The following is a 144179-nucleotide window of genomic DNA, read 5'->3' on the forward strand; positions in this document are numbered from 1 at the left end:
TTCCTGGACTGAATTTAAATTCAGCTGGAAAAAAGGTCCTGGACCGTATTTCAATTGATCCGCAAAGGAGATTCCTGAACCGAGTTGAAATACTTTACAGACAAGAAGGTTCTTTAAGGTCCACAACCCATTTACGCTCGCTGATTTTCTCTCCTGGACCGGAATTAAATTCATTTAAAATTCCTTGACCTTTAACAACCCTGAGATAAAGTTAGTATAGTGTTGGCGCAAAGGTGGCAAAAAGTGTGGGGCAACTGCTCCCCATGCCCCCCCCCCTAATCGCCGCCACTGATTACACCTTACGTCTATGCCTTATTATACTATGTGTGAAACATCGTCCGTACATGTAATTACGTGTAATGTGTATCGGAGAGCGAGTAGCTCCTTGCCTCACTTTACACATTCTTTACAAAACATTTTGTACGCATAATTTTTTTAATATTTACATATTTATTACGTTCGTTTCTTCATCTTTGAAGTAATACCTGGAATTCGGCCATTACATTAAAGACAATTTAAGAAAATAAAGTTTCATGATGCTCTGCGTTCCATAAGAACCAATGCTATTTGATGCGCCCACTCGCGAGTACTCATATATGACGTCAAGTCATACATCCAGGGACTCTAATATGATAAAAACATGGGCTTGTATACAGGATAACTTCATTCCAACGGGTATTTTTATGTTATATAAAAGAGATGGCGCTGTTTCAAGTTTTCACGGGTGACGCATTGAGATTGAGGTTCGTGTAAGAAAAAACATTTAACTGTAACGGGATTAGATTATGAAAATAGAGTTATAATAAAGCAGTTTAGTTTTAGCGCTTAACTTATGAAGTTCGTTACATCGCAAAAAGGGAATTAGTAGTTTACATTATAATTGAGTAGTAAAAGTAGAAAAATTTCGGGTTCGAGTCCTTTCCGGTTCATGGGTGCTCCTATGTGAGTGTTCCTCATTGAAGCAATCAGCCAAATGTGGCATAAAATAGACATAATCGTATTTTTAAAAATGCAAATAAAATCGTTCTCCCACATGATAACACCAGCAAATACTATTAACTCACACTACAAAATCGGAATACATGTGAGAGAGGTGCAAATATTGTTAGATTAAGACAAGGATAAGTTATTCATATTCTTTCACTTCAACTGAATTCAAAGAATTTGCTTGGCGTGAGTTCTTCTCTCTCCTATTTGTAGTACAAATCTTAGAGAAGATATTTTACATTTTCTCAGTGATAGCCTAGTTTACCACCTGGTTTACAGATGGCTCTGAGGGTTCAATGGCGATGCAAGCAGTGCAGCAGTTCGCCGTCAGATGTGTACGATATGATAAAACTGTAAGGCGCTTGTAGGTCCGGTGTCCCATTCTACACCCTCGATTTCGGAAGTTTTTTTTTTTATGAAGATTATGTGATGCTAATTCTGAAGAACAAAAGTTTGGAGCGCGGAAACAAGAATTTACGAATGTACAGCCGTTTGAAGTTGAGATGTTGTCGTTTGAAATTGTTGAGTCCAAATTTCCCACCGATTCCGGGCTCCGCCCTTGGGGTAATTGACCTACCGCTACCGCGGCCCCGCCTATATTTATAGAGTCCCTTTTAAAGGCATGTTAGAAATTGGCCGGAGTCAGCTGCCCCCAACACTATTTCTCACTGTTTTCCGCATTGACACATGAAGATACCAAAAATTAAGGCTAAAATTAAACCTAAGATGGTAACTTACCTCTTTTTACCAAAGCCAGGCACTGAATTGCGAGTCGAAGTTAAATTTCAAAGTCCAAAAACTCCTATGTTGAAAGTTCTTGTTGTCCTTTTCCACAGAATAACACCCTCCACTCCCGTCCTATCATAAAAAAAAAGAAGTCGCAAATTATCCCATCCCAAAAGTCATTTAGAAATTACAACCCTCCCCATTTCGGCTTGCAGTTGCCAAGAAGAAATAATTAATTCCAATTTCTGAAGTCGCATAAATGAAATCCAATGTCTGAAATGTCCAATCCGCCAATATGTCACACAAATAACATATCGCAATCGCAAATGTTCCCATTGCACAAGTCAATCATAAGAAGAAAAAGAAAAAAATCAGACGTGCGCCTGTGACATGAATCCATGATTCGAAATCTTCAGACTTGCGCCTGTGACATAAATCCTCCATCATAGAAGCCCTGAAAATTTTTTTGACGATAAGCAAAAAATTTTAATTTTTTTAAAAAAAACGTAAGTTTCGTAACACGTAGATCTAAAAAATTACCTTCCGCGCTATTTACAAACACTGTTTGTTATGAGGAACTAAATATTTTCACGAAAATATTTGAAATGTGCGGAAAATCGAGAGTGTAGAATGATATCCCTGAGCCGCGATGGTATGTATGAGAATTTCATTTCAACGTGTTTTTTGATAATATAAAATAGATGGCGCTTTTGTCTTTCAAGTATTCACGGGTGAAGTTTTCAGCTGTGGGTGAGGAGAAATATTTAACTCTAACGGGATTTGTTTATGAAAATAGAGTTATAATAAAACAGTTTAGTTTTAGCGCTTAACTTATGAAGTTCGTTACATCGCGAAAAGAGAATTAGTTTACATTATAAGTGAATAGAGAAAGTTTCATTTATACATCTGGGCATAACCATTCCTTTGAGCTTTTCTGTCGTATCAGTTTCTTGATCACATTGATGGTAGGTAGCAAGTGTTTTGTCAAAGTCTGTATAAAAGTCCACTTCAAGTTCATATATGTTGGGCCTCCTCGGTGGTGTAGAGGTAACGTCGTCACATTGTAATCAAGGGGTCCCGGGTTCGATACCCGTTGCAGGCACATTGCACAAGGGTTCGGATCCCACTTTAAACTGTAGGTCCAGTCCTGATTCTCCTAGCCGAGCATAAAGTAGGCTATGCTTTGAGAGGCCAAGAGGGACAGGACCTACGGTTTAAAGTGGGATCCGAACCACTGTGCAATGTGCTTCCACCGGGTATGGAACCTGACACCCCTTGATTACAAGGCGACAACGTTACAACTACGCTATCGAAGACGTCATTTTAAGATCCAACAACTATTTTATATCCTCCAATTAAACAAGTTTATTTACACAGAGCTTAACCAAGGTAAGCATGTCCCTGTGGCGCTGTAGTCGAGGCATAAGCAAGGGGATGGAACGTGGGCGATGCAATCAGCTGCTTGCATTGTTCCCGTGTTTTCAAATGCACTGTCAAAAGACACTAAAGAAGGGGAAGCGAGAAGGGAAAAACAAATGACCGAGCATTTTAGTTTGCGAGTTTGTTGGTGGCATTCTTATCTGATAATCTCTCTCTCTCTCTCTCTCTCTCTCTCTCTCTCTCTCTCTCTCTCTCTCTCTCCAGTAACCTTAAATTAGAATCACGGGTATTTTACATTTGAAGAGTCCGAGGGGAAAAAACCTGACAATTCACATTTTCCAGTTTTTAAATGAAACAGTTCAAACTTTTAAGACTCACTACTTTTCCTTTGTATAACCTTTTTAAAATTTCACATCTCAGGATTTTTCAGAGTTTTTCGTCTGTACAGTAACACCATACAAAACCACACTGACGGAGCTATTTAATGCCATCGACAAGAGCAAATCGATATAATTCGACTTGGGAGTTTTTTCGCCTATAACCTTCATTTGGTCAAAATTTTGGACGAAGAGACGACGCTGGAGGGCGCAAAGAAGCAACCAGCCCCATATTATTCGAAAAAGTCTTCATTATCAATATATAAGCACTGTATTGTTACCCTATACAACATTCTTCTTTACCCTTCATACGTCTGGCAATAGCAGGGTACATAGAAAAACCATAAAAAAGAAGAGAACATTCGGTCGAAAAGCCTTCGCGCATCTTCCCCCTAATCCGCCCATCTCGGGCCATAAGGAAGCCTGCTACACTATGTCCCTCCAATCCAAGCGCGAGTACGATGCACCAGGACGGGTCTCCCTTATTGCACAGCACTTCTGCAACCTTGTGTTCTGACGTCAGATGAGGAATGCCTACATTGTTAGGTTAGGTCTGTTAAGTTTGGTTCTATTAGCATAATTACACTGCAAATTTATTATTTATGCTAAGAGAACTAAATCTAGGTAGCCTAACCTAACAACTTAACTTGGGCATTTTAACCTAAGAATAAAAACCGTCTCTAGTGACGTTAGAACGCAAGGTTGTAGAAGTGTTGTGCGATAAGCGAGACCCGCACAGGATACGCAACTCTGCGCAGGTTGTGTTGCCTGTGGTCACACTTATTGCACGTAAGTGAAGCACCTTCTTGGTCAAGCGCCGTATTTTGTATTCTGGTGTTAGATTAAATACTTTCGTTGTTAGTCTAAAATGTAGTATAATTGTGCCAAGAGATTTAAACCTAACGAGCCTAACCTAACCAACGAAAGTATTCCACGCTTGCGTCAGAGAATGGAATACGGCGCTTGTACGAGAAGGTGTTTAACTTACGTTCGATGCTCATTCACGTCCGAATCCACGTTTAGGTTAGGTTCAAACACGGGTTAAAGCTCAACCCAGTGTTGCCACAATATGAGGGCACAATTTCCCATTCCAAAGGGCAAAATTTCCCTTTTTGGACCAATTTTTCCCTTCACCTAAGCAAATTATATAATAATAATAATAATAATAATAATAATAATAATAATAATAAGTAGTAGTAGTAGTAGTTGCAACATTATTAATGGTGGTGGTGGAATTATTCGTTAGCATAAAAAATATTTTAAAATAAATTTACATTTCAGTTTCATCACTTCCTGACCAGATCTGCCAGGTTTGAATCCTGGTCAGGAATCTATTTAATCGTTAATCCTCATCGTTACTATTTATCCAAAGATGCATAAAAGCAACGTACAATAAACTTACAGGAGCAGAAACAAGTAGGAATAGAAAAATAAATAACATAAAAATTGTGGATATGAAATTCGAAATTAACATAAACTGTAATAATGTAATCAGATGACTTTAAAATTGCCCTGCAATTGTGGTATTTTTAATCGAAATTCCATTTTCCCTTTTGGCTAAAATTTCGGTCCGAATTTCCCTGCAAAAGGCAAATTTCCCTTTATGTGGCAACACTTGAGTCTCAACCTTCCCAGGTGTGAATGAAGTACAAATAAAACATGTGTAACGGTACAATTGAAAGCACTTAAAAGTTCACCACCACTGAAAGTGGTCGATATACAAAATGGTCATCAAGCCTTTCTTTCATAAACAAGCTTATTAACATATGTAAACTGTAAGTGTTAAGAATATTGAGCTTGCGACAATTCCTAACATAATGATGCAAGATTAATTCTTATATGGTGCTGCCATCTGTGAGCCGTGTTTGCGGTGCTGCTTGCACTAGTGTCCAAAATAGCGTCTGTGCGAGAGTGGAGTGTGTGATGTGGTTTCAAAGGCGTGCCTTAAGGTCTAACTATGTGGAGAAGAAAGGCGACGCAATTTTATTTTCAAAAATACAAATAAAACAGCTCTCTTACATCATAAAATCAATAAATACCATTTATCAACACTAGAAAACCGTCAGATATATGATATACAAATATCGTTAGATTAAGACGATCATAACAAGACATTCTTACCAATTTATTTTCAACTGCATTCAGGAGAGATTTAAATAATTTCGTCGGGATTAGTTCTTATCTCTCTTGTCTGTAGTACAAATTTTAGTGAACTTACTTTTCAGTTACTCAATATGAACTACACCAAAACTCGAGCTCTTCTAGAATATCAATGCTCATACTATTTGAGTTTTGGCATTATTTTATAGAACCTCTGGCGTGGGCGTTCTTAGTTAATCATACCTTCATCTTCGTGATTAGCCAAAAGTAGCAGAAAGCGCAGTGAAATAAACAAAATCAATCAGTCACGTGAAATTCAACAGTTGTCACGTCATTAGAATTCGTGATAGTTTACCACTTAGTTGGCAGATGGCTCTGAGGGTTCAATTGGGATCCAAGTAGTGCGGCAGTTCGCCGTCAGATGTCAGACGTGCACGATATGAGAAAACTGTAAAGCAATTGTATCTATGAGAATTTAATTTCAGTGTTTTTTTATATATAATATAGAACAGATGGTGCTGTTTTAAGTTTACAGGGATGACGTTTCAAGAATAAGCTGTGTGTGGGGAAAATAATTTATCTGTTACAGCATTTGATGGTGATAACAGAGTTATAATATTAATAGTTTAGTTTGAGGAGAACTGACGAAACTTGTTATATCGCAAGAAGAGAATTAGTTTTCATAATAATTGAATACACGGGCATTTCTTTAAATTTGTCAATTTTTGTTCGTCACATATTCTAATGCTTGCAAGACGATTTGTCCAATGTTTTATAAAAGTCTACTTTAAGCTCAGATCTGTCGGGCCTCCTCGATGGCGTATTGGTAGCGTCGTCGCACTATAATCAAAGGGTCCCGGGTTCGATACCCGTTGCAGACAAACTGCTCAGTGACTCGGATCCCACTTTAAACTGTAGGTTCAGTCCCGATTACCCTACCTGAGTATAAAGTGGACTTGTACCTTGAGAGGCCAAGAGGGACTGCACCTACGGTTTGAAGTGGGATCCGAACCATGTGCAAATTGCCTCCAAAGGGTATCGACCCCAAGACCCCTTGATTACAAGGCGACGACGTTCCCAGTACGGCATCGAGGAAACCCATTTATAATGTGCGCTATGTTTTTTCCCAGGAATCGAACCCGGGATGCCTGATTTCATGGCGACATAGTTACCGTTACGCGATCTAAAAGGTCCTCTCATTGTAGAGATTGATATAAAGGGTTAGAACTATTAATACTATAATAACATCAATATTCATAAATGCAGTGCTAATGTTAGTGTTCCAAGAACTGTTTAATGTCCCACAATAATACAAATTTTCTTACATACAGCTTGACCAAGATAAGGATGTCATGTGGCACTGTTGTCGAATATTCAACCACAAGCGAGCTGAGGGAACGCGAGCGATGCAATCAGCTGCTTGCATTGTTCCAGCCTTCCTGCGTTGCCAAATTGTGCAGCACTGTCAAAAGACACGAGAGAAGGCGAAGCGAGAGGAGAAAACAAATGACTATACACTTTAGCTTGCGAGTTTGCCAGAGGCATTCTTATCTGGGTTAAGCTGCATTGCTTTTCATTAAATATCACCTTCAGGGGTGGAAAAATACCGATCGTCATGGTGCCTGAAGAATTTCACCTCACGTCTTTTTTTCAAATTCAGTGCTACAAAAATATATTTTCAAAATATTTTGAGTTCGCTCTATGGAAATTTCTAATTCTAATTAAAAAATAATGTGTACAGTACGTCTTCTTGGTGCATGTGCCTATTTGATGTTTGTGAAAATGCTTCGACCGTGAAAGCACTGTATAAAATATAAGTACACAATTGAGAAAACTTAAAACTTCACCACTATCAAAAGTGGTTAATAAACAATGTTGCCGTCAAGTCTTTTCCTGATAAAGAATATATATTATAGCGTGTAAACTGTAAGAACTATGAACTTGCGGCTTGCAACAATACGTACCGTAATAATGCAAGTTTAATTTGTGTACAGTGCTTCCATCTGTGAGCCGCGATTGCGGTAATGCAGCCAACAGCGTCAAGAATGGCGTCTGTGCAAGAGAAAGTGTAATATATGCTGTGGTCTCACAAAACCAAGTTACCAGTTCTAGTGAAACGATCTTTTCAGACAGAGTATGGGCGAAAGGCACTTGATATTAAGATAATATGGGATACACAGCTACTCCACACTCGGTTAGAGTTCTTTATGAGTTTTTCGACAGAAATCTTCCCAAACCAGCAGATTAGGATGGGTGGTTTTATACCTTGGCCACTCAAGTCACCTGATGTAACCCCTCTGGACTTCTTCGTGTGGAGTTACGTTAAGGGTATACCGTAGAGGACACTCGACTGGCGCACGCAAGATATTTTTTGTTAGGGGGTGGGGAGGGGGGCTGGAACTGTAAAGGTGCATAGTACATATATACTTCCTAGGGGGCGGCATACACTGTAAGATATTTCGTATATTTAAAACTTGGCATTTTAAAAAGGATTTGCGTTTACCATTCGGGGTTCCCCCAAGTTCTTCACTGCCTTTATTTTAAAAAGCTGATTTTTTAAAATTTCGGAGGGGCTGTGTCCCCATCAGCCACCTCTGATGATGAGGGAGTGAGCATTGAAGACATGTACGCAAACGCCATTTTGGACAATTCCGAATGCAGCGCCACAAACGCGGTTTACAGATGGCACCACTGTGCAGGAATATAAATCTGCATCATTACATTACGTATTGTCCCATATCGCATGATCCTAGTTCTTATAATTTACACACTATACTTTGTGACCACCCTGTATTTTTCGAATTTACAAAAGCTCCGTCTATTGAATGTAAAAGAGCTATAAATGGGCTTTACCCAGTAGAGTTTGAGGTTTAGGAGAGTCAACTGCACTAATTAAGTAGTTGAACAAGGTATTTGGGGCAGGAACCACGTGGGATTTGAATGGGAGAGAGACAAGTGAACTCCGACAACTAAAGTTGGCCCTAATTTCCAAAATATTCCAACACGGACGAGCTTGATATCAACGTGGAACTGCACTTGCCTCTCAATGCAAATGCTAGCTGCATAACGTCCTATTCTGTACGAGGAACTTTCTAGATTGAACGAAAATGCACGTTCAAACTCGCGAAATAGGACCGAGTCTAGTAGGGAACTCTGGGTAAAACACGAAACTTCCATTGCCCGTTTAAGGGCATCACGTAGAGAGAATCTGCAGGAGTTCGCCACAAGAGGGCAGGCCAATCGTTCCCGCCCCCATTTTGGCGCCATTGCGAACAAAAGAAGTGGCTCGACGACCAGCTTCGTAGCAGACTCGCGCCAATTAAGGAGTTAGCGCGCAGTTCGGAAAAGCTGGTTGCTTGTTTTCTCCTGTTCGGAAGCGGTTCCGAACGCCCTCGTGCGAGCTTCTTCGGTAAATGACTGGCCTTTCAGCCGGACCGTGCGCCGGACTCTACGGGTTCAATTAACAAGGCTATAAATCAAACGAAATGGTCGAGAAAGAAACTCGACAACATTTATCAGTTACGATTCGGTCCTGTCTGATTTATGAATGCCTCAATGTGGAAATTGACTGTGACGCTGGACTAACTTCGTAAATACACAGTTTTAGATTAGACGAGATGTTGCACAACACGGAAAAACTTTTACAGTCCATCAAAATTTCCTTTTAATAACAATTGTAGTATCCCACATATGGAGAGTTCGCATGAACGGCCAGTTGCATAAGAGTTCTACTTTTTTGCTTATTAGTGCTCTAAAACAAATTGATTGATTATTTTACATCACTTTTTTCCCACCTTTGGCTAATCGCGACGACAAAGAAGAGCGATGATATGATGAAATTGAATAATGAAATTGAATAAGGGACAGTCACTCATATCGAGGCCAGGATTCGAACCTAGGACCCCTGCCGTCGTAGCGCGCTGTGCTAACCACTCAACCACGGCGGTTGGCACGGACATACGGAAACGGTTCCGACAGCGGGGTTTCACACCTAAGCAATAGACAACAAGTGTCGCTTGAGGATTTCATCAACGCAGGCTTGTGCAACCTGTCATGCTGCAACGATGTGAAACGTTTCCGTTGATTGGTTCGTTCTCAAGCGACGCGTCGCATCTCGTTTGTCGCATGGGTCTCAAATCTCCCTTAAAGAAAGCTTTCACCTCGCAAACAAACAGACCGAGGCGACAGATGCACGCCATTCAGAAACCAGCCCGGTCCGTGCAACACGTGCAGATTGTTGTGTCGCTTTGATTCGAGAGATTTCATTGATTACTGAGGGTTCGCTTTCATCAACGCGTGTCGCTTCGGTCTGAAACCTCCCTATGATTCCCTGATTGGTCTCTCAATGCTTTTGCCAAAAAGCTACCGTGCAGTGATGGACAAAATTGTAAATGCTATTGTGTAGAGATAGTTAGTTGCTGCTGCATAATATAATTAGCAGTGGCGCTGCCAGCCCACTTTTTACCACGCATTTTGACCTCGCAATGCTAAGGCTTGTCTACCAAGATAAAGTATACTGTGGCACCCAGTTTTAGCAGCCAATCCTCATTACTGATAACAAGTATATTGCAAAATCATGTAGCAATTTAAGCTAAGTGAGTAATGTTAATTTGATATTGTGTAGGTACTAAATATGTGCCTTTAATAAAGATGTTCTTTAACAGTAACACTTAAGGTAGTTTGAAAAATAAGGCTATTTACTTTCCCTGGTTGAAACCGTAAATATATGAAAAATAAGGCTATTTACTTTCCCTGGTTGAAACCGTAAATATATAACAAGGTTGTGTTTTTTTTAGCACAGCGTGCTACGACGCCAGGGGCAGCGTTGTTAAAGGTCCAGGAATTTTAAATAAATTCAATTCCGGTCCAGGAGATAAAATCAGCAAGCGTAAATGGGTTCTGGATCGTAAATAACCTTTTTTAACATGTAAAGAATATCAATTCGGTCCAGGAACCTTTCTTTCCGGATAAATTTAAATACGGTCCAGGGACCTTTTATTGCGGATCAATTTAAATACAGTCCAGGAATCTTTTTTACTGAATTTAAATTATGCGAGAAAAAACGTGCCGGCCTGTTGATAGGAAAAACGAAATAAGATAGACCAAACTAATCAATCAATCGACGACACTAAACAAAAAGTTCTAAAATAATATCATTTACTTTAAAACAACCTTTATCTTAATTCAACACGTTCTGTAAGTACACTTCAAGATTAGAGTTCATAACATACTATATTCATTACGAACCTCATGAGGGGAATAAAAAAATTTGAATGATGTATTACAGAATATTTGGCCACGTCAGGAACCATGAAATACATTCTTTTGTTCATGACAAGATTCCACAAAATTTTGGATGAAGTGACGACGCTGGAAGGGGCAAAGAAGCTACAGCCTGCAGTGGCTGATTGTCAGATAGCTCAACACAACGACTGTACAATTTCCTACCCTGTTATTCGGACGCTGGTTTATCAACTGTCCATTCGTAGTACTACAGTGAATTATTATCGAACGCGCGTTGCGGGTTTCCTACTCCGTGGGGGTCGCTACGCTACAAATCACCACAGTCCATCACAGACACAGAACGGGCGTCAGCCACACGCCCTTGACAATTCCTGCAACAAAAGACTACATACGAAGTTACAACGCGTACTGAACAAGCCAAATGAATTGTTGAAAATTCTGATTAAAGATGGCGTTGCATTCAGTATTTAGCCCGGAAATATAAAAAGATTCACAACTGGCTATTTTTTTGTTACTTCTGTTAAAATAAAATTAACAGTAATTGTTAAAATTGAATCGTTATTTGAGTTTGTAAAATTGCACAACCTAATCTGCCTTTACATATCAAAATTGCTTATTTTGTGCAATCGTTTAGAATACCTTAATGCTATTTAATATGGTGTTTTCCTGAAGGCTCATCTTCAACGCTGACGGGATAAAAAACCAAACTCAGGAATTTAGCCAACTACTTAACTCCAAGAATATCACTGCAGCACTGATTAATGAAACACACCTCAAGCCTCATCTGGATTGGAGACTCCCTCATTATAGAATTTTTCGCCTAGATCGCCAAGGACAACAGAAAGGTGGACTAATGATACTTCTGCGCAAGGGCATTCCAGCCGTGCAAATTGCCACCCCAATCATGACATCTCTTGAAATCCTGGCAATCCAACTCAAAACCAAAACCTCCGACCTCATCCTTGTCGCAGCCTACCGTTCACCGCGGGTGCCCTTTAACGAAGATGACATCTTGCACCTAGAGACCCTTGGACAATACGTCGTGATAGGGGGAGACATCAATGCCAAACATACCTCCTGGAACAGCAGAGTGGCCAACCCAGCTGGAAATAGACTTTATGATCTTCTTCCGCAAACGGAGTTTTCCATCAGCGCACCGCTTGACCCCACCTTCTACCCAAGAGGGCGAGGTCAGCCAGACGTATTAGATGTCGTCCTTACTAAAGGAGTCGGTTACAGCACCACACCCTACGTGGAATCAGATCTTCTTTCCGACCATCTGCCAGTCTTTTCTTCCATCGCACAGGGAGTCTATTGCCAGCGATTCTGTCCCCTGCAGGAACATATCACTGACTGGAACAACTTCCGTCGTGAAACACATCACCAACTCGATCTTCTCAGTATTCCACTGCGATCCCCTCGGCAGATCGACATGGCTATCTTACATTTTTCCAACGTACTGGTAGACGCCTGGAAGAGAAACACCCGCACGAAGCCTGACCCTGTGGCCACGACAGCTTCCCCGGTGCTCTTCATCCTGTTGAAATTAACACGATGGGCGCGCCGAAGATGGCAGAGAACTCAATATTTGCCACATTATGCGGAATGGACCCTCATAGGAAGGCATCTTCACCAATTCCTTCTTCGGGATCGTGTTGCAAGATGGGACAACAAACTTCGAAACCTTTCACCAATGGATCCTTCCTTTTGGAAGCTGACGCGATCGCTGATCAACAAGGATAAAGCGCCTCTTTCCGCAATAACCACACAACATGGTCCTGTCCTTGATCCTCAGGAACAGGCCGAATTGATGGCTGACCACTTCGCCCAGAGTTTCACCCCCAACAGTGACTTGCGGGATGCCTCCACAACACGTCTGGTAATTGAGGGACTACACTCCCTAAAACGTATGCCACTCGGTCTCGACGTGCCTCATGTCACCCCACGAGAAGTGTATGCAACGACTCGTCTGCTGAAATCCCGCTCGGCCCCAGGCATCGATCGTGTTCCTGCAGAAGCGCTCAAACACCTAACAAGAAAAGGCTACGTGTTCTTAGCCAAACTTTTCACACACATGCTTCGCCTTGGTTACTTCCCATGAGACTGGAAACTAGCAAAGGTAATCGCTATTCCTAAACCGGGTAAAAACCCGCAAGAACTCAACAACTATAGACCAATCAGCCTCCTGACCCATGTGGGGAAGACGTTCGAACGAGTACTTCGAACCAGACTGGCACACTTTTGTGACCTTCATCACTTGATACCTGACCACTAATTTGGCTTCCGGTTACATCACGGTACAACGGAACAATTGTTACGTGTGGTAGATACAGTGGCGGTCAAACTCGACCGCAGACAAAAAGTATTAGGACTCTTCATGGACGTGCAAAAGGCCTTTGACAGTGTGTGGCTCCACGGGCTTTTGTACAAACTCCACCGAAGGCACATTCCGACCACATATTGTCAGATCTTGTCCAGTTTCCTCTTCGGGAGAAGTTTTGTTACCACTATTAACGGCCACCAGTCGTCTTCACGCCCCATCCTGGCCGGCGTTCCGCAAGGTGCAGTGCTTTCCCCTCTTCTGTTTGCACTCTATGCAGCTGACATTCCAACACCTGAAACAGGCATGCTAGCCACGTATGCCGATGATACGGCAGTATTTGTCTGGGACAAACGTCTCGAAAACTGCGAAGACAAACTGAAGAAGTACACCACCCGTTTTGAGAAATGGGCCACAAAATGGAAGATCAGGATAAACCCGGAGAAGAGTTTTGTTACGGTCTTCGGCTTGGGCCCCGTACCAGAACGAGCTCGAGTCACCCTCTTCAGACGCCGAGTGCCTCATCGTGATCAAGTGAAATATCTGGGTGTCCTCCTGGACAGACGACTGAAATTTGGACCTCACACAGATGCGGCCTGCAAGCGCGCACGCATGCGTCTTGGCTACCTATCTCCATTGCTACGTGCGCACACTCTTCCTTTTGCCACACGCCTCCATGTGTTCACTTCGATGGTTCGGCCTATTCTACTCTATGCCAGTCCGGTATGGACCCAGATGGCACAGACCCATCACAAAAAGATCCAGATTGTGCAGAACAGAGCGCTACGCATGATTGGGTCCTACCCCATGGACACCCGTATCACCCAGATTTATGATGATCTGCAATATCCAATGATAGAGGAGACGCTCCAAATCGCCAAACAACGCATATGGGCCAAGGTTCGAGCCCACACCAATCCACTGATAAACTCCATCGGGACACTCCGTCCCCGACGGCGTAAGGTACCTCTACCACGACCATGACAAAGTGAATCACACTCAGATTCTAGGGAACCTAAGTAACCTCTTCATATGGTTTTTAACAAATGTATAATATGTGCACCTGTGCTTGTATTCAAATTTCGTGTAAATTATCATGATAAATCCTTGTATATCTTGTATGTATTGTTTGTAGTTAGTTGTATATGTTGGGCACATACCCACGACCTGTCTCCTGCGACAGTAGCAGGAAACACTAATGTCATTGTAATTATCAATGTTCCTGTACACATTTACTATGTAAACAACCCACATCCCAGTTCAATAAACAATATGCTGGACATGAAAAGTCCTGACTTAAAAAAAAAAAAAAAAAGAAGGCTGACACATCTACACTACAACTGTTGTTCTGCCCTTATTTCTGGTCATGACGAAAATCAGGTTGAAATGTGATCATAAGAAATTAGCAAAAGGACAATCACAAACACAAATTGTGCTGACAGGGTACAACACGAGCCCCACAGAGGATTCTGGCTATGTACACAGAAAACTAAATGCATCATATCGATTGATGTACTAAAGTGTGCTTTATGGCTTCTTCACAGAATCAGATTCACATTTGATGCATTTGGGTGAATTTTTGTATGTCGTGAAAGAAACACCAAAGTGTATCATTTGATTCAAGTGAGGATTTTTTTCAGTCGAGATGCATCAGTTGATGTTCCTTGATGCACCTTCCTGCATCATCAAAAAATATGCAGGAAGGTGCATCAAACCGCATCAACTGATGCATTGAAGTGCATCTCGACTGAAAGGAACCCTCACTTGAATCAAATGATACACTTTGGTGCTTCTTTCACGACATACAAAAATTCACCCAAATGCATCAAATGTGAATCTGATTCTGTGGAGAAGCCATAAAATACACTTTAGTGCATCAATCGATATGATGCATTTAGTTCTCCGAGTGTGAGCCCAGAAGCTAGAGCCTCTTGGAAGAGATATTGACATTTGGGTGCCTTCAGAAATTATTATTATTAAGCAGAAATTAATCAAACCATTATTCCTTTCTCGTCCTACAATTTCGCGGCTATTTCTTTCGCATCCAATCGTGTTTTTTAATTTTCACAGTTGTTCTCACGCTTAGGAAGTTAATCTGTTTCTCAGTTGTTGCACCGCCTCGCGTTATCCATGTCTGTATGTTTAAATTTTGTGTTTTCACTCTAAATATTGCCAATCAGGTAGAACATGTAGTGGTGGTCATTGTTATTTGTACCCAATGGTCTACATGGGGTTTTGGTCATAATAATCCTAAATACAAACTAACAAATATCCACTTAAAATGAGACATCAAAACAGGATCAATCCCAATAAAAGATATACCTTGAGGATAATATGTAGATTTCAGAATATGTACACAGGCGTGCCCAGAATTTTCGTGAGGGGAAGGACGGGTGTTGTGTACAATTTTTCTAATAGTTATTCCTAATTTTGACATATTTTCCTGCCTTCGACGTTCTTTTTTATTAATACTAGGTAAACCCCCATCAACTCCCCCTTGGGCATGCCACTGTATGTACATAAATATAATAACACTTCAGACATCATTAGATGCAACAAAAGCGTCATTGAGATGTGTCTGTCGATAGAAATAGTGTTATTTACAAATTTTAAAGCATTTACTCATGTAATTTACATGTATATTACAAAGCTATATTCCAGTTTTTCTTGCACAGACTATAACATGGAAACAGTTCATTTATTTATTTACTTAATTCAAACATAACAGGCGCATGCTCAATTACAGTGTTCAATTTGGATGCCACAATTACATTACCGAGATCATAATAGAGAATGTTCACAAGAAGTATGAATGACGTAATATACAATTTGCATTAAATAACAATTGTCCAAGAATGTAATTATTAGATTAAGGAGACAACAAAAACAGAGGTAATGCAATAATGTAACTAAATTGTGGGATATAACCTTACAAGCTAATTGAAAACTGAAATTCTGTGAAGAGAACAAAATACGAGGAGCTATCAAAAAGTTTTCCCTGTTCAGGTATAATTTATTTAATAATGAAAATATTGAAACATTGAACATGCATTCGATGCTGTTGAGCGAGCGTTTTATCCAGCCCTCAAAACCATTTTGGAAATATTCCACAGAACACAACTTGCCTCACCGTTTAGAGCTGTTTTAACCTCCTGTAGGTCATCGAATCTCATGCCAAGAAGCACGAATGTGATGGAAACTGTGTGGAAGGGTAACTCTGAGTAGAGGATGCTACAGGCAAACTATATGTAGGCTATGTTCATTGTTTCAATCTTTCCACTATACCTCAACAGGCAAAACTTTTTGATACCCCCTCGTATATAAAAATTCAAAGATTAGATCGAAAGTTACAATTACATTTCAATAAGTCTGTGCTTGTGTTATTCTTAGAAAATGAGTTCAATAAGTTGCACATTCTTCTCATGGGTTCAGCTTGGCCATTCTGGTTCTTCCGAGGGGCATTTGAAAGAGGTCAGTTCTGGGCCTTAACACAGTTTGGTATGAAAAAAAAATTCGACAGCAGATGAGAAGAATGTATTTCACCATCAATAAGTTTGGAGAGGAAATTTAATTGACTTATTTGTCTTATTTCTTCAAGTGACGAGATATTAAAGATTTCGCGTAATATGTTGCTGGGAGTGAGTTTTGGATATGTACCATCAAGTTCAAATAGTAGAGAAATTTATTTTGGGTTCTCTAATTTTTCGATGTCTTTCTTGAATTGCGAGTTGCAAACAAGTTCCGTTCTTCTACCCTTTTAAATCCCAAATTTCTGTGAGCTTCACTTAGAATGCGGGCAAAGTGTGGTTGGAATGATAACTTTTGGTCATGTGCGTGGTATTCTTCTAGATGGCAGCACTGTACGAGAAATTTTGAAGAAACTTATATTACAACGTTCTACCCACATTAAAACAGAATAAGAAGCATTTACGTCAATTTTTTATTCGCCTGTGCTACTTGTGAACCATATAAGGCATTAAAATTGAAATTCCACAGAATACTCCACGAAACTTCACCTCTACGTGACAAGAGAGCTGTCAAATAATGTTGGCTGGAAATTGGTCGTCGTGTATGCTGAATTTGGTTCATTCACTTGTAGGTCGAGGTCAAGACCACACTTTTCACTTCCATCGAGTGAAGTCATTACCGGAGGCGGTTGAGTGTAAATAATTCGCTTCGAACCGCACGTAAATAAATTATAACCTGTCCGGGTTGATGTATATTTTCAGACCTGTCAACTTGGGGAGCTTAGACTCATTTTCTGAATATTCGTTTCTGAGTCACTGACAATAAGAGAGCAGAAATGTCAGGGGTTATTGTTAGAATCCCGGATATAATTCTTGTCCCAGAAAGGGGAAGGGGCATCAATTTATTAGTCACTCTTAATTTGAATAATGAAGAGTTCTTGAATTCTTCGCTTCTCTGCCACTTTGTGCTAATCGCGAAGTAGAGGACGGATAAAGATAGGATCACATTGATGAAAGTTTATTTTCAGTCCACTTTATGCACAGAAAGGCTAATCGGGACTGGATCTACTGTTTAAACTAAGATTCAAACAGCTATTCGAACCACACCAGATCCGGCTCCAAAAGAGCTAAGCTGGCAACAGTGCTCCGCAACTGCCGCAGAGGAAAGAACAGCGCGGAAGCCTTTACTCATGCCCTTCCTCTGTTACCAATACAGTGATATATGCAAACGAAACAGATGATTGTGTGCTGAAACTGCCAGGACGGATATTTTACATGCATGTGTGTAAAGTTCAAATCACAAACCCTGAGACCTTCTGTAAACAAAACCACCTGCATGGCAGAAAGCATTGCAAACTCATAGAAGTAAAATAATCCACACGAAAATCCCAGCGTTGTTACAGGATTCATTACGTAAGGTAAAACAATGGCCAATTTGTAGTATGGGATACGCTGCCGCAAATGACGTCTCACTTTAAACCCAATGCTCTGTTAACTCTTTGCACCAGTAATCATTTTCCATAAATTTGGCTTCTTTCTTGCATGTGAATTGAATATATTTTACTTGCATTTTTTTTAGACAAAATGATATAACATGGTAATGTATATTTCTAAGGATGATATAGATAGGAGTGTATTTGAAATTTGTTTGTAGATTTTAAGTAAATTGTATCTTATGTAAATAAAATATATAATGGGCATAAACAGCCATATGCATTGCTGTAAGTCCAATAAATATATTGATGATGATGATCAAAACAAGACAAAGAAAGTTCGTAAATTTATTGCGGTTGGAAACTTTGACAAGCATCCTAATAACGATTTTTGTTCTGCCAAATATAGTGCACTTCGTAAAATAACTTGGTGACATGGCAAGGCAAGATAAGTGTGAACATTTTGTAGTAATATGCATTGTAACTTTCAATGAGCTTAGAGATTTGTGTACATAATGATATTTTATAACATTGGTTATTTTCTAAAAATAATCATGTGAACAGCAAGGAAGTAGTGCAACTTAGTAATATTGCCTGACTTATCCTTAGAAAAATAACATGCAGAGTTCTATGCGTGCGGGAAGGTCTCCGTGTTCTCCGAGCTTGTTTTGAAAACACCAGCAAGGACAGCCTTTGAAAAGGGGTGAGAAACAGATTCTACTCAATATTTATGTAACGTTCTGTCAGTGGTATCCTGAGAAACCAGTAAATGAAGTGGTTAAGTTGGTATCCCAGTGGAGTGGTGTGTCAGTGTCTGCAGTTTTAAGGGTTATGAAAGAGAGAATGACCGGGAGAGTAACAATGTATGCGGCTGAATATTCGTCTGATGTTTTGAGAGCGGGTTCTCCCATTCAGAGGCTCTTATATAAAATGAATAGGTGCGGCGAACTATGAGTGTAACAGCAGATGATTGCGGTCATGAATCAGCTGACGCGGAGTGATACATCGAATCGGTGAGACCGTTTGTTTACAGAAGGTCTCAGGGTTGGTGATTTACACTTTAGGATTATTGCTACATTAAAATGATGTTCCATTATAAACGCTCGAGGGTGGAAGACTCGCACGAGTACGAGCGAGCGAAAGTGGTCTCATGCAGTACTCTACTCCTCATATACGTTGTGTTGTAGTAATTCGTATGTTTTCCGATAGAGGTCAGCCCGAATACTGCAGTTAAAAGCCACATTGTGGTGGCGTGCGTTACTCTTTGGTTTCATTGTGTGTCTTAAAAAAAATCGGTCATTTTATTTTGCAATAATAATCCTACATGCATACCCGATCGTAATATTTGGACCAGCCTGTAGTACAAAAAGAGTTCTGAAAACGTCTTAAAATGTGGAAATATATAAATTCAAACACGCTAATTGAAATCTGAAAGCTATACCTACTGCCTCTGACAATGTAAAAAAGTAAATGTATTTTAGGTCGAAATTCTTATGCTTCCCCATAGGAAAAACAGCCTTCTGTGTAAAGACACGAAGCCCTAATTTGAGAGAGTTACGGGAACAAATGGTTCCAACGCGACAGGCGAAAGGTCGGCTTCCCTTTAAAAGTGTTTTCTCTTGTGGGACAAATGAGGGAAATTATTCAGTCGGGAATATTTAATCCTTGGTTAGCACGAGAATGGGGAGGGGGTAACTGCCATATCTCTCTCTCGCCTCCCCCCTCTCTCTTTCGTGGAACCTTGTCATGAACAAAAGAATGTATTTCATGGTTCCTGACGTGGCCAAATATTCTGTAAAACATCATTCAACTTTTTTTTTATTCCCCTCATGAGGTTCGTAATGAATTTAGTATGTTATCAACTCTAATCTTGAAGTGTACTTACAGAACGTGTTGAATTAAGATAAAGGTTGTTTTAAAGTAAATGATATTATTTTAGAATTTTTTTGTTTAATGTCGTCGATTGATTGATTAGTTTGGTCTATCTTATTTCGTTTTTCCTATCTTTGGAAAATCGCGAAGATGAGGATGAGTGATGATATGATGAATAGATACAAACAACTAACACCCGTGAATCGAACCCGGACCCCTGGTGCCATTGCCAGGGTTGTTACATGTCCAGGAACCATTAATAAATTCCAATGGGTTCCGCAACAGGCGGCACCTTTTTTCTCGCATAATTTAAATTCAGTAAAAAAGATTCCTGGACTGTATTTAAATTGATCCGCAATAAAAGGTCCCTGGACCGTATTTAAATTTATCCGGAAAGAAAGGTTCCTGGACCGAATTGATATTCTTTACATGTTAAAAAAGGTTCTTTACGATCCGGAACCCATTTACGCTTGCTGATTTTATCTCCTGGACCGGAATTGAATTTATTTAAAATTCCTGGACCTTTAACAACACTGCCCCTGGCGTCGTAGCACGCTGTGCTAAAAAAAACACGACCTTGTTATATATTTACGGTTTCAACCAGGGAAAGTAAATAGACTTATTTTTCAAACTACCTTAAGTGTTACTGTTAAAGAACATCTTTATTAAAGGCACGTATTTAGTACCTACACAATATCAAATTAACATTACTCACTTAGCTTAAATTGCTACATGATTTTGCAATATAGGGAAGGTAGGGGGAAATCGGATCACTTTTTTAAAAAACCTATATTTATTGAATATCAGTGCCTTTATTACAATTACAATTATATGCATAAAATCAAGGAAACCAGTAGTTGTATTTGTGGTATAACCAGGGCGAGAAAGTATGAACCCACCTCAGGCAGATTTGCCTATACTTAAAACTAGCTCAACATGAGCATATGAGCTTTTTGCTCAAGTGTGGAACTCTGTCTAATCCAAGATTTTTGTAAAAATGCCCTCGGGAATTTTCCGAGAAAGTATGACCCCCCTCAGATTGATTTGCCCATACTTATAAAAGGCACTTCTGTGAGATTGTTGTTCATAAATTTGTTAAAAATATGCCCCTCTTGATATTTTTTTTTGGCTACACTTAAAACTAGGCCAAGACACACCTACCTACACACATATATACATACACACACACATACACCCACACCCACCCACACCCACCCACACCCACCCACATACACCCACACATATTTACTTCCGGTCCACTTCCGGTCCACTTCCGGTCCACTTCCGGTTTGCCTACTTCCGGTCCACTTGTGGCCAAGTTGTGGCCTATTTCTGGTTTATTTATATTGTATCATGCTGTGCAACAAATTATTATCCAATATAGAGTTTTGATTTGAACCCCAAGAAATTTTATATAAATACCAAAGCCAAAAATATTAACACCCATACACACATACACACATACACACACACACACACACACACACACACACACACACACACACACAAATCACACTGCTGAACCCAACTGATATTTTTTATTAAGCATAGAGTTTTGATTTGAACCCCAAGAAATTTTATATAAATACCAAAGCCAAAAATATTAACACACATACACACATACACATACACATACACACACACACACACATATACACACACTCACACACAAATCACACTGCTGAACCCAACTGATATTTTTTATTAAGCATAGAGTTTTGATTTGAACCCCAAGAAATTTTATATAAATACCAAAGCCAAAAATATTAACACACATACACACATTCACATACACATACACACACACACACACACACACATATACACACACTCACACACAAATCACACTGCTGAACCCAACTGATATTTTTTATTAAGCATAGAGTTTTGATTTGAACCCCAAGAAATTTTATATAAATACCAAAGCCAAAAATATTAACACACATACACACATACACACACATACACACATACACACACACACACACACACACACAAATCACACTGCTGAACCCAACTGATATTTTTTATTAAGCATAGAATTTTGATTTGAATCCCAAGAAATTGTATATAATAAACAACAACAAAAATGCCAAATCAAAAATATTGTAATCAATGGAATAAAAATATATCCAGCCCCAATTGGGCCAAGCACCAAAAGATTTGTAATCCAGACAAATACAGAACTCCCACAAAAATATGCCCCAAATGCCATAGAAAATATAGCATGGAATATTTCACATATAAACATAAAGATACTTGCTCTGCACAGTCATCAATATTGCCCCCACAACCATCTACATCTGGTCTGAAAAGAAAGCATGAAGCACGTGTTAATGCTGGACCTGCAAAGCAGCCACGCTATGAACCCATCCATAGCAGTTTTAATGGCCAATTAAGGGATCACCGGTTTGTATCAGAGCCAAGATGTGATATTAAGAATTTTTTGAACAGTATAAATCCTGATGTGCAGGCAATTCTAAATGCACAAAATGGCTCTTATAAGCTGTCCCTCAAATTGTTTACTCAATATAAGAAATCAAATGGCACAAAATTTACACAGCCCCACATAACAGAAACTGTACCTGTATATTCAAATGCAAATTCAGACAAAATAATAAGCAGTTTGATAGATCAATTGAATATTAAACACTCTGAATTTGCAGGAAAAGAGTCTGGATGGAGCCTATGCGGATCTCCACACAAGTTATATGTTAATATTTCTGAATTCAGCCCATTACAAGGATCTACATATCTGCCATTACCTGCCAATATTAAAAACAAATCAGCTGTGGTTAATATTGAAAATAATGATGATAAATGCTTTTTGTGGTGTATTTTAGCTGCTTTGTTTCCAGTTTCAAGGAATCCAGAGAGAATAAGTTATTATAAACAACATGAACATGATTTTGATGAGGCAATGGAGGGTTTAGAATATCCAATGTCTATTCAGAATATTGATAAATTTGAAAAAAAGACCAGGAATATCAATGGCAAACAATTATCTATTAATGTATTTATTTGTTCCACTGGCCGTGGCAATTGCTTGATAGAACCTCTCAGAATCAGTACAATTGATGATGATTCTGCTGTTCCGATTGATCTGCTCTTAATTGAAGGGGATGGCACATATCATTACACTCTGATACATAATCTTGAAGCTTTAGTGAGAACACAACAAGGCAAATCCAATACAATATTCAAGTTGTGCCGAAGGTGTTTAACTGTTTTTGATGGTAGAAAAATGGTGAATGGGGTTCGGGAAGAGAATGCAGAAATTGCCAAAAACAAGTTAATTGAGCATCTGAAATACTGTAAAAATCATAAACCTGTTCATATGGTGATGCCAATGCCAAGTGAAAATGCAAAATTCAAAAAGTTTGAAGCCTTGTTGGAACACCCAGCATATATTGTCTGTGATTTTGAATCAAACCTCAAACCTCTTGCATTCTGCAATCCAGATCCTGAAGAATCTTCAATTACACCATACCAGCTACATGAACCTTCCAGCTTTTATTATGTGATTGTACAGAATGGTGTTGTTAGTAAAGAATATTCATACATGGGAGCAGATGCCATCAAAGAATTTGCACATAGAATAGAAAATGAGTGCCATGACATAGCATCTAACATCTTATTAAAATCAAAACCCATGTTGCCTTTAACAGAGAAACAGATTGAAGATTTCAACAATGCAGAAAAATGCCCACTATGTGATTGTGAATTTTCAGATATAAAAATCAAGGTGAAACACCATTCTCATACAGATGGTAAATTCTTAATGGCCCTGTGTAATAGCTGTAATATTAAGATCCAGAGACCAAAATTTATCCCTATATTTTGCCATGGAGCATCCAATTATGATTTTCATCATTTGATCAGGTACGAGGGGTTTGACAAGCAGAATTTAAATATTTTAGCTGAAAATGATGAGAAATATATTGCTATTAGCAAAATAATTAAAGTTAATGGTGTTCCTATTCACATAAGATTCCTTGATTCTTACAGAATTTTATCGGCTAGCCTGGCTACACTGGCCACTCAATTATCTGATGATCAATTCAAAATCACATGTGCTTTGTTTCCAAATCAGGACCTGAAATTAATTAGGCGGAAGGGTGTATATCCATATGACTATGTTACAGATTTTTCTAAATTTGATGAGTGTGCTCTGCCACCACAAGAAGAGTTTTACAGCAAAATCAGAGGATCTGGAATCACTGATGATGATTATCACCATGCCCAATTGATGTGGAACAATTTAAAATGCCAGACATTTGGTGATTATCACATGGCTTATTTAAAACTTGATGTGACCCTCTTAGCTGATATATTGCAGGTATTCAGAAAATCTTCCATGAAAAATTATGAACTGGATCCAATATATTTCTACAGTGCCCCGGGCCTAGCATGGGCTGCAATGTTTTTAAACACTAAAATGCAATTGGATCTGATCCAAGATCAAGATATGTATCTGTTTATGGAACAATGTATAAGAGGAGGCATGGTGCAATGCTCTCAGAGATATGCCAGAGCAAATAACAAATATATGCCTGATTATGATCCAGCACGGTCATCAAATTATATACTGTATGTAGATGCCAACAGCCTCTATGGTTACGCTATGATGGATAAACTGCCATATTCAGGGCTTGAATGGGTTGAAGATTTCAATATTGAGAATCTTAAGGATTTTGATGACAGTAACTATGGCCTCTTCTTAGAGGTTGATCTGACAATTCCTGATGATTTACACAACAAATTTTCTGATCTGCCCCCAATTCCCGAGGTTAAGTGCTCACCTGGCTCTAAACAGAAGAAATTAATGATGACACTGGAGCCAAAACAGGGTTATGTCATATATTACAAAAACCTCCAGTTCCTGATGCATCATGGTGTTCAAGTGACCAAAGTTGGAAAAGTTTTGAGGTTCAGGCACTTAAAATGGTTGAAAAAATATATTGATACAAACACAGAGCTTCGAACATCTGAAATGAGCCAATTTGATAAGGCCTTGTTTAAATTGATGGTCAATTCTGTGTATGGCAAAACTATTGAAAATGTCAGAAAACATACCGATGTTAAAATCATTACTGACCCCAGCCTGAGCAAAAAATTGGTTGCAAAGCCTAATTTCAATTATAGAAGAATTTATGATGAAAATATGGCACTTTTCAACATGAAAAAAACAAAGATTAAGTTTGATAAACCTATTTATGTAGGGGCTGTGATATTGGAATTGGCCAAATTACACATGTTAAAATTGTATTATGATGTGTTGAAACCTTTTTATAAGGATCATGTAAAATTGATGTACATGGACACGGATAGTTTTGTTCTTGATATTAAAACAGAAGATGTTTATAAAGATATGTCACAGCCTGAATTGCTTGAATATTTTGATACCAGTGAACATACAAAGATTCAACCCCACAACAAAAAGGTGCCTGGCAAGTTAAAAGATGAGACACTTGGTGATGTTATTGTGGCATTTGCTGGGTTAAGGGCCAAGATGTACAGTTTTGAGACATGTAGTGGCGCTGTTGCCAAAAAGGCCAAGGGCATTGGCAGAGTAACTGTTGACAAAGAGCTTGAATTTGAAGATTATAAAAATTGCCTCAAATCCCAGAGTTTAATCAGAACATCAGAATCCAGAATTCAGAGTGTGGATCACTTATTGACTAGCAATATTGTAAGAAAAGTGGCTCTGGACCCACATGATGATAAGAGATGCATTTTATCATGTGGCATACATACTCTACCATGGGGTCATTGTGATTTGAAAAGTGGCAATCAATGCCCAAGCACAGAGCATGATTTGAAATAAATAAACATGCCTATGAACTTATTTGGGTTCAAAAAACAAGGTATTATGGACCTGCCAACAACTCAACCCTCTCCTGATATAATATCTAAACTGAGTGGCTTGTTAATTATTCATCTGAACAGCATACTTACAGATATTGATGATAAAACAGGCAAAATATTGTACATATTTAACAATAATTTAAATCATTACCAATTACCTGTAGGTGGGCAATTGCAATTTATTACAACTCCTGAGGGTGATGTTAAAATTTCAGTGGGAGAAATATTTATAGAATTAAGCACTCAAACATGATTTCTGGCACTGTTTATACTGTTTCTGCTGGTGACTGCTTATATATTGAGGTCCCGGGATCATATGACAAGCTTATATCCTTTTTTATAGAATTAAGAATCAGATATTCAATAATAAATAACCACTAAAACAAAAATGCCTAATGATATATTTGGCCATACAAGGCATGAAGATCACAGTGATGAGATTTTGATGCTTGATGTCAGAGTCAAGAAATTAAGAAGTGATTTACAAGCTTTACAAACCACACTCAATGCCAGTCTTCAATTAGAAATTACAAATTTACAATCACAATGCATGGACCCTCTTCTTAAAATTGACTCAGAACTCAAATTGCTGCTTCAGAAATATACTGATTTGGCCACATTGGATAATTTTCAAAGTTTAGAAGAGGCTGTATCAGCTCTTCAAGCCAAATTTAATACCCAGGCTAACAACTCTGAGCAATTGAAACAGCAATTAGAAGAGCAGATAAATAATGTCCAGGCACAGTTCCAAACAATTGTCAAAAGCATAAAATCACAAGAAGATTTTGATCTAGTGATTTCCACTCTAAAAGAACAGATTCAGTCACTCCAAATACCTAATCTGGATCCTCTGAACAATGCCATAGCCGAGGTTAAAGAAAAAATTGAGACACTTGAAAATTTTATGAACAATTTGCCATCTTCTGATGCTTTGAATGCAATAACTCGCAGTGTAGCAAATATTAAGCTGCAACTTGAAACATATGAAGATTTTGGAAAAATTCAAAGTACCATAACCCATCTTGAAGGTACCATAGCAGCAGTGCAAAGTGATTTGACAAATGTACAAGAATCCCGCCTGCCCGGTATTGTAGACACCCTTGCCAGTGTCCAGCAACAAATCACAAAGCTTGAAAACCTCAACACTGAATCTGAACTATCTCATTTTCATCACTTGATCGATGATATCACTGATGAACAAATTTAAACTTTTTTTTGCTCCTTTGAACGAAAATAGGTGATTATTTATAATTTGACCCCGCTGAATCCAAATCTGAAAGTAGAAATGCTGTATCACCTATCGTTTTCTCTGGATTTTCATATTTTGTTTTTAATAAAAATTTAATTCCCTTTGTAATAATACATCGAAATTTAAAATTATTTTTGTTTGTTTGCTCATGAAATAAGATTTAAATATTGAAGTGAATAAGTATGAAATATAAATATATATATATATAGGACCGATTTTGACTGTTCAATTAAGAAATTTCATGCAAAAAAAGGGAAAAAAAACACATTTTTACTCACATTTTCAAAATTTCTTTCTTGAACTCTACAGTTTGTAACTGCCACCAGAAACCTCTTCCTTCAGGTTCCAACAGTAGTCTGCTAACATGTTCTGTACCGATTTTCCTATATATCGTTTCTCCATGACAGAAATATCCTGGTGAAATCTCTCGCCGCATTCGTCACTAACCCCGCCCAAGTTAGGGGGGAAAAAGTCCAAATGCGAATGTAAAAAGTGAATTTTCAAGGATATATTGCACCCCATGCGCTGATAACACTTCAACAAGTTCTTAACAAGTTTCTTGTAGTTGTCAGATTGCACATTTCCAAGAAAATTACAGCATACTTGTCTGAAAGCTAACCATGGGCATTTCTCTTTTTCTGTTAGCAATTCCACAAAGTTCTCATCATGAATGATCTCACGGATTTGCGGCCCAATAAATATGCCTTCTTTTAACTTACTATCACTGAGATTAGGAAAAAAAATTCTCAAGTACCCAAAACTCTCACCGTGTTTATCCAAAGCCTTAACAAAATTTTTCATCAGCCCTAACTTTATATGCAACGGTGGTAACAAAATCTGGTCTTTCTCAAGTAGAGGGTGATTCCTAACACTCTTCTCTCCAGGAATTAAGTTTTTTCGTATGGGCCAATCCACAATGTTGTAATGTTTATCTTTAGTCCGGCTGACCCATTCGCAAAGAAAGCAACAACATTTTATAAACCCAGACTGCATGCCTAACAGTATACCAATCATTTTGAGGTCTCCGCATATCTGCCAACCATATTTTTCATAATTTATCACTTTTAATATTGTATCCATATATTCATATGTTTCCTTCATGGTGGAAGAATAGGCAAGGGGTACTGATGGGTATATATTCCCATTATGCAACAATACTACTTTTAAACTATTCTTAGATGAATCTAAAACTAGTCTCCACTCCGTTTGGGTTGTGACTCCTTCCAAGTTCTTGCAGAAGGCCTTCTACATCATTGCAGTAAGTTAACTCATTACTAACAGAAAAAATGTGTCAGTGATTGTTGGCGTTTCCGTTATGACACCTTAATACCATCTTGTAATAAATTCCACCCTCGGAGATGAGAACCTAATAATTCCGCTTGAACTTTAGAAAGGTTGAGGTCTCTGACTAGATCATTTAGTTCGGATTGGGAAATAAAGTGAGGTATATTTGGACCAGGAAAATTTGGATCAGGAAAATTTGGATCGGTGTTTGAATATGAGGGTCCAGGTTCGTCATCTGGAGAAGCATTGCTTGGTTCTGTTTCATCCACTGTGCATTCTTTAGGAGGCTTAGGAATTGGTATAAAATCATGACTCATAGGTTTTTTGGCTGAAGGAACATCAGGATAAAATATAGAATGTTTTGATTTTGAACTATATCCCACTATGGTTGTTAAACAGAAGTAACAATCCGTAGTATGATCTTTCTGTTCTGCCCATATTACAGGGTTTCCGAAGGGCATTGATTTGTGAGTGCCATTAAGCCAACCACGTAAAGTTCGCGAACAATTACAACAAATTTTACCTGGTGCCCAGCTTTTTCCTTCGTCTACTTTACTTCCAAATTACAACTCGTATGCTTTTTTCACTATAGGAGTGATAGTATTTCTCTGTGACTTCGGAGTAAATTCCCCGCAAACATAACAAAACAAGTTCGGGTTATTCACACATTTGCGTGACATGGCGAACTCATTAATTGAGTTATAGTAATATATTTCTTTAAAAAACAATTATGAATGCTCTGATCGTTTTGTTAAAATACAACTTACACTTCTCTTCACTATACACAATATTACATTCACAATTTCATGAACATACACAAACATAAAATACGGCTACTCGCGAAGTCATCGGAAAGGAAGTTAAGACTCGACTAACCCACAAAAGAACAAATTTTAACAGAGAAACAGGAAATTTCTCTACTGCCAGATGTTTCCTCCACTAAATATTAAGTGCCAGTCATAAACACACAAGGTTACTAAAAGGTTCTTATCCATTTGCTAGGAACCAAACGTTAAGCCGTATGCGGAGCAGGGTGCGGAGACCTGAAACCATAAAACTATAAAATGTGGGTGTTCTGCAAAAACTTTAGGTGATACAGGAAAACGGATGCGATATTCGTTATCAGCACATCTGAATACATAAAGATCACTTAGTTTTATTTAAAGGAGTATTTCATTGTTTATCAGTGTATTCAAACAAAACTTGAAATTTTACAACAATCCACACCCTCTCAGGCAGATATAGCCCTGCTCCAAGATGCTATGCAAAATGTGGCTGATGCTTCTGAATTAAACAATGTGAAATTGGCACTTGAATTTTTGCAAAATACAGTATCAAATCTGCCTACATCACAGGAACTTTAAAATATTAAGAGAGCAGTGAATCGCATATTGAAATCAGAAGATATCAAGAATATCCAGGCAGAGATCAAACATCTCACTCAGACAGTGGCCACTCTACCAACCAATCAACATATTAATGAACTGCATGCCCTGTTTGAGGATATCAGAAGACAAGGCCATGATCTTACAGCTCAAAATTCAAAATTGGCAGTTGTTAAAAATTTGCAACAAATTGTAGCTAATATCAAGCAACAGCTAGGGACCATGGAATCCAATCAAGCAAATGCTCTGTCTGTTTTTGCCACCCAGCTACAAGAAATTGTGCAACAATACAAGAAACTTGTTGTGGACATAAAAATCAAGCCGGGCCATGATGATGTTGTTAGGACCATCAATGAGCACCTTGAATCTGTAACAAGCAGATTGCTCACAGCAGAAAAGGAAATAACAGGCATAATTGAAAATCCTAAACATACAGTAATTCTTGAATTGTATAGCATCCCCAACAAAGAATATGATTCTCCATTTACACCAGGTGGCAAAATATATATGCTGTCCCCTGCACAATTTTATTACCAGTTCTTTGTTGGGGGCACATTGAGACCTATCAAGATCAAATATTGGCTTCAACCACAGGCACACCACTACCCTACCTTATCAATATCAAATGCTGATAACAAAGTGAAAATCACCAGTGTAGAATTGGAGGATTTTACAGATCCCAATACATTTTAAACAGCATATGTTGAAGATGATGGCTCTCTGGAATTTAAAATACAAATAGGGGACAAATTATATTTAGAAAATCCTGTAGTATCAGCTGCTGAACACCCCATAGTTGCAATATTCTTATTTACATATTATGTCTAGACAAATTATTGTTGATGAATTACACAGACAAGCCCGACATAATTTTAAGAGACTCCCAGTAGTCACAAAGGGCATAAATGATTTATGGCAGAGCGACTTGATTGAAATGGCAAGTGGACAGCTGAAAAACTTAGACAAAATCAACAAGGGCTACAAATATCTACTCACTGTTATAGACACATTTTCAAAATTTGCCTGGGCTGTGCCACTCAAATCCAAGACTGGAAAATGTGTTACAGAAGCCATCAGAACAATCATCAATCAGAGTGGAAGATCACCGCGCTATTTGGAAACAGATAATGGCAAAGAATTTTATAATTCAGTGTTTCAACAATTTATTAAAAGCCAGGCAATACAACATTATTCGAGTTACAGTGACCTCAAGGTCTCAATTGTAGAGAGATTCAACAGAACCTTAAAAAATCTTATGTATAAACAATTTACACTTCAAGGTAATTATAAATGGATTAATATTCTTCCAGAACTTCTACATAAATATAACAACTCGGTCCATTCCACAATCAACATGAAACCCTCTGAAGTAACTTCATCTGATGAGCAAAAATTGATCAGCACTGTTTATTATCCTAGTTATCAACCAACAATAAGAAAGGCCAAATACAAGGTGGGTGATCAAGTAAGAATCAGCAAATATAAGCACTTATTCAAAAGAGGCTTTACAAGAAACTGGAGCACTGAATTATTTACAGTGGTTCAAGTTAAACCTGGGACCCTTAACACATATATAATAAAAGACCACCGAGGAGAAATTCTCAAAGGCAGGTTTTATGAAGAAGAGCTCAGCAAAACTAAACAGCCTGACACATATCTCATAGAAAAAATCATCCGCAGAAAATGCAACAAGTTACTTGTCAAATGGCTAGGACTTCCAGAACACAGCTGGATCGATGCAAACAAAATAATAATATGAACACCTGGGATGTTATAAAGAGGCTGCCAGAACCTGAACAGCAGAATAAGAGAAATGGCAACTTGCTGCCTGATAATATTAGGTGTCTTATTGTTGGGCCATCTGCTTGTGGTAAAACTACACTAATGGTTGATAATTTTTTATTGGCACCCAACTGGTTAGACTGGAAAAACAGGCACTTGTATATCTTCTCTAAGAGCTTGGAACAATTAAAATATCAGCAGCTGATGAAGCTATATGATGGATTGGATATAGCCACTTTTGAACCAGATGTTAAGCCACTTCATGAATGTCTCGATAATTCTGTTGTTGTGTTTGATGACATTATACTGGATAATCAAAACAAGGTTAGGAATTTTTTTACACAGGGCCGACACAAAAACATTGATTGCTTCTACCTGGCACAGACTTTTTCAAAAATACCCAAGCAACTGATCCGAGACAACAGCAATTTTATATGTGTGTTTCATCAGGATCATACCAACCTCAAACACATACATGATGAATATGTAGGTGGGGACTTGAGCTACAATGATTTTTCCAAGTTTTGCAGTAAGTGCTGGAACCAGGACAGTTATGGGTTTGTCACAATTGATATGACAAGAACACCCAATAGTGGCAAATATAGAAATAAAATCAACAATTTTCTAGACATTGAAACATAAATAAATAAACATGAAAAGGCCAATCATTGATGATCTTAAATTAAGAGATTATCTTGTAAAAAGATTTAAGGGATGGAAATCAGAGAACCGTGGAATTTATGAAAAACACAAACAAACAGAACAGCCTGTTATTGATGCTATTAGTGAATTAGGTAAAAATATCAAAACTGTTACAGAGCAAAATCAAAATTTGATCACAGAGCTTGTACCTGTAGCTGCAAGGAACATATTAGATTATCCATTCACCCCACTTTCCAGTATTCATACACCTAGTCCTATTGCTCCTAGAAGAATTGAAGCTACTCAGGATCCTATTGAATTGGGTCTTCTTGCTCAAAAATATTTAAGCACATCTAAAGACAACAAAGATGAGGTTTTTGGCTTATATGCTGACACAGAGCGTGATGGTAGCATCATACATAGAATTGGCAATTTCAGAGTAACATTTATGGGAGATGATCTAATTGTATATTCAGAATCTCGTCTCGGAGAAAAAGGTGCTTTTGTTAAGTACCCCGGTACACCTGGATTGTGGGAACTGATGACTAGGAAAAGGCCTGGCAGCTATACAGATCAAGATTATGAATATTACAAAGAAATATTAATAAAATCAGATGCTCTATACCAGAACAATGATCCCACACAAAAAAGAGTCAAGTCTAGCAGTGGAGCAAAATACAACAATTTAATCAAACCCATATGGTCTCAGATCAAGACTGGCAGTGGAATCAAACAATACAACACCCTGCCCAAAGAATTTGTGTGGGTTGATGATGTCAGGAAACTTGTAGATAGGTTATTGGTGATAGCTGGGGAGGAAAATGCTGGCAACCACAATTTTTACAATGAAAAAGTTGGAATTATGGACATGATAAGCACCAAATTGTCTAATTTTATAGTTAATGACACTAAGGGGATTGGATATCTTATAAAAATTATTAATACTCTACCACCTAAATTTTGGAATATTTCTGAGGGTCGGGGCCTTGTTAATGACATTATAAACAAGCTGCCATTTGAACTACACATTCCAGGCTATCAATATTGTGGTCCCGGTACAAAATTGGACCATAGATTAAACAGAGGTGATCCTGGTGTTAATCCCCTAGATGCTGCTTGTAGAGACCATGACATAGCATACAACACACATTCTGATCTTGACAAGAGACATGTTGCAGACAAGAAATTAGAAGAGGCTGCATTTGGTAGATTTGTAAGCAAAGATGCTTCTTTAAGTGAAAAAATAGCAGCATTGGGGACCACCATAGCTATGAGCACCAAACAAAACCTGGGGTGGGGGCTGTGAATATATATATAATAAACCTAGGATGAAGGCCAAGGGTGTTATGTATCAAATACCTTATGCAGGTCTTAAATCTCTTGGGCCTATTGATAGCCTTTTAACTAAAAAGCAGCGCAAGAAAAAAAATTCTTGTCTTGCAAAGGGACATGGTATGAAATTGTTGCTTAGTACCCCCCAATTAAAAAAAATACAGCAATCAAGAAAAAAATCACATGTGGGGGGATTTATATTTACCATCCCTGCCATCTTAGCTGCTCTCGGGGCTGTGGGGAGCTTGGCCGGGGGATCAGCGGCCATAGCAAAAACAGTAATAGATGCCAAGAAGAATAGGGCAGAATTAGATGAATTGAAGCGCCATAACCTGGCCATTGAGAAACAAGGCAAAGGTGTTAAGAGAGCCATGAATAAGTTTTAAAAAAACAAGAGCCGCTTACAAACCAAGATATTGAAGCTTTAATCAAGCCACTGGGCATCAAACATTTTAGAGGTGTGTACATGTCTGATTCTTTGCCAGAACAACCACTCAACAAAGAGTGTGGCATTGTTAATTTGGATAAGTACAAAAATCAGGGCACTCACTGGATCCGTTATCTTAAATATTTAAAAGATGAGGCATTTGTGTTTGATTCATTTGGAGGTGTTCCACCTGAAAATTTAATAAAATATCTAAATTCAGCTAATCTTTATTACAATAATGCCCGTGTTCAAAACTTCAAAGATGTTAATTGCGGACATTTGTGTTTATCTGTTCTTAGATATATGTCTCAAATAAATAAACCATCAATTGAAGATTTTCAAAAAGCCTTGTGGTATTTAAAACATCATGGGGGTATTCCATCTCACCAGCCAAAATTCAATATTGAAACTCAAATTGCATGATGACATAGTGTATCCCAAAACAATAGCTCTCAGAGCATTTTATGGCATGTACTTAATCCCTAATATTACACACCACAACAACAAAATTGCAGTTGGTGATGAAAAAATTGTCATCACTCCAGGGCAATATAATCTATCCACTCTAAATGCTCAATTACCCAGAGGTGTAGTGTTAAGTCAAAATTCTGTCACTCACAGAGTAGAGATTGCATCTGCTACAGAAACAGTGAATCTGGGTACTATAGGAGAGCTGTTAGGCTTTGAGAACAACACAAAACTTGAACCAGGCATCAAACACACTGCTATTAATATACCTAAATTCTTAGCCATAGAGACTCTGAATATTCACTGTAATGTGGCTGAGGGTATGATCACCAAATCAAATGGCATAGGCACTCACAAACAAACTGGCATTATTGCAACATTTAAACCTAATTCTGAATTTATGGAGCCCATCATCTACAATCCATCCCCAACATTATATTTTCCTGTGTGCCATAATAGAATAGATTATATTGAATTGATGGTCACTAATGAAAAAGAAGAATTAGTTGATTTTGCTGGAGCCACAACAACTGCAATCATAGAGATTAATATTTAAATAAAAATACATACAAGAAAAAAATGGAAAATATTGAGAGTTATGAGCTACAATCATTCCCTCCAAACAGGAGGACATTTGCAAATTTAAATCAACCCAACACAGAGACTGAGGTTGATCTTGATGTAGGGGATGGCTTTATACACCCCCACAGAGCAGATCTATACATCAAATTTGATGTAAAACTCGATGGAACAGATTATCCGGCAAATTCAAATATAAGATTGGTGGACAATTTTGTGCCGCATCTATTCTCTGAAATTGAGATCAGAAAGCATGGTGTTGTTATAAACAGAGTAGATTATCCCGGCATTACCTCCACAGCTTTGGCCACACTAAAATTATCCAAAACCGAGGCTTCTTACTACAAAATAGGTGGATTTGAGGCTGGTGATAAGATATTATCTAAAAACCACACAGTGCTGTTCCCGATGCGCCTATTGCCAGGATTCTTCTCAGATTACAAAGATATTATGTGGAAGGGTGGTTTAAGAATCACATTTAGAAGAGCTGCTAATGATAATAATGCTTTGATGAGGTACAGTGCATTAAACTCTACAGGGGAAGCTCTGCCTAATACCCTACCAGATGCAGGCAAATGCATTATTCAGACTATGGAGTTAAGAATCCCGGTTGTTGAATATGAGGCCAGTTATGCTCTTAAATACAAAGCAGATATAATAAAAAATCCACAGGTTTTTTTACAATTTTATACATATCAATGTGTACAGAAGCCCGCAACTGGTACTTATTATGAGTTTGATGCTACAAATTCATTCTCCAGTATACAATACGACATGCCGGATTTTGTGGTGGTATTGTTTCAGACTGGAAGACACAATAATCAGGAAAAAAATTCAAGTAAATTTGATAACTGCAACATCAAGAACATATATCTTAAAAATGGCAGAAATGAGGTATTTCCTAGAGAAAATTATAATTTAGACATGTCCAAGGATGATTTCCTCAAATTATATGAAGCATTTTCAGCATTCAAAAGAGTCACTACTGGCAATACTGACATGTATTACACACCAGATGAATTCAAAGCACAGAGACCCATGTTTGTAATCAACACTTCAAAAAGGAAACAAGTTGTGGTGAATGACAGGACAAACATTAAAATTATCTGTAAATTCCATGAGGCATTACCTGATGACACCATATGTAGTGTTATTCTCATAGGTGAAAAATCATATGTTTATGATGTAAGAAATGAGAGAGTCACAGAGCAATTCTAGAGGGGCTCTGCATATTACATTGTTTTAATATTAGATAAACAAATTGAACCTGGTATCCAATTGAACTTAAACCGGAAGTAAATATGTGTGTGTGTGTGTGTGTGTGTGTGTGTGTGTGTGTGTGTGTGTGTGTGTGTGTGTGTGTGTGTGTGTGTGTGGGTGTGTGTGTGGGTGTGTGTGTGTCTGTGTGTGGGTGGCCTAGTTTTAAGTGTAGCCAAAAAAAAATATCAAGAGGGGCATATTTTTAACAAATTTATGAACAACAATCTCACAGAAGTGCCTTTTATAAGTATGGGCAAATCAATCTGAGGGGGGTCATACTTTCTCGGAAAATTCCCGAGGGCATTTTTACAAAAATCTTGGATTAGACAGAGTTCCACACTTGAGCAAAAAGCTCATATGCTCATGTTGAGCTAGTTTTAAGTATAGGCAAATCTGCCTGAGGGGGGTTCATACTTTCTCGCCCTGGTTATACCACAAATACAACTACTGAAACTTTCAGCTACTAGACAAATGTATAAATTACTTTCATTTCATATTATTTGCTGAGATATTGTAACTTTAATGCACGTGTTGTACTGATCCGATTTACCTCACCTCTGCTGGGTAAATCGGATCGGCGGTGGGGTAAATCGAATCACAGATTTTGATAAACAAATACCAAAAATAAACTGCTTTTTACCAAAGGCGTTTACACAGCGTTCATGGAACCACCCTTTGCAAGCCTGGCACTGTACCCAATCACCAGCCTGGTGACTTCTTTTGTCGTAGTATGAAAGACTGCAGAATCCACACCTCCACGCTTCGTTCTTCTCACTTCTCGATGCGAGTTTTCCAGCTTGCTTAACCTCTCTCTTATCCTTCTCATTCTTCCTCTTATCCCTAGGGTTGAGGTAAGGATAATTTTCACCTGATGTCAGACGAAGTGAAGGAATAGATTTTCGTGCACTTTTCTTCTGAAAGTTCGAAACATTTTCTCGTGTCATGTCATTCATTCTTGCACGGGAAAGACCTTCGGCTTTCCGAATAGAAAGTTCCGGGTGTCTTTTCATAAATCCCTGAAACCAATCAATGCCGGCCATTTCGGATTCCTCGTTGAAATTGTTTGGAATCCCTCGCTCAGTCACATACTTATAGGCATACTCGCGTACGCTCCTCGGTGTCAAACCAAACCCCCTTTTGGACAGTTAGACTAGACGCACAACTAGAGTTGCTTCAATGTCTGGAGGTATCAATGGTTGACGTCCAACATTATGCACTGGAACATTTTCAGGCCCTGAAATTCTTCTTTGAAGGGTTGTAAATGGGACACCAAACACGTTTGAGGCTTTCCGTATTGAATACTGCCCTTCTCTAACAGCAGTGACACCTTCTTCCATAGCTACAACCGACCAGGAACTATAAGGACCATGAGCAGTTTTCCGAATGTAGTTACGAGGCATCTGAAACAAAACAATTCTATTAAAGCATACGTACACAAGTGTTGTGCTACAAATTAGGCTGCTGATGGTCATAGATAGACAGACTGATTTATTAAAATATAAATATAGCCTACTGGATCCCTCCAGTTATTTCAAAACAATCAAACAGAAAGGAGAATTCGAATGATCCGATTTACCCTGAAATACACCTTATTAAAAACCTATTTTTTGTTGGCACTGGTATCTGTGTTTTGTTTAAAATTATCACAAGATCTGGTGAAGCATGCTTAATTCAATGAAATATTACACTTGAAAATAAAATTTACTTAACAAGCAGTGAATAGAAGCTTATTCCACGACAATGAAATCTTACATCGGCTGCTTTTTTGTCCGCACAAAAATGCACAACTTGAAACAATGTAGTCTGGAACTCTTCTGGCGGCAAACAAACAATGGGTTCTGGCAGTTCTCGTTGCTTCTGAGATGTGGCAGAACAATGCACACCGCAATGACGCAAAAACTTCATTTCTTGTGTCTGCAAAAGTGAGTTCTTTTCAGCCGATCCGATTTCCCCCATGATCCGATTTCCCCCTACCTACCCTACTTGTTATCAGTAATGAGGATTGGCTGCTAAAACTGGGTGCCACAGTATACTTTCTCTTGGTAGGCAAGCCTTAGCATTGCGAGGTCGTAATGCGTGGCAAAAAGTGGGCTGGCAGCGCCACTGCTAATTATATTATGCAGCAGCAACTAACCAATGTCTACACAAAACCAACTCTGTAAAAACAAAAAACAAATATAGCCAAGCTTATACATTCAGAAATAAGATCTCGGCGCTACTCGAGGGCAACGTCTTATTATGGTGCCCCCGAAAGTGTCGTCCGGCGCTTAAGCCGCCCCTGGGTTTAAGGTTATACCCCATGAAACGTAAACTATGCTGCCCAACATTCATTATAAAATGCTAAACTCTACAAATACTAGGCAATAATTGCGTCTTTTAAGAAGGTTTTCCTTGTTTCCGGATGACAGAATATTTGTCCACTACCACGCAAACGGAAATTCAATAACTGTTACACCAACGTACATATGTGTTTATTCTCTTTTCATGTAAGAATTCTAAGTGTGAGAATTTAGAAGACACATCTAATACTGATGTTTTTGAAAATAGACCTAGGATTGTTGGATAAACTGATATTACACTACATTTAGATAAGCTTGTTCTATTTAATAATCTAGTCTATGTTTACATCTGGTGAAGTTTTGAAACTATGATATTATTAGTTAGCGGACTGCCATCTGTCGGCGCCAAAGAGAAATGAGTAAGAAGGGTATGGTGATGACGGGGATACCTTATCTCTTAGGAAAATTGAATCGGAAAGTTTAAGAAGCGAATGAGTCCAAAAAGTAAATTTGTGGGAAATCAGAAAAAACTGTAAAAAAGGCGCGGATTCATTTAGTTTTTACACCTTACGTTGATTTCAGGGTTCTATATCTTCCTCTACGGACTGCTTTTTATATCTTTCTTCACACTCACGTGTAGAGCGACGCTTTCCGATGATGTCGAGTACAAATGGTCATTTAGCCATTTTTTGGTCTTCATTCCCTTCTTAACCTGCCGATTCAATTAATATGACCCACAACAAAATGCATATTCTGGCCAAAACAGTATTTCTTTATCTTAATTGTTCTTGTTTGCTGGGAGGCAGTTGATCTGTCGCAGTCTGAGTCTGCAACGTGCCACCACAATCGCAACTCCAGGCAATTGAGATCCGAATTGGCAACACACCGCTCCTTGCTCCGGGTAGTCAATTGGAAGCACGAGTTCTCACCCAGGGATCGGGATTAAGGTGATCCCCAATCTACCAGGAAAGCACAGAATTGCTGCATATCACGTCAAACAACATCCAAATACTTTATAATTAAAATGTCCAAAATCTTTAATCACGTATCGCGCGCGTACATGCTGATTCGCACAAGTTAAAATTATAATTTGTTGGATCCTGCACGCTCGTAGGCAGTGATAAGCAACATTTTTTTAACAAGACAGAGCCCGCGCACCGCCTTCACCGTTAATAGCAAGACCTCAACTGCTTACCTCAGGCTCGACGCGCAGCATAACAGATTGTTCTTTCTGACAATACTACAAACTCATAACAAAAATAACACAAGAAGAACTGATAATTTATATGACAGATCAATGCTACTTAGCGATAGTAAGCTTTGATTAAGGTTGGCAACAATTAAGAATGCCAACTTGGAAATTTTGACGTCGGGATGGCCAAACGGATCCGGATCCGAAAAATCCGGATCCGTTCGGATCCGGATCCGGATCCAAAAGTTACGGATCAGGATCCGGATCCGAAAATTCCGGATCCGGATCCGGGTCTGAAAGTTTCGGATCTGGATCCGGATCCGAGAGTTCCGGATCCGGGTCTGAAAGTTTCGGATCTGGATCCGGATCCGAAAGTTCTGGATCTGGATCCGGGTCCGAAAATTCCGGATTTTTTGGATCCGGGTCCGAGAGTTTCGTATCTCAATCCCATTATAATATTACCACACCTTAAAAGGTATTATGATCTTCGATTACAAAGAAATTTTTCATTAGTTAGTCCTAAAAGAAATTTTTTCAAGTGTTGTTCCTAAAATACTTTGCTACGCATCGGCTAACACACTCGTGCACAAAAATAATCTTATTTGTTTAACATAAAATGTCAGAGGTGATTTTGTAAATGCCATTGAAACGAATATGTATTCATTCGAATGTATTGGAAATGAAAACATACATAAATGTGAGACATTCAATTCCAGGATGAAACCATTAACACATATAACAAGATAGAAATGTTATACAAAAATTATACAATTATTCTACAGTTACAGTTTTACAAATTAAAATAAAACATTATAATATATGCAGTGTTATATAATTACAAAGTGTAAGACTAACAAGGGAGGTTATCTAAGTGTCCCCCTCCGATTTCCATGAAACTTGGCAGTATAGTGGGGCCCAAAGGAAGACATACGTGTTTTTTTGTTTCAGCTAAAAAACTATTTTAGGGGGCAAAACCCCCTCAAATGTCAAGATGAGGACAAATTGAAGTGAGGATCTGACCCCTGTGTCCCTCTGATTTCCATGAAACTTGGCAGGTCTATAGTGGGGTCCAATGGAAGAAATACGTCTTTCTTTGTTTCAGCTAAAAAACGGTTTTAGGGGGCAAAACCCCCTTCAAATGTCAAGATGGAAACAAATTGAAGTGAGGATCTGACCCCTGTGATCCCCTCCGATTTCCATGATACTTGGCAGGTGTGTGTATAAACGGGCCCAAATGAATAAATACGTGTTTTTTTTTGCTTCAGCTAAAAAACTGTTTTAGGGGGCAAAACCCCTCAAATGTCAAGACGAGGACAAATTGAATTGAGGATCTGACCCCAGTGTCCCTCTGATTTCCATGAAACTTGGCAAGTCTATAGTGGGGTCCAATGGAAGAAATACGTTTTTCTTTGTTTCAGCTAAAAAACAGTTTTAGGGGGCAAAACCCCCTCAAATGTCAAGATGAGGACAAATTGAATTGAGGATCTGACCCCTGTGTCCCTCTGATTTCCATGAAACTTGGCAGGTCTATAGTGGGGTCCAATGGAAGAAATACGTTTTTCTTTGTTTCAGCTAAAAAACAGTTTTAGGGGGCAAAACCCCCTCAAATGTCAAGATGAAAACAAATTGAAGTGAGGATCAGACCCCTGTGTCCCCCTCCGATTTCCATGATACTTGGCAGGTGTGTCTATAAACGGGCCCAAAGAATGAAATACGTGTTTTTTTTGCTTCAGCTAAAAAACTGTTTTAGGGGGCAAAACCCCCTCAAATGTCAAGATGAGGACAAATTGAAGTGAGGATCTGACCCCTGTGTCCCTCCGATTTCCATGAAACTTGGCAGGTCTATAGTGGGGCCCAATGGAAGAAATACGTGTTTCTTTGTTTCAGCTAAAAAACGGTTTTAGGGGCAAAAACCCCCTCAAATGTCAAGATGAGGACAAATTGATGTGAGGATCTGACCCCTGTGTCCCCCTCCGATTTCCATGATACTTGGCAGGTGTGTGGTGTATAAACGGGCCCAAATGAAGAAATACGTGTTTTTTTGTTTCGGCTAAAAAACTGTTTTAGGGGGCAACCCCCCCTCAAATGTCAATATGAGGACAAATTTAAGTGTGCATTTGACCTATGTGTCCCCCTCCGATTTCCATGAAACTTGGCAGGTGTATAGTGGGGCCCAATGGAAGAAATACATGTTTTTTTTTGTTTCAGCTAAAAAACGGTTTTACAGGACAAAACCCACTCAATTGTCAAAATGAGGACAAATTGAAGTGGGGATCTGACCCCTGTGTCCCCTTCCGATTTCCATGAAACTTGGCAGGTGTGTATATAAACGGACACAAATGAAGAAATACGGTTTTTTTTTTTGTTTGGGCTAAAAATCTGTTCTAGGGGGCAACCTCCCCTCAAATGTCAAGATGAGGACAAATTGAAGTGGGGATCTGACCCCTGTGTTTACTTCCGATTTCCATGAAACGTGGTAGGTGTATAGAGGGGCCCAAAGGAAGAAATACGTGTTTTTTTGTTTCAGCTAAAAACTGTTTTAGGGGGCAAAATCCCCTCAAATGAAAAGATGAGGACAAATTGAAGTAAGGATCTGACCCCTGTGTCCCCCTCCGATTTTCATGAAACTTTGCAGGTGTATAGAGGGGCCCAAAGGAAGAAATACGTGTTTTTTCTGTTTCGGCTAAAAAACTGTTTTAGGGGGCAAAACGCGCCTCAAATATCAAGATGAGTACAAATTGACGTGGGGATCATCTTACCCCTGTGTCCCCCTCCGATTTCCATGGAATTTGAAAGGTGTATAGAGAGGCCCTATGCCCCCTGTTTCTTCCTATGCCATATTTACGTGGTTTCGGGGTCAGATCACCACTTCAATTTCTCGTCATCTTGACATTTGAGTGGGGGGCCTCTATACACCTGCCAAGTTTCATGGAAATCGGAGAGGGAGACTTAGACCTCCCTTGTAAGTGTATTAATAACACTGGGGAACAAAAAAAAGATTTTATTTTGCGGCATAAAGTTTAATAACAGTTTCAGCACACAAAGCAGCTGTGATTGCCAATTGTATGATTGGTTCAGTTGAATTGACTCCAGTTATAAAAATAAACGCACCATGGAAAATGTAGGAGGTAAAATTACTCTACGCTTTTCTCGGTAATATCAAAATTTATAATGGACTGAAATTCCCATAAGAAACTTATTTATTTATTTGTAAATTGTTGCTAGGCAACTTATGAAGCATTGCTAGGCAATATATCGGACACTCAACAAACCTTAAGGAAGAATACCAAAACATAAAAATGGTTTTAGAAAAAAAATGAATATGCTGAACATAAGTGGCTCGTGTGTGTGGATTTGAAGATGGTGAATTTTTTACTAGGACAGCAAAGTGGGTACACAAAACATCCCTATTTCCTATGTTTGTGGGATAGTCGTGCTAGAGAAAAGCATTGGACGATAAAAGTTTGGCCCCCAAGGGAAAATATTACAGTGGGAAAAGCTAATGTCATTCATGATCCGCTCATACATAGGGACAAAATCATCCTTCCGCCACTGCATATTAAACTTGGGTTGATAAAACAGTTTGTCAAGGCCTTAGATACAAGTGGTGATTGTTTCAAATATATATGCCACACTTTTCCAGGACTAAGTATTGAAAAATTGAAGGCAGGAATCTTTGACGGACCACCATAAATTCGTACACTCATAAATGATGCCAATTTTACAACTTACATGTCTTACATCGAATCTGAGGCCTGACTGAGCTTTGTGTCCGTCGTCAAAAACTTTTTGGGGAATCACAGAGCAGACAAGTACCCCGATATAGTTGGAAATATGTTGAAAAATTTTGAGAAATTGGGAGCTAATATGAGTGTGAAGATACAGTTTCTACAAAGCCACATTGACAGATTCCCTGAGAACGTTGGTGATTTTAGTGAAGAACGGGGAGAAAGGTTCCATCAGGATATAAGGATAATGGACGAAAGGTACCAGGGACGGTGGGATCGCCACATGATGGCCGACTACTGTTGGAGCTTACAGAGGGATTGTCCTAAAAGGCAATACAGCAGGAAATCGTATAGAAAACGTTTCACATAGTTTGTTACTTCATTGCGTACATATTTTCTTAATTATTTGGATCATAGGCCTATATAAATTTATTTTTATAATAATGATTGTAATCACAAAAAGAAATATTAAATTGTTGTTGGAAGTTCATTTATATGTATATCTTATGTTTCCGCCATTTTGGTTTAGTTGCATTTATTTCATAAATTAGAGCCAATTCAGGAAATATATTATTATATCATTATTCAGCAGCATGAAATTGCCCTAAATTAGCTCTCAAACACTGTGCCGCAATTTCACTGTTCCCCAGTGTAATTAATTACAAATCGCGCACGCGCGTACACACACTATATATATATGTGTGTGTATGTATGTATATTATATATATATGTATATTAGCAGGTAACAATATGTTATAAGCACATTCTTACTTTCCAAAGAAGCGCATGTGGGATGGCAAAACGGATCCGGATCCGAAAATTCTGGATCCGGATCCGAAAGTTCTGGATCCGGATCCGAAAGTATCGGATCCGGATCCGGATCTGAAAATTCCGGATCCGCGGATCCGGATCCGAAAAATTTTAGGATCCGGATCCCTAGGATCCGGAACCAACCGGATCCGGATTTCGGATCCGCCAGGATCCGGATCTGGCCATCCCATTCCCCACTCCTAACATTAAATTAAACATTAAATGCGGATCTATATTCTGAGAACTATACAAAATACAGAGAAAATATATGGCGACATTGAAATATATACATATTTCAATAGATCCGCATTTATCTATATCCTCTTGGCTATAAAAACACTTTCTTATTTGGAATTCTCAAACAAAGAACCTATCCCCCTGAGATTAAGATATCTGTAGCGGTGGTAAATAACATTTAAGTACGTACCCACAAGGGCGTAGCATAGTGGAGACCAACGTTGTGGCTAGCAGATTTGTGAATAAGAAAGCAAAGAGAGAAAGCCAAAATGGAGGAAGAAAATAAAGTCGAGGACGAGAACGGAGAAACTATAGTGAAGGTAAAACAAGAGAAAATAGAAAAAAATGACCGTGATGGAAATATTCAAGAAGTTAGAAATGCAGATAGAGGAACATCACAGAAGGATGATGGGATTGTTTGGCAAAAGGAAGAGAATAATAGAAGGAACAATGCTGTCGATCGAGAGTACGAGTTTGGAAATGAATAGAAGAAGCGAAGACGAGGTTTCAGAGATTAGAGAAGAAAATGAACGAAGAAATGAAAGTCCGGAAAGGAAAATTGTGGAAAGCGATTTTCACACAGAGGTAGCTGCTTCAAGAACAGAAGAAAACGACAGCAAGACAGAAGTAGATGTTTCAAGAATAGAAGAAAACGAAAACCAAATAGAAATAGCTGTTTCAAGAACAGAAGAAAATGACAGCAAGACAGAAGTAGATGTTTCAAGAACAGAAGAAAACGAAGACAAGATAGAAGAAGCGAAGGTCCTTATAGAAGATAGAAGTTGGAAGATGAAAAAGGAAAGTTCCAATGACGAGCATGACAGCAAGATAGAAGAAGCTATAAAGTTACGAGAAGAAAACACTCAGGAACTTAAAGAGGTCAAAGAAGAGGAAGATAAGAAAATAGAAGATGAAGAAAGAGGAATAGAAAGGGATGAAAAATTTAGTTGTCAATGTAATGATGAAGAAATCCATGTCGAAATGAAGATGAAAGAAGAAAGTTCCTGTGACGAGTCTCTGATGGAGGAAGAAAATAAGCATAAGCCGAGCAGAAGATGTAAACAAAGAAGAAAGAAAAGTAAAATGAGATTTAGATATATTCACGTAAAGACATGGAAGAAGAAGAAAAGAAAGAAATTAAAAATAGAAAAGAACTTGAAGAAAGTTAATAATATGCTAAAAAGGGTCGACATAGATCAAATGGATATTGATGCTACTTCGCCAAAGAGAAGGAAGAAGAAGACGAGACGGAGAAGACAAGGAGAGCATGCATTTTATGAAGATGTACAGAAGGTTGTTTCACGTTGATGGTAACGATTTCGGTCACCAGGGAGCAGCACGTAGGCATAGCACAGAGCAGCCAGAGCCAGTAGGACGAAAGTACTGTGTGTTGACTTGCAAAAACGATGGTTGGTGTGTGAGTGAGTGTTTATATGGCACCAAAGATTCCAGTCTTTTGGGAGGGGTACATCTGTACCCCTTTCCGACGTTGGTTATAGTCATAGCCAGATAATTAAACAGTGCCACATGAAAGCATTCCATGTGTCAAAGAAGGGCATCAATGCAGTATTCAATCGCCATAGAACTTGCACTGTACCTGTTGCTGGAACCAGTCAAAGTGGGCCTCGGACATATCGGAAGCCCAAGCGTTCCTCCGATGTTGTGCGGAAAGTGAGATCCTTGGTGCGATGTGAAAACCCTGCAACGCAAAGAGTGCTTGCACAAGCAGTGCAATGTTTCCCTGCAACTGTAAATCGCATCATAGCCCAAGACTTACAACTTGTGCGGAATCACAAAGCTCAAGTTCATAAGTTGCGTGCCTCACATGTCCAAGAGAGGAAGACCAACAGTCGGAAGCTCTACGAACGCCATCTGGCAGGGGACCGCTGGAAGTATGTGATGTCCCTGGATGAAGCATGGGTGATCTGTTCGGGATGTGGTAAAAAATGGCCATCTACTATCGTCCACGTGATGCAAGAGGTCGATCTGAGTGGGTACGTGAATGTGCTGAAAGTTTTCCACGCTGGTTCATGGTTTTTGGTGGTTACTGCCATAACGGCAAACTTCCACTGCGCAGAATGGGAAAAAAGGCTAAAATAAATGCAACCTATTACCAGACGAATATTTTAGAGCCACTTTACTGACATGATATTCCTTCTCTCTATGGCAGCGACACATCTCGTGTTGTCATCCACCAGGACAAGGCTTCCAGTCATACGACAATGTCCACGCAGGCATACATGGATCGGATGGCAAGTGAAACGGGCATTCATGCAATCCCCTTTACAGACATCCCTGTGAAATCCACCGATAATCTTCTATAGATTTTTGTGGCTTTCCGTTGTTGAAACGAGCCTTGGGAAGCAGACGGCCCCGCACAATTGAGGGTCTTTGGAAAGCTTGTCAGGAGGAATATGATCGTTTGGACCAATGTGTTCTTCAACGCAGTCTCCTCCAATGGAAACTCGGCTGCAGGGCCATTGCTGCAAGACAGGGGTATCACGTGGAGCACCACCGCTCGGGGCGTCATGGTTTTTCTTAAGGTGAGGTGGGTTCTAACTTTGTTACCATGGACATGAAACGACCTTCTGTAGAACATAAGAAGAAATCTTGGCAGAAACCAGATTGGAAGAAGAGAGAAATGAAAGTAATTTCTTTATTGGAAGAAAGTTGGAAGAGGATGAAGAAGGATCTTGAGAAGAATAGAAAAGAAAATAGAAGAAAGAAAAGAAAAAGAGGAAGAGAAAAGGAAACAAGATAGTGAAAAGCAACGAGTAGTATTTGAAAGAATTGGAAGAAACAAATAAGACTGACTAGTGCAAAGGAAGGAGATGTTATGATTTACAGACTGGCAAGCGCACGTTTCTAGAATAATTAAAGTTGTCTGAGAAAGTTTCAGTTTACCAGAAGAAATATTCGTGGAATTATTAGTGATCTATTTGAAGGAAGTAAATTTTAGTTCTTTAATGTTAGTTCCTGTAAGAAGATATATAGATATGATAGTCATCGTTGGAGGAAAATCTATTCTGCAAGTTATATCTAAAGAAAGAATAATGAATGCTAATTTATGTCACCACTCCATTGAACAATGAGACTGATAGTGAAAGATCAAACCTGTAAAAGAAGAGATGCCAAAGAAAGTAATATGGAAAATGGATGTAAACTTTTCAATTGTACGAACAGAAGAGAAAGAAGAGAACAGTTAGGCACAGAAGGAAGTTAATCATGAAGAAAACTCTCAGGAAAAAGGAGAAGATAATATAGAAGATCGAACAGTATCAGTAAAATGAATTCTTTGTAAGCTTAGACGATTAAAAGTCATCGTGTATTTAAAAAAGTGCAAATGAAATGGGTTGTAATCCCAGAAGTTAAAGAAGAATCGGTTGTATTCCGAGAATGGGTTGTAATCCCAGAAGTTAAAGAAGAATCGGTTGTATTCCGAGAATGGGTTGTAATTCCTGAAAATAAATATATCTAGATACATGCTGATATGAAATAAAGGCTGATGTGAAGAATTATAGTAGCTGATAAAAACATTTAGATGGTCAACTTAGAGAAGAGAGAGAGTTCTTTGAAACGGAAAAATCTGAGCTAACTGATAATCTGTAGAGAGATTGCTGAAAGAAGAAAAGGGTGAAACGAAAATTACTATTTTGGCAGGACATCGTCAGGAAAGGACTATCTTGGAGAAATGAGACGAGCAGACTTGCAGGAGATGAAATATTGAAGAATTATATTTTGTATCTAAAAATAACTTAGGAGGTCACGAATATTTCAGGAACGTGGTGATAAGATATATAGAAACGAAGATAGAGAGAAGAGAGATCCTGGAGAATATCAGGAGGTACAACTGCACGGAGGAAGTAAAAAAGAGCTTAGTTGATAAAGAATAGAAACAGTAAGAGAAGCCACCTAGAACGAGGAAAAAATTTATAAATTTACAAATGAATTTTCCAATATATATAAATTTTTATCCTCAAGGAGGGCGATATTGTGTCACGTGCCAGTTTCAGACGACACAATGAATGTTGCAAGGAGGAATGGTTTCTCGAAATCGACAAGAGATGGCAGCACGCTATATAAAGAGGAGTGAAGGAAATTATAAAAAAACTTAGAGCGGAGAAGAGGGATTATATATATTATAGTAAATTGAGAAATATATAAAAGAAGAGTTCAAATACTATAATAGAAGTAAATAGAATGATATATATAGTAATTTGAAAGAATTAAGAATATAGCCGCATATGAAACGTTTAGGAAAGTTATTAAGTGAGCAAATGAATTCAGAAATTTATCTCAATTTCTTTTTGATTTGCTCGCTTAATAACTTTCCTAAACGTTTCATATGCGGCTATATTCTTAATACTTTCAAATTACTATATACATCATTCTATTTACTTCTATTATAGTATTTGAAATCTTCTTTTATATATTTCTCAATTTACTATAATATACATAATCCCTCTTCTCCGCTCTAAGTTTTTCTATAATTTCCTTCACTCCTCTTTATATAGCGTGCTGCCATCTCTTGTCGATTTCGAGAAACCATTCCTCCTTGCAACATTCATTGTGTCGTCTGAAACTAGCACGTGACAAAACAGCCAATAGGAAAACGTTATTTTATTGAAAGCGAGAGAGAATTGATTTGCTATAATGTTACAATATTAAGCCATGTAGAAATAAATAAACTGATTTTATAAAGTAATTCCCATTTGCCCTTGCACATAAACTGATTAAATCAAGATTTAGTTTACGAATTTATAACTAAGACTATATTACTTCAATCTTGTCCATTATTCAACAAATATCGATATTAGGTAGAAATGTAATTAACATGTGCTTAATCAACAACATTTGCGTGAGAGATAAAAAATAATCCTAGACATCTTGGATTTGACAAATAACGTAAACGTTGCATAAACTAGGAAGAATAATTATTAGCCTATAGAATATGAATTAATGTTGCAAAAATACGCGAATAATATAATAACATAAGATAAAACATAAATATATACATGAATTATGAAACCAAATAAGTATAACTAATTTAATGCAAGTTATTAACTTGAAAGTATAAGAATAATATAAATTCAAATATATGACTGAAATGTGCCTACAAGTCTAGGCAAGATTTGAATTTTTATGTTTCGATTGAACAATTTGTTTTTCCCACTTGCGCAAAATTCAAAAGCGAGCATCAGCAAAAGGAAAAAAGTACATGGAAGAAAGAATCGTGTACCAATGTTGCCGATTCAACATGTAAAATCTGTCTAAAACGAGGGTAATCCCCCGTGTAATTGAAAGCCCTCACGTTTGAGGAGGGGAAAAAAGCCTATTCACATTAAAAACTCCCTCTTTTACCCTTCCCATTCCTCCCTCCATCTGTCTGTGACGTAAAGGAAGAAGAAAAATGGCATAATGGAAATGTAGAAACACCTGACGCCATACGCACGACCACATTTCACTATTTTGCCACTAGATGGAGACACGAGAGAGAAGGTGCGAGTTGGAATTAAAAGGGAGTAAAAAAGAATCTGTTTTCATCTCTATGTTATGCAAAAAAGGGGGGTCTAGAAAGCTGGAGTTTCTGCTCCACACCCCTGACATGCAACATCTTTATTCGTCTCGTCTTTTGGAAGAAACTTGAGAACTCTCGCAAAGGGAACTTAAGATTTAATGCATGAAAAGGCTTTGACAATTGCGCAGCAAGGAGTTTCTGCTCAACCCGTTAAAGTGATTAAAAGATGTCGCCACTTGCCTCGAACAGAGCGGCCTTGATTTCCGGAAACTTGGGAGAACTTAATGAAGAAGGCTCAGTTGGGTACTGAAACAATGCAAGTGCAGAAAGCGTCGTTGGTGCCGAATTACCGTTGAATTAAATTCAAGAACCGAGACTCTCATTGGTGTACTGTAGCCGTACTCTTTAAACTCGCGGAAGGAGATTCGGTGACTTTTTCCAAGTAAATAATGCTTCCGCTGAGTTAATTTATTGCTACGTTTGTATAAAAATTGTTGATGAGAGTTCCCGTAAGGAAGTATCTTTTATCCCTAACCTGTAGCCAATATGCATTTAACCTTACCTTTTAGATAAGAGAGTAGTGGCACTTTATTTGTAGGCGATAGAATAAAGTGGTGCATAAGTGAAAGCAGCTAAGTGAAATAAAAAGGAGAATTTAGCTTAGGCATTATCACTGCCTCAATGAGATAAACGTGTATTGATGTCAAATGAGATAGAAAGCAGTATCAGCTGCGCTTGAGCAGAATAGAAAGGCAATGTTTAATTGATTGATAGAATTCTGTTATTTTACATGGCTTCTCTTACACTTTTGGCTAAATGTTACGGTGAGGTAAATACACAGTACTGATATTCAATATGAAAAACTCAATATGCTGACCAAGGCAGTAATTTATTTTATTATAAAACAAACTAAACGTAACGTTTCAACCTTCTAGCAAGGTCTTCTTCATTAACATTTGTACTTGGTCAGCATATTGAGTTTTTCATATCATGGAAACAAGGCTTAATGGTGTTATGATATTCAATAGTATAGATATCATTAGAACTCCAACAAAGTTTATCTCATGAACGAAATTGTTCCGCCCAGCAAATATAAGTAGGCAAAACATAAGAGAGTAAAAATCTTCGGCGATAAAGTTGATCAGCTGTATGTCGATAGTTTATTTATGATGTTTTAGAATATTTATATAAGATTTCAAATATTATATTGGCGTAAATAAGTCTCTATATTATCTTGTTCGAAAGATTACGAGTGTGAGTCGCAAGTTGCAACTCGTTTCAGCTGCTTGGGCACACTGCGCATGCAACCCTTCGCCTTCTAACATAAATTGCTTGCTAGACGGCACATCCAACTTGCCTCAACAAAAGACAGTCTATTTCCAGCTTCCGTTACTCCCATACAGCAGAAATCTTCAAGAGATATCCACAATGTACAGTTCAGATTCATGGATATTATGGATTTTCATTGGACATCTATTAGATATCCAGTTAGGGATATCTAATTCTGGATATCCAGTGGACGTCCATGGGGTATCCAGAACTGGATATCTAAAACAAACTCATCCAATTGTGGGTATTCAATACAGAACTAGATTTTGTCTGAAACTGGATATCTAAAACTCATTCAATTCTGGATATCGAACATAAAGCTAGATCTTGTCTAAAACTGGATATCTAAAAGTCTAATATCCAATTCTGGATATCCAATATAGAGCTAGATCTTGTCTAAAACTGGATATCTAAAAGTCATCCAATTCTGGATATCCAATATAGAGCTAGATATTCTCTAAAACTGGATATCTAAAAGTCATCCAATTCTGGATATCCAATATAGAGCTAGATCTTGTCTAAAACTGGATATCTAAAAGTCATCCAATTCTGGATTTCCAATATAGAGCTAGATATTCTCTAAAACTGGATATCTAAAAGTCATCCAATTCTGGATATCCAACCCAGTCAACAAGGTAATGTTGCCACAACGTTGTGGCAACGTTAGCCCCTAACATACCTAACGTTGTTACAACGTTGAATGTATGTTGATACAACGTTGTGAAAACGTTGTGTCAACGTTTAAGGGTCATTTTTTCCAACGTTGCTGCAACGTTGGTTGACAACGTTTTCACAACATATACTGAACATTATGTAGCAATGTTAGGTATGTCAGGGGTTAACGTTGCCACAACCTTTTTGCAACATTACCTTGCTGCCTGTGTAATTTATGAATATAACAATGCATATTTAAAATATGGTTATTTCACATGGTAAGCCATTTTTGTATATAATATATATGCGTAACAGGAAAACCTCATGTTTGTAACGTCACAGTTTCTCTTTACATATTATAAAAACTTTTCCTGCTCCACCAAAATAGGCAATTGTTAGTCTGGAGATTGTGATGAATTAACCAATCTCTAACTTCACCTGGTAATGTGTTTCTTTTTGCAGTACTTAGCTCCTGATCATATAGTCTGGAATAAAAATATTTATCATGGGAGTTTCACTTGTATTCAACACATTTCATTTTCTGATCTTCCTTACAACTTCAATATTCACACATCTTTCGAAGGATAATAAAACACATTTTATCACTAATTACAATCGAAAGATTCCTTATTTGTGTTACTAAAAGTTATGTTTGTTTGGCATTTGAGTCGCACTGCCATCTAGTGTACGCTGTAGGAAATATAAGGTTTGGTGGTCAGTGCACACACAAATTCAGATTAAACAAAACACTCCGATCTGACGCTTGTGGCGCTCATGGTGGTGATCATCCAAACTAAAGCGTATTCAGTGGAATGTTTTTTGCAACGTTGATGCAACGTTATCACAACGTTGTTCCCCTACATACAACGTTCATCATAAATACAACGTTGTGGCAACGTTATCACAACGTTGTTCCCCTACATACAACATTCATCATAAATACAACATTCATAGAACGTTGTGGCAACGTTAGTGTGTTGACTGGGAATATAGAGCTAGATCTTGTCTAAAACTGGATATCTAAAAGTCATCCAATTCTGGATATCCAATATATAGAGCTAGATCTTGTCTAAAACTGGATATCTAAAAGTCATCCAATTCTGGATATCCAATACAAAGCTAGATCTTGTCTAAAACTGGATATCTAAAAGTCATCCAATTCTGGATATCCAATACAGAGCTAGATCTTGTCTAAAACTGGATATCTAAAAGTCGTGGGCATTTGTGTGCTGTATTGATCTGTCCTAATCAAATCGTTGATATTCACTTTTTGTAAAGATGTTATTTACCGTCGTTTTGCTGCCAATTTATTCTTAATTGCGATGACAAGGATGAGTGATGATAGGATGAAATAAACACATGGTCATGATTGGGAGTCAAACCGGGACCCCTGGCGTCGTAGCGCGCCAATCGCGTTGATATACACTTATTAACATTTTTGTCATATATGTTATTATCAATCATAGCTATTAGACGCAAGTGACAGATAAGCTTAAAAAAATATGAACTTAGTATATTACTGCGGTCAATCACAAATATCCACTGTTCCTTTTTTTCGGCCCGAAATCCTATGTTGTAACACGTTCACGAAGACCAATTCTGACATATAAATCAAGGATTGGATAAATTCTCTTCCTAGATAATGCTTTTATTTACGTCATACTTGACAGGGATCACTTCCTCTATCTGGATGAGCCAAGTCAGGACAGTCTTTAATACGGTTACTCGTCCCCTCAAGACCAGGTTGAAGGAATTGTCACAATATTTCGACCTTCCCCTCTTCACTGCTAAGCCTCTGATCAATAGGAGGAAAAACGTCAAACGGTCCCTTCAAATCCTTTATCTGGCAGTTTCAGGCGGCAGACATTCTGCCTACAGACCGGCCACTAAAGGAAATAACTCGCTTCCCTCAGGGTAGTCGTTCTTGGAGACGGAATCGAGTCAATTCAAATATGTGGGAGGTCTATTGACACGTCTTTCCTTTCCTGGACGGTTACGTGTGTGTTCGTGTTGTTTGTATTTTCTATTTCATCACAGCTTCTATTACGTAAAATGTTATCGACATCCCTTACGCTGTTAACCTTGAGACTATTAACCTTCCTGAAATGTTTGCATCTTGTAATTGTATAGTGTTGTTGATTCTGGTAATTATAGGAATCAATGGCGTATCGTAGGCGCAGCAGAACCTATAATGCATTAAGTGAAATAAATTTCAAATAGTTTGAAGTTAATTAAGCCCACTTTATGCACAAAACGCTAATTGGGACTGGACCTACAGTTTATAGTATGATCCAAGTCGTTATGTGCCTCCCGTGGGTATCGAAACAACGACAATTTGATTCCAAGACGACGACGCTATCTCTAGAATAAGCCGTGTGAAGTTCTTTTTAAATTTTGCTGCTTACTACCTCTTGGGCAAATCACGACGATGAAGATGAAATGGATTGATGGAGTGATTTGCTTTATTTTTACTTATCTTTTATGCCACTTTTGGCTAATCGCGAAGTGAGGTTGACGTTTGTGTACTCCATGGAAGTGAGGTTGACATTTGTGTACTCCATGGAAGTGAGGTTGACATTTTTGTACTACATGAAAGTGAGGTTGACATTTGTGTACTACATGAAAGTGAGGTTGACATTTGTGTACTACATGGAAGTGAGGTTGACATTTGTGTACTACATGGAAGTGAGGTTCACATTTATGTACTCCATGGAAGTGAGGTTGACAATTGTGTACTACATGGAAGTGAGGTTGATATTTGTGTACTAGATGGAAGCGAGGTTCACAATTGTGTACTATATGGAAGCGAGGTTGAATTTGTGTACTACATGGAAGTGAGGTTGACATTTGTGTACTAGATGGAAGCGAGGTTCACAATTGTGTACTACATGGAAGTGAGGTTGACATTTGTGTACTCCATGGAAGTGAGGTTGACATTTGTGTACTACATGGAAGTGAGGTTGACATTTGTGTACTACATGGAAGTGAGGTTGACATTTGTGTACTACATGGAAGTGAGGTTGACATTTGTGTACTACATGGAAGTGAGGTTCACATTTATGTACTCCATGGAAGTGAGGTTGACAATTGTGTACTACATGGAAGTGAGGTTGATATTTGTGTACTAGATGGAAGCGAGGTTCACAATTGTGTACTATATGGAAGCGAGGTTGAATTTGTGTACTACATGGAAGTGAGGTTTACATTTGTGTACTCCATGGAAGCGAGGTTGACATTTGTGTAATCCATGGAAGTGAGGTTGACATTTGTGTACTACATGGAAGCGAGGTTGACATTTGTGTAATCCATGGAAGTGAGGTTGACATTTGTGTACTCCATGAAAGCGAGGTTGACATTTGTGTACTACATGGAAGTGAGGTTTACATTTGTGTACTCCATGGAAGCGAGGTTGACATTTGTGTACTACATGGAAGCGAGGTTGACATTTGTGTACTCCATGGAAGGGAGATTGACAGTTGTGTACTCCATGGAAGTGAGGTTGACATTTGTGTACTACATGGAAGCGAGGTTGACATTTGTGTAACACATGGAAGTGAGGTTGACATTTGTGTACTATATGGAAGTGAGGTTAACAATTGTGTACTACATGGAAGTGAGGTTGACATTTGTGTACTTGATGGAAGTGAGGTTGACATTTGTGTACTAGATGGAAGAGAGGTTGACATTTGTGTACTAAATGGAAGTGAGGTTGACATTTGTGTACTACATGGAAGTGAGGTTGACATTTGTGTACTAAATGGAAGTGAGGTTGACATTTGTGTACTACATGGAAATGAGGTTGACATTTGTGTACTACATGGAAATGAGGTTGACATTTGGATGCACTACGTGGAAGAGTCACCTCTTATACCCCTCAAGGCGAGTCATACTGGCAGATATGGAGGTCGGTAAAATTAAAAATATATACAACTGCTTTCAACAAGGATATATCCCGCAGTTCCCAAAGCAATGCAAAAACCGTTAAAATGCGCTCAGGAAGTGGATTTTCAAATGTAAAGGTCATTTTCTTCACACTCTGAGATGACTGTGCTTGAGCTCTCTAAGCTACTGCAGGGATTAACCCCCTTTCTCCCCTCTTACCTACGCGTCGTCGCTCGGGGCGAGGGAGAAAATCTATCGCTCCGCCCCTGTCGTTAGCAGAAGCGAGGTAATTAAGCCACTAGACTCCCTCCCCTCGTAATGACCGCCCAGGTGGCTCCGTATTAAATTCGTTCCTTGGGATTAAATTCAATTAATTTTCTCCGCCGAGAGATTTAAAAACTGCCGCCGGAGGGCAGCACCAGTTAATTCTTCCTTACAGCGCGTTAATGCTGCTCGCTCGCCTGCAACACGTGTTACGGTAGCCTCTCAAGAGAGCGAAAATGCCAGCGGATCCTGGCGTTGGCAAGCAGGGTAAAAGGGGGCACTTGACCCCTACGGCAATGACACATACACTGCCTCCATTTCTACTCAAATATTTCAAATATTAACAGTGTGTGCTTCATTCATCTGAGCTTCACGGCATACAGCATTCAACGATCTCCATTGATTCGTGGAGACTGCGGCCTGTCACTGCTAAGCAGTGCGTGCAGTGTTGCCAGGATCCTCATACATATTTACTCCATTGAATGAAAATCTGTACAGAATCGGTTTCGTAAGGATCAAAAATCTTAAAATTAAGAATTGTGCATAAAACCTTTTTGCCTCCACATTACTAAAATTTCATCACGATCAGACGACGCATTTCTATATTTATAGAATTTCAAAAAGAGCAATCATTTGGAAAACTACAAAAAACCACTTTTTTTGGTTCTCTCGACGATAAAAAATAGAAGGCATACTCGCATAGACAATCAGAGAATTGAATAAGCTTAATTTCGATATATCTTGTTGTATGTAGGTCGCCTAGTAATCAAGGGGTTCCTGGTTCAATTCCTGATGGAGGCACATGGTGGTTCGCATTACACTTTAAACTGTAGGTCCAGTCCCGATTAGCCTTACTGTGCATAAAGTGGACTTAAAACACCAAATCAATCAATTAGGTATGTTTACTGGTTAACTTTTAATTGGAGTCCAAACTCAAGCATCTATAATTTTATGTCCAAGGTTTGCTGAAAATTATCCACTGACCTGCGATGGTTTCATTGCAGACATCCAGTATTGTTTCTAGGATGACTCTGGCATCCTGAATCAGGACCCTACGTTAATTTTTCCACATAACATCACATTTCTTTAAAATTTGATATTACCTTTTTTATGCACATGCACTAATGCACTCGTACTTGGAGTACCACTGTATGATCCTACCCACTGGAGACTTTTCATTGAGGCCTTCAAGCGTAGTTTGAAGTGCATCCTTCTTCACAACGAAAACGAACTTGCATCAGTTCCCGTTGCACATTCAGTTATTATGCAAGAAACATACGGAAATCTTGAGATGATGATGTGTAAAATAAAGTACCAGGAACACAAGTGGCAAGTGTGTGGTGACTTTAAAGTGATAGGTATTCTGTAAGGTTTACAAGCAGGTTACACAAAGCACCCCTGCTTTCTTTGTGGGTGGGGCAGTCGAGCAAGGTCACATCACTGGACCCAAAAGGAATGGCCATGTAGACAGTGGATTGTAGGCTCGAAAAAAACATAAAACTAAAAAGTCTCGTTGACAAGTCCAACATACTGTTACCTCCGCTTCATATCAAACTAGGGCTTATGAAGCAATTCATTAAGGCTGTAAACAATGAAGGTGAATGCTTTCAGTACCTGTGTCATTGATTCCCAGGCATCAGTAATGCCAAAGTCAAAGGGAGTATCTTCACAGGTCCAGATATATGAAAACTTCTTTCCGATGCTAATTTTGAAGATGTTATGTGCGCAGTAGAATGATCGGCATGGAAAGCATTCCGGGATGTAGTCAAAAACTTTCATGGCAACACATAGGATCCAGACTACAAACAAATTCTTGTTTCTTTCCAATATTTGGGCTGCAATATGAGCTTAAAGGTGCACATGTTACATTCACATCTGGACTATTTCCCCGAGAACCTAGGAATGCTGAGCGAAGAGCAAGGAGAAAGATTCCACCAGGATCTAAGGGAAATGGGACGCAGATATCAAGGGAAATTGAACAAGAACATGCTGGCTGGTTACTGAAGAGAGATAATCCAACTACAGCTCTCAAACAAAGCAACGCAAAGAAGTTTCGTGAAATAAGTCAAGATATCATAAAATTGTAACTGTGGACTTGCCATTCTAGAACATGTTACCAGTACCAGTAAAACAATAAGTGCAAAGTGGCGTTTACAGATGATTTTAACATAGTGTTTTTTTTTCAATCCTGTTTACACAATACAGTACTTATTTTAATACAGGGTGGCTCAATAAGTCACTTAACACCCTCAGTACAAGGCCACTGCGGCATGGAATTTGAAATTGGCGATGACCAATCTTTATCAGGCCAAGGGGGAACCACATTGACGCCACCCACACGGTCGGCGGCCATCTTGATGTCCGCCATCTTGAATTCAACTTCAGAATTTTAAATGGGAAGGGGGTCGTGCGACATATCAAAATGGGCTAGAATTTCACTAGAAATGCAATGGTGAAGGTTTTTTCGACGTATCTTTAACCAGTAAAAAGTTATGACTGAATTCTTGTACCAATTTGCTCCTTTTCGAGGTGTTAGAAAAATGCCTTAAAATTTGTTTAGCGCATCGGTAATGCATTGAGATCAAAGTGACGTCTAGGGAGAGAAGTTCGCATGCCATTGCACATTATTTCAATCGGATACATCCACGAAGAGCTGCTCATTATGAATGGTTGTCGCGAACAATTTACAGTGTGACGCTTCCATTGAATTAAAAGTCCTTCACAGTGACAAGGCTAATTTTATGTTCAGAAGGAAGTTCATAAACAGAATATGCGACCCTTGTCATATGATAACTAACTTTGGACAGAAACTGCTTCACAACGTTCCCATAGTGTTCTGGTGTTCCTCCCTATTGAAAAAAAATCTCTGTAAAAAGTACCTTCTTCCATAAGCAAGGATGAAAAAACCTGTTTATTTAACAAATCCAAGTAGCCCTAAGCATTTAAGGTTCCGTTGATGGAAAATTGACTAACCAATCGTGTTCCACACAGCACGTCACACCATTAACTTACCAACACTAACCATTCAGCTTTGATCTGTCAAAAATGGGTTATCAGATAAAAAGCATCGAATATTCTGTTTATAAACTTCCTTCTGAACATAAACATTAGCCTCGTCACTGTGAAGGACTTTTAATTCAATGGAAGCGTCACACTGTAAATTGTTCGCGACAACCATTCATAATGAGCAGCTCTTCGTGGATGTATCCGATTAAAATAATGTGCAATGGCATGCGAACGTCTCTCCCTAGACGTCACTTTGATCTCGATGCCTTACCGATGCGCTAAACAAATTTTAAGGCATTTTTCTAACACCTCGAAAAGGAGCAAATTGGTACAAGAATTCAGTCATCACTTTTTACTGGTTAAAGATACGTCGAAAAACCTTCACCACTGCATTTCTCGTGAAATTCTAGCCCATTTTGATATGTCGCACGACCCCCTTCCCATTTAAAATTCTGAAGTTGAATTCAAGATGGCGGACATCAAGATGGCCGCCGACCGTGTGGGTGGCGTCAATGTGGTTCCCCCTTGGCCTGATAAAGATTGGTCATCGCCAATTTCAAATTCCATGCCGCAGTGACCTTGTACAGAGGGTGTTAAGTGACTTATTGAGCCACCCTGTATTTTTCTCATAAATATAACAGTGTAATATAGGAGTGTTCAGATGAATAGAAATAACAAGAAAAAAGCATTCGTTACATGTGATAATAGAGTGTATTAATCCTGTATGTGCGCCAGAGTTTTATATATTCATTTTGATTTTGCAAAGAAACCTGATGTGATGAAGAAAAACTGACTTTAGTTCTGGATTCAGCATGCCTGAAATAAAAAAAAATCAAGGTACATAGAGATTAGGTAAAGCCATCCGGAGATTGCCGATCTTGCACGAACGCGTGACGTCACCGGAGAAGCAGTGAGCTGGGCTAAAGCAGATGGCCCCTAACATTTATATGGGAGATTCAGAAATCATTATTTGAACATTATGCAATGATCAGAAAGTATAAATTCGCAGGGATACAGCTGCCATAGTTTACTTTTTACAAGAGCGTGTGCACCTAATTAGGCCTACTAATGTTTTCAGACATCAAAAAGTGTGTACTATTGCCATGGGGCGTCAGCTTATTTTAAATGCATTTTATGTTCAAACATGCTGGCCGAGAATTAAACTTGAGTTTTGAAATGGAATCCTATGTCTCCGTTGTTACCACTACACCATCTGTCAAGCTGCAGTAGCACCATTTTAAGTTTGAAAATTGACACCGGAATGAATAAACGATCTATGGGTTTTTCAGAATTTTATACGACGTAGTCTCGAATCCGCTGGATTTTTTTTAAATAACGAATTCAAGAATCGTGGTACAAGTTCACGCCCAGTACAGACATTGCAAGCAAGATGTGCCATATTATAGGAACTTGGCTACACTCTGTCTCACCTATCTCTGGAGTAGGCAAACGAAAACAAGTCTCTGCGCAAATATTGACGTTAGACGGCTCCACCAATGAGCACGTGAGAGGGAACGGAATTGCGTGGAGGGGGAAACCGACTGCAGTTACCAGCCTTCGTAGCGGCGTGTACTGCTTCGCTCTGCCGACTCGATTTCCTCCCCTTCTCTGACGCTATGCGTGGCCTTGCTCCAGAGATACCTGGGACAGGCTATATAGTGAATTGCGAATTGAAAACTCCACAGAACTCTGAATATGAATATTTATTTATTTATTTACAGCCCTCAACAGAGGTAAACCTCCAATTACCGACGGCAGGAAAAAAAACAAAGAAAACAATACAATTAGCAAATATATATAAACATACATCAATAACATAATCAATAATGAAATTAAACAATCTGACGCTGGGGACAAGTAGTGTATATCAAACAATGGGTAGGGTTGGAAGGTGAAGGATAACATGGTTAGGACTCGGAGGATGGAGACACAACTTGTTTAAATTGTGAAATAGAGAGGGCAGTGTTGAATCCAGCAACTTTCCAACGTGGCCGCTATAGACAACAAATTATAATCCTAATAAAAACAACACAAATATTTTACAATCGTCCCTTATCTCTAATACATAGTTAAATGAAGTGTAAATTTCAATAAGACTACACAAGACTACACCAAACTGTTGACTTACTCGCCGAAATAGCTGCAAGAAGTTGAAATTCGTTAGAACAATAGAAGCTTACATTTCACCCAGCGCTGTCGCTCTACATGTGCCCATTGTTGAGTTTCAATAAAATGGAATTTTATTATGTACGTATTACTAGTTAACAGTTATCAAAACGAACGAAAAATTCGTTCATTATTTTGACTGATTAAAGAGGATTGAAACAGTGCTTATTATTACGAAAAAGCCTGAAAAAGTACGTTCCACGTTTAATAAAAGTGATTTAGAAAAAAAGCAAAAGTGAACATTGTTGGCAAATTTCTTATCTGTTGTCCAAATTCTCTGCCAGATTATTGAAATTTTCTGCGGGAACTTTTTAATTTCCGGGGAGATCTCCAATTTCGCCCTCTCCCCTCCCGAATTCATCACTGAGAGGGAAAGAGAAATAAAGGAAACATATCCTTTCGCGTGAACGAAAGGGAGAGAAACGTGAGACAGACAGAAAAAGAAAGAAAATGAGAACAGAGAAACAGAAAGGAAGAAATATGAAGAGAAAAGATGAGAAGCACACAAAGAAAACGCGAGAGATAATTGGAAAACAAAGATGGAAAAGCACAGACGTTGAAAGAAAAAAAGAATAAAACAGTGAGAGAGTGACAGGAATTTGATTTGCATTTTTCCCAATTGTATTTCCATTGTACAGTGTGTTTCAAAAGTCGCGCAACCGAAACTTTGAAAATTTATATTATGATAACCGTAAGAGATATTTACACCGGGTTTTCTGCATTAGAAAGGCTCATCCATTTAGATATTTTGAAAAGGGTTAACATTATTACTTTGTCCATATAGAAAAAATATGAAAGGCAGCGTTAAAAATTTCCAGAAATGCACTTTTGAGAGTAAAAGGGCTAAGAAAATTTACAATTTTGCACCGAAATTTGACTTTTAAGTGTAAATTTCTCTGCACCTGGCAACCCTGTCATTCTAACACAGCTGACGAAACTTGGTACAAAATGGTAAAGGTGATTCATAAATGCGAAGCGAAGAGAATTCAGGGTAGCACGAGCAGCAAACTATTCTCTCAAGAGTACAATTTCGGTACAAAATCATGATTTCTGATTTTTCACGTAAATGTATAGCCAATATTTAATCACATGTTGCGTGCGTCTGTTGACAAAATTTCGACCTGCTAGTGTTGCCAACTACGGAGAAATGTCCCAAAAATGGCACTTTTTCACTCAACCCATAAAATCGACAGTGATAAATCCATCAAGTGCTGCACATGATAAATATTGGTCGCAAATGACAGACTGACATGCCATCAGTCATCAGACGTCTAGTTATGGCCCTTTGATAATTTCTTATATCTCTTTCTCACTGAAAAGAACATTTTTAACGCTGACTTCCGCCTGTTATTAATTTATATAATTTTCTGTGTGGGGTAAAGTGATAATGTTAAGCATTGAAAAATATCTCAATGGATGAGGCTTTATAATGCAGAAAATAATCTCTTACGGTTTTCATGATATAAATTTTCAATATTTGGGTTGCTAGACTTTTGAAACACACTATATTTCAACGTCCATCGCCATCGCAGCGACTAGCATAAGAAAAACCTATGGTGCAGCGTAAGATACAAGTACGTGGCAATTACGATAGTACATACCACTTATAAACATCCACACAGCAAACTTTATGCAACAAATTAGCTGTAAATGACACACTGGAATAATAATTCATGATTATGAACTTAACATTTGCAAGCAATTAGCACAGAAAATAAATAAGCAAAACCAGAGGCGTGATAGTTTTGCTGATTGTAAACGCTCAACCGCCGTCATTAGAAACTTTCGCCGAGGTGATCAAATTACGGACGGTTCCCATTACATTCCGCGATGTCTGATTGGGTATTCCGGCCAGGAATATCCACAACGTATTCCTGACGAATCTACGATGAAATTAGCAACGCAGGACTGGACGTAGTGGCTGATGATGGTGAAACGCCCGCAAAATATGTAGCGTCTCCAAACGACGTGTTCACGCATAGGAATGCATGCCAGTGTTGCCACACAAAATTTCCCTCCCTGTGGTAAAATTCATCCCTTCCGTAAATATTGAATATTTGCTTTTTTTCTTTACGTACGGTCATAACTGTAAAATAAAGGGCTCTTTCGAGATATCCATAGCATTGTAGATGTTTAATAGTAAAGACCAACGACGAATTGTTGAATTTTTTAAGTGCCCTTTGCACATTTTCACCTGCCGCAGAAGGGGCTTGGGCTCGTAGCCGATGTAAGTGGTGGAGACGTTAGACTTCAAGGGTCTTGGGTTCGAATCCCGGTAGCATTAAGAAGCCATAGTGCGGAGGAGAAAAAGTGGTAAAAATGGGGGGCGGTTGCCCCTACGCCCCCTAATCGCAGCCATTGATTTCATCATATCGTCACTCATCTACGCGATTAGTCAAATGTGGCCGAGAAACGAAGCAAACCTAATATCAAGCAAGCATATGAGTTCATGTGGGGGCAGTCTTTCACAGCACAGTCCTATGTGGAGGTGATGTGATCAGCAGCATGCTCCAGCGGCCTTTATCCACCAGGGTTACCCCAGGTACCCATGTATTATAGGCTGGGCGAACCCCAGACCCATAGAAATATGCACGTCATCTGGAATGGCTGTTTGATGACCCTTAGATACAGCGACGAGATCTTCAGATCTCTTTCTATGCTGTACGCAGGTGCAATTGGTAATCGGTTACTTTTCATGGGCGATAATGCCCGTCCTGACAGAGCTCTGTTGTTGGGCAACAGGACGAGGTAGTCGAGCATATGGAGTGGCCAACGTGCTCACCGGACTAAAACCCATTGAGCATGTCTAGGATGCGGTTGGCAGGCGCATTGCACTAAGGGCCTTACCTTCACTTGGCATCGAACCCGGGACCGCTTGATTATAAGTTTCTAGAGGAGGCTCTCAGTAAAAAGAGAAAGCATGAAACAGAAACAGGGAGGAAGAGAGAGGGGGAAGGGAGAGTGTGCGTAAAGTTGTCTTGATCAACGAAAAACTTAAAAGCACATCATTGGTTCGAATCCCAATTTGTGCATAGGTGCTCTTTGAGTACATCATCCATATGTTCGCGATTAGCCAAGAGTGGCAGAAATGAGGAGAAAAATATAGCAACTCAATCAATCAAGCAAAAGCACATCACGAGGCAGAAAAGTAGAGGGATTTTTCACAATATTTCCCTCAATTAGAGGGATTTTCAACAATATTTCCCTCCACTAGAGGGATTTTCTCCAAAATTTCCCTCTTAGGGATAAAACGTGGCAGAATTCCCATGAATTGAGAGCAAATTCCGCTCGTTAGCAACACTAACGCTGGTGGGCGTTGAGGGACGCGGAGAAGGGGCAGAACCGCCCTTGCTCCCTGCTCCATGAGACCGCATACTGCGGGGCCCACTTATGTATAACCACGTACGGGGGATTACGCCACTTTGTGTTCCCGACGGTGGGGATCCGGGAAACAGATCATCTCTGGGATTATCCTCTCAGTCGGAATGCTCCAGCACGTGGCAGACAGAACTAGCCCTAAATCTAGGTGTCTTAGGACAGCGATTAGAATGCGGAATTCGCACCAGCTGATAGATGTGTCTAATCCTAACCACTCAAAGCGATTTAGTAAGTTAAGAATTCTCCAACCCACAATATTTTTTTTTCCCATTATATTCATTATTTCCTTGTATCCCTCCTCCATTTTCTGTCATTGAAAAAAAGTGTATTGTTCCTCTAACCTTCTTTCAAATTTGATTTGATATTTTAGTCCACTTTCTTGGCAGAAAGACTAATCGGGACTGGACCTACAGTTTATATCCTGAACCGAACCACCATGTCGTGTGCCTCCACTGGGTATCGAAACTGGCACCCCTTGAATACAAGGCGACGACGTTACCACTAAGCTATCGGGGAGGTCTTTCAAATTTGAGATGGTCTTCCCGGACAGCATAGTGATTGATTATAAGCCTCCCCGATGGCGCAGTGGTAGCGTCGTCGCATTGTAATTAAGAGGTCCCTGGTTCGATACTCGGTGGTGGTATATAGTGGTTCGAGTCGGGCTTAGCCTTTCTGTACATAAAGTGGACTTGAACCAAATTGTGCATAAAATTATATATAATTCAAAGCATGACAGGCAGAATGATCATGAGCCAACCTTGTGACAGAGTGGTTAGTACAGCGCGCTATGACACCAGGGATCCAGGGTTCAAATTCCGGCCAGTGCATGCGTGTTCTTGGTAATTGTCTCTTTCATCAATTTCATAACTAATTTCCATCTTCACGATTAGCCAATAGACGCATAAAGTTGACATTTCCATGAAATATCATAACATTCAAGGCACCATAGACAAAAAGAGATAATGAAAAAACATTCTATTTTCAGATGAAAAATTTAATGGCGCGACGAATTTGCCACAAAAGTTGTAATTAATTTTTCGTTGCTTTATGCGTGTTAATGGCTTAAATGAACCGATAATTAACAATCCCTGTAAGGCTTACAAGACCCACGAGACATTCGAACAGACCGGAAATTAAATAGAACCCATAAATATATTTTTCTGAAAGAGAAGGGATCCCGTGAATGTGAAAATGGGCTAAATCAGCCCCAATGACGCTATTGATAACCAGTTACAACTTTGGTATTTTTGATGCAAGAGATTAACGATGCGGCTGACATGCAACTCGTTAAACCTTCCGGGAGGGGAGATCTTTGTCGAAGCTCCACCCGTAGGGTTTAATTAAACATTGCTCCCTGTGTAGCGGGAACAAAAATTAATTTAGTTTAATAATGGATCAAGAAAGAAATTGGCAGTTTCTTGCGGTTGCATGAAAAACACATGTTAAAATATCTGATTGATACTACGTACATGTTTTATTTTAAAAAGAGAAGTACAGGCAAACCTCATTAATCCGGACTAATCGGGGGGGATAAGTTGTCCGGATTAACTGAAATAACAGTAGAAAGTGCATTAAAACTCCGTTTATAGCAACAAAACACATTTATTATGGGGTATTTAAAAGGCATCGGCCTAAATACACTATACAGTACAGTACAAAGTCTGCGGGAAACAGAATTTCATCAGTGGTTGACTGCCTTTCCTTTTGGAAGTTCTCTTGTTGACTTCTACTCACATTTAAAACCTTGCATTCTGCTTTTTTCTGCATTTTGCATGTCCGGATTAAGCGAAGTCCGGCTTATCAAAGTCCGGATTGGCGAGGTTTTACTGTATTCATTGATTGATTGGCCTCCCCGATGGCGCAGTGGTAGCGTCGTCGCCCTGTAAACAAGGTTCGATACCCGGTACAGGCACATAGTGATTCAGATCCTACTTTAAACTGTAGGTCCAGTCCCGATTAGCCTTACTGTGCATAAAGTGGACTTAAAACACGAACTCAATTTATTTTGCTTCGCTTCTCTGCCACGTTTGGCTAATTTGCGAAGACAGGGATGAGTGATGATATGATGCAATTGATGAATGGCACTCACAAACATGCATGCCCAGGCCAGGATTCGAACCCGGGACCTCTGGCGTCGTAGCGCGATGTGCTAACCACTCCGCCACGGGGGCCGGCACATTAAAAAATGTAGTTCAATGACATCCGTTTAACTTTGATTACTTGATGTCTCAAACTTCCTACCTTGAAACTTCTCTTGTTTTCGGCAAGAATACTCAGACTCGCTGTGCTCTACAAGGTACGTATAATTGGACAATAATTTAAGGCCACAGCGTCTGACACGTCACGCTCAAGATCATAAATTTATACCTACTGTTACTTGAATTCTTGTCGTTTCCCTCTCAAAAATAGTTATTATTGAAAGTTCCGCGAGGACAACGAAAGATATCTTATCTCCTTGTAAGAAAAAAAAAGCGGAGAATAAAGACCAGTGACTGAAGGAAATGACGTAAAATGCAATTTACAAGAAATGTATACTTATGAACAGGGAACGGATTTATATACAAATACGAGGTGTGTCCAGAAAGAAAGGTCTTTTTACAAAATGTATTTGACAACACGTCCACTACAGATTATTTAGTGTAACATGAGTTATTTTTCCACATAATTTCCGGCATTGTCCAAACACTTGTTAAGTCTAAGTAGCTTCTGTATTCCACGGTCATAGAATTATGCCGCCTGCTGCTGGAACCACATTTCAACTACGTTTAGTTTTGAGTTCGTCCGTTAGCATGTTGGGTACCCAGCGCGCACACAATTTCCTGTGCCCTAATGTTAGAGTCAGAGCTTCATGAAGCGTTGTCTTAAGACACTTCCAGAATGATTTCGTGCAATTGTCTTACTGTGAGACGCCTATTTGCACGAATTGTTTCCTCAATGCAATACAGAAGTTCATCCGTGATGACTAGACATCGGATTTTAGGTTTTTAACCTATGTTTTCCTTTGCAGGTAAATAAGAAATAAGTTACGTCAGCGTTTCATTAAAAAAGGCAACAACTAACAAAGCTTTGTAGCGCCTAAAATAACCTATTTTGCTTGTTAGAACCTATTTTCGGTTTGTGCGCCTAAATCAAACCATTGTTTAGTTTTTTAAAAATTGTTTTAGGTTTGACACATTTTCTGTCAATTTCGCTCCCTTTATTCTCCAGGCAGCTTTCATTTCCCTTCCTTCTTCGATAAGAATAAAAGCTACACTGTGAAAAGCGTCAGGGCATTTATAAATATGTATAAATTCAATGAGATTTGGATTAATAAAAGTTTCAATTTTTCACGTAAATGTAGAAAAATTCATGCAGAATTCCCGGAGCCAATTATGCACGGACAATTCCCGGAATTCAAGGAATTCCCAGTGACTAGCCAACCTGGTATTGTGCAGCAAATCATATATACTTAATTCATTCTTCAGATCAACAAGTAACTTTTGCTAACACAAAAATAGGGTTACAATAATTTATGGATAATTTTGAAAATGATGCATGCAAATGAAAATTTGGTTAGAAAATTAATATTTGGTTCTTACATATAGCTATTAAAATTTCTTACGGTTCTTTTGATATTGTGTTTTTGAAGATGTACCAAATCAGTATTTTTCAGGAATTTTGAAGCATTTTAAGTTTCTTTTGGAACCTACTGCAGGATTTTACGCACCTAATTTAAGATTTTTAGAACCTATCTTAGGATTTTTAGAACCTATTTTGGGATTTTTAGAACCTATTTTGGGATTTTTAGAACCTATTTTAGGATTTTTAGAACCTATTTTGGGATTTTTAGAACCTATTTTAGTAACCTAAAAGCATACTTTTTAGAACCTAAAAATCCAAGGTCTAGTGATCACAGACAGCCTACCGCTCTTGTGTTTATCATGAACGTTGGTCCTGCCTGCAGCGAATTCACGGCACCACTTCGTTAAATATTGGCGACTCATAATGTTTCCATACATGGGAACAATTGCTTTGTGGATATCCGCTGGGCACTTGCCTTTTGCGTGGAGAAAAACTATAACGGAGCGCACTTCACATTGGCGGGATTCTGAACCGGCGCAGCCACTGTCAGTACGTGTTACTCCAACTAGACTCCAGGTAACAATGACGAAGAGGAAGGATGAAGGTCGATGCCAGTGTTGCCAACGTACGTACTAAAACATCACCTTTCGGCCTATGCGGGCTGTAATCTATCTTTACGGACACGCCTCGTACATATTTATATATGAGGCTGAAATCAGTTATATCTTGTATTATCTTTGCTCGTCGTGGCATGTAGGATCGAAAACTTCAGTTTTCATTAATCCATATTTTTACATATATTAGGTTTTGGCTCATATCTTGGTTATTTTTACATGTTATGTCCACATTTCAGAAGATTTCTCAACATTATATTCCAGATTTGCCCAATAACTAGGGGAAAGTGGGGTTGGCTAGGGTAGTTAACACTCGAAGGCCTCCTGGAGATAAACTATTCGACCTAGAGTTTGTCAGATTTAAGTAAAATATGCATTGTTTAACTGAGTACACTATATATCATTCCTGAAAAGTCATAGTTGCACTACCTTTTCTTTATCAATTATAATTATAAACAATAATTATTGTTTTCTGAAAAAAGTCAAATTACCCGGTCTTACCCCACTAGTGGGGTAAGACCGGGTGCATATTTTAACTTTATGTGAAAATAGAAAAACGAGATTTTCAGTGGAAAAGTAGCAGAAATTTTTATTTTATACCTATGACAAGTTGGTTCATGCCTTAGCTGAACAATTCAAGAATATTAGTTACAGAAATCACAAGTGAAGTCGTTGTCTTCTTCCTCCGCTCCACTGCAGCTTTCGTGGGCCCAGCCAAGACACTTTCCACATTGGATCCACCCTTCTCCTTGTTCTGGGTTAGAAAATACATCATTACAATAAATATATCTTAAATGATGGGGCAATGATGGGTAGTGTCCGGTCTTGCCCTGCTCGGCGTACCCGGTCTTACCCCGAGTGCAGAGGTTATAAAAACGAAACAGAACCACGCTACTATTGGACTATATCCGTATTGTTCGTTAGAGTATAAATCCTTAGTAAACATATAATGAGCTGGACTAAAGAGCGTTTCATAACTGTAATGACTATGAAATAAGGATGGTTTAAAAACAAAAGAACATTAGAGAGATGACATCGTAAAACGAACTCACCTACACAGACGCCGTGAATTCAACAGCACCAACACGCCAATATGGCCGCTGCTTCTTCTTGACTAGTGGAGTGTAGTTCACAATCTATCCGCTAGAGAGGAGAACTAATGACGCCAGAACCAAGGTATCCGGTTTCACCCCACTACCCGATCTTACCCCACCTTCCCCTACATATTCCCATGTGACCGAATGAGTTGGGAGAATTTCTTGCGAATAACCGACAACTTTGTAATACACTCCTATTATTTCTTGCGACATTGAACGCACTTTTAATCAGTATAAATCCATCTTAAGAGATAACAGAAGGAAATTCACGTTCGTACACTTACACCAACATTTTGTTATTCATTGTTTCGGAAACAGAAAACGAAAACACGATTTGTGTTGTTTTACAATTAATGTCAATGTAAGTCTGCTATAATTTATTAGTTCGTGTAGTGTCATATTATTTAAAAGGTAATTTTTTGCAATTTTAAGTCCATATTTAAATCCATATTTTGGTGAAAATAACTAAATATGTATTTACATATTTAGCACATTTTTACTACTATGAATCCGTACCCGCGAGATGGCGGGCGTTCTAAACAAAGAAATACCATAAATTTAGATTAGGTGTGGCTGACAAAACATTAACTGAAACACATTACAAAATACTTATATTTATTATCAACTTCCTTCGTGCTAAAATAAACTAAATGAAATTCTCAAAAAATGAAACGACATAGGAATTCTGCCAAGACTTCAAGAAGCAAAACTGTATTTGAAATTAATATAATCGAGTGTCTACTTTGTGCTGGAGTGAAACAAGTTAGGTATTCCTTCCTTAAGCTTGTGGGAACGTTGGTATTTCTTTTTTCTTCTTTTTTTCAGAGTAGGTTATTTTTAAAACAAGAAACGTAGTAATGCGATTCCCACCAGATATATTGTTCCTACCACACAAACATAATTCATATGTTTACGGAAACGCGAACATGCAGTTTCTTTCTTTTGTGTTACATGCATTGTTTCAACATGGGTTGCTACAGAGTGTCCGAAAAGTCACGCAACCCGGTGTTTACGACCGTATAACGGAATAGCGAAACGGAATTAGAAGAAACGCCTTCTGCCAAGAGAATGCCCTGTATATTGGGAAAATTTAGAGAGACAAACATCTGTAAGAACATGTATGTTTTAATAACAAATAAGCAAAGTGTTGCCAATGGCGGAAAAAAAATATTTGCAAATCGTGTGTATTGATGCACAGAACTCACTGAGGTAAATTATTGAAACATTTCACAATACCAAGGAACAATTTGGATGGCCATCTAATGAATTTGACAGAAAAAGAACTTTGACGAAATTTCAAAAACATTGCAGAAGGGAATAAATGGGCTGTTCCAAAAATCGATGTTTTTACAATATTACGAGGGACACTGGCAACACTGTTGGTGTCACGTGTCACTAACAGACGTGTTTCACCTCAGGCTATCACACTAAGGCACTTTTAACGACAAAGGAGAAAGTTGGTTATTCTCGAACATATGCAATAAATTACATACCTTGCAACCCTGAAATGTGGGTACAGAAGAACGTATCAATTGTTATGTTTTCTGTGCCTTAGGTGGTTGCTGTTTGCCGCGAACGGCATTCCAGATTGTGTCTACTTATGCTGACGTCGTGTGTGTGTGTTTAAAATGCCATATTCTACACAGGAAAGAGTGTTTAATGTTGAAGAATATATCCGAACATCGTCATATTCTTGCGTAAGAGAAGCATTTAGGGATACCCACATTTCAGGGTTGCAAGTTGTATGTAATTTATTGCATATGTTCGAGAATAACCAACTTTCTCCTTTGTCGTTAAAAGTGCCTTAGTGTGATAGCCTGAGGTGAAACACGTCTGTTAGTGACACGTGACACCAACAGTGTTGCCAGTGTCCCTCGTAATATTGTGAAAACATCGATTTTTGGAACAGCCCATTTATTCCCTTCTGCAATGTTTTTGAAATTTCGTCAAAGTTCTTTTTCTGTCAAATTCAATAGATGGCCATCCAAATTGTTCGTTGGTATTGTGAAATGTTGCAATAATTTACCTCAGTGAGTTCTGTGCATCAATACACACGATTTGCAAATATATTTTTTCCGCCTTTGGCAACACTTTGCTTATTTGTTATTAAAACATTCATGTTCTTACATATGTTTGTCTCTCTAAATTTTCCCAATATACAGGGCATTCTCTTGGTAGAAAGCATTTCTTCTCATTCCGTTTCGCTATTCCGTTATACGGTCGTAAACACCGGGTTGCGTGACTTTTCGGACACTCTGTAGTATTATTGCTGTTATCCTTTTAACTATGAAACCAGAACCCTGTTTCATAAAAGAGAATAGAACATATTTTGTGTTCAGAAGCATTATTCCTAATAGGATTTTTTTCAAGGTTTCTTCTCTGTCCTTTGAAGCAAATGTTCGCATGTTATTTGACGGAGAAAGGACGTGTAGGTGGTGATTGAAACACCTGATATGCTCTTTAATAAGAATGCTAATAATAAAGCACTAACAATTAATGCAATCCCATTTAAATTGCAGGAGTGTTGGTACACACACACACGCAGAGAGAGAGATGGATAGATCACATACAGGTGAGATAGTTTGGATGATGATTGATTGATGGACTTGGTTTATTGTACATTCTTCTGCCACTTTTAGCTAATCGCGAAGATGAGGATGAGCGGTGAGGTGATATGATGAAATTGATGAAGGGACACTTGCAAAGAGTGCCTATGTCCAGGACAGGATTTGAACCCGGGATGCTTGGCGTCGAAGCGCGTTGTGCTAACCATTCCGCGTACATATGAAAGGGATGGGTTCAATAGGGATGGGCGATATCGGAAACGATATCGTGATCTATCGTCAAGAAAATATCGTCAGAGACGTACAATACGATATCTTTTCCGTATCGTGATATCGGCGATATATCGTCTCCGCGATATATATCGCCAAATATCGTGACGATATAACACCGACATAACATAGAATTCGAGTGTTGAAATTGTAACGTAAAACATGAATGAGAGTTGCCATGAAAGACAGCAGAATAAGTGGTCTTTGTTTGATAGCTATGCACCGTCGGAAAGTACAAAAAGACAAAGGAAAGGAAGCAAGTCGAATACAGTTTCTATTTAAACAGTGCGCTCAAGTCTAAACTGGGCAAAAACGCCAAGGTACTTTCAACTCAGTTTCAATCTTGTGATTTGTGAAATGATAAAAGTAATAATGATATAAGATATTAAATCTTACTGTGCCACTCCCAGTGCTCGAACTGAAAATTAATTGACCGATTGATTTGGTTAATTTAATTTCGCTTTCCTGCCACTTTTGGCTAATCGTGATGATGAGGATGAGTGATGATATGATGAACTTGATGAAGGGACACATACAAAGAACATACACGCCCAGGCCGGGACACGAACCCGGAACTCCTGGCATCGTAGCGCACTATGCTAACCACTCAGTAACTGAAACTGGCTCGAAGTGGAAATACTTATCTGTTGGCGAGACGAAGGATGCCTTGCGAAGTTCCATATTCAAAATATCCTAGTGATGGATGCTTTATGAGAATTTTCTTAACTAGGGGTATAGCATCCCACACACTTCACTCCCTTTGAGCTCTGCTGCCCCCCCCCCAATCCTGCCGGCGCCCCTTTTGCTTGTGCTTAGCTGTTTAAAAATTTCGACAACATCTTTGCCTTAGCTTTGTACTGTTCTCCCACTTCACACAACGAAGTACGCGGCATATTTTGACAACGCAGGGGCAGGATTACAAGGCAAGCAGCCGATTGCATCGCCCATCCTTCATGCGCTGGCTTAGGTTTCAATTTTGGATGACAGATGGGGTATTCTCTTCTGATAGAGCAGTACTTCAATTTTAAACTTAATTTCAATGCAAAGTAGACAATATTTTAACCATACCTTCCTCTATTTTGTCTCTGTTGTAGCTCTACTTCCACTTAAAAATTAATTTCCAAATTTTTACTGGAACTTTAAGGGTACAGCAACTTCACTACAGTGAACAGCAAATCTTAACAGTTTACCCATCAGAGATAGTGGATATATACATTGAAAACTTATCACTTCCAGTAGAGTCCAAATTTAACCCCAAACACAACACATTATCTGAAGTGGTCAAAACACGCATTGTGTGTTTTGTGAAGAGGATAACCTCTTCCTGCAAATTGTTCAAGATAAACTTAAGATTATAGTATATCTATAGCGGAAATTCACCAAAGCATAGTCAGAATAATTACAGGTCAAGAATATTGTTTGATATCTAAAAACGGTGGAGGGTATTACTCAAATGTTATATTATTTCGTATAAAGATACAACTACAGAGCATTCCCTGACATTCGCTACGAGACTCTGTGGCAAACGGCCCGGCATCAGCGCTTGTCTCTTTCGGTGAACGGGTCCACGACAGTCGTTAGAGTCTGCTATTAAAATTAATATAGTGGTCCTATGTGGAACGTGAACACCAGAAAATTTCGTTGCAAAACGTCGTCGGACTTCTCCACAATTTCTCTTTCCGAAGTAACACTCGACAAGATAAATCCTTTGTTGTAATGTAAACTTTTGTGGTGCCATATTAAGCCACAATTTTCAACACACGGACACGACACAACACAACAACACAACTTCCGAGGGAGGATTATACTGGCGTCAGGTGCAACGCCAACAGAAAGGGAAAGAGAGCGAAGGCAGGGAGAGCAAAAAAAAACAGACTGTAGCGTGCGACTGTCGCGGACCCCGTTCACCGGGAAAGACAAGCGCTGACGCCGGGCCGCTTGCCGCCGAGTCTCGTAGCGAATGTCAGGGAATGCTCTGTAGTATGATACAAGAAATTTCTAGCCAAGGCGAATTAACCCTTTCCTCTGAAACGTGAGTGCTGGTGAATATTTAACCAATAGCTCAACCGCAGGGAGGCATTGCCCCCCCCCCCCCAATCGTTAACGGAAATCAATTCTAGGGGGCAAGGGGGACAAACATTGACGGCCAAGGGTACCTGCAGGAGGCACGGAGCGACAATTGCCACTTTCGGTTTCAAACTTTTCTGCAAATAAAAAAAAATTTCGTAAGATTTTCTTCCTCGCTTCGCTAGCAGCACATAGTTGTTTTCTGCAATGCATTGTAAATTAGAGAGAAAAGTGAGACTTCCCTTAATTGATTTTGTCTTAAATGCGTGAACAATTGTTTGGAGGAAAAGTAGTGTTCACATTTGAGAGGCAATTTACATAATTTTTGCTGGTGGTTTATTATAATGTGCACGAATTGATTACACTGGGGAACAAAAAAAAAAGATTTTATTTTGTGGCATAAAGTTTAATAACAGTTTCAGCACACAAAACAGCTGTGATTGCCAATTGTATGATTGGTTCAGTTGAATTGACTCCAGTTTAAAAAATAAACACACCATGGAAAATGTAGGAGGTAAAATTACTCCACGCTTTTCTCGGTAATATCAAAATTTGATAATGGGCTGAAATTCCCATTAAGAAACTTATTAATATATTTTTAAATTGTTGCTAGGCAACTTATGAAGCATTGCTAGGCAATATATCTCCTATGTTTGTGGGATAGTCGTGCTAGAGAAAAGCATTGGACGATAAAAGTTTGGCCCCCAAGGGAAAATATTACAGTGGGAAAAGCTTATATCATTCATGAACCGCTGATAGATAGGGACAAAATCATCCTTCCGCCACTGCACATTAAACTTGGGTTGATAAAACAGTTTGTCAAGGCCTTAGATACAAGTGTTGATTGTTTCAAATATATATGCCACACTTTTCCAGGACTAAGTATAGAAAAATTGAAGGCAGGAATCTTTGACGGACCACAAATTCGTACACTTATAAATGATGCCAATTTTACAACTTACATGTCTTGCGAATCTGAGGCCTGGCTGAGCGTTGTGTCCGTCGTCAAAAACGTTTGGGGGAATCACAGAGCAGAAAACTACCGCGATATAGTTGGAAATATGTTGAATTTTTTTTAGAAATTGGGAGCTAATATGAGTGTGAAGATACATTTTCTACATAGCTACATTGACAGATTCCCTGAGAACCTTGGTGATTTTAGTGAAGAACAGGGAGAAAGGTTCCATCAGGATATAAGGATAATGGAAGAAAGGTACCAGGGACGGTGGGATCGCCACATGATGGCCGACTACTGTTGGAGCTTACAGAGGGATTGTCCTAAAAGGCAATACAGCAGGAAATCATATAGAAAACGTTTCACATAGTTTGTTACTTCATTGTGTACATATTTTCTTAATTATTATGATTATAGGCCTATATAAATGTATTTTTATAATAATTATTGTAATCACACAAAGAAATATTAAATTGTTGTTGGAAGTTCATTTATATGTATGTCTTATGTTTAAGCCATTTTGATTTAGTTGCATTTATTTCATAAATTAGAGCCAATTCAGGAAATATATTATTATATCATTATTCAGCAGCATGAAATCGCCCTAAATTAGCTCTCAAACACTGTGCCGCAATTTCGCTGTTCCCCAGTGTTATGTAATGTATTTAAATTATATATGTTGCCGATATATTTATTGAAGAAACTTTGCATACGTACACAACTTAGTGTTAGCATGTTGCATATGTATTTTCTTATTTTACGTCGATCCATGTTGCACATGTGAAAAACGTATGTTGTATATGAAAGTTATAGCTACATGTTATATGCAAAACAAGAATTAGGTATATTCGGAATGCATTTTCTGTCTCTCAAAAATACAGTTTGTGCAATTGTTTTCCACTATTAATGTAAAAATTGAACTTTTCAAAAAATATATTTCAAATTGTTTGTTCCAACACAATTGTTTTAGCACAGACTTATATCCCTTTTTTACGTTATTTACGAGGATAATATTAATGTTTTCTGATACTACTACTACTACTATTATTATTATTAAGCAAGCCCCCTGCCAGAGAAAAAATCGTGGTTACGCCTCTGTATTCACAAATACGAAGCACATTTTTAGGTTATATGGAAGAGATTTGCAGAAATTATTTTTCTAACATGAATCATTTTTTTAGTTCAGTCAAATTATAGTTTAACCTAGACATTCCAAAAAGATGAAACGAAACTTGCTGGAGTATTAATCTTATTCCATTTGGTGCAAAAATGAAGGTTCTATCATTATCCTGTGAGAAGTTATACATGTTTAAAGATTGCACTGCAAATTCTGAAGGCGGCCATATTGATGACGTCATTACTCCGAAACCCGCAACGGGATTATTTGGTGCTTCTTGAGACAAATACAACTCAAGTAGTACTACATACTCAAGCAAGTTCAGTTTCATCTTTTTGAATGTGTAGGTTGACCCACAATATGCCTAATTTGACTGTACAATTTGCTGCAACAAAAATGTTTCGCCAATGTAGCTAATAACAAATTGATCACCCCTCGTATTTTTTTTGGAATATTTATATTCATTACAGTAATCGCCCGAAGATTTTCAATGCATTTACTTGGCTTTTTTTTAAAAAAATGAACCGGAAGTTGCGTCAATCGATACATCGAAATATTTGCTCAGTGTTGGCAAACAAAAAACTGTCATGGTTCTCCCTCTACAGGGAAAGTCTCTTGATACGGAAATAAATTTAGTTTCCGTTTCTTCGATACTTTAAACTTAACAAACTCAATTTTCAGAGTCCGCTACAAGAGTGTTTCTGTTACGGCTTCTCTGGGCAAAATAATCAGCACGGAAAGGATACGTCATCTCCTCACGTCGAGTCAAGTTGTAACGAATCAAATATTGACTTAAGTTTCTCTCTCTCTCTCTCTCTCTCTCTTCCATGTCCGCTCCGGTTCTAGTCCTAGACCTGAAAGCGCTTGTTGTGATTTCTTCTTCATCGTCATTGTAGCCAACTACGGAAGAAAACCTCTTCTCAAATCCAATGAAGGTTTTCCTCATTCTCACTCTGTACAAGGATACATCTTGCTTAAATTCACATTCGTGAAACTATACTCACGAATACGCGAATCCTACATGGATATCAATGTATCCAATGTATATGATATCCAAGAATATACACTACTTCGACACGAATATCCTGAATATCCATTAGATGTTTAGTGGATATTTGTGTTCTGTATGGGTAGCAGGTAACCACAGGGGGGCAGTGGGGGGGCATTGCCTCCCCCAACCTTAGTCGGAAATAAGTTCTAGGGGGGCAAACATTGACGGCGAAGTGTACCTGCAGGGGGCAATTACCGCCCAGAACTTCAAATTTTATGCAAATAAAAATACTTTTCGCTTCGCTCGCAATACCTGCCTTTCTTAGCCTTATTAAGTTCAGAACCTAACTAGGAGACGGCGTCGAACGATCTAAATGAAAAAAAGTTGTAAAATTGATTGATTGATTTGTGCACAGAGAGGCTAATTGAGACTGGGCCTATAGCTTACAGTGGGTTCCGAACCACTATGTGCCTCGACCGGGTATCGAAACCGAGACCCCTTGATCACAAGGCGACGATGTTACAAGTACACCATCGGGGAGGCACAAAAGTTCTAAACGATATAATGACATGGCGTTCCGTGAAATTTTTTGCGCCCCTATCAAATTAATATTGATTTCAGCCAGGAAAAAATTGAATTCAAAAATTCTCTTGCTCGCTTCCCTCGCAATTCGTGTTTGTTCGCTGCAATGCAACGTAAATCCCCAGACAGAGAAATAAAACTTGTCTCAATTTATTTCGTTTTAAATGCATGAACAATTGTTTCGAGGAAAAGGAGCGTGCACATTTGAGAAACAATTTATGTAATTTTTGCTATTGGTATATTGTTAGATGGATGGATTGGTTAAGTGCTTGTCTTATTAATGTGAAATTGAACGTGTTAAAGAAATTCAAATCGTTTGTTCGAACACAAATGCTTTAGCACAAACTTTTACCCCCTTTTTGCGTAATTTACGAGGGTAATAACGTATTTTGTACTACCACTACTAATAGTAATAATAATGTTGGTCCTGGGTTCGAATCCCGGCTTAGGCATGGATGCTTGCGAATATCCATTCATCATTTTCATCATTCCATCACTCATCCCCACCTTCGCAAATTAGCCAAAAGTGGCACAAGAAGCGAAGTAAAATAAAGCAAATCAATAATAACAATAATAATAATTTTATAATAACATTATTATTATTAACATTATGATTATTAAAATAATAATTATTAAAATTATTATTATTGGTATGTTTATCCAGTATTTGCCCCCCCAGACAAAAATTCGAGGTTGCGCCTCTAATGGTGATTTAATTCGTTACCACTGACACTAGTTGCAGAAGTGCTCACTAGAGGTCTCCATGCGACCACTTTCTCTCGTCGTTCTCATTCGAGTTTCCCAACCTCGAGCGTATAAAATGGGATTCAGTTTAATATAACAATAATCATATGTATAATGTAACGAACCTGAGTGTTTAAGGTTTTATATTTGTTAAAAAATGTTAAGATTTTTAAATATTTGTTATTTCAAATAATGTTCAGAATATCACAAGACAACTATTTTTAGACTGGTGAAGTTGTTGGAACTTGTACATATGTTTTGAAATGCGTCATAATCTGTTAGTGTTGACGTCACTTTTCCATCACGGCAAAGGAAGTGTATCAACCCGCCTGAATGTTTTCAACTAACGACGGGCAGTGTTGGAAAACAAAAAAAAAGTCTAGGGGAATCAACAGGAACGTGGTAACGGAAAAAGGAATGCCAGAAAAGTGTTATTGGCTTGCATTGCCTTCGTTTCTTTTTGGCGATACACTGAAATATTGATTACTTGCAGAAACGTTCTTGTATTTTCATTTGTTTTGTCCAACGTTAATATATGTGAAGTTGTGTGTTAGTGATTGTGATTTGAAATGCTGTAACAATTGTTCTTTTCGCCTCTTCAGGCAAAGGAAAGAAACGTGAGTAAATCTGAATCCACGACTTTTGCGACACCGTCGTATGCGATACTAGCATTTCTGCCGTCATATGCGACACTGTATGGAAAATATATTCCATGACAATTGCGACACCGTCATCTGCGACACAAAGTGTAAATAGCTTCCCGTCACACTTTATCCAGGCTTAGTACTGGCAGCATCATAGAAGCTTGTGTGTTTTTTAAAACCTTTATTAGTTTTCCTTCACACTGGCATCATGGAAGCTGGGTGTTTAAAAGCTGGATGTATTTATCCTTTGTCAATGACGCATTTTTTAGATGCTTTATCAGTATAGGAGCAGACTGCAATCCCTTGTCAATGTAGAAATGTAGAATGTGTCGTTTCTCTTGTAGTTGAACCAACATTTTACTATTTTCATTCTCATTTCTGAACGTACGCCATTCTCCTCAAAAGCACTGTTAGTGCTGTGCTGCTGTTGGGAGCAGTTACACATGGAAATGTCGAAAACAGAGTTGTTCATCCACTGTTCAACGAAATAATCCCAAAATGTTCTCAATATGTCGTGGTTTGGCGCATCTTCCATCACACATATCTATCCATCATCGACGTCAGCCACAGGGAGGTAAGCCAGAGCTGAACACATTCTTATACAGAGCCGCACGTCTGGATCTGTTTTGTAATCGTTTGTCAGTCCCAACTCCTGCACCTTACGCCACAAACATTGGTTAAAGTGATAATTACAACCACTGATCTGAGCCTCGGGAAATACTGTCTTCAGAGACGCTATTGCTGCTGCACGTACGCAAATGTCGCTAATTCTGGTAAACAAGTTAGAAATCGTAGGGGAAAATTCAAGCAGTGTCGCTTATGACGGGGAAAATACAGACTAACTTTGTGGTGTCCGCTGGTGTCCAACTGGAGAACGTAGCAATAATATCCATCCTGGCAGCCCAAAATCATACGTTTCATTTTCATGTTTTATGTATCACTGTATTGGTAACATAGATAAAAGTACATTTAAACATGGAGATGATGACTGTGGCCACTTAAGTTTCAATTTCACTGCGTCTTTCTCTGCACGAAGCATATTTGAGGCGTTATTCGCTCGAGCGAAGAGGCTCTCGATTCCGTACGCTATCTAGCGTCGTCTGTGCGAACTATTTGGCGTTCGTGCAAAATCCTCTTCCTTCTCCAGCACATTTCGACTACGTTGAGAACAAGCACGGCCAATACGGTTCCATCACAGGAGTGGTACAAACCTTTCTGTCCATGGTCGTGCAGTCCGAAAACAGTCCTCTCTACTTTACCGAAACGTGTCCCCGATCAATTGAATATGCATGAGGAGAAAACGTTCCGTCATTCGAGCCCTGTCGTGGGCTTAGTTGAAGCGTTTACCGAACACAGCCTCTTAAATTTCTCGGCCAATTTTATTGAAACGAATTCCTAGTATTAATTCCTCATTCAAAACGTCCCAGTGGAGTCTGGCCTCGGTAATTTTTTAAAAACAATTTTCTCTGGCATACTTCGTCGTCAACACCTCTTTCTGGCGTTGGACACTTACTGTGGGAAAGTAGTTACGGTTTTAATCACTTGTAGATACTTACTGCTATTAATAGTGTTAATAAGTGGTCAATATTTCATAACATAAGACACTGTGGGTTAGTCTTATTAGTTTTAATAAAGTTTCAGGGTTGTCAATAATCTTCATCAGCCGAACTCCGTGGCGTAGTAGTTAGCGCAACTCACTCCGAAGACGACAGGAGTCCCAGGTTCGAATCCCAGCCTGGACATGGGTGTTCTCCGTGAGTGTTCAATTTCATCATCATTCGTCTTCATCGTAGCTATTAGCCAAACTGGCAGAAAAGTGAAGTAAAATAATTCAAATCAATAAAAAATTATGTACAGGAAAGCATTTCAATTTCCTTAAAAACTTAATCGTATTGTGGAAAAAACAGGAGCGTATATTCTATGCTAGCTAGGATATCTGCGAAGCCTGAAGTCTAGAGACTAAAATACAGGAGAAAAATCGATCAGAAATTGTAAATAATATTATTCATATCAGTGAGAATATGCTGATTCTGGAGTTGGCAACCCGATTTCTTATGAGTTGGCAACCCGATTTCTTATGAGTTGGCAACCCGATTTCCTATGAGTTGGCAACCCGATTTCCTATGAGTTGGCAACCTCATTTCTTAGGAGTTGGCAACCTCATTTCCTAGGAGTTGGCAACCTCATTTCCTAGGAGTTGGCAACCTCATTTCCTAGGAGTTGGCAACCTCATTTCCTAGGAGTTGGCAACCTCATTTCTTAGGAGTTGGCAACCTCATTTCTTAGGAGTTGGCAACCTCATTTCTTAGGAGTTGGCAACCTCATTTCTTAGGAGTTGGCAACCTCATTTCTTAGGAGTTGGCAACCTCATTTCTTAGGAGTTGGCAACCCCATTTCCTATGAGTTGGCAACCTCATTTCTTAGGAGTTGGCAACCTCATTTCTTAGGAGTTGGCAACCTCATTTCTTAGGAGTTGATAAATTTATTTCTATTCATAGCCTAGGACCACGTGACATTGTGAGATAGCCCCTCAGTATACACCACTGGGAAAAAAGTTTGTTCATGATTGATGGTTAAGGACAGTTCGACCAAGATGAGAAAAACTCTTTGGCCCTGTCGACGAATTTACAACCACCGCAAGCGAACGGAGAGAGCATGGGCAATGCAATCAGCTCCTTACCACGCAATGCTGCCCCAGCGCTGCAAAAATACGCGGTGTTCTTCAAGATACTGTTGTCACCTTTATGCAGTGCCAAGTGTTTTTACCATCAGGAAAGAGAGAACTGTACAAGTCAGAAACGCAATACAGTACTAAAAAATTTGTTGCATACTGTGAAAACATCGTATCACACCCACCGTTCCCTTATCATCAACGTTCCTGCAGGAGCACAGAATCTGTCGCAGCTGTGGCCAGCTTATTCCAACCTCAACTGCATGAAATATGCATGGACAATCGCCAATCGTTCCAACCCGCCACATGTTTTGTATACATGCTTCCGGTTCAGTACTGTTACGTTCGCCGCAACCGAATTGCGCACACTTTAGATCCAGGATTGCGCACAAATCTCACTGACCTGTTTCCTGCACAGATTTGATCCAACGTTGCCACATTGATAGCTTTAAAGTGTGTGCGCAAAACTGTTTTTTTCTTTAGACAAGAAGAGAGAGAGAAATTAGAAATAAAATTGTAAATCTCTTAAGGATTAAAGAATATAATTTGACCAGTAAATGTAGCAAGTCAAGATAGGTTAGCTTAGGCAAAACACAGCAAAAACACGTGTAAGTCCACACACATACACACGGCTTGAGAACATTTTACATCTGACAATATCGCCTCAATTTTTGTGCGCAATCCTGTACATTGTGACAGCTTGTCAACGGCTTATCAGATACCACTGATAAAACCGGAAAAGTGTGCGCAATCCGGCTGTAGTCGTTACGTTAGGTCGTTCGCCGGCCTAACAGCTTGGCTTCTAGAAGGTTTTAAATGTGAGAAGGGGGAATAATTAATGGTCCTTTATCTTTCACCTATCTATTATGTACAGGCCGAACAAGTAAGGGAGTGAACACGCCAGAGCCGAGTCTGAACTACTAAACACTGATACTTAAATTACTAGTGTCATCACAAGACCTCGTATTTATAGGTTCTAAAATCCTAGAAAGGGTCCTAAAATAGGTTCTAAATATCTTAAGTTAGGTTTGAAAAATCTTGAAGTAATTTCAAAAAAACTTAAAATAGTTCAAAATTCCTGAAAAATGCTGATTAGGTGTAGTCACCGGCAATGAAAATGGGACACCTATATCTTACATAACGTTATGTGTGTTGCCTAACCCTACGGCGATGGCAGAACTTAACATTTGGAAATTTGCTATTAAAATCCACTCTTCGCCGTATAGTTAGGCAACAATCTTTCTTCATGTTATCCACAGTCAAACTCCGCAATTTTGTCTGTGAGGATCATCTTACATTTCAACAGTAACATAGTCAGTGCTGCAAACATCAAAACTGAAATGTTAGTTTGCAAGGCGTGAATGCCACAAAGCACCGAATTGACGCGAAATGTGTGCAAGACCACACAGATCAGACCACTTTGCATTGTGCAGGTAACAGTGGCACCAGACATTTTGCTTTGTTTAGAGCTTTGAAAAATCACCATGGACTTGGAGGAAGCGAAATCGACAGAGAGTACGTTTCAAAACACGTCCGTCATTGAATTTTTTCGTGACCAAACAAAGCAAATCCCTTTGTGTGACATAAAAATCCTGTAAAACCTTTAAAAAAGCTTGATATAGGCGCATAAACCTAAAATAGGTTCTAACAAGCAAAATAGTTTTTTTTAGGTCCGATAAAACATCATCAGTCGTTGCGTATTTTAACGGAACGCTGACATAACTTATTATTTCTTACATACATAAAGGAAAAAAATAGGCTAGAAACCTAAATTCCGACGTCTAGTAATCACTGTACCTGATCTGGCTCGCCTTGTCCGTTCTCTTCACACTCCTCTGGCGACCTCCCGTCACCCGGGAGCAGATCAGGTACAGTGATGACTAGGGCTCGGAAGTTGAGGAAAAATCATTTTTTTTCATAGTGTCCGAAGACGAGGCCCAACATAATATATGTTCATTTCGGGTCATTGTAGGCCAGAAAAAGGTGGGTTTTATTATCCTTTTTTGCCTTTTCGGCGTTTTTTGGCTTATTGGTCCTTTATTAGCCTTTTTTAGGTCTTAACGGCTTTTTTTTGCAACTTCACCTTATTTCGACTAAGTTTTTACTGCCTATTCTCAATTCGAATCATCAGTTCATCACCTCTTAAACAGCCTTTCTGTAGTAAAGAAATAAATATAAATCAATAAATAAATTTATTTGAACCATTCCTGAAACGAGAAAAATATTTTTGGACGACTGAAGCAGGTACGGTACAAGGTCCTTTAACCGTAGCTTGTCTGGAAGGTCGCGCTGTAAGTGGCAACTTTCTCTTGTTTTGAAGCTTTCAGTTTTTTTAGCACTGTGTTCCATACCACTAGAATTTTGTATTTCTTTTATTCATTAAATATGTAATTAAAACTGAAGTTATTAATTAACTTGGATCACATTTATACGTCCTTTTTTCCGTTTTTAGGTCCTTTTTTATATTTTTAGGTCTTTCTATGGGTCTTTTTTTGGCAATTTATAGGTCTTCAACTTCCTAACCCTAGTGATGACACTAGTAATGTAAGTATCAGTGTTTAGTAGTTCAATCCCGGCTCGGGCGCGTTCACCCTCTTACCTGTTCGGCCTGTACATAATAAATAGGGTAAGGACAAAGGAGCATTAATTATTCGCCCTTCTCACATTTAAACCCCTCTCGTACCAAGCTGATAGGCTCGCGAACGACCTGACGTAACATGGTGGAGATGCGGGACAACGATCAACAACTTGTTGCCGGACCATGCAGTTCAAGCCAGGTACGGAAGAGTTGCTATTTGCGGTTAAATAAAAAACAGAACAAAATGTCGCTTGATTTCCCTAGACATTCGTGCACGTTTCACTTTCCCTCATCCTCATAGCTTAACGAGATCTTAAGGGGATAACAATGAGGGAATTTCCCAGGTTGTGGCGTAACCAGAGAAAGGTTAAGGAAGACCACTGAATGTCTTTACATCTGTTTATGCTGCGCGTTAACGGTTTCGAATTGGTCTCCTTCGATGTACGGAAGGAACGCCACAGAAAACATGGAACTGTGTTTGCGACACGTGCCTCAGTGTGGTTTTCATGGTGCAACAGTTCTATTGCTGAGTAAAGTTATACACATTAACCTCTCGTCTAGAGTGCGCGTCAAATCTCCCGCATATGGCGATAGCCAATAGCAGCGCACTGCAGAGCGTGGTTGAGCGAAACGCCTTGTCAATGAGTGCACGGCAACGCCGCACGTCTGTGATTCGCTGGTGCTGTTCAGCCGTTCAAGGCCATATGCAGAAGATTTGACGCGCACTTCTAGTATTTGACCCGATTTCCTTACAAGAAGAGATTTACGAGTGCAAAGAGTGATCTTTTCAGAAGATACTGAAGGAACACCCACCCTTCTACGCAGAGGCGGAAACTTAATATACATTTTGAAGGGGCAACGTAAATTTGGGTGGGGGGGGGGCAAGATCGGCATAAACAATACTTTATATATGTAAATATACATAAAATGTGTCCTTCTACATAAATTTGGGGGAGAGGGGACAGAAAGTGTCTTGTTCCCCCAAAGTCGCCGTTTATGTTTCTACGTACAGTAGCCCCATCTAGTTCGCAGCGTCTAGTTGGTTACAATGTGCAATTAAATGTGAAGCCTGCTTTAAGCTTTGCATAAATACCTAAATTTTAATGAGCTGAACACGAATGCACTTTCCTTTTTTTATCAAGAAACTTACAAAAACAGCCAACACTGGGAAACTACGGACAAAAACTCTCCTTTGCAAACTCACAGATTATCTTCACATGGTCAAACTTTGCTCTGATTGGCTGTTCCACAGAATCCAGTCGAGGAGAGCCAGTAGGAACTAGAAGATGTCCTATTCCTCCAAACCAGTCAAGCAGCCAGCCAGGCAACCATTACATCCGGGCAGGTAGCCAGTTCAGCGGCAACTAACTGGATATCCAGTTCCGTGTGATTCGGTCTTAAGTTTAAAGCAGCGGACAGGCACTTGTTGAATCTACACAGCTATTCTTGCGTTTAGCGCCTACTTGGTTGAACGGAATTTCCTTGCACCACCCTGACACCGGGATGCACCTGCACTACTCCTGGTGTCAAAACGTGTAGCGAACTAGACGGAACTAATCTGTATCAGGAGTCTGTGGAGCAAGGCCGCGCATAACTGTATAGAAGGGTAGTAAGCGAGTGGGCGGAGCAAAGTATGAATGTACTCGCTCCTGCCTGTTATTGTAATACATTTGTTACGAACTGTTTTGAAACAGGATTTAACGTACGAGGTAAGCGTAGCTGTACTTAAGCAGTAGCGACACCATTTTGAAGAAAAAGGTATCACATTTAAAAGGCTAGAGCCAATCAGAAGCAGCTTCCCCCGTACCGCTTGGAAATAGTTTCGCGCATGATCAGAGATGGCAGCACTATACATGTGATAATCCTAAATATATGGAGTATTCGATAATCGAGGTGTCGTTCTGTGATGCAACCACCATTGTCTTCATTATTTTAGTAATAATATAGCTACATATTTTGTTTCGTATATATTTTATGGAATATAAGTGAGCCAGTCAAGGAGAACTCTGGCGAGAAGATGTGGGAAGAAATTTTATATTTTACTTATAGGGGTTAACTCCGGCCCAGTACGGTAAGGGTACCCTCATATACGATCCATGACAGATTACGGGCAGCTAAGTGTAACAAAATACGCAAGAGGGCAGCACCTCTTGTGAGTAGCTCTTGTGGCCAGTTCAGCTACCACCTCAGGAGGGAGAAGGGGTAAGTTTTTCATGTGTTTCTTTTCTCTTCGGAGATAGAGGACTAGAGGCTACACAAAGACACACACACACACACACACACACACACAAAAAGAGAAGAAAATATGGCGGAGTAGATGGACACAAGAAAGCATTCCGTAAAAGTGTGCGCTGTGTAAATAGTGTGGATGAGAATTTTACATGTGTGAATTTGAACTAAAAACGTCAGGAAAGGATCTGAAATAGTGTGTACGTGCGAGAGCAAGGAGCCGCCGACTGGGAAGTTGAAAACAAAAGAAGAGGAATGGACTAGGTTGACGGTGTTCCGACCTCAGCTCAAAAACTCGTCTCAACAACCCTCTTAGAGTTCGCAGAATTGCAAGATTTTTTGAAGAGTTTCGGAAATCCTCAGTAAGTTTCTCCGTGAAAATGTGAAAAACTAGGAAAGGAGGGGGAGGGGGTTACACACAGAAGACCAGCACTCTGTATGGTGGTAATGTTTGTTTAAAGCTTTGCGTGACTGGACATGTAAATAAAGTTAGATCCGAACCACTGTGTGTACAAGGGAATGTAAAGGACCTCTTGATTGTATTAACCTAATCAAGCTCCCGAGTAAAGGTGTCCGGTGAAGTGGACGAATGGCCCCTGTAATTAACGCCACTCGATCACTTGTAAGGGACACCCAATCAGGATTGAGAGGAGTACTCTTGTTCAAGATTCCCAAAATGTCATGCAAACTATGCACACAGAAGGCTTAAGATAAAAATGTCATCCGACCAAGGTGGATGTTTAGCACCCCTCCTACTTTCCACCCTGGTCCCCCTATTTTCCACTATGAATAAAAACCTTGAGTCAGATGAAAATAATAGCCTTATCTTAAAATATTTTAAGGTTTACTGTTAAAGAATAGCATTTATTCATACCTGCATAATGATACAAAAATCAGAGTAATATCTCAGCTTAAATTGCTACATGATTTTGCCACGTATGTATTATGTTATGCAGCAGTAAATTCAAAAATTTTCTTCTTTCAGGAATGTGTAGAACGGCGTGGCGTGACATTTTAAAAAGCGTTACCGCCTATCAGTACGACAATTATGCCTGCTAGACGTTATTACCCCCCCCCCTCTGTAAAGAAAATATATGTCTTGGAGCTAGATACTTGTTCATTTCGTTCTTGTTTTGTAATCAGCACAGTGATTTTGCCACAAACACTCCTAGAAAGAGCTACCACTCATGAGACAGTTACCATGAAAATCCAATGAATATTGGTCGACCCTTGTCAATTCTTCATCTGTCTCAGTTTCTTTGCAATGAGCTGCGAAGGGGAAGAAGAAGAACCACACTTTCTCGGGTCAGTTTGACGTTTGCGTGGTGAGCACTGAACAGACGACAGAACTCGGCTCCTTCGTGGAAGGGAAACCCAGCTGTACGTACTACTGTTGCCAACTTAGTATTTTGGAGCAAGGTTTGTCCAAATCACGAATCACACCAAGGAACTATATTTTCGTCTATTACTTAACTGGTCTGAGTTGTAGTTCAATCCAGCCTTGGCTCTGCAGTCTACCTCTAGTTGCTTCACAGAAATGGTATTCCTATTTTAGGCGGGATTTAGCTCTTTTCTACCAATCCGATGTGACAACACTGGCTGATCCGGTAGGTCTGAACGGCAACAGGGCCCCTTAACAGGCATATGAATAACCCCAAAGTCCTTCCCCGCTCTTTCCTTGCATTGCCGCACTCTTCTCCCTTGTTGCCTCTTCAGGGTAGCGGAACGGCCTCCCTCTTCGCTTCTGTCGGCTGCAGAAAAAATGTCCTAGGCAATATCTACTCGACGGCAACGGTGTTCATTAACGTATTCAACAATGTTGTAATTTTATTGAAACAACTTTTTAATTCTTTACATTTTGCTGTTACTCTGCTACATGCACGCCACGCCAATGGTGTAGAAACAAATGATTCTAGATTCCCTAAATTGTTACTACACCTACTACGTTGAATACTTCTATATGCGTTCCTAAAAATTGACTATAGGGTTGAACACGTTGATTAATACACACTACTCCTATTTTCCATGTTGTCTATTACCTATATTTTATATTGTTCTTTCATTCTTTTTGACATATTTCTAGAATACTTCTACTTTCACTACATTAACACTTTTTCTCAAACAATTTATTTGTGTTCTTTTACTTTGTGCTGCCATCTATTGTGCTTTTCTTAAACTATCTTCCCATCTCCTGTTATTGTTTTAAACATGAAATCTCTGGTTTTTAACAACTTTTTTAATCACAGTTATAATAATTATATAATCATCATTTATATTTACATAAACTTACATAATCAAAATTAAGGCTTTGGCGCCCCGGGCGGTCGCCCGGAACTTAAACCGCCCATGTATGGACAATACTTTAAATATACGATAAATGCTGAAAATTGCCTTCGTGCAATTAACTGCGTTCGATTGTGGTATGTAAAATCCTTCAGGTCACCACAGATACGTCATACACAATAGCTAATGTTGGGTAAGTTAGTGAGAGTGGATTTTGTACGTCCAGCCTAGTGATAGGGATATGAGATGTTTGCCGATAGCAATGAAGTATCGATATAAAAATTTAGCGATAAGATATTCTACCGATTCGATATGGTATAACTACAAATCTTCTGATCAAATAAAACATGGAATATCGATCACAGGACTTGTTCCTCTGAATAGAATTATGAACAGCCATATTCTTCAAGACCATAGCTAGTACTACTAAAGCCTAATTAATAATTATAATAATAGTGTAATCCTAGAACATAATTGGTTCTATCGTTCTCCTTAATTAATGTATGTACAGGATAAGTCAAAAGTCAAAGGGCATATTTATATTTCAGAAGTCCTCCTCCGTAGCCGAGCGGGTTAAGGTGTTCACTCGTCTTGAGATCGTTCGCTGCGTGACGGCGTAGGTTCGAATCCGGCTCTGGTCCGAATTTATTCGGCCTACGTATAGGGCCGGTGGCAACCCACCATCGTGAGGAAATTGGGGAGCTTCGAATGAGTAAGCGTAATCCGGCCCCGGAAACCTACTATAACGGCTGGGGATACGTCGGGCTGACCCCCCGGCTATTCCAATACTGGTTGCAGATCTCCACGCTTAGAGGTGAAGAAGGAAAGTGTGGGAGGGAGAGCGGCAGTCGGTAGGTACGCCTAGGCCCTTCAGGGCAGTTGCGCAAAGGATTATTATTATTATTTATTTATTTATTTATTCAAAGTTTCAGATACAGCACTTTTAAGGCCATTTTACACTGAAAACTCTAACAAATAACAAGAACAAGTCAAGATGGTTTAAGGTAAAAACAAGAAATATAAACATAAGGCATAAACAAGGAAACAAACAAAGATTCACATATTCATTTTTAGGGAAGATCGGAAAATGCTTTCAGGGGCAAAAATGTCTATGTTTGTGGGTAGTTTATTGTAGAACTGGGGCAGTCTGTGGAATAGAGCGCGCTGTATAAGGGAAAGCCTAGCGGTAGAGTTGAGGAACAATTCAGTGCTTCGGGTGGATCGAGAGTTGAATTCTGTAAGAAGAAATTCAGATCTTAATTTCCCATTGATGATTTTATAGAAAAATTTCATATCGGCCATATCGCATCGGGTCTGCAGTAACTGAATGTTCAAAGTAGTCAGGATGTCAGGTTTCTGAAGATGCCGCAAAGAAGGAATTCTATGACGAACAATGGCGGTAAAGAAGCTGAGGACGGAATCCATGCTAGAAAGATTTGTATAGGAAGCCATGGCCCAGACTGGAGAACAGTATTCGAGAATCGGAGAAATGAATGAGTTGAAAAACAGGCTAAGAGAAGTTGGAGTATCAATTTCAGTGAATTTGTAGAGGAGGCCTAAGAGGCGCATTGCACTTTTAGTTGTAGCTGCCATGTGTTCCTTAAAGTTCAGTTTTTCATCTATGATAACACCTAGATCTTTTTGGGTCGCAACTCTAGTAATATAATTGTTTTCAAGAACATAATGAGAATGTATTTTGTTCTTTTTTAAAGAGACTGTGAGGGAGGAACATTTCTGTGGGTTAAGTTGTAGATTCCACTGCTTACACCATGTGACAAGTTCGGAAAAAGCATTCTGGAGAATCACAGCATCTTGCGTGGTTGAGATTTCTTTGAAAAGTTTACAGTCGTCAGCAAACATGAGTATATTGACACTGTAGTGTTGCCCACGGAACGAGACGGGACAGGCTTTTAAAAATTCGAGACGAGACGAGATCGATCATGTGTCCCGAGACAAACGAATATTTTCGAGACGAGACAGCATTTCACAGCATTTCCACGAGACGAGACAGGCCAAAGTCTCGTCTCGTGGGCAACACTAATTGACAGAAAGTGAGGAAAGTCTTTGTGGGAGATCGTCCATGTATAGGATGAACAAGAGAGGGCCCAAGACGCTCCCTTGTGGCACCCCAGACAAGACAGGAAGAAAATCAGAAGAGGCGCCTGAAAGGGTGAAACGCTCTGTCCGTGAGTGTAGATAATCCTGGATTAAGGAGAGAAATTTTCCATGTATGTTAAATCTACAGTTCGTAATTTGTGAATAAGAAGAGCATGGTTTATTTTGACAAAGGCTTTTGAAATATCCAAGTATATCACATCTAGCTGGGAATTTTTGGAAATAGCCCTAGTGGCATGTGAAAGGAGAACTGAAAGATTAGTCAAGCAAGAGCTACCTGGAAGAAACCCGTGTTGGGCAGTACCGATATGCGGAGATGTAAATCTGAATAATCTGTCCTTAATGATTTTTTCACAGATTATAGACAGAGGTGACAGGAGTGATATTGGTCTGTATGATGTAGCACTATTTTTGTCTCCAGATTTGTGAATGGGTACAACGTTGGCTTTGTTGAACATCTGAGGAAACACGCCTTCAGAGAAGCACCTATTTCGCAAGAGAGAGAGAGGATGAGCCAAGAAGTCGGCAGTGTTACGGAGGAAAATTGTGGGAATTTCATCTGGTCCTAAAGAGCGGTGTATGGGTAATGAGGCAAGGAGAGATTTAACTTCATGAGAAGAGGTTTTGATAGTGGAGAGAGAGTGTGAACAGACAGACTGGGAGTGGGTTGGTTGAAGCATGCGAGGTGAAGTTTTCGTGAAAGAAACTGTTGAATAAGTGCACACTTCTATCTCAATGTAACTCAGTCTAAAACTAAATATTTGACTACCCCAGCAGACAAGAGGGATGGGGTCTACTGTTCAGGATGTAATCGCTTAATGGTCGTCATATTGAAAACCGCCATCTTGGATTCAGGCCAAGTTTTTCAAATGGGAAGGTCGTCATGGGATGTATGAAGTCAGACTACTTTTTTCTCAGGAATTCGTTTCTACAATCAGATTTGCACAAAAAAGCATTCATTGAAACTAATTACGCAACGAGGGAGAGTGTACCACAATCAGCAGTTCTTCCCACTCTGAGCATGATGATAGACCCGCCACCGCTTTTACATGATTGAAAATGTTGCCATATTTCATTGCAGTGTTAAACCGTCGTTTTAATACGTCATATTGCAGGAAAAATACTTCCTGGGTATTATTAAATGAACGTCCCTCGTATTAATCTCTTATATTTTAATATTTTCGTCTAATTATTATTTTTTATCATCATCAATCATAATTATAATAATAACAACGCATTCTATATTTACAGCTGAATGCAGCGATGAACAGTACCTCTTCTAAGTGTGCAGGTAAGTCAGTACGTACGACACAAACATTTATTAAAAAAATGCTAAGTAAGATACTGACTTGAAAACAACTTTAATTTTTCAACATAATCTCCACCAACATTCATACAATTATTCCATCGCTTTAACAGTCCCCAGAAACCTGCTGCGTAAACGTCTTTCGGCTGCTGTCCCAGGCACAGTGGCACCTCACGTTCAATATCTTCATCAGCTGCCACCACCGTGCGCACACTTTTCGGGAATTAGTAGTGTAATTGATGCTATTATAAACCCGAGAAATGAAGAGCCCCCCTCAGGCAGATTTGGCTACACTTAAAACAAGCTCAACATGCCCATATGAGCTTTTTGCTCAAGTGTGGAACCCTGTCTAACCCAAGATTTTTGTAAAAATGCCCTCGGGAATTTCCTGTGAAATGAAGAGCCCCCTCAGATTGATTTGCCCACACTTACAAAAGTTGCATCAGCCAGATTGTTGTCCATAAGCTTGTTAAAAATATGCCTCTTTTGATATTGTTTTGGATACACTTGAAATTAAGCCAAAATCCTCATAAAACCCACACCCACCTACACATATTTACTTACCTCTATACTGCAAGTATAGAGTTTTGATTTGAACCCCAAGAAATTTTATATAAATACCAAAGCCAAAAATATTAACACACATACACACATACACACACTAAATATACAAAGCACACTGCTGAACCCAACTGATATTTTTTATTAAGCATAGAATTTTGATTTGGACCCCAAGAAATTTTATATAATAAACCAACAACAAAAATGCCAAATCAAAAATATTGGAATCAATGCAATAAAAATATATCCAGCCCCAATTGGGATAAGCACCAAAAGAATTGTAATCCAGATAAAAGCAGAATACTCACAAAAATATGCCCCAAATGCCATAGAGAATATAGCATGCAATACTTCACATATAAACATACAGATACTTCTTCTGCACAGTCATCAACATTGCCAAACAAAATTGATTGGAAATATTTGTGTGATTGCCCTGTATAGCTTGGATTGCAAGGCCAAATTTTGTAATTTTCTGAGCTCTTCACTATTTTTCCCCCTCTTTGCAATAGGGTATATTGTGTATGTGTTTCCGGCATAATCATACTGCATTTCTACAAGAAATTAAAAATTTACATTAAAACAAGACATTAGATACAAAAATATCTTGTTTCTGTCAGAACTTACATCAAAATTGTCTGCAAAACTTATGTTTTTTTTTTAAATTATTGGGGGAGCAGATGTTGTTGCATCCTATAGTTAGGAATGAAATATTTGGATATGATGTGAGAACCCTAATTATATTGTCATGATCTGGTTTGTATGGAAAATGAACCTATTTAATAGCATCTGGGTTCTTGGACAGGCCCGGGTAATTTGTCTGTTCCAGAACAAACTCATCATGATCCAGGATATAATTAAAAGTTAAAAATTTGCCAGTTGTTCCCCACAGTTTAGTTTTTATACATGATTTTGTAAATTTTGGAAACAGGTGTGTGAGAATAACGGGGCAAAAATAATTGTCAACAATTTCACACCCAACCCAATATCCAGAATAACAATTATAGAGCCACAAATCTTCAAGTGCTATTTTACCCAAATCTAAATACTGTATGTGTGTTCCTCTAGATCCGATACTCTCTATTGTTGCAACACTATTCTTCCCAACATCATTAAACTCATCAACAAAATAGCTAAGCTCCTCAGATTTAACAAACTTGCTCATCTACAAGAAAATAAGAATTAAGCATAAATGTAATTGTTGTGATTTCCACTGAATTCAAGATATAGCCTAACAACAATATATCTTATACCCTTGGGTATGATAATTTTACGGCTCTTGCCCGGGTGAATAGTTTCACCTACAAATACACAGTTGTTGAAATACTCAACACCAATATAGTGAATTGTTGGGTTTTGAATGCAAATTTTTACATAATTTGTTTTAAAATATTTCCTGTCTGTTCTTCTTATTATTCTTGTCCCATATCCCCTTAGTGGCTTATAAGATTTTAATTTAATTCCTCTCCTATTATACAACTCAAAATGTGTTTTGGGATCTCTGCTGGGCATCTACAATTGAAAAATTGTTAATGTTATCACATCCAATCTCATATTCAATATCTTCCTGACCATCTATTATCAAAAAATTAGATTCGGATGGGCAAATTGTAACTCTCATTACTTCCCCAAGTTCAATATTAAAATATGACAGAGTGCATTTCTTGAAGAAGTAATTGTTTTTTGTGATAATCATAACATATGTCTCTTCTGTGTCTTCATTCCTAACAAAACCTCTTCCAATGCCACGCATTTCAGATATAAATCTAATAGGGCGATCCTCATAAGAATAAACAATAGCTCGGGTTAATGGATCCATGCTACAAAAGAATCAAAAATAAACCCCAAACCTATACATCAATCCCAAAAATACCTCATTCTTGTATCTTGTATTGATAGCTCTTAAAGTGATTTTATCTTTCAAATCATACAGATTATATCCTATGGTGATATATTTCAAGTTTGGATAATATTTTAGGTTAGTGTATATAGTTTTGTAACCACCAACAAGATCAAAATGCATCTATTCTGTACTGTAGTCCATAAGCAAATCGGGAGAAGCATTGCAAAATAATCTTAGAACTTGGCCATTGTCGATTGGGTTGAAACAAATATCAACTCTGTGATAATAAATTTTACTGTTTGTTTTTGTGACAGAATACCCTATTAAATTTGGAATGTATGACCCAACCTCAAACTCAAATACATCAACATTGCTGCATATGTCATCTGGGGATGAGTTTGTGTTAATTATGTAACAATGTATGTATTTTGATTCTGATATCTCTGCAATTTTTTTAAATTCAGAAAATTGCACCATTCCAAGCTCCAGGTATTGTATCCTGGAAACATTTTGGGTGAGTATTTTAATTTGCTCATCACACTTGACAGATAGGATAGGAAAATTGCACAGAGACGTGCTAACAATATTTTTTTTGCTAACAATTTCAAGTTCCCTGAGTGGGAATATGTTGTTTCTAAGATCAGCATTAATTTTGTAGTACAGCATTGCTGTGGAACATGTCAAGTCCTTGGATTCTGTCACACCCATTCTAATACAATTAATATCACAAGTACCATTACAAGGCACGCACCGCATAAAATCATAATTCCAAGCGATGGCATGGAGTAATCATTTTTCCACGATTCCATATCAAACAAAAAAATTATACTGCAATTGGAGCTTCAACAATTTGGGACTGTGCAATATATTGTCTACAAATGTAGGAAAAATTATATTGACTGGGTTGCATACAAAACTCCCAAAGCTTATGTGTTTCAGGTTTCTGAAATTTGAAACAGAATCCAAACTGTCTGGAAGTTCATAAAAGTGAAGCCATTCTACAAGCGGGTCTATCTCAGCTTTTGCATGATATATTTGAGCAAGAGGTGATGTGTTTATAATATTTGTTGGGTTGTAATATATTATTCCATGATTTGACCTATACTGGTGATACATGGGAATTGATATAATTTTTGAATTTTGGCTGAATGAAAATATATCAATATTTTGTGTGAAGTCTTTCAATTCTCTAAATTGATCCAATCTCGTGCTTATAATTGTTGCCCTTACAAGTTTTGCATATTTTATTTTATTTACAATCTGTGCAAACATCTTAAACCTAATAGGACCGAGCTCCATTATATCATAGGTTAAAACATCCAATGCGAGCAGAGATTCAATATTGTTTTTAGCAATAAATATGCTCTCTTCTATATCCATCATGTCCATAATTGATAAGGAGACACAAATTTACAACTATTGTAATTGATTGAAGCAATGCGGTGAAACTTGATATTGCATTGATTATATATTTGTTCTGATCAAAGGCATGAGCTATGGCACATCCAGATTGAATGGCTGCATATATTAAGTATAAGCCAAGAAAAACAATCATCTGTAAGAAAATGCACTGCATTAAACACAGACACCATAGGTTCCATAATCCTCTGCTGTAATGCCGAGACTCATGGCCTCATGGTTGATGTGATACTCATTCATCATGTACAAATATAATTCATTTACACCTAGATTCTTCAAATCTTTACAGAAATCTGGAATATTACAAATATCTTCTGGTGAGCACAAGCTGTGATACACAGTGACATATTTTAAATTTGGAAATTTCTCTATGAGGATTTTCCTATCCTCATCTGTGTGGATACTATCAAAATGGATCCATGTGACTGTTTCTGTATTTGGGATCATGTCATAATATGGGGAGAGAAGAAAAGTGTGACCCATATTTGTTACATATTGCAGGAATTTCTCACCGTACAAATTTAATCTGTATGCATTTTGATATTGTTTCACAACGGGCCTCCCATATTTCAGTGAGAGCTTGTTTCTCAATTCTGGCCTGAGCTGAGACCTGACTTTCTCAATATCAACTTTGTCGTCAAAATAGAGATCAAATTTTTTTATGAATGGGTATATCTGAACTTTCTTCCATTTTTTTCTAGATGCTCCAATCTCAACAAATTTTATGGACTGTGGTGGATCCTCTATTGCTTGAAAAGGCAAAACATACAAATTAAAAACTAAAAAATTGAACTACAGGCTCGTTGATATTATAGATGTTATACAAAATTGGATGTATTATCTTATAATGGAGCATGAGTCTCAACTGATCCCTAAGGTTCACATGTATTTTCCTATTATTCCCCCCAACAAACTGAACAATGTGCAGGTTTTTAAACACCTTTTTGAATTGCCTGCTTTCTGAAAAATCTGTATCTTGTAAAAGCCACTTGACCTTTGCATTTTCAGTTTTGGATCCCCCAATAGTGTCCAGATAATCATATGAGTATGCATATACAAATTGCTTGTCTGGTGAGGAATAATTGCGTTTGTAATCAGATCTGTCCCAGTACAAGTGATCACTCCTAAATATTTTCTTAAACCCATCCATTACATCTTGTTTTGCAGACAGATTATATATGCACACCAGATTTATGTTTGATATGAATTCCAGATCCTCCAGGGTTGTGTGATCATCAATAAATTCATTTTTCAGATGCACTATGAGAATTTTCACAACAGTGTTCAATTTTTTAATCTCCTCAGCAATATTCCTGAGCGAATCTGGTTTAGAGAAATATACAAGCTTGGTGCTCAACATGTCTCTGCAATCAACATCCAAGTATAATCCCTCACAAACAAAATCCAAATTTTGCTTGCCCACAAAACTCATGTTGTGTTCAAGCAGAATTTCTACACACTGATGTGATAGGGGTGTAACACCATGGTCAAGACCTAGAATCTTATTCTTGCTGTGAATACTGTTTTTGGAATTTTGAATGGAATCAACTATAAATGGTTGCTATTCCTCATTAAATACAATAAAAGATTCTTTATACTCGGACAATGGGCCCGTGTAGACATATGGTCCATAAAATGAATTATAATCAGGTGGGGGCGCCATATCTAAAAAAAAAATATCAATACATTACTTTGCATGCAATAGGTATTTCTATGTTAATAGCATATAATTCTACACACTAAGCATGTACATGAGTAACTTATTAAAACATGCAGCATAAGAAGAATTGTTGAATTTTACATTCATGAGGCATTTGCTGAATTGTACAATAATTTTTTTGTATTTTTCTACATACACCAACTTCATATAAATAATAGGGGTTGGTTTAGATTTAATAGTGCAGATATTATAACAGATGGGGAGGGGAATATATATTTCAACATACGTTGAAACGTTTATATTATATTATATTATATATAAACGTTTCAACGTATGTTGAAATATATATTCCCCTCCCCATCTGTTATAATATCTGCACTATTAAATCTAAACCAACCCCTATTATTTATATGAAGTTGGTGTATGTAGAAAAATACAAAAAAATTATTGTACAATTCAGCAAATGCCTCATGAATGTAAAATTCAACAATTCTTCTTATGCTGCATGTTTTAATAAGTTACTCATGTATATGCTTAGTGTGTAGAATTATATGCTATTAACATAGAAATACCTATTGCATGCAAAGTAATGTATTGATAATTTTTTTTTAGATATGGCGCCCCCACCTGATTATAATTCATTTTATGGACCATATGTCTACACGGGCCCATTGTCCGAGTATAAAGAATCTTTTATTGTATTTAATGAGGAATAGCAACCATTTATAGTTGATTCCATTCAAAATTCCAAAAACACTATTCACAGCAAGAATAAGATTCTAGGTCTTGACCATGGTGTTACACCCCTATCACATCAGTGTGTAGAAATTCTGCTTGAACACAACATGAGTTTTGTAGGCAAGCAAAATTTGGATTTTGTTTGTGAGGGATTATACTTGGATGTTGATTGCAGAGACATGTTGAGCACCAAGCTTGTATATTTCTCTAAACCAGATTCGCTCAGGAATATTGCTGAGGAGATTAAAAAATTGAACACTGTTGTGAAAATTCTCATAGTGCATCTGAAAAATGAATTTATTGATGATCACACAACCCTGGAGGATCTGGAATTTATATCAAACATAAATCTGGTGTGCATATATAATCTGTCTGCAAAACAAGATGTTATGGATGGGTTTAAGAAAATATTTAGGGGTGATCACTTGTACTGGGACAGATCTGATTACAAACGCAATTATTCCTCACCAGACAAGCAATTTGTATATGCATACTCATATGATTATCTGGACACTATTGGGGGATCCAAAACTGAAAATGCAAAGGTCAAGTGGCTTTTACAAGATACAGATTTTTCAGAAAGCAGGCAATTCAAAAAGGTGTTTAAAAACCTGCACATTGTTCAGTTTGTTGGGGGGAATAATAGGAAAATACATGTGAACCTTAGGGATCAGTTGAGACTCATGCTCCATTATAAGATAATACATCCAATTTTGTATAACATCTATAATATCAACGAGCCTGTAGTTCAATTTTTTAGTTTTTAATTTGTATGTTTTGCCTTTTCAAGCAATAGAGGATCCACCACAGTCCATAAAATTTGTTGAGATTGGAGCATCTAGAAAAAAATGGAAGAAAGTTCAGATATACCCATTCATAAAAAAATTTGATCTCTATTTTGACGACAAAGTTGATATTGAGAAAGTCAGGTCTCAGCTCAGGCCAGAATTGAGAAACAAGCTCTCACTGAAATATGGGAGGCCCGTTGTGAAACAATATCAAAATGCATACAGATTAAATTTGTACGGTGAGAAATTCCTGCAATATGTAACAAATATGGGTCACACTTTTCTTCTCTCCCCATATTATGACATGATCCCAAATACAGAAACAGTCACATGGATCCATTTTGATAGTATCCACACAGATGAGGATAGGAAAATCCTCATAGAGAAATTTCCAAATTTAAAATATGTCACTGTGTATCACAGCTTGTGCTCACCAGAAGATATTTGTAATATTCCAGATTTCTGTAAAGATTTGAAGAATCTAGGTGTAAATGAATTATATTTGTACATGATGAATGAGTATCACATCAACCATGAGGCCATGAGTCTCGGCATTACAGCAGAGGATTATGGAACCTATGGTGTCTGTGTTTAATGCAGTGCATTTTCTTACAGATGATTGTTTTTCTTGGCTTATACTTAATATATGCAGCCATTCAATCTGGATGTGCCATAGCTCATGCCTTTGATCAGAACAAATATATAATCAATGCAATATCAAGTTTCACCGCATTGCTTCAATCAATTACAATAGTTGTAAATTTGTGTCTCCTTATCAATTATGGACATGATGGATATAGAAGAGAGCATATTTATTGCTAAAAACAATATTGAATCTCTGCTCGCATTGGATGTTTTAACCTATGATATAATGGAGCTCGGTCCTATTAGGTTTAAGATGTTTGCACAGATTGTAAATAAAATAAAATATGCAAAACTTGTAAGGGCAACAATTATAAGCACAAGATTGGATCAATTTAGAGAATTGAAAGACTTCACACAAAATATTGATATATTTTCATTCAGCCAAAATTCAAAAATTATATCAATTCCCATGTATCACCAGTATAGGTCAAATCATGGAATAATATATTACAACCCAACAAATATTATAAACACATCACCTCTTGCTCAAATATATCATGCAAAAGCTGAGATAGACCCGCTTGTAGAATGGCTTCACTTTTATGAACTTCCAGACAGTTTGGATTCTGTTTCAAATTTCAGAAACCTGAAACACATAAGCTTTGGGAGTTTTGTATGCAACCCAGTCAATATAATTTTTCCTACATTTGTAGACAATATATTGCACAGTCCCAAATTGTTGAAGCTCCAATTGCAGTATAATTTTTTTGTTTGATATGGAATCGTGGAAAAATGATTACTCCATGCCATCGCTTGGAATTATGATTTTATGCGGTGCGTGCCTTGTAATGGTACTTGTGATATTAATTGTATTAGAATGGGTGTGACAGAATCCAAGGACTTGACATGTTCCACAGCAATGCTGTACTACAAAATTAATGCTGATCTTAGAAACAACATATTCCCACTCAGGGAACTTGAAATTGTTAGCAAAAAAAATATTGTTAGCACGTCTCTGTGCAATTTTCCTATCCTATCTGTCAAGTGTGATGAGCAAATTAAAATACTCACCCAAAATGTTTCCAGGATACAATACCTGGAGCTTGGAATGGTGCAATTTTCTGAATTTAAAAAAATTGCAGAGATATCAGAATCAAAATACATACATTGTTACATAATTAACACAAACTCATCCCCAGATGACATATGCAGCAATGTTGATGTATTTGAGTTTGAGGTTGGGTCATACATTCCAAATTTAATAGGGTATTCTGTCACAAAAACAAACAGTAAAATTTATTATCACAGAGTTGATATTTGTTTCAACCCAATCGACAATGGCCAAGTTCTAAGATTATTTTGCAATGCTTCTCCCGATTTGCTTATGGACTACAGTACAGAATAGATGCATTTTGATCTTGTTGGTGGTTACAAAACTATATACACTAACCTAAAATATTATCCAAACTTGAAATATATCACCATAGGATATAATCTGTATGATTTGAAAGATAAAATCACTTTAAGAGCTATCAATACAAGATACAAGAATGAGGTATTTTTGGGATTGATGTATAGGTTTGGGGTTTATTTTTGATTCTTTTGTAGCATGGATCCATTAACCCGAGCTATTGTTTATTCTTATGAGGATCGCCCTATTAGATTTATATCTGAAATGCGTGGCATTGGAAGAGGTTTTGTTAGGAATGAAGACACAGAAGAGACATATGTTATGATTATCACAAAAAACAATTACTTCTTCAAGAAATGCACTCTGTCATATTTTAATATTGAACTTGGGGAAGTAATGAGAGTTACAATTTGCCCATCCGAATCTAATTTTTTGATAATAGATGGTCAGGAAGATATTGAATATGAGATTGGATGTGATAACATTAACAATTTTTCAATTGTAGATGCCCAGCAGAGATCCCAAAACACATTTTGAGTTGTATAATAGGAGAGGAATTAAATTAAAATCTTATAAGCCACTAAGGGGATATGGGACAAGAATAATAAGAAGAACAGACAGGAAATATTTTAAAACAAATTATGTAAAAATTTGCATTCAAAACCCAACAATTCACTATATTGGTGTTGAGTATTTCAACAACTGTGTATTTGTAGGTGAAACTATTCACCCGGGCAAGAGCCGTAAAATTATCATACCCAAGGGTATAAGATATATTGTTGTTAGGCTATATCTTGAATTCAGTGGAAATCACAACAATTACATTTATGCTTAATTCTTATTTTCTTGTAGATGAGCAAGTTTGTTAAATCTGAGGAGCTTAGCTATTTTGTTGATGAGTTTAATGATGTTGGGAAGAATAGTGTTGCAACAATAGAGAGTATCGGATCTAGAGGAACACACATACAGTATTTAGATTTGGGTAAAATAGCACTTGAAGATTTGTGGCTCTATAATTGTTATTCTGGATATTGGGTTGGGTGTGAAATTGTTGACAATTATTTTTGCCCCGTTATTCTCACACACCTGTTTCCAAAATTTACAAAATCATGTATAAAAACTAAACTGTGGGGAACAACTGGCAAATTTTTAACTTTTAATTATATCCTGGATCATGATGAGTTTGTTCTGGAACAGACAAATTACCCGGGCCTGTCCAAGAACCCAGATGCTGTTAAATAGGTTCATTTTCCATACAAACCAGATCATGACAATATAATTAGGGTTCTCACATCATATCCAAATATTTCATTCCTAACTATAGGATGCAACAACATCTGCTCCCCCAATAATTTAAAAAAAAAACATAAGTTTTGCAGACAATTTTGATGTAAGTTCTGACAGAAACAAGATATTTTTGTATCTAATGTCTTGTTTTAATGTAAATTTTTAATTTCTTGTAGAAATGCAGTATGATTATGCCGGAAACACATACACAATATACCCTATTGCAAAGAGGGGGAAAAATAGTGAAGAGCTCAGAAAATTACAAAATTTGGCCTTGCAATCCAAGCTATACAGGGCAATCACACAAATATTTCCAATCAATTTTGTTTGGCAATGTTGATGACTGTGCAGAAGAAGTATCTGTATGTTTATATGTGAAGTATTGCATGCTATATTCTCTATGGCATTTGGGGCATATTTTTGTGAGTATTCTGCTTTTATCTGGATTACAATTCTTTTGGTGCTTATCCCAATTGGGGCTGGATATATTTTTATTGCATTGATTCCAATATTTTTGATTTGGCATTTTTGTTGTTGGTTTATTATATAAAATTTCTTGGGGTCCAAATCAAAATTCTATGCTTAATAAAAAATATCAGTTGGGTTCAGCAGTGTGCTTTGTATATTTAGTGTGTGTATGTGTGTATGTGTGTTAATATTTTTGGCTTTGGTATTTATATAAAATTTCTTGGGGTTCAAATCAAAACTCTATACTTGCAGTATAGAGGTAAGTAAATATGTGTAGGTGGGTGTGGGTTTTATGAGGATTTTGGCTTAATTTCAAGTGTATCCAAAACAATATCAAAAGAGGCATATTTTTAACAAGCTTATGGACAACAATCTGGCTGATGCAACTTTTGTAAGTGTGGGCAAATCAATCTGAGGGGGCTCTTCATTTCACAGGAAATTCCCGAGGGCATTTTTACAAAAATCTTGGATTAGACAGGGTTCCACACTTGAGCAAAAAGCTCATATGGGCATGTTGAGCTTGTTTTAAGTGTAGCCAAATCTGCCTGAGGGGGGCTCTTCATTTCTCGAGTTTATAATAGCATCAATTACACTACTGGAATTCAAATGATTGGGCATTATTCTGTAATCTAAATCACGAGGACCCTGTTGCAGTTGCTATGCTGTCTATCGTCACTCATCTGTCAGCTTCAATCATCTCCACGTACAGTCCTAGAGTATGATCACCATTTTATAACTGAGCTGCCCATGCGGGGGTCTGGTATTTAGCGACTGATAGGTCAATATCAACAAGTTGGATTGTGCTGCCACCTAATGGAACCTTCAGAAACTATTCACTATTATTTTCAGCCATCCCACATCAGTTTATGACCTATTTACTGACTCCCCCTCGTATATTGAGGGTTCTTCTGGCAAAGGTCGGGATCTGTGTTCCTCCACCAATTTGCTCAGCCGTGTCTAGACGGAAAGGAAACCATAGAAAATCACCTCGCGCCAAAGAACACAATAAACAGAATAACAAAAGAAATGTATTACTTTACGGGGTTTCCTTTTAACAAGAAAGTTAGCAACACTTTTTTCTTGTTTTGTTTGCACTTGAACTGAAACTTGTGGGACAACCCAAGTTCATCAGAGAAAATAGCGACAAAAGGATAATTCAATTATAGAAGTAGAGAGAGGAGGACAACTTCTGAAGTCTACGGAGAATGTTGATAGCTACAGCATCCTTCCAATCGAGATCTCTGTTGACAATCACAGTGCCAGGTGCCACAAAGGAGGCTTAGCGATCCTTGATATAGTTTTTGAAGGCAGACCTGACACTGTGAACGCCATGTCTCACCTCACTGAATGACTGACTGGCGCCTTGGAAGCAAATTGCATATACAAAACCTCCCTTTCATCCCAGTGCTGCCACCTAGCGTCGTGGTCTGGAACTCATCTCGCAGACATGTGGCGTACCCCGGCCTGGCCTACATATCCCGTAAGTTTCAGCGCTCTGTAACTTTATTTCGCTATTTTACGGCATTAATCCGGTTACTTTTTGACCGTACCAAATAATAGTACAGAAAAGTTAAATATTTTTTTTGGCTCGAGACGAAAAAAAGATTTGGAAAGCTAACGTTTGTTTCATTATATTCGTTGGGACTCCTGAGAAAAATCACCAAAAATCGTGGTTTGGGGAACATACCGTCGATGATTTCACGAACTGGCGAATATGTCAACTCCCCTGCATCACGAACCGGCGAATGTGCAAAATTTGACATTTTGAGTTTTTGACGCTGTATATGTTGGAACAACTTGTACTTTGCTCTCACAAAGTTTCAAGTTTCTATTAAATATTGCTTAGGAGATAAAGATGGACAACGTTTTGACGAATATGAAAACTAGTATTGTGATAATTTCACGAACCGACGAATATGAAATTCGCCGCTTCTTGGACAAAAATATGATATCATTTTACAATCCATTCAGGATGTGTCAGTTCGACTACATTTTGCCTAACAGATGCCGCTGTAATAAAATGTTTTATATTTGACTCTTTTCATAAGAAATATAACAAATTTGTAAGATATCAGAAAACATGCAAGGCACAGTTGTTTCTGTTTCTATTGGAACAATGTACAGTCTATATTTTGAGACTTTTAATGAAATTGGGAATCATCTGGTTTACTTCTCGCAAGTAAATTATTTCGAATGGTTTATAAAAGAAATGCCATATTTCTTTACTACCAAGGGCTCTTACTTCAAACCCATAACTGCCCATGAAAAACTACCAGGACTTGCCGTCATTATGTCATGGAGTAATACCAGTAATTTCTCATCCTGATTATAAAGACTCTATGTCAGATTACCTCACTAATTCTACAACCATTTTGCGTCTACTAACTCTGTATTTGATAAAAGACTAGTGTTGGTCAATGTATTACTATTTTGTTCCTTACATTTTATTTCCTGAATTTTATTATTCTTGAAATTTATTTGCGGGTACGTGTAGTGTTGTGTGAATATCTCGGTTTCTCACTATTACGTATTAAACTGTTATGGTGTATGTTATGATTAGTGTTTTAAGGATTGGCCTAATATTTAACTCTGTATAAATATCCAATAAATAAGTTGAAATTTTTGCCTTGAACTGTAGAATTCGCAGTTTTAGTGAAAATTACAATGACGAATCAACCTAAAAATATTCTATAGTTTTTCACGCTGACGAATAGATTCGAAATCTTTTGTTCATTTATTGTTCATTAAAATTATTTTTACGGTGTTCTTTCTAATGAGAACTACCTTCTCACACAGCAATTATTGTTATCTCAAAGTATAGTTTTGCTCGAATATTTTTTTCAATGATTCGCAAGTAACGCAAAATTGGCTACTTTCAACTTCGTTTTTCTCAAAATCAATATTTTGCACATTCGCCGGTTCGTGATGCAGGCGAGTTGACACATTCTCCAGTTCGTGAAAACATCGACGATACATATTTTCATTAAAAAAATGTCGGCCATTTTGAAAGTTTCGAAATATAACGACTCTCCCAGACACATACAAAGTTACATTTCTCGTACAGAAGATCAATTGATATTTCCGTTAGTTTTGCCAGCCACGCATATTACTTCTTCACAGCTGGACGCTGAGCGTAAGCTTCAACTTCTCTTTGTACAAAAGCGAAGGGAAAAATGAAACGGGATTGGAAATTGAAACCGGAACAGGAGAGGAGAAAGAAACGTATGTGTACAGGTTCATTGTTGCAGCAGAAAAGGTACTTCGGGGAAATGAGAAAAAAAAAGCGATGCAAAAACGGATACGAGGAAATCCAATTTGTCGCGCACGACTAACCTGTGTCGTTGAACATCTGTTTCTTTTACATTCATCTGTTTTCTTTGTCTGGAAATGATGAATTTCCTCTTTTTACCATAAAAAAAACTAAATGCTGAACTGTGACAGATTCTCTCTCTCTCTCTCTCTCTCTCTCTCTCTCTCTCTCTCTCTCTCTCTCTCCATTATTCTTTCCATTGGCCTTACCAAACTGTGAACACGTCAAAACAACACACACGTCAAGTGGACCGCTTGAACATAAAAATGGTGTTTTCAGAAATGCATAGTTAATAAGCAAAACTGCTTTCATAGCACACGCAGTAATAATCAGGAAACAGATTCTGTATGTACCAGAAAGTATTATTTAGTTATTTTAATCAAAATGTGGATTTCCAATTCAGGGTGGCTACTCTAGGACCATGTTAAAATTCAAGTATAATTCCCGATTTTCAAGGCAAGCTTTACAAAAATTCAAGCAGATGTTTTCTCTATTTCAACCTTGCATATTACCGCCTCTCAACATCCACACATAAATATCTTCATAATATAAAAGGTCTATGTGATTCCAACATCCAAAAATTATAATTCAATTAAACGGTATAACGTAATATAAATAAAATATTTATTTTAAGGTGCTGAGTTTCTACTTACAATCAGAGGCGCAACCACGAATTTTTGTCTGAGCGGGCGGGGAGAAAGTTCCAGGATATACGTACTAATAATAGTAGTGTTAATAATAATATTATTATAACATTATTATTGATTTGGTTTATTTTACTTCGCTTCTTGTGCCACGTTTGGCTAATTTGCGAAGGTGGGGATGAGTGATATGATGAAATTGATGAATGGACAGTCACAAACATGCATGCCCAAGCCAGGATTCGAACCCGCAGGGACCAACATTGTTGTTGTTATTATTATTATTAGTAGTAGTAGTAGTATGAAAGACGTTATTATCCTCGTAAATTATGCAAAAAGGTGTTAGAAGTTGGTGCTAAAGCATTTGTGTTCGAACAAACGATTTCAAATATTTTTCTCTACACGGCACAGTAGTTCGGATCCCACTTCAAACTTTAGGTCCAGTCCCGATTAGCCTTTCTGTGCATAAAGTGGACTTAAAACCACAAATCAATCAATCACTTTTACTTTACAACACTTTCCATTTAGGTAGTTCGGCGCCCAGGGCCGACTCCCGCCGCCTCCTAGCTATGGTTATAAAATTGACGAGACTAAGAAAAGCAGGAATTGCGAACGAAGCGACCAAGAAAATTTTACGAAAATAATTTGTATTTGCATAAAATGTGAATATGATTCGGATTAGAAAAAGTTCAAGGAATTCCCGGTGAGTAGCCAGCCTGCAATTGTAAAAAAATGCCCATTTCCGTTACGGAAGCTCCATCCCGGGAATCTCTGGAGAAAGGACGCGCATAACGTCAGAGAAGGGGAGAAAGCGAGTGGACCGAGCGAAGCAGTGCGCGTTGCTGCTAACAGCCGGTAGGTCCAGCAGCATTTTCCTCTTCCCCTCTAACGCGTTACTTGGTCAAGCCCTCTCCAGTCACTTCTTGCGCAGACTTGCTTTCGTTCGCTCACTCCAAAGTTTCCCGGGACAGAGTATACATTTAATTTGTTCATCATTCATCCTCGTCGTCGCGATTAAATCCGACATGTCGAACTGCAAAGTAGAATAAGAGAAACAGGTAATATTTAGCAGCAAGGAGTCTTCCATTTTTTTTTTTTACTTTTAAGACCACTTCATCGAACCCAAGACCTGTTTACAAGACGGTGTTAATAAAAATGAAGATAGACTTTCCTTTCGTAAAGAGAGCCGATTATCTCGTCCTTATTAAAGCGAATGATTTCATTTGTGAATTGCTTTTGCCGTTCTGCAGATGGTTTAGCTATAAACTGTCATTTCGAACGAGATATGATATGAACGACATGTAACACTTAGCATCGTACAGTTGGCAACACTGTCTCTTACGTTCCGCTTTCTCGGCCATTACCAGTTTCAACCCCACTTGCTCGGATCATTGTTATCTCTAACCGTTGAAGCTTAAATCTAAATAAACAAAATCAGAATTTCACACCCGTGGAACAACAGAGAATTTCCTCAAATAACCACCACATGCAAGCCTTACCCTGTGAAATAGATTATTTCTTGCTTTCTTGAAAAAACATGTTTTATCTGTGCACTTCGGAGATTGAAAAATACCAGAGAAATGTCAGGTTGAACATGTATGTATCCGGAAATGTTCACTGCCACAATATAACGCTATGCTACAGTTCCGTATAATGTGTGAACTAAAAAAAATAATGAAACACACGGTTCAGTTTATTTTGTGAAATAATACAAGATGTTTTTAGTAACAGTATAGGGTTGCAACTGACTTTGCAAATTCACATTACTTTCTACAAAATCTTCATATGTATGTGTGTGCGTTTGTTCCAGCATAACTCTCGAACGCCTGGAGTAATTTCAACCAAACTTGGTACACATATGAAGTGCAATCTGGAATGAATCTGTAAAAAAATAATCGAAAAAAAAACCAATATTAGTGTGGAATCCATAGTTTTCGGGGTCGCTAAGATGAATAGTGACACTACCAATGCCGTTCAAACCTCTGGCAACCCTAGGGGTGAGGGTGGGAAAAGGATGGCATGTACAAATAATCAGAAACGACCGAAATTATCATGGAATCCATAGTTTTCGGAGTCGCTAAATTATTTGGTGAACCCACCATTGAGCAAGCAACACTATAGTTAGAATTAATTATTTCCTATCTAATAGAAGATTGGGATAAATAAATACCCGGGCAATCAGCTAGTTCCTTATAACAGTAGGTTCACATTAAAATATTCCAGGCTATCCCAGTGGCGGAGTGGTTAGCACATCGCGCTACGATGCCAGCGGTCTCGGGCTCGAATCACGACCTGTGCATGGGTATTCTTTGTGAGTGTCCCTCCATCAATTTAATCATATCACTCATCCTCATCGTCGCGATTAGACAAAAATGGAAGAAAAGTGACGCTAAATAACAAAATTGGATCAAATCCAAATCAATGTCAGTCAATAGGAAACATTAATTTGACCGAGAATCAAGCAAAGACAATTGACTGTAGGCTTGATGAATGATGAAAAGCACCTCTATTTTTATTTTCATCTATTACCTATTTCTTTACATTGCTATCATCTTTTCTACCACTTTCTGTTATATTTCTAATTTCACTAAATCGATAGTTATCCTCCAAGAATTGATATATATAATTTTACTTTGTGCTGCCATCTATTTTTCGTTTTTAAAACTCTCTTCTCTTATTCTCGTGAAGTCCACTTTGCGTAACAACTATTTTCAAAACAAATAGTCATGCTTATGTGACGCCACTTAGGGGCGACAGTTCAACCATCAGCAGAGCTAGTGGCAATGACGTAGTCCAATCATTAACATAAATGCATTTTGCGGCACATAAACCAAACAAATATTTCAACACATGTGGCGAATGGCATGTTGCGGTAAATGAAGCAATGAATTCACCATATGTCCACATACATCGAAGCTTGGGATCGATATGCTCAAATTAACAACTTCAAAGTTATGAGACACGTGGCGCTCCTGACGCAGTGGGAATTTACAGATAGAATGAGACGAAATTTCCATGTATACAAATCCAAGAGAAAACATTTACAAAAACATTATGCTTTCTGAGGGCATTTAGTTGATTACGTTGGAGATTAGGCTAGCCGAGAGAATAAACGAAAAGTGACTTGCCAGAACCTTGTATTTAGTCTTTTAGTACATCGCATAGAGGTCACTAATAACATTTTTTCTGTTTGACGCTTCGTTTCAACGCTAAGGACCCTCGAAAAATGTATTTTTGTTATGAAACTAATGGAATATATTACAATAAACAAATTACGTCTATAAATAAACAGGTATTTTATATTTTTTTTAATTTTACATCTCATTTCTGTCGCTTTCGTTTAGTCGAGACTAGGAGGATGAGTGATAGGTTAAATTGATGAACCACCAACACAGACAGAATCTCAAGCGATAGTTGCAGGGGTAACCAGAGTGATCCAATCATCGCAGTACGCCAATACCCAATCAACAAATCAGATGGAAGTAAAAGGAAACGTCACTTCACAACACGAACATCAAGAAAAATTCATTCATTCATTCTAACGCTCATAAGGAACACTCATGCCCAGACCGGGACTCGAACCCGAGAACTCTGGTGGCGAGTTGTGACATTCATTTCGAAGCTAAGATTACTACGTCACGGGAACCTGACCAATTACCTTGAGCGGTAGGGTTATGAGATTCTCCTTAAAAGCACAGTTTGTCTAAGCCTTCTCAGAACGCGATGACAAAAATGAAAACGTAATATCTTGTCTTATACCCAAGGTTTATTGAAAAGTTTTCACTTAAGTGTGATATGTGAGAGACTGATTGTTGTAGAAATGCCCCGCCTTGAGTAGTCAACTCACCACCGAAGATTCCGGGTTCGAGTCCTGGTGAGTCAATGTCATCGTCGTCACGATTACCCCAATAATCAGAAAAAAACGACGGTTAATACCAAAAATACATCCTAATCTTGGCCAATGTGTGCGATTTTCTTAGATCTTTCAGGTAGTCCTAATTAATTTGTATTGAATACAGGCTTCTTTGATATAGAGGGTCATTAAAATTATAGATATTCGACAGATTGACTGTAGACAAGTATACTCTGTCCCAGGAATATTTGGGGCAAACTAACGAAAACAAGTCCTCTGCGCAAGTAGTGACTCGGAGGGCTCAGCCATAGAATTCGTGCGAGGAAAAGGTGAGGTATGAAGGAGGAATCGAACAACCATTGCAACAGCCTTTCTCTACGGTTATGCGTAGTGTTAGAGCCCAACACGTATATTTCTGCCGTGCAATGTGCGACACACTCAAGAGCAGTGTTGCTAATAGAGCAGATAGGAAAATCGCTGCAGTGCGCCGATTCACAGCTGTTACGTACAACAAGAAAATTAGAGAATTCAGGTCTATCTAACGTTGAGTTTTAAACGTCATGCATTATACCAGGACTAGGATTAATATGTACTAACAAGTGGCTTTGTATGTAGCTACATACATATGGACTAAAAATTCGCAAAATATGGACTAACAACGTAAAATTACCAAAAATGCTGCAAAGAAGATTTCTTCATACTGATTCCTTATTTGAGTGATTTCAAACAAATAAACACTTTATTATTTTCCTTTGCATTAATGCACTGGTGGTGTTCTAACTGTGCACTCCCAAAACCCGTCTATACTGGTACGGAATTGCAACGACAGATAATACACTGCTTTGAGAACTAATAATATGCGAACGTGTTAAACCGCGACAATTGGACCACAACACTCCTCCTCAAGCAGTATTATTGCCCCTCTGTGATCGGCGACAGTCGGTTGCCTTTGTTGTACATTTCCAAACGATGCCGGCTTCCACAACAATAACAAGTACATATACTGCTACTAGACGATAAGCTGCGCGTCTCTCTCTCTCTCTCTCTCTCTCTCTGTCTCTTTTTTTGCTATGAACTTGTCACCCATCAAAGCATGGCAATTTTAACACAGAAAACAATATGCATCGCATTAAGCAGCAAAAATGACAGCCTCCTCTGTAGAATTTCTACAAGAACACGTGCCGCAGGCAAGAGTTGAAATGCTCATGGAGCCACATAATTTATTTCTTTTGAACTATTCCAAAATTATAAAATATGAATAATTTGTGAATTTCCCGAGCTTGGCCATGCAAGGTTTTTGATTTCAACTTTGACAGAACTGGAGGCATTATGGAATTTAACGTTAATTAACAAACACACACTTTCACATGCACACACGCAATACACGCACACAACGTCAAACCGGTCAAATACTTAGTATGAAATAAAAATATGGTGCTTCGAATCCAACAAAACGCACCTTTCTCCTTAAGTGACAGAAATAGTGCTTCATTATTACAGTTGGCAACACTAGTTACTAGCTAGCCAATGAACATGCACTGCATAAAAGAAGCAACCACTTCGTCATGCTATATTGCCACATTACCGTCCCTGCCGAACGTTGTGAGCCGCGAGCTGGAGCGCTATTCAATTGTTTTCAATGATGTTTGCGCGAGTGTGTCCAGGAATGGAATGACAATATGGCAACAATGGCGAAGGTTGGCGAGCAGCGTAGAACACGTGATGCTAAGAGAGAGGGAGGCGAAACGAAAATTGGTATCTGCGCATCGGCAAAGATATGTGTGATGCACTCTATTCCAGAGATTCCTAAAACGAAGTAGCTGTAACTTGCAGTGTAAAGGCTGTGACCATAATAAACAAATAGGCTGTATATGGGCACAGTTTCTTTTAAAAGGCTCATGGAAACTTACTTTCCGAATACCTCGATATTATTCAGCTGCCATAAAAATTCTCTCATCACTGTGGTAATAAAATATATAATCCTTTCCTTCTTGATCAAGTGACCATCATGCTATTTAACTTTCCTCTGGTTCCACTTGTAGAACATTAATCCTTGTCAGCGTTTGCAGCGCCGCCATTCGTTCCAAATTGAAACTCGCATGACCGAATGTTTGCCTAAATGCTCTCTCATCAATCAAATCCAGACAGGCTCTTTGATGCGACTAAATAACGTTTGCTGTAATGATTACGCAATAATGGTTTTCAATTAGTTTGCGCGTATAATGAAACAGAACTCGTACGGTTGCGAAAGTGATGTCCACGTCCTTCTATAAGATACGGGAGTTTAAGAGAAGGTAACTGAACATGGTTTGAGTGCAGAGTTTAAGTTACATTTCTTGAATCACCCTGTATTACTAGTCGAATGAAAACATTAAAAGTTCAATAAAAATTGCAGGGCAGACGAGGTATCAACTGTTATTTACAAAACGACCTCAAGGCTGCAACACTCGTCAAGTAAGCTTCAAACCGCCATTTTTGTCATTTTAAAGATGGCGCCAGGGTGCGAAATCCGGGGAGGAGTTTTTGTTGTAACAAACAAAAGATAAGCAATTACTTTTAATTTCAAATATGCTTTACTAAGAATAATATCGAAAACACACAAAAATTAGTGTAGTTGTGAGTATTGAATGCATTCTCTCTCAAGAGACCATTAACAAATCCACATCAATACGCACAATACGAGTAAAACAAGAATGCAAGAAAACATTAACTATGTAATTTAATTTATTTATATTAACATAAAGCACAAACTAAACAAAAACTTACACATAATAAAACCACTTGAACAATTTCATAACTTATTAACATCTTTAACCGGTTAGTAAAGGAATTAGATAGTTGCTTTGCAATATGTGATATGTATACAAGTAACAAATTAATTTCATTTATGCAATTAATAATAATAATATATTTTAATTGAGTAATTTATTTTTACTTTTAATAACACTACAAATATGTATATTGTATTATTTACACATTAGTTTGTGAGGGAGGGAGTTCGTAGATGATGAACTTTCTCCCCCCCCCCCCCCCAGTTTTCAATGATTTCGCACCCTGGATGGCGCCTCCTGTGCACACTTGCACCAGTGAAAAGGAGTGGTTTCTTGCCCTCTGTCAGCCTAAAACTTACAGAAATTTCTCGGCAAATTAAAAGTCAATATCTCTGTGCATGCTTGCCACACCAGGAAATTTACTAAAGGAGGAGAAAGTTCGACAATGGCCTCAGTTCGCAGGCAGATGGGTGGAAAGGCCTTCGCAGGGGCTCATGAGTGACGAAATGTAGACCCCAAAAGCTTATTCGTCTTACGGTACACATACACTAACTCAAAGTTGAAAATATATGTAGACAGCAATAGGTGTGCTAAAACGCAGCAAACCTGTGCCACCCTATAATCGTTTTCACGTTCAGAAGAGACAATGGGCTCTTATGGACAATACTTTTCTTATGGGAAATACGAGCGCGCTGTTGTGAAATTTCTCGATTTACAAATTTAGCGTACGTAAAATCGGTACCTGCAGTTTTGCAGGAAATTTTGTAGAGAATACGATGGTGAGCACAAAAAAGTGGTAACTTGTTTACATATTTTTAGATAAATTAAAAACGCAAATTTTCTGTGAAAACAAAATTTTTACATTGTTTTCATTCCTAACGTTGAAACATGCCGTAAAATTGAAGCATTCATTATGAAAAAAATTGACACGGTTTTCTAATTGTCATAGGTGATGGTGGTGCTCAGAATTTATCAATACTTTAAAGCATATTCACATTAAAAACTATTCAAATAAAGTATGTGGAGATTTTTTATATTCGTGCAGTAGAAAATGTCGTCGCTGGCCATTTTTTGTTCTGTAATTCCAAGTAAAAACTTCCAGCGACAAAGTTGTGAAGAAAATAATGAAATTATTTTTTATAACCACTCAAAGGTTCCCAGAAATATTACTTCCATGCATTTGGAGTTTCTTTTTAACCCAAACCGCGCGCGAAGTAAGGGGACGTTGTCTGGCCATCTTGAGCCGATTCACCGCAGCATTCCGGCTAATCACCACCAAGTTTTCGAGTTGTTATTATATTTCCATTCAGTAAAAATATTAACTTCATTCAGTTTGTTATAATAGAATTGCAATTACTTTAATTTAATAATTGACAATTATTTCCAATGCTGCTGTTGTGAGCAACATTAGTGCTGTCGCAAATACACGTTGTTTTTGTTTACATTATTGTCGACATTAATACTGAAATGAAGATCACCTTTCAGTTTCCAACGTACACATAAATTCATAGACAATAATGAATTTATATATATATATATATATATATATATATATATATATATATGTAACACATTACCATATCTCAATGTTATTCAATGATATAATTACAGAGAAAGGCGAATGAATATTAAATGTGCCTGTGTATTAAATTAAATCTAATGGGAAAATGACATGCTAATGAACTGTAATGTTCACAGTATAATATTAATATTAATAATTACATATAATTATCATTATATATATATAAAATATGTAACACCTACATTGTGAAGGAAGCTCATCATTTCCCGGCGACATGAGCTAGCGCTGTATTGGCAACACTGTATGGTTTCTCCATAAGCGCCGTTGTGTCTTCTGAACGTGAAAACGACTTTAGATGTTTCCTATACTAGATAGGAAACAAAAACAAATGAAGGGTTATTTGTGATGGCCTCTACGCCATCGGGGAGGCCAACATAAATTTGGTCAGACATATTACTAGCATCCAGTGGGTTGCTTAGGTGTTTGAGGCAATAGATAAAACTTAGAGAGTAGAAATTATTAATAATAAAGACTATTGTTAGCATGCTTATGATTATTATTAGGCAATAATAAGTATTATAATCTAATATTCTTAAGATACATATAAAAAATGTGCCCATGCGTAGTCCCACAAAATAATTTTTTCGAGGGTTACAAATCCTACCACATCCTTGCAAAAGTATGAGAATAACAACTTACTGCATGTCACTTCAGTTCGCAAGTCCAAGGCAAAATGAGGACAAAGATACCAAGGTTTACAATAAACTACCAGAGACAATAAAAAATAACAATATCATCAATTTCAGGAAAATAGTAAATCAGATACTAATCAACAATTTGTTTTACAAAACTGAGGACTAATTGATCAGGAATTTAATAAGCAATAATATATGATATGATCAACCCTTTCTTCTGCTCTATGCAAGAGTCAAATTATGTTTAATTTTTGCTAATTTAGAAATGAAACTTGTGTTTATGTAGAGAGTCATAATCTGATTCCCGTATTTTACTCAATTATTTCTAGCTGAGACAGTTTTTACTTCGGTTACTTCATTCGAATAAAACTAACTGAACCTTATTTTTAAATTAAACAACGATATGTACTTAGACACTTCATTTATACTGTACGACATGTACACCATTACTTCACAACACAATCCATAACAACAAAGTCACAGAATATAAACTGTTAGGTGAAATCCTGCCTAGAACATTTAGCCAACTTTATACTATTAACATTTTAAATGCTGACCAAGGCTAAATTTATTGTAATAAAAATAATCACTAAAAACTTAATGTTTCCATCCTCTAACAGGGTTTTCTTGAGACGAAGATTCACATTACATTTTTAGTGATTATTCTTATTACAATAAATTTTGCCTTTGTCAGCATTTTAATGTTTTATTAACATGTAAATAAGGTTCAACAGTGTTATCTTATCATTTATGTCATTACGCCACACCAAGCTGCCACGCAACAGAATACTATTTGATGTCACAAATAGTGTCACACTCCCAGATTGTACGTCATATGTGTACCACATTTGGTTGAAATTGCTCCAGGCGTTCGAGAGTTATGCCGGAACACACATACATACATTCATTTTTATATACATAGAAGATTAACAACGGTAATTCTTTTCGGATGAAAGTGAAAATATAAGTGGTTTTAATGGGAAACTCTTACGTGTGGTAATATTTTGTCACAGTAATATTAAAGCAAGCCGTTAACAAGCATGATACTCTCTCTCTCTCTCTCTCTATCTGTTGTTTCCTAGCAAAGTCTAAGAGCTTCTTTGCCCTTTGTGTATTGACTGGAAAATGGAAAGTGAGGCCCTTCCCTTCGCTTGTTTCTCAAAGTAAATGGCGCGTACCAAAGAGCCTCTTTGAAAAACGTAAATTTTCACATGAAAAAATAATAGCGCGGCTTCTACACTGAGGACCTAGGAAGTGTTGAAACAACCAGGAGAAATTATGAGATGCGGGCTGCCCTTGCATGAAGATGCGGGTCGTTTATTATTAAATATTGCCCGGAAACTGGAAAAAATATAACGATGATGAAATGTGGACTAAATAGTCTGGTTGGATAGCATTTGCATAATCTTGCTGTTCTATTGTCTTGGCTTCGTGTATTATAATCTTGTGTCTGTAGGTTCTTAACCACCCAATGTATATTTTCATCGCACGTGTTGATTACGCCGTAAGAATAAGTGTACATCTTCGATCCTGGCGAACTCGCCACGCGGAGAACAGCATATCAGAACTTAAATAGTCGATATATATATGGTACAGACAGCCAGAATATGGGCATGCGCTTTCATTTAGTGTTTTGACCACAGACCTCCAAGTACACTCAACGGCAAAAGAAATGGTAGAAGAATTGTCCAGCACCATTTTAATTCAGTCCGTTTTCCACAATGTGATGATCGTGAATTAAAATGAATAAGATGGTAATGAATATAATGATGGACAATTGGCCTACTATTCTCTTTGCCGTTCGCTGTACAAGACTGGAAACGTGAGCCTTTAACATGGGTGAACTTCAAGCACAAAAGTTCGAAGCTTAGGGATACTCTCATGGCTGCGAGCATATATTCACTTGTAACAACTATTGTGAAGATTGTGAGTCATTGCATCGCATACCATTGCAGTTTTTAAGTTTACTAAGAATGATCTACGTATTCCACTCAGCAAGTGAGAACAAATAATTTCGTCACAAATATGAAAACAGTAACAAGCTCTAATGCCCAACTCCGCCATATTTCTATCCCCCTGGCTATGCGCGAGCGATGCTTGCGCAACTTCAAACGAAAGCGCATAGTTTCCAGTCTGTAATTAGGGATGTCTATGGTTTTGACAATTATGGGAAGCCCATTGGAAGTGGTTTAAATGTCAGACGCTAGATGGCAGTGTGAGCAAGGAAAAAGGAATTTAGATGTAATGTTATTTTAGATGTTTCCAAACAACACGGCTAACGAAAAATTTTGCGGGATATTTCCATTGTATCATAACATAAAATTTCCTGTCTGTGTTATTATTACCTTATAGAATCCTCCTGCATGGGATCAATTTCGGTCGCTCATACTCGTTCGATATCATTTTTAATATGTCGATAATCGTAAAAACGCGTAAAGAAATCCCTTTCTTCCTTCAGCCCAAAATGATCTATATCATTTTCATATATCACTGTATATTGGTAACAGACTGAATTAGATTTTAACATTCAGATAATGACTATGCTCACTTAAGTTTCAACTTCACTGCGTCTTTCACCACACAATTCATATTTGAGGGCCCACTACCACAGACAAATTACGGTTACACGTGTACTACTGTGCTGCGAGTGTATACCGCTCGTTTTGCCTGTTCGAGCGTTATTCAGTCGAGCGAAGAAGCTCTCAATTCCGTACGCTATCTAGCGTCGTCCGTGCGAACTATTTGGTACTAGTGCGAAATCCTCTTCCTGTCGATTCATTTATTAATTTGTTTATTAAAGACTACAGGCAAATGCAAACCCCCCAAAACCTATCACGCATTCCCCCTCCCCCTTTATGCCGAATTAATTACAACCTTAGTGACAATGAAGTTCGACCAGTCACAAATATAGGAGTGCGTTGTGAAAGAAGGAGAACACATGCATATGCTGAACATATTTTATTCAGCAGGCTACATGGAACAAAGGAACACATAAATTTCCGCTGCAACGCAGCAATGTATAGTGTCCACACAAAATAAAACATTTTCGTCCATCTACACGTGACATTGAAGTTCGACCACTGTTAGAGGGGATCCTTTTTACCATGGTGTGACGCCGTCCCGTCGGCGAATAACTGTGGCAATCCTTCGGGGCATGCTGCAGAAGAGTCGTTCAAGGTATTCCACATCGATGCGGTGCCATTCCTCCTGCAGGCAGGCGATAAGAGCAGCCACTGTCGTGGGTCCCCTCTGTTGCACACGTCGCTTAAGAACATTCCACACATTCTCAATGGGCGAGAGGTCGGGACTCGATGGTGGCCATGGCAGAGTTCGCACGTGATGGCGAGTCAACCATTCTCTTGTCAGCCGCGCTGTATGAGGCCTGGCATTGTCGTGTTGAAAGATGAGATGCCGCCTGTGGAACAGGTGCCTTCGCACTGTGGGAAGATGCCACTCCAGTATGCGTGTATAGGCGTGTGCATTCACAATGCCCTCACAGACGAGTAGTGGGCCAACCCCAGATGCCGTCATGCATCCCCATACCATCACTGACGCAGGTTTCTGTACCCGACGTGCATAACATTTTGCTTAATTCTGTTCCTCCTTCCGACAAATGACTGTTTTCCGTATTTTCCCGTACACAACATTGAAAATGGATTCGTCCGTCCACAAAATCCTGTTCCACTGCCGAAATGTCTATCCCCGGTACATTCGTGCCCACCGTAGTCGATTGCCTTTGTTCAACATGGAAAGGAAGGGTTTACGTTTCGCCTTGTACACTCGGTAACCGCATCGCTGTAGGTAACGGCGAATGGTTCTGGTTGACACTTCAATGTGAAAGCGTTCTCGAGTCCACAGTCGAAATTCGGCCACAAACATGATTGTTGGTCTGGATATAGCGCCTAAATATCCGTAGGTCACGCACGCTCAGCAGGCGTTTTCGACCGGGGGCCTTACCTGGCTCTGTAGTACCCGTATTTTGGTGGTGTTTGATGATGCAGTGGACGGTTGATTTGGGTACGTTCAGTTGGCGCCCTATTTCCCGTTCACTGAGTCCATCCCGTTGCAACTCCACCACTCTTCTCCTCACGGTGTTGTCAATAGGTTTGCCCCTGGCCATGGTGATGATGCACTGCGGTTCCTCGGTGCACAGCACGCGCTTATATACGGCGGACTCCCTTATCGTGTCCGTGACGTCATGCTTCCGTCGAATGCGCCACTATCTGGAATTTTTCGTATGGGTCTGCTGCCTTGTCGAAGTTCAATGTCACGCGTATAGTTCCCCGTTTTCGTTCTTTACGTGACCTTGGGTGCAACATGCTGTGATCACGATTCTTGCCTGCTCACACGCCTCCTCTTACACACATGCGTCACTTCTGCGGGTCACCCATTCCACCGCCTATGCCTCTGTGCATTTAATCACGTATTCCTTTCTGGTCGAACTTCATTGTCACCAAGGTTGTATTTTGGTCAGAGCAAATTTGCGGAACAATATAATAGTCATATTTAAGCAATGTATGTTTACTTTAGGTATTCACAAAATAGACATTAACATGTATATTGTATAGCCTATTACTTTGACAATGATTAAAATAACATTTTACATAAATGATAATAAGTCCTGACGTTGTAAAGTTGTTGCAGCAAACATACTGATAATTTCCTCAGGCTTATTACCTTATTCTTAACATTTTCTCTACTTGACTCCTTGTAATAATGTTAACAGCGCGCCCTTGCAAACTGATTCTAATGGCATAAAAGGTGGTGTTTCGTTTCAAACCCATCGCCGCGATTACCCACAGGTAGGTAGAAAGACTGTACATAATAACCATAACTAAATATCAATAATAACTGAATCAAACGAAACAAATCCCCCCCATTTTTGTGTGAAGATATGTAGAATTGGTTGCTAAACTATAAAAATTTGTCCCCCCCAAAAAAAAATTCCCATGACGCAGGTGCGTCATGAATCCCCCCTGAGGGCACCCCTGGATTGTATGTATTATTGACACATTGTGTTGATCATTGACGGTAAAGAAGGAAAGTGATTTGATTAAATGGATGGAAGGATAATCGCAAAAATAACTCGCAGGGGTCGAACCCTGAACCTTTGTCTGCTCATCGTGTTTGACGACCGGAAAACCATAGTATATAGCTATTATACATTTATTTTCCGTAAGTACTCTAAAGATACAGAAATGTCAACTTCCACCAAGTACACCCTGAATTGCATTTTTGCAGACTAACAAGGTTCTGGCGTCCGGACTTATCCAGTATAATCCTCTGTGGACTCTTGTCGTGTCATCCATGTATGGTGTAAGTGTCGCTTCATCCTCAAGAGTGGCAGAAAACTTTAAGTAAAATGAAGCAAAATCGTTAAATCGTAAGTACTGAAATACTTCCGCGTGGACTACTTTCGTTACTCACTGTCGCTGGGACTTATTTTCAGCGCGGTAAAAAAAGAAGTGCGAGGTGACCTTCTTAACATACGTTCGTTGGAGAAAAATTTCTTGTTCCATCAAACCGTCAACGTTGGTACAGGGAGCTATCAGTGCCTTTGCCCCAAGGGAGCTTGTTACCAGCCGAGGTGCCTGATTGGCCGGGGGAAGCGCTGTCTGCGAAGATGGCGGCTTCGTCAGAATTAAGTGCTCTATATTGGGAAACGACTTCCGCCACGTGGTCCCCCCTCCAACCACCTCCCCCCATTAACGACACAGGTTTTTCCCCTTTTGGGCTGACATCTTCTGCAATCAGCAAAAGGCTGCAAGCTTCAAGAAGTGCATTGTTTTCCCAAGACGGTACCGAACGCCGTGCATGCCATCTAACGTGATTCCGAAGTAACATCAGCAACATAAGCTCTAAAGAACGCGGAGAAATATTGCTTAATTGTTGCATCGTCGCTCCTGTTGTCAAGGAGACAGTAGTTCAATACCTCATAGTGAAGGAGTTTGGGTTTTCTTAGAATTCAAAACAGTGGCGGCGATTGGTTTCCAAAACTGGGGGGGGGGGGCAAGAACAGTTTACTTTCCCTTGGTAGATATGGTTTAGCACAGTGCGGGGGGGTCAACTGCCACCCCACCTCGTCCCCCTTAATCGCCGCCACTGAATGCAGATATAAGGTAAAGGTAAAGTTCCCCTTGAATATAGCACCTTGCCATAAAGGCACATTTAGGGGATGTGAGGGTAGTGCCCCACAGGGGTGCCCAGCTCCCTAAGGCCTATGATTCACTCCCCCCCAAAAGCTAGAACATTCCTCCCGACCCACCTCTCTTTATGCAAAATTATGTAGTTAAATTATTTTGGTCAGACAAAATTTGCGGAACAATACAAACATACAATTTAAGCAATATATCTTTACTTTAGGTACTTAGGCTCACTTCCATGTTTTTCTACCATAAATTGATACAAAACTGCTCAGGCTCACTGACAATGTTTGCTACGACCCTGGGGGTACGTACTTGACTATACTATTTATACCACGGCTACAGAAATCTTAATCTCAGGGGATAGGTTCTTTATTCGAGAATTCCAAATAAGAAAGCGTTTTATAGCCAAGAGGATATAGTTAAATGCGGATCTATATTCTGAGAACTGTACACAATACAGAGAAAATTATATAGCAAAGCTTGTATGTACAGTGAAATATATATGTTGATTCAAAAATTATATATGTATCATTGAAAGGAAATCTTCTTTTCTTCAAATAGAAATGGATTATCCTTCCCAATAAGAAAGGCTTCTTCTTTTTTCTTCTCCTAATTTTGGGAAAAGGCTTCTATTTCTTTTATTCCTTCTATTTTGGGAAAAGGCTTCTTCTTCCTTTCTATCGTTGATTAGTGAAAAAGACTTTCCTTCTTTTCTCTCTTCTAATTTATTTTTCTTTCCTTTTTAAAGCGTAATCATATATGTGCTCGCTTTCCCCGTTTTTTGCATTATACAGCAACACAAGCTATACTTATAGAACCGACAGTACCGTCTAAACCGACAGTTGCGCCACTTCCTATGTAACGACCAAAAGGGGAATAGCCCAGGATCGCTAACAGCAAGCGCTGCCTATGGCCCAGTGCGTCTAATAAGGAGCGCAACCGTAAGTGCTTCGGGGTATCTAATTTGACACAGAGCCACCGAGGGACGGACAAATATAAAAGCTGACTGACTATGTTCACCTCGTCAGAGGTATTAAATCAAATTTTGATCACTAGGATCAAAAAGGAGATACATTTCTGAATTCATTTCCTCACTTATAAACTTTCCTAATTGTTTCATATACGAGAATATTCTTATTTATCTTAATTGGCTATATCGAACATTTTATTCACTCCTTCTATAATTTTTATACTCTTCCTTTATGTATTTTGCATTTACTATAATATATATAATCGCTCTTCTCCGCTCCTAGTTTCTACAATGAACTCTGCTCTTCTTTATATAGCGTGCTGTCATCTATCGTCGCTCTCGGGAAACTTTCCTTCCTTGCATTTTCTCATTGTTTCGTCGGAACTGGCACGTGACATGTTAGTGTACTGAACCTTATTCTTAACAGTTTGCCTGCTTGACTAATCTTGCATTAATGCGAAAAGAACCCCACCTACTCTTTCCAAACCAATTCTAAAGAGCTGGCGTTTCATTTCAACCCCATCGCAACGATCACCCTATAGGTAGGTAAAAAAAACTGTATACAATAACCATAACTAGAAATCAATAACAAGTCAATCAAACGAAACGACCTCCCCTCCATTTTTGTGTGAAGATATATAGAATTTGTATAAAATGTTGTCCCCCCAAAATTCCCATGACGCAGGCGTTTCGATCTCGGCCATTTTGGAAGTGATGTGATCGTAGCGGATCGAAGCGCCTTGTACTCAAGGGGGCCAAGGTTCGATACACAGTGGAGACGCACTGCACTGCACTTTAAACTGCAATCCAGTCCCGGTTAACCTATATGTTCATAAAGTTGTCTTAAAAATTCAAACTAATTGATTCAAACTAAATTAAGTGTTAAGTGTTATCATAAGATTTGATGTCGTAGTTTGGAACGGCTGTTCTAACGCACTTAGAACCGCACGGCAATAGTTTAGTTTACTAACTGGCCACACATACAAACCTAAACAACCCCCCCCCACCCGAGATGAAATCACAAATACGCCATTGAGTGGACACCCCAAAAAGGAAAAAGCTTAATTCGCACATAGCCCTGTATAATGCATTTAAAAGGCCTGAACCAATGTCTGGAACCAAAATAACAGGACGAGAAAACGTTCCAAGTACCTTTAATCTTCAGCACCCCCCCCCCCACCCCCAAAGAATCCGCCTAGTCGATAAGGAGCCGCGGCGGAAGTTGACAAAGAAAAACTTTTCGGAGAGAAAATTATAAATGCTAAAACAGTCCTGGAGTGCTCCTAACTGACGTGAATTTTATCGGATTTCCTTCCCCCCAGCCAAAATTTCTCCCCACCCCAAAAAAAGAGAGACCGAAGAAGTGGAGAATTGAAGGGAGGAGCAGAAAGAAAGCTTCAAGACTGTTATTCTTCCTTTAATTTCAGCCGCCGCTCCTTACAAGAGATTCTTCGTCAACATGGCGGGCGACCAGTGTTGCCAATTATATGTGTTTTTGAAGCGATTGTGTTCTGTTTCAGAAAGTAAAATTTTTACTTTCTCTTCACATGAAGTCATGCTCCGAGATTTTCCAAGGAAGCTCGTGAATTGATTGATTTAGTTTATTTTACTTCGCGTTTTGTGCCTCTTGGCTAATTTGCGAAGATGGGGATGAGTGATGAAATGATGAAATGGATGAAAGTGGACATTCACAAACAACCATACCCGACCGGGATTCGAACCCGGGACCCTTGTGAATCAAGCGAAACATGCAAAAAAAAAAAAAACTCCTAATAAATCAAGTTTTACTCACCTTTATAAATCCGAAATGTATTCAAAGGTAAAGATACCTGATAGAAGTTAAGAAAAACATAAAGGATTTAAGAAGATATACTGTGAACAAGTCTAGTTGGAGATAGATTGTATTTTGCCTTTGTTGAATGTCTTTCATGTAGTTTTTATAGCATGAAGTTATAAGTTAAATAAATGTTGTTTATTCTGTTAACGTTTTGCCTAATTAAAGATCATTACAATTCAAAACGTTAACAGAAGAAACAACATTTATTTAACTTATAACTTCATGTTATAAAAACTACATGAAAGACATTCAACAAAGACAAAAGACAATCTATCTCCAACTAGACTTGTTCACAGTATATCTTCTTAAATCCTTTATCTTTTTCTTAACTTCTATCTATACCAACAAAATCTTGTTCTAGTTTCGTTACAACTTAACATTTTTCTCGAGGCATAGAAGATATGCCAATTCTTATAAATATATCCTCCAACTAATTATACACATATACGAGGGTTATTCAGAAAGTAGGTCCCGTTTGCAAATATTGCCGCTGCAGCTCTGCAGTCGCGATGGTGGGCACGCGTGTCGAGTTTGTTGATTCTTTGGAGCAGCAAGGCCGCCATTTGCGCACATTTCAGGAGCGTTTACGCATCGTGCCGCGTGTTTCTAATTTTAAGAATGTTGAGAAATCAATCCCATGTGCAATGCGGTCAGTAATCCATTGTTTGATTGGGAGGCAATAACTAATGCAAATATGGCACGAAAATTAAATGTATTTCACTTAAAATGTGAAAGAGATGTTATATATATGAGATTAAATTCAATATTTACATCATAAATAATAAATCATCACAGAAAAATATGGATAAAAATGGAGCAAAATTTTAAAAATTATTTACGTTGTATCTGGTAGATGGCGCTTCAATTTATAATATACTTCAATAGTATAGGTGTCAGAAAAATATAAGGGAATATTTCTTGAGCAATTTTCCAACCATTAAATTTGTATTAATTATGTATAATCGGAAATGAAATAATGATTTCAAGAGTGATTTCGACATGAAGATAAACAACAATGTTGACTTCTCTGCTAGTAAGATTGAAGGAATTAAATTTACTAGTTACTGTTGACTGAAATTTGCAGAATTGAGCATTGCTCGCCAATCTTTGAAAGAAGACAATAAACAGTTTCATTTCGTTTAAATTATACTCCATATAGGTCACAATTATAACAACAATATCTTCCTACTACTAACCCACGTGACATCATTCAGCCAATCAGACCGTTCTCAATAGAGCGTTCTTCCAATGACTTTCAGCTTATAAACCACAGATTACTAACAATAAATAGTTCTTATTGTTTCGAGGAACGTGTGTACAACAAAACCAACCAGTAAATGAATAAAACATAAAAAATATGTAGCAGTCACAACGATCAAGAATCTAATTCAACAATTCCGATAATATTAATAGGTTCTTATATCCGAGTGATCAGATATTAAGATGTTATTTATTTATTTATTTACGACTTTGTTTATATGGCTAAGTTAAGGCATTAATGTGCCTTCTCTTCCACTTAACCATTAATTATAGTGTTCAATTTGTTCTCTGCAATTAATTGTATTCAATTAAAAAATGAAAAAAATATAAATGAAAAATAAAGTGGCATTAGAAAAATAAGTAATAAATGCAAAATTAAAATAAAAGTACTACAGTTTGAATACGAGGAGTCCACAAATGGATTAACCACAGATCATAGTAGGTTATTTTTGACTAACACAATAAAAGATATATCTGAAGAGTAAAATTAAAAATAAATGCAGTACAGTTTCTATATGAACACACACAAACACGCACACACATACACACACAACCATCTATAGAGAAAGCAAATTTCGTTAGCTAAAAGTATTATGCATTGTTTTATGGGAATTCCTTCTAGGTCCAAAATGTTTAACATGTGTAATTTTAATTTTCTTTTGAGTATTACAATTGAGGAAGAGGCTTGGATTTCGGTGGGCAGTTTGTTCCAGTGTCCTGCAGAAGTAACGGTAAAAGAATTAGCATAGAAGTTAGATCTGTGGAGAGGAATGGATAGCAGAGATTTATCACGTGATCTGGTGTTGCAGGAGTGAAAGTCCGAAAGATATTGAAACCGCCCGGAAAGGTATTTTGGATCTTTTATTTCTAGGGCTTTGTACAGTAGGACAAGGTTGTGGTAAATCCGTCTATCACTTAATTTCAGCCACTCGACCTTCGCATAATACGGCGTCAAATGTTCAGAATATTTTATATATATATATTCTGGATTCGCTGCAGGCGTTTCGCTTGCTCGTGATAACGTCCGAATAAACAGTGTCACAACAATCAATTATAGGGAAGACAAGAGACTGAACAAGTTTGGTTTTTATACGTTCGGGGAGGAAGTTTTTAAGCCGGTAGAGAAAGTGCAGTGCACAAAAAGCTGTTTTACACACGGACTTTACGTGTTCTCTCCAGGTAAGATTATTGTTTAGCGTAATTCCCAGATTTTTAACTCTAGTGGAGAGAGGCAAGTGTTTATCATTGACCGTGAGCTTAGGGAGATTGAATTCGTCAATTTTGTTCAGAATCTTTGGGGAGCCTACGAACGTACACTGAGTTTTGGTCGGGTTGACGTGCAAGCCGTGGTCTACAAACCACTTGTTGATTTTTTTCAGGTCGTTGTTTACATGTTCGGTTGCATTCAATTTTTCTTGAGGAGGGAAGGAAAAGTACAATTGAAAGTCGTCGCTATAGATGTGATACCTACAGTGATTAAGCACAGACGGGAGGTCGTTTATATACAGTGTAAACAGGAATGGGCCCAGTACGGTGCCTTGAGGGACGCCACAGTGGATGCTTTTCCATGATGACCTTTGATGTAGGTCGACGACACATTGTTGACGTCCATGCAGATAGGAACGGAACCAGATAACCGTAGAGTTCGAGAAGCTGAATAGGGATGATAGTTTAGCGAGTAAAATTTCGTGGTCAATGGTTTGGAAGGCTTTGGTAAAATCGAGAAGAACGAGGCTTGTAACTTGTCCATTGTCCATGGCTAACCTCATGTCGTCGGTTACGTTGACGAGAGCCGTGCATGTGCTGTGGTTGTAACGGGACCCACATTGAAAGTGGTATATTAAGTTATTTCGTTCCAGGAAGTTACGGGTTTGCCCAATAATAAGATCTTCTAGGGCCTTAGACAGAGCTGGAAGAATGCTGATTGGTCTAAAATTGTTGACGTTGATTTTGTTGTTTGTTTTAGATATAGGGCGCACCTGATCGAGTTTCCAAAGCGACGAAAATGTGCCAGATAGCAAGGAGCTTTCAAGTGTTGCCAGTATCCGTGGCGGAGGGGTTAGCACAGCGCGCTACGACACCAGGGATCCCGAGTTCGAATCCTGCTCCACAGATTCCCGCCGTAGTGTATATCTGACCTAATCGTCCATCTCCATCTAGGATCCTGGTAATGGCACTGAGCTGGCAACACTGAAGGAAATGCTAGACTCGCTACCCTTGATCTCTTCTGCGCTTTCCGAACTCCAGTTTACAGACAGCTCCTGGCAAGATAGGCTCTCTGAATAGCGCGCACGTGTGTGAGTAGCGAACGTGGCGAGAAGCAGAATTTGATGGATGGTTCTTGCTACGAAAGAAAACCGAAGTGTATATATAGATAAGGCGGATAAAGTCAACAGTGCGAACGGATTCCCAGAGATATATGTGTTCCTACCCAATGCTGGAGGGAATATCTATAGCTATCTTTCTTCTCTGGTGGGGAAGAAGTCTTCGGTATTGTCACGGGGTAGAGATGTGCCCGGAAATTGAAGAATTTCCAGAGATTGTCTTCTCTGATGGGAGGTAAAAGGCTTCGGATGAACTGAAGATATGAGGGTACAATTTTGCTGAACACTCACTCAGTCTCGTACATATAAAGTTGAAGTCCCGATTGGAACGCTAGTTCTGTATCTTTGACATGACCAGACGCATATATGGTTGCGAGCAAGTACCTGCTTTTCTGAGATGCACAATTGTCAATTTTACATACAGTGTTTACATATTGTCACGTACGCAAGAAGCAATAGATAAATAAAGTTTGCAAAAGTTAATGATAGATGGCAACACGAGGCCAAAGAAGGAAAAAGTTATTAGTATATATAAAATTGAAAGTAAGAATGTAAAAATGAGATGGAGAAGGTAGTGAATAATGATTGTGAACACAAGAATTAATAAATAAAGAAAGCATTACATTTATATAATGATATTACAACCTGGATCTAATATCTCGTAAGTAATAAACGGAATATTTATGGGAAGATAGAGGGAAGTTAGAAATTGTTAAGATCCCATTATAAAATGATATGCCACAGTATGTTCCCATTTCTTTCTAAAATAATATAAATTTATCCAAGTTTTTGATCTTCCGTACATGTATCACATCCAAAAGAATATAATATTTAAGTTTTCTTTTCACTGTCTAATAAAGAACCCATAACCCTTAGGTCTAGCAGTGGTAACAGTGTTGCCTGAAATATAGGTGGCAACATCCTTCACGAACTGCGATGTTATACTCTCAAGGTCTCTAAATTGTACAAAAGAATAGAACAACACAATAATATAACCAACCAAAGATAACCGCAACCTCGCGTTATGAAATCTCTAAAGAAACTGAATTGGCAACATCTTATTTACTCCACGTGGACTTGACAAGTGCTGTCAGTTGCTAAAACGGACGCTATTGGCGGGAAACATTCGAGGGGAGGATATACTTGGCTCCACGTGGACTTGACATAGTTGTCAGAGGGAAACTGATCTTTTGGGACTTTCTTTGAAGTAAAGTGACGTTCGAATCAGGACTTCAACTTTACCTAACTAGTAATATTTACAGGGTGATTCAGAAAGGTGGCTCCATGTCTGATCGCATGGTACGGGGAGTGGAATTGTGCAATTTGCATCCTTGGTTGATAGATTTGGCTTATCTTACTTCGTTTTCATTCAACATTTGGCTAATAGCGAGGATGAGGATGAGGGATGATGTGATGACTGATGAAGGGACACTAACACCCTTGCTCATGTTCGGGATTTGAACCAGGGACACCCAGCGTTTTAGCGAGCTTGTGATAACCATTTCGCCACAGAGGTCTGCGTAATGCTGTATTGGAGAATGCATTACGTCATGCGGAAGTTAGTATTACACTAGAGTCCCTCGGGGGAATATGCCCATTCGGGGTTAAATGCCCACCCCCTCGTATCTCGCGCAACGTTAATGTTATGGCAACTCTCCGACTCCTGTTTGAAAGCGCCCTCCGTGGTGAGACGTGGCAGCAGGTTTGGAGCTTGTGAGAAGATTCTGAAGCCATGAGGTAAAATGACAATTTTTGAGGTAATATTTTTTGGACGTTGCTGTTTTAACAGTGTGCAATAATATTCCCAAGAGAGAAAGAAACTGAATTATATTTAGTGTAAAGATCAAGAATCAGGGAAACATATCTGCAGAGTGAAACTGCCGCATGGTGCTCAGAGTTGCCAACCCAGTGATTCAATTTTCTGCGTGTAGCTGTAGGGTGATCTGCCCACAGAAATTAAGTACAATATGCCCATGGGCATTACTATGATAAGAAAGGACCACAATGTGACTGGATCCAGTTCATTCGTTGTAGTATGTGAATTCATGAAATATGTATCAAATTCACGTCCATGTGTCCAAAGTGCAATGCAATTTCTCACAAATGTAAACAGTGAAAGAGGCTATGGTAAATTCAAAATAAATGTTGTTAGAAACACTATGCTTGTCTGTACAAATGATGTTCTGGTTACGAAACAAATGTTAATAATGTTCCAGTTAATGCTGTGTATTATTTTCCTTTAAATATGTCATGTCGTCAAGTATTACAACAATTGTTTCTTGTATTGGGCATTTTACCCCTAATGGGTGGGCATTTTACCCTGAACACGGGGTGATTTGCCCAAATTGACGTTCATCTGTTAATTTTTCTAAGGTTCTTTTGCTATAAGACTTATAGTAATAAAACTTAAGGTAACAATAACAAAGCATGTAGCTTTCATTTGACACCCTTTTTATTGCGACACTCTTTCATTTAGCGAAGCTATAAACCGCCAAAAAAAAAGTTGGGCGTATTCCCCAGAGTGACTAACAAAAATCCAAGGAAAGGCAACAATTCGCATATACTCGTCTCTCCCAAACATACACCTACATCAAATGTTCTGAGTAAACTGTGCAGCAGAAAGAGGCTAATCGGGACTCCCGTTAAGTTGACAATGGAGTCCCGGCCTAGCTATGGGTGTGAAAGTCCCTTCGTCCCCTTGTCATCGTCGCGATTAATCAAAAGTGGAAAAAAGCCACGCTAAATAAAAAAAAATACATTTCCAGGTATCCATTCAACAGTCTTACGGAATCTTTCTTCGACATCATCGCCACGACTAGGCTAAAGAGACGAAGAAGCTGTTAAAAATATAAATTGATTGTTATTTACCGTCGCTTTTCTCACACTTTTGGCTAATCGCGGCGATGAAGATGAGTGATATGGCACTAAAACGGTGTCTTCCCGTTCCATCGCTTCCCGATCCATGGCTTCTCGAAAACTGGGCGCGGTTTGTCCAGATCCATCGCTCCTGATAACGAAAGTAGTTTTTTCTGTTCAGGTGTTCCCAATCCGTCGGCCCAGAAGCTTTAGGTTAGGTTAGTTCCCGTTGACGATTTGATTCTTGGAAAGGAAAAACGTGACAGGGCTTCTATTTGAGCCGCCTAGGGGGGGGGGGGGGGCTCTGATCACTGAAAATAATTAATGAACGACTCACTCTCTCCCTTTTTTAAGTTTTGGCCTCAGAGTTCGGAATCTCATAAAAGCCCACGAATTCCTCAAAAATATCAAAATTTTTATTCACAGTTCTAATGCAGAATATGAATTGTCCACGGATGGATATGTCACAAGTTTCGTCAACCATAATAGCAAAATATTATCGACTTTTAATATCTGCTACCACGGAGCGCAAAACAGATCTCCATAATATCAATGATCTCGTTCTGAATGTCATGTTAGAATCATTTGTAGCCCAAACGTTCCATCCACTACCCTAGTTCATGCACTTCGTCTCTTGAAACTCTTTTTAGTTAAAAATTTAACAATACTCATAATTACATACTTAGTATATAGTAATAAGTCATGTGTTTTGCTGTCTCTGGTCATAGCCCCCCCAAAGTTGATGGTTTAGTGGTCTGAACCCCCCCAAAGTTGATGGTCTAGAACATTTCAAATGTGTATTTAAAGTTAAGTTCATGTGGCACAATTCAGAGTAAACTTTACAAGAGAAGCAAAATAATACATTAGATCCTCTAAAGCAAAATTATTTGGGGGGCTCTGCCCCCACATCGTTAACATTGGGCGGGGGGGGGCTCGAGCCCCCCAAAGCCCCATGGAGTCGGCGCCTATGAGGCCCACTATTTATGTATGAAATGCTCAGTTGGGTATTTACTTCTTTTTCCATATTTGTGTGTGTAACAACGTTGGTTAGTTTGTACGTGTGGCACAGATCTTTATATACATTCTGCGAGTGTTCATTTCCTTATTTTCGGAAGCGATGGATCGAGAACACTTGACCCGGAAAAAACACTTTCGTTATGAGAAGCAATGGATCGGGACAAAAACGCTGGAACGGGAGTAAATCCATTAAAGCAGCCATTCCCAGGGCGGGATTCGAACCCGGAAACCCTGACGTCGTAGCGCGCTGTGTAACGCAGGCCGGCTCTTAAAATGCGAATGAAATATATAGTTGTTTACAAACAGTGTAATCTGCTACTAAAATATGCCAATGTAGGATATGCCCGTGCACAGTTTTAAACTTTTCAGGCCATATGCCTTGGGGCTCAATTCCCGAAACGTGCCATAGACATCCTCTGCATACATTGAAGAAACCCACAGCTAACAGAAAACTCCCATGGAAGCAAAACGAACACATCCCCAGGGGAAAATAAGCGAAGCAAAGCTTTGTTGAAAGTTAACAAATTTTCACACCGCCAGCTACCCAGAACACAGGGTATCGAACTTCCAGAGCGAACGTTTGGGTCGGTGATTTATGCGATAGCACCTGTTGCGGGGACGGCGCGCTGCATGGGAATGCAATCACTTAATGCGTTGAGGCTTTCGAGCCTAATCAGCTCGCTGGTGCTGCCCTCTTTCGTAGATTTCTTTCAAGGCGAAGATTGACAATTTTGCACCAGGAATGCACTGCTACTAAAAAAATCCCATACTGGACAAGAGACAGTATGAATTTTTCTCTATGTTGCAAGTGCATGCGGTTTTTATACATGATTAGCTGATTATCCGGCGTTGCCCGGGTATTTATTTACCTCAATCTTCTATTAGTCAGGAAAATAATGAATTCTAACTATAGCGTAAAATGAACATGGAGTTAAACGGTATTGGGAGTGTCACTATTCACCTTACGACCCCGAAAACTATGGATTCCACACCAATAATCGTTTTCGATTATTTTTACAGGTCACTCCCTTCCCACCCCTAGGGATTTCTAGGGGTGTCTTACCCTACAGTATTTCTTCCCAGATTGTAAGTGATACAAGGCACCAAGTTTGGTTGAAATCGCCCCAGGCGTTCGAGGGTTATGCCGGAACAAACATACATATACCCATTTTTATATAGAGTCCCTCGGGTGAATATGCACATCGGGGTTAAATGCCCACCCCCTCGTATCTCGCGCAACGTTAATGTTATGGCAACTCTGCGACTCCTGTTTGAAAGCGCCCTCCGTGGTGAGACGAGGCAGCAGGTTTGGAGCTTGTGAGAAGATTCTGAAGCCATCCAGGGTTAATTTCATGAGGTAAGAAGACAATTTTTGAGGTAATAATTTTTTGGACGTTGCTGCATTAAGTGTTTGCAATAATATTCCCAAGAGAGAAAGAAACTGAATTATATTGGTGTAAAGATCAAGAGTCAGGGAAACATATCTCCAGAGTGAAACTGCCACATGGTGCTCAGAGTTGCCAACCCAGTGATTCAATTTTCTGTTTGTAATTGTGGGGTGATATGCCCACAGAAATTAAGTACAATATGCCCATGGGCATTATTATGATAAGAAAGGACCACAATGTGACTGGATCCAGTGTATTCGTTGCAGTATGTGGATGCATGAAATATGTACTAAATTCAGGTCCAAAGTGCAATGCAATTTCTCACAAATGTAAACAGTGAAAGAGGCTATGGTAAATTGAAAATAAATGTTGTTAGAAACGCCATGCTTGTCTGCAAATGATGTTCTGTTTACGAAACAAATGTTAATTATGTTCCAGTTAATGATGTATTATTTTCCTTTAAATATGTCATGTCAAGTATAACAACAATTGTTTCTTGTATTGGGCATTTGACCCCTAATGGGTGGGCCTTACCCTGAACACGGGGTGATTTGCCCAAATTGACGTTCATCTGTTTATTTCTCTCTGGTTCTTTTGCTATAAGACTTACAGTAATAAAACTTATAGGTAACAATAACAAAACTGTAGCTTTCATTTGACATCCTTTTCATTGCGACACTCCTTCATTTCGCGAAGCTATAAACCGCCAAAAAAAAGTTGGGCATATTCCCCCGAGTGACTCTATATAGAAGATTATTAAGCTTGGCACGATGTTTGAAAAATATGATGAATAAATATTTATAGAATCAATGTATTCCTGGTGGGGGATCAACTTCATTACGACTAATCCAATGTGAGTTTTGACTCTTCCTACGACCAAGAAATTTTTCCACGTGTCCTTTTTCCTTCCATGTACTTTTTCTATGCCATTAGAGAGAAAAGAAATATAATATAGCTTCCATAAGCGCAATGCATTTCTCCTTGCCTCCAACGGCCATCTTGGCAGTGTTGCCAAATCTGATGCACATAAATGAACTAAATTTCACCTTAAATAGAGCTAAAGTGCACTTTAAAAAAACTGGATTTACGAAACGTTGATTAGGTGCCTCTTAGGATAATTTTAGGTGTCAAAGGGGTGGAGGCTGCTATTAACTTTAACTTTAAAGTGATGACAATTTATTCTTAGTTTTCTAGATCCGGCGGCATCGCCCATCTCAATAATCCACCGATGTTGGTGTGAAATCGAAAATAAAGGATTCCCGGATAACAATATTGTCATCTTCACCTCAGCCAAGGCGCTATAGAAAAGAATAGCTGGGGATGTAAGAGAGGGTGGGGCGACGCAGTCAATATAACAATATCACTTCACATGTAAATTGTATACTTATGGCAAAAGTTAGTCTATGTGGGCCGGAGCCAATGATGGCATCATAGGGGGCAGGCGCCCCAGTTTACAGCCAAACGAGTGCACGAGAGAGCCTGATCTGGCCCCAAAGAAGCAAAGTTGGAAACAATGTTCCGCAGCAGCGAGAAGGGAATAACCACGCGGAAACCCTTCTTCATGCCCTTAAACAGAATAAAATCAGTACCTTTTATCAATGCCCACTCGTACATGGGATAAGAAGGGAGAATATTGCATCTAAAGCTAATTTTTCACATTCCTTGAATCAATCTTAAGTATTATTTAATAATAACTTAAATTTATCGTTAATTCGTCAGGATCTTTGTCAAGTGCACAACATTTAGTGTTTTCTTAAAGAGTTAGTAACCCTGACTCCGGCAAACTGCACTTTCGTATCCGAGATCCATTAGTAAGCAGAGATAAACATACATTTGCTTCAATACTAACCAGTGGCGGCGATTGGGTTCCAAAACCGGGGGGGGGGGCAAAGTACCTAAACTGGGAGGGGGCAAAGACAAAATATTTCCCTTTGTAGATAAGGTTTAGCATAGTGCCGGGGCAAAAGTGGCGAAAAGTGTGTGTGGGGGCTGGGGACAACTGCCCCTAACCACCGCTACTGATACTAACCTATATTTACTTCAACCTGCAATATTGAAGAAAGAGCCACGCGTCCAGGAAAGAAAGTAACCACACGTGTAGATTTACGTATCGGCCTTCATTGCTCGCGCCCACTTTGTATTGTGGTCACGTGAAGTTTGAAAAATGTCCGCCATAAAATACTTCCGACCAATGTTCCTAGAGGGTTCGGGAATTCTGAAGTTCGCCGACCCAAAGCGTGGAAATCGAAATAAAAAATGGACAACACGTGGATACGCAGTGAGCAAACAGCCTCGTATGTTTTTTTCCACATGTGTGGCTGCGTTAATATCGGTCATGATAACGCCAGTAATGATACTGTGAGCTTCCAATAGGCCTATTAACAATGTTGCTAACCTCATATATTATATTAATTTCCGATTCACTGTAATCATTGGGCATTTGGTGAACAATCACTTATCACTGAATTATGCTCTCTAAACTGCAACTGCCATTAAAATGCAACGCGTTCCTGTTGTTTATTACTTTCGTTCATTATTAAACCTGTTCAGGTGTTAAATACGTACACTATTTAGTAGCCTTCTATTCTCAATTCCTTTATCCCATTATTCTTCTTTGCATGGGCATAACTTATGACATAATTTTGGAGGGGGCAGAATCAAACTCGGGACTTAACTTTGGGGGGACAGAATCAAACTTGGGACTTAACTTTGGGGGGGGCGAAATCAAACTTGGGACTTAACTTTGTGGGGGGGGGGGCGAAATCAAACTTGGGACTTAACTTTGGGGGGACAGAATCAAACTCGGGACTTAACTTTGGGGGGACAGAATCAAACTTGGGACTAAACTTTGGGGGGGGGGGACGAAATCAAACTTGGGACTTAACTTTGTGGGGGGGCGAAATCAAACTTGGGACTTAACTTTGGGGGGACAGAATCAAACTCGGGACATAACTTTGGGGGGACAGAATCAAACTTGGGACTTAACTTTGGGAGGGGGCGAAATCAAACTTGGGACTTAACTTTGTGGGGGGGGCGAAATCAAACTTGGGACTTAACTTTGGGGGGACAGAATCAAACTCGGGACTTAACTTTGGGGGGACAGAATCAAACTTGGGACTTAACTTTGGGGGGGGGAAATCAAACTTGGGACTTAACTTTGTTGGGGGGGGGGCGAAATCAAACTTGGGACTTAACTTTGGGGGGACAGAATCAAACTCGGGACTTAATTTGGGGAAGGCAGAATCAAACTTGGGACAACTTTGGGGGACAGAATCACAGAATCAAATTTGAGACTTAATTTTTTTTGGGGGGGGGGACAGAATCAAACTTGGGACTTACCTTTGGGAGGGGACGAAATCAAACTTGGGACTTAACTTTGGGGGGACAGAATCAAACTTGGGACTTAATTTGGGGAAGGCAGAATCAAACTTGGGACAACTTTGGGGGACAGAATCACAGAATCAAATTTGAGACTTAATTTTTTTTTGGGGGGGGGGCAGAATCAAACTTGGGACTTAACTTTGGGGCCGGGCAGAATCAAACTTGGGACTTAATTTGGGGAAGGAAGAATCAAACTTGGGACAACTTTGGGGGACAGAATCACAGAATCAAATTTGAGACTTAATTTTTTTTTTTTGGGGGGGGGGCAGAATCAAACTTGGGACTTAACTTTGGGGGGACAGAATCAAACTCGGGACTTAATTTGGGGAAGGCAGAATCAAACTTGGGACAGAATCACAGAATCAAATTTGAGACTTAATTTTTTTTGGGGGGGCAGAATCAAACTTGGGACTTAACTTTGGGGCCGGGCAGAATCAAACTTGGGACTTAATTTGGGGAAGGAAGAATCAAACTTGGGACAACTTTGGGGGGACAGAATCACAGAATCAAATTTGAGACTTAATTTTTTTGGGGGGGGCAGAATCAAACTTGGGACTTAACTTTGGGGGGGCGAAATCAAACTCGGGACTTAACTTTGTGGCCGGGCAGAATCAAACTTGGGACTTAATTTGGGGAAGGCAGAATCAAACTTGGGACAACTTTGGGGGACAGAATCACAGAATCAAATTTGAGACTTAATTTTTTGGGGGGGGGGACAGAATCAAACTTGGTACTTAACTTTGGGGGGGGCGAAATCAAACTTGGGACTTAACTTTGGGGCCGGGCAGAATCAAACTTGGGACTTAATTTGGGGAAGGCAGAATAAAACTTGGGACAACTTTGGGGGACAAAATAACAGAATCAAATTTGAGACTTAATTTTTTTGGGGGGTGGGCAGAATCAAACTTGGGACTTAACTTTGGGGGGGGAGGGCAGAATCAAACTCGGGACTTAACTTTGGGGGGACAGAATCACAGAATCAAACTTGGGACTTAATTTGGAGAAGGAAGAATCAAACTTGGGACAACTTTGGGGGACAGAATCACAGAATCAAATTTGAGACTTAATTTTTTTTTGGGGGGGGGGGCAGAATCAAACTTGGGACTTAACTTTGGGGGGCGAAATCAAACTCGGGACTTAACTTTGGGGGGGGGCAGAAAACAAACTCGGGACTTAACTTTGGGGGGACAGAATCACAGAATCAAACTTGGGACTTAATTTGGAGAAGGAAGAATCAAACTTGGGACAACTTTGGGGGACAGAATCACAGAATCAAATTTGAGACTTAATTTTTTTTGGGGGGGGGGCAGAATCAAACTTGGGACTTAACTTTGGGGCCGGGCAGAATCAAACTTGGGACTTAATTTGGGGAAGGAAGAATCAAACTTGGGACAACTTTGGGGGACAGAATCACAGAATCAAATTTGAGACTTAATTTTTTTTGGGGGGGCAGAATCAAACTTGGGACTTAACTTTGGGACCGGGCAGAATCAAACTTGGGACTTAATTTGGGGAAGGAAGAATCAAACTTGGGACAACTTTGGGGGACAGAATCACAGAATCAAATTTGAGACAATTTTTTTTTGGGGGGACAGAATCAAACTTGGGACTTAACTTTGGGGGGGGCGAAATCAAACTTGGGACTTAACTTTGGGGCCGGGCAGAATCAAACTTGGGACTTAATTTGGGGAGGGCAGAATCAAACTTGGGACAACTTTGGGGGACAAAATAACAGAATCAAATTTGAGACTTAATTTTTTTGGGGGGTGGGCAGAATCAAACTTGGGACTTAACTTAGGGGGGGCAGAATCAAACTCGGGACTTAACTTTGGGGGGACAGAATCACAGAATCAAACTTGGGACTTAATTTGGAGAAGGAAGAATCAAACTTGGGACAACTTTGGGGGACAGAATCACAGAATCAAATTTGAGACTTAATTTTTTTGGGGGGGCAGAATCAAACTTGGGATTTAACTTTGGGGGGGGCAAAATCAAACTTGGGACTTAACTTTGGGGGGGGCAGAATCAAACTCGGGACAACTTTGGGGGGACAGAATCACAGAATCAAACTTGGGACTTAATTTGGAGAAGGAAGAATCAAACTTGGGACAACTTTGGGGGACAGAATCACATAATCAAATTTGAGACTTCATTTGGGGGGGCAGAATCAAACTTGGGACTTAACTTTGGGGGGGCGAAATCAAACTCGGGACTTAACTTTGTGGCCGGGCAGAATCAAACTTGGGACTTAATTTGGGGAAGGCAGAATCAAACTTGGGACAACTTTGGGGGACAGAATCACAGAATCAAATTTGAGAATTAATTTTTTTTTTGGGGGGGGGGACAGAATCAAATTTGGGACTTAACTTTGGGGGGGGCGAAATCAAACTTGGGACTTAACTTTGGGGCCGGGCAGAATCAAACTTGGGACTTAATTTGGGGAAGGCAGAATAAAACTTGGGACAACTTTGGGGGACAGAATCGCAGAATCAAATTTGAGACTTAATTTTTTTGGGGGGGGGGGCAGAATCAAACTTGGGACTTAACTTTGGGGCCGGCCAGAATCAAACTTGGGACTTAATTTGGGGAAGGAAGAATCAAACTTGGGACAACTTTGGGGGACAGAATCACAGAATCAAATTTGAGACTTAATTTTTTTTGGGGGGGACAGAATCAAACTTGGGACTTAACTTTGGGGGGGGCGAAATCAAACTTGGGACTTAACTTTGGGGCCGGGCAGAATCAAACTTGGGACTTAATTTGGGGAAGGCAGAATCAAACTTGGGACAACTTTGGGGGACAAAATAACAGAATCAAATTTGAGACTTAATTTTTTTGGGGGGTGGGGAGAATCAAACTTGGGACTTAACTTTGGGGGGGCAGAATCAAACTCGGGACTTAACTTTGGGGGGACAGAATCACAGAATCAAACTTGGGACTTAATTTGGAGAAGGAAGAATCAAACTTGGGACAACTTTGGGGGACAGAATCACAGAATCAAATTTGAGACTTAATTTTTTTTGGGGGGGGGGCAGAATCAAACTTGGGACTTAACTTTGGGGGGGCGAAATCAAACTCGGGACTTGACTTTGGGGGGGGGAATCAAACTCGGGACTTAACTTTGGGTGGACAGAATCACAGAATCAAACTTGGGACTTAATTTGGAGAAGGAAGAATCAAACTTGGGACAACTTTGGGGGACAGAATCACAGAATCAAATTTGAGACTTAATTTTTTTGGGGGGGGGGCAGAATCAAACTTGGGACTTAACTTTGGGGCCGGGCAGAATCAAACTTGGGACTTAATTTGGGGAAGGAAGAATCAAACTTGGGACAACTTTGGGGGACAGAATCACAGAATCAAATTTGAGACTTAATTTTTTGGGGGGGGGGGGGGGCAGAATCAAACTTGGGACTTAACTTTGGGGCCGGGCAGAATCAAACTTGGGACTTAATTTGGGGAAGGAAGAATCAAACTTGGGACAACTTTGGGGGACAGAATCACAGAATCAAATTTGAGACTTAATTTTTTTTGGGGGAGGGGCAGAATCAAACTTGGGACTTAACTTTGGGGGGCGAAATCAAACTCGGGACTTAACTTTGTGGCCGGGCAGAATCAAACTTGGGACTTAATTTGGGGAAGGCAGAATCAAATTTGGGACAACTTTGGGGGACAAAATAACAGAATCAAATTTGAGACAATTTTTTGGGGGGGTGGGCAGAATCAAACTTGGGACTTAACTTTGGGGGGGGCAGAATCAAACTCGGGACTTAACTTTGGGGGGACAGAATCACAGAATCAAACTTGGGACTTAACTTTTGGGGGGGCAGAATCAAACTTGGGACTTAACTTTGGGGGGGGGCAGAATCAAACTCGGGACTAACTTTGGGGGGAATCAAAGTTGGGACTTAACTTGGGGGGGATCAAACTTGGGACTTAACTTTGAGGTGGAGGCAGAATCAAACTTAGGACTTGGGGAGGGGCAGAATTAATGTTTTCCATCCCATTAAAATAGCGTCCAGAACTACTTTTCTGAATAGCACAATCATAAAAAAATACAGTTCAATACTTTGCTACTAAGGTCCCAAGATGTTAACAAAAGTATCATTAAATTTAGTAGCCTGAAAATTTGGGGGGGAGCAAGCGCCTTTCCTTGCCCCCTCCAAGTTACACCTATGCTTCTTTGTAACATTTACCTTGTTTCACATCACTTCATATTCAGGCAAAAGTCACATTCAGTTATTTAGAGTCATTTCTCTGCTACTTTCGGCTGATTACAACGATGAAGATGAGTGATAAGATGATCAAATTGATGAAGGGACACTCACAAAAGACACCCATGCTTAGATAGGGATTCAAACCCGAGACCCATAGCGTTGTAGCGGAATGTGTTAACCAAGCACGGAGAGCGGCTTTAGTGTTACCGGCAAAGAGATGAAATTAATGAAAGGACAGTCACAAAAGAACACGTGCGTCCTGGGCGGGAATCGAACCCGGAACCTTGAGTCAAGCGCCGGGGCGACTCGATCATTTTGCTTCTTATGATCGAATTCAGAATACTGAGAAAACAGCCTAGCGACTATATAGTGTCGATCATAAATAAGATACAAACTAAGCGAATAAATTATTTAAGGAATATCGTAAAGGAGTGACCAGACCATGAATTAATTTATAAATCACTATGCATTTGAAGCTTAGGAACGAGTCACAACTCTCGAAGCAGCCAATCAGCCAAGCGAGCAGCTGACGTCACCTCAACCCGGAACCTATCGCTAAGCCCCTTGCTCAGGCTCTGCACGCCCACTAGGCTCGCTAGACAGACTCGTTCAGTTTGCTGGAGATGTTCCAAAAGTAATTGGACTCTTCCCTACACTCTGTCCCAGGAATCTCTGGAGCAAGTGAACGAAAGCAAGTCTCTGCGCAAGTAGCGACTCGAGAGGGCTCGACCAATGAATGCGTGAGAGGAAGTGAGTGTATGGAGGGGAGAGCGCTGTTGCAGCTACACGCCACTTGCAGCACTGCTTTCCCCGCCAACTTGCTTTCTCCCCTTCTCCACCGTTATGCACGACCTTGCTCCACAGATTCCCGAGAGAACAAGAACAAGATAAACAGGAAAACTATTCCCAACCATAGCTAAAGATGCTAGGAAGTGTGGGCTGTTATCAGCAAGAATAACTCACACAGAAACGCACACGTCACATACACTCATAACCAATTACAAAAATACAGGGTTGTTGAACAAAAGATTGTATTTCCACGTCAACACCATCTCAACATGAAATCAGCCTCATAAACATTTAACGGTTATATGTTCCAGAAATTAAAATAAGATGGCGCACATTGATACCAATAAAAAAATTCACCCAAAGTATTTTGAAATTGGAAATATTGCACTGGATGTGTCGTATTAAACCTCGTTATATCCCTTCTATGAAGGCTCTTTAACGACTAAAGGTGAAATGTCTACACGACATTATTGCAAATCTTTATAGTCTCGTGGCTCCATGCAAATTGTGTACAAGCCGACCGGAAGACCTGCAACTTTAATGCCACTGTCGTCGAAAGACATAAAAGTGTCTAATTGTTGTGAAAATGCTGTGAAAACTGTGGAACTGACTTTTAGAGCATTATATTCGTTTTTACGTGTCTCTCGCCTCTTTCTGTTTGGTCCGTCGGGTTCTGTGGAGCTTTAAATCATCGGCGGGTTATGGAAATCTTCTCGTTTTTTAATGGCGTATATTACTGGACTGTATGGGCGTAAAGCGTATCGTCGATTTATAACGGCAGTTATGAAAGTGTGGGTTTGAGGAAATGTTTTCGATATGCTTTGCCCCATTTCCTCACGTCACTGGGTCGATGAGGATAATAATTCTTTGTGATGACCAGGTCAAGTAGGCCGCGAGAGAGAGAAAAGAGACGAAGTGAGAGAGAGAAGAGATATGAGAGAATTAGGAAGAGGGAGTAGAGATATAAAACAGAGAGAGAAAGAGGAAAGGTTGAGATAAAGTAAGGAGCGCCACAACCGAATTGCGCACACTTTAGACCCAGAATTGTGCACAAACCTCACTGAACTTGTTTTGCGCACAGATTTTGATCCAACTTTGCCACTGAAAAAACCTGTTTTTTCCTTTAGACTAGAAGAGAAGTAGTTAGGTTAGGTTAGGTTAGGTTAGGTTAAACACAACAGAAGTGAGAACGGCTTGAGAACATTTTACATCTGACAAACTGATAAAACCGGAAAAGTGTGCGCAATCCGGCTGTAGCCGTATGGAGGGTAGAGATAGAGAGATGATAGAAATAAAGAAACAAGGGAAAGATGGGGGTAGAAGTGTGGAGGGAAAGTGAGAAAGGGAGAGGGTAGGAAGGGAGTTGAGAAGAGAGGTAGGGAGATAAATATAGACAGTGAGAAAGCGAGAGAAAGAGAGGAGAAGAGAG

Source organism: Lepisma saccharinum, chromosome 10, assembly GCF_977018435.1.
Source record: "Lepisma saccharinum chromosome 10, izLepSacc3.1, whole genome shotgun sequence".
In the NCBI taxonomy this organism is placed as follows: domain Eukaryota; kingdom Metazoa; phylum Arthropoda; class Insecta; order Zygentoma; family Lepismatidae; genus Lepisma; species Lepisma saccharinum.